Here is a 144,179-nt window from a genome sequence, read left to right on the forward strand (position 1 = left end):
CATCTCCTTCTGTCGACAGTGGCTGCCAAATTTTAGCCTCATTGTGAACCCACTACTTTCCCTGCTGGCTAAAGATGTCCCCTTCCCGCTCCCTTGGCCACTGAATGCGAATCCTCTTTCAAAGAACTACGAGACGCCCTTTGTTCTGCACCAGTCCTAGGAACCCCGATTACACAAAGCTCTTCTCCCTCTACACTCATGAAAGGGAGGGGTGCGATTTGTCTGTCCTGACTCAGTCCATTGGCCCCAAGCAACGCCCATGTGCTTACTTCTCTGGCACTCTTGACCCCCGCAGCCAGAGCTTTGCCTGCCTGCCGTCGAGCTGTAGCTGCCGCTGCTGTCTCTATCCGAAAGAGTGAGGGGATCGGGCTCTCGTACTCCCTCACGGTGTTAGTACCCCATGCGGTCAACACCCTCCTGAACCAGACTAAGACGCAACATCTGACTAGCACGCGACTGACTGGGTATGAACTGACTCTGCTTGCACTCCACATCACACTGAAAAGATGCACTACGCTGAATCCAGCCACTCTGTTACCCCTACCTGAGAACGACCCCAATGTGTCCCCTATACATGACTGTGTGACCCTCATGGACGAACAGACTAGGAGTAGGGTTGACCTTCGAGACACTGCCTTCCCAGATCCTGACGGGGAGCTATGCGTGGATGGCTCTTGTATCAAACTCCCCGACGGCACCACCTTAGCTGTCTATGCAGTTACCACAGCCCGAACTGTAGTAGAGACCGCCCACATCACACAACGATCTGCACAAGCAGCGGAACTGATTGCCCTCACATGAGCGTGTATCCTAGCAGCAGGGACGACAGCAAACATTTACACAGACAGCCAGCATGCCTTCGTGGTGGTTCATCATTTCGGGCTCTTGTGGAAGGAGAGGGGATTCCTGACCTCACACGGCACACCCATCCTGCACGGAGATCTAGTCTCCGCTCTGACTGAAGCGGTCCTCCTTCCCAAACAACTTGCTGTAATCAAATGCCAAGCACACAAAAAGGTGATGGACATCATTGGACAGGGGAATGCACTGGCCGACATCACTGCCCGGACCACAGCTGAGAATAGGACAATGACACGCTTGTATGTGACCAGGTCACAAACAGAAAAATGGAAGGACGCTAGGGAAACTATTAGGGACATCCAGATGGCCAGCTCACCACACAAATTGACTGAATGGGCATGGGTGGGATTGAAAGACGATGAAGGCTGCTGGCGGACAAAAGACACAAACAAATGGTTGCTACCCAACTCATACTTGATCCCCATACTGACCATGGCACACTCCCCTGCACACATAGGATCTGCCCCTATGGCCGAACTTGTCTCCAAAGTTTGGGACAATGAGAAGATCACAGACTCAGCTAAACGTCTGGTCCAACAATGTCTGATATGCCTGCAGCATAACCCTGGGAAAGGAACTGTAGTACCCCGGGGAGGGTTTGGGGTCACCAACCATCCATTTGAAATCCTACAGATGGACTACATCCAACTAAAAAGATGCCAAGGTCTGAAGAATGTACTTGTTGTCGTGTGCGCATTTAGCAAGTGGGTGGAAGCCTATCCAACTCGCGACAACACTGCCATTGCCACTGCAAAGGTATTACTGAAATAATTCTTCCCTTGCTACGGCCTTTGTCGAATTTTGTGGAGCGACAATGGCCCCCACTTCGTAGCCGAGGTTACCAACTCATCTTGAAGGGGTTGGGTGTAAAACAGAAATTTCACGCAGTCTTCCACCCCCAATCTGCTGGACTGGTTGAGCGACATAATGCCATACTGAAGCTCAAACTAGCTAAGATAGTGGCTACCACAGGACTGAAATGGCCAGATGCTCTCCCACTGGTGTTACTATCAATGCGTTCCACCCCCACCAAACACCATTTGACCCCTTACGAGGTAGTTTTCGGCCGACCTATGAGCATTTGGTCCGCACCAAAACCGACATCCATTCACGACGTCCCGGACATCCTAATGTCTGACTATTTGTACAATCTGACTAAAACACTGCCTTTTATCCATCAATAGGTGCTGCAGGCCATCCCTGATGCTTCCAGGGGCCCCGGACATGACATCCAACCCGGCGACTACATATTAGTCCGAAACTTCCAGCGCGCAAAGAGTCTGGAACGCCGGTGGACGGGCCCCTGGCAAGTTTTGAGCACCACCCGAACAGCTCTTCGAGTGGAAGGGAAGCGAAATTGGCTGCATACACACCACTGTAAAAAGATCTCATCAACCCTGACGACGACCGAAGACGTGGTCACCCAAGAAGAGCTCGTGAACAAAGACCGACCATCCCTGAGCTGTTACCCTGAAACAGAGACACTTGAACTGGCAGAATTCCCTGATCCCACTGTGCATCCAGAGAAGGGTATAACCTACGACGAAAGGAGGGTGCTTCGGCTAAGCAGACCACTGACTAAGTTACAATTCTCTGAGCGGTGGCCTAACACTTTTAAGGCTTCCAGGAGAGAAGCCAAACGAAGTTTGTGGTTCTGCCCGCTACCGAGCCCCTTGAAGATGATGGAAGCGCCGGATATGAAGATGATGGAAGCACCCGACACGAAGATGATGGAAGCAACTGGACATCCGAAGACCCACTACAGAAACCCAAAGACTGACAAAATACACAGCTCAAAGACTATTGCCCTCTTTATCACCCTTCTCTTTTGCCTCCTCCTCATCGCGAGCATCCCCCGCGCACTGACAGCCCCCCCTCTCACATGCTTGGGCCATAAACCTCCCCTTCAGCATGACCCTGCCTCGGAACCACATCCCGTACCCGGCTAACACCTCCCTCCATCCCTTTCAAGATCACACATCCTTTGATGAACCCCCTTCCTCTGTGCCCGATTATCCGGCCCGATCCCAGGCCTGGCCCTGCGGATACAGTTTATTGCCCCCTACAGTAGATAGCTGCCCTCTTCAAAGGATCTACGACTGATCAAAGCCCCCACCCCATGAGATCCGATCAGCCGCACACATTCGCACACATTCCGGGAACCGGCGGAATGTCCAGCTGCGCGACAGTCATCACCTACTGAGATCGGGGTGGGGACTTCTACTGTAAATGTGTGTAGGAACGGGCTTGAAGCGGGGATTCCAAGGATGTCTTGCTGTACATCAAAGTGTTAGCAAAGATGTGTTTCATGCAATAAAGCCATAAACCTGTGTATAAGAGGCCAGGCCTCAGAGATGCGGTTAGAGCACCTCGAGAAGATACCCTGTTGTCTGAATAGATGTGTTCTGCTCCGTCGGAATAAACTTCGGTTTCCTGCCTTCCAGTCTCCAGCGCCTGCCTCTTTGTTTGGTAATTTCGAGTGGTATGAGAGGCAGCTAACGCCGGGCAATACTTAAAGGTTATCGGTTGAAATCTGCCTACCCTTTTACAACATATTATTTCGAGTGGTGGCTGCCCTAACAAAGTTGTGCATGCACAACGCAAAATGTTAGTAAATCTGGCCCCTTATTTCGTAATACGTTTTGTAGAACTACAAAAAATATCACAAAATGCAGTTTGAGAAATGGTCCCCATACTCTTTCACTATACGTGTGTGGTTTCCTGTATTTTTCGTTTATTTGCACTATCATCATCATCATCAAGTCAACTTTATTTCGGTTTGTTAATGAACCATAAAAGTACATAACAGTTAAAAAAAAGCAATACATTTACAACTCATCCAATGCATTGTAGATCTCAATTAGCATATTTACAGTAATCGGTTGACGTGCGGTTATAATATGACAATAAAGACATAGCAATAGGATACAAAAACTAAGAAATTTCCTTTAAAACAGATAAAAAACTAATTATTACTAAGACAGAGCCATCCACCCACAATAAGCGGGTTACTACACATGGATCAGTCTTCGTCTAGTTAACCACATCGAGAACAAGAATTTGGAAATAGCAGTAACTATCAATGCATCAGTATCAGTTTTTAAAATTCTAAAATAGTCTATATAGTTCCTCAGTCCTAGGTTAACACATAACTGAATAATCCATTTTTTCCTGCTGACAGAATAAGCAGGACAAAACAAAATTACATGGATTAGAGATCCATTCGGGTCATCACAACCTGGACAAGGACGAGCTAAACCCAATTTCCATTTATCAGAATAGGAATAGAGGGGTAATGTACCATATCTGAATTGTAGAAACAATTTTTTTGCTAAGACAGGTTCTATAGCATCTAACTCTTTCTCAAAACTGTAAACACTCTTAAAGTGCAAGAAACTGTCGGTGAGACTGGATGGCCTGACTGTTCGAAAGACCTCTTCAAGGTTATGATGTTTTATAGACTCAGCCAGGGTTCTCTTTGAGATAGATTTGCATGTGTCCTCCGGATTAGACCAGAGATTCTCCATGCCGATCTTGGACGCATGCCCCCTTATATAAGATAACCACTTTATCCTCCCCACACCCGGGCGAGCCATGACTATTTTTAGTTCTTCTCTATAACACTCAAGCTCCGGGACACTCCACAGTCTACGCCAGTAAAGAAGCGAGCGTGAGGCAATTTCTTCTGCAATTGGCCTCAGATTTGTATCCAGCCTTAGTGGGACTAGGGGGGTGTTAGTGGGTAAGGAGAGCAGTTGTCTAAGGAATTTGTTCTCTGTTATACTAATCTCGTTCGCTGGACAATGGCCCCAGAGTTCTGCCCCATAAAGGGTAGAAGATCTGGTTTGTACCTTGTATATTTCCAGCGGTACACTGACCAGCTTGTGAACACAAGATTTCTGCACTTTAAGGATACCCCCCATAGACTGAGAGAGGGTCAGATTAGCCTTAGTCATTTGGGTTTCCCAACTCATTCTATCATTTAATGTCAGTCCTAGATAGGTAAAATGGTTTACCCTTTCCAGGGCTCGTCCATCCATAGTTGGACAAGGGCAATTAGTTGTAATGCCATTAAACACCATGTACTTAGTTTTATCTATGTTTATTACCAGATTCCTGTCCCTACAGAATTTGGTAAATTGATCTAACACCCGCTGCATCCCCATAGGTGTTTTTGAGAGTAGCAGGGTGTCGTCTGCAAACATCAGTGCAGGAAATTTACCACCAGCTAAGTTAGGAGCATCACTGTTTTGGACATTAGTTAAGTCATCAACAAGGCCATTTAAAAAGAGGGAAAATAGCGTAGGGGCCAGTACACATCCCTGCCTAACTCCCTTCTCAATGGGAAAATCTCTTGTTAGCTGGCCATTTTTGCCATAGCGAACTTTTGCATACGTGCCGTCGTGGAGTCTTTTGAATTGGAGACATAGATAGGGTGGTACCCCCATTGTTGTTAATATGCTCCAAAGTTGATTTCTGTCCACCATATCAAATGCGGATTTTAAGTCCACAAATGTCAGGTAGAGGCTCCCCCCTTCCATCACCACATGCTTCCAGTAAAGAACCTGGAGCCGTAGTAGTTGGTCAATGGTCAAGGTTTTGGCACGGCACCCTGCTTGCAAGTGGGAGAGGATGTTGTTCTCACTAATCCAATCTTGCAAGCGTTGCAAAAGCAGTTTGGCATAGATTTTTTGAGTAACGTCAATTAGACTAATTGGTCTATAATTTGACGGGGCCAGCGGAGAACCCTTTTTATAAATCGGAATTATTTCGGCCCCCAGCCATGTGCTAGGAAGCTCTTGGCCGTCAAGAATGGCATTAAATATGACGGTCAAGTAGGGAACCCAGATCTTCGGCTCATCTCTAAAAAGATCACCAGGGATCTTGTCCAGCCCAGGGGCCTTATTACTTTTTAACCTTTGAACTGCAAGGGTCACTTCCGACATAGTAAAGGGAGGGGTGGGGCATTCTAGACTCGGTCTCAAAAGCGTTTTAGGGGACAGATTATGGGCGGGAGCGGTGTTAGAATAGAGATCACCAAAGTATGCACACCAAGCTTCCTCGGCTATATTGGGATCAAGTTTTACCTTCCCTTCTGCTTTCCCTGTATGGACCAAGTTCCAAAAGGTTCGGGCGTCTTTCGTTATTAACGCTTGTTTGATGGCCTTCCATTTCTCTGCTTCCCATTCAGATTTTGCATGAGAAAGGAGATTCTTATAAAAATTCCTTGCGGCCAAAATATTAGCCCTATGACCTGATTTGATGGCAGAAACTAGGGTGGTCTTCGCCTTCCTGCAAGACTGATTGTACCAGGAATTTGTGGTACGTGCCTGTCCATTAATACATTTTACAGGTTTAGAAAAACTAGCTGCTAGGGTCAGCATCAGTTCTTTATGTATAGCTAGACATTTAACATCATTGTCAGGATTGGAAGCATTTTCATACAATACATTTAGATGCTCAAACTGGGGAATTACGCTTTTATACAGTGATGCCAGGTTATCTGGGGACGACTTAATAGAAGACCATCGGATTTTTTTACCGCCCTGTGTGATCCTAATCGCACCAGAGACCAAATCGGCCGCTTGTTGCTCCCCATCATAATTTGGGACATCCAATTCCGCAACCAATGGATAGTGATCGCTTTCGACGCGATCCGAGACGTGGAAACATCGAATCAGATGCCATACAGACATACTAACCAACAAATAATCTATTGTTGACGAGTGACCCATTCCATTATAGGTACTTTTGCCAGGGCTATCCCCCGGAAAGCGGCCGTTGCAAGCTCTAAGTGAAAAGGTATATGTCAGTGAAGTGAGCTGCATGGCCATTGAAGTCCAGTTTTTAACTGGATAGATGTTTGGACTATATGTTCAATTGCTGCACCATTTGTACTTCCACGGTTTCAGCTACTATTCTTACTGGCAAATGAGCACTTTTTTTTGCAACAGGAATCGGTATGAAATGAAACTAATATGTTTAGGGAATGTACGAATGATGAATGTATGAATACCAATGCATTTCCATGAATGTGTGTATGTTAGATTAAAACATAGTCCACAAATGCGTGGTCATCTAATTGTAAAATGCAAAGGGAATTTGGCTATTTGTAATCAGGTAAATGTCACGTTGCTATTGGATATCATATCAGAAACATCTTGCAGGTCAGTTGTATCCCAGTATTCCATTCTCTGATAGACAGCATGCATTTGAGCAAGCTTTAGTTTGCGAAAGTAATTTATTTGGTAAATGACTACCAGTGGGTAAAAAAGCAGAGCTTCAATTTGTTGTCTTGCATGTCCATATTTAAGATACTTTCTAAAATGAATAATACACCACATGTTTCCTTCAAGGTATATCATAAAAATGCTATTTATATTTCGTTTGTTTTTTTAAAAAAGGAAATGAAATGAAATATGAGAGTCCTATTGCTCATGTCTGCAGCAGAAGCCAATCTGTTAATTGAGAGCATCAAGACAGACGATTGGCCCGTTGTATTTCCCTTCTAAGCAGCCTGCTATGCCATCTGCCATTGGGATGCTTATCCTGTAAGCTCGATGTTTAATTCAAGTATGCAGTACAATTTTTGAACTTCTGTCTTTTTTAAATGAACAGCTGCTCGCTACAACACGATGTACTTCTGCGGAAATCTTTTGAGTCTGCTGTCTATTAAATATCAATGAAGTTCTGCATTGTTTAGTACCGTTATCAAAGATGAGATTTTTCTCCAAGTAATCACACTTGGGGAAATGAACAGTCTGTGGCACATTTCAAAGCTTCCAAAGTAAACTGAGATATGGAATTTCTTCACGTTGTTTGCTTTAATAATCGGCTCCGTGCTTCATATGAACACTTTAAGAGCGAGAAGGTTAGCTTCCTGCAAAAGAGGATTTGTGCTGTAAATATCAAGCGATAGTGGCTTAATGACGTGACAGAGCACTGGGCTATCGAGACAGAAAAAAGTACTTTTAAACGTAATGTCTTTATTATTGAAATGATAAACGCAGTTCATACAAATAGTCCTACAACATAATCAAATATGTGTTCCATGCAGTGTGTATGTCCAAAATGTAAAATCCCCTCAATCATATGTTATCAATTTCTAAGCGTCTTGTATACAGATTACTTAACTTGCTTGTGGATTAAATATTAGATTGTGTATACACATGAGTATTCATTGGCATAGATGGCTGAGTCGTCCAAAATCCTGCTAACAAACATTAACCAGATTCAAAAATGTATTAGCAAAGATGACGGGCATATTTACAATAACTGACGCATCCCTGCAAATCAGCAGGGATGCGCCAGTTATTGTGCACCACAGCTCCGCCATCATGGATGTGCCGCATTTACAATGCGGCGCACCATGGGTCAAAAACGGCACAGATGCTTGACGCATCTGTGCCGTAAAAGTGACGCATTTCTGGAGTTGCGTTGCAAGCGTGACTCAGCTCCAGCAATGCTCCGGGGGCCCTATCTAGTTAATGCTGCGTCAATTCTTACGCCTGCTTCAGGCAGGCGCAGGGTTTTGACGCAGCATGGGCCTAAAAGTGACTACGTGAAATCTTGTAGATTTCACCCAGCCACTTTTAGGAGGCGTTCCTGCGCCGGAACGCTCCCCCCCTCCCCTGCACAGTCAAGTCAAGTCAAGTCAGAGAATTTATATAGCGCACTACCTACCCAGAGGGTCTCAAGGCGCTTAGAAAGGGGAGGAGGATTACTTGTCAAATATCCATGTTTTAAGTTGCTTTCTGAATGCTAGGTGGTTCTGGGTGAGGCGAAGGTACGCGGGGAGTGAGTTCCATGTTTTAGCAGCCAGGTAAGAGAAGGATCTGCCTCTCATGGTGGTCTTGTTGATGCGAGGTATAGTGGCGAGGGCTTGGCTGGAAGAACGTAGTTGGCGGGAGGGGGTGTAGAAGGACAGTCGTGAGTTGAGGCAGTCTGGTCCGATGTCGTAGAGTGATTTGTGTGCGTGGGTTAGCAGTCGGAAAGTGATTCTCTTATTGACGGGTAACCAGTGGAGGTCTTTCAGGTGACCAGAGATGTGTTCGTTGCGCGGGATGTCTAATATGATTCTGGCTGAGGCGTTTTGGATTCGTTGGAGTTTCTTCTAGAGTTTAGAGGAAAGCCTACATGTGGCGCAGGGCTTTAAACTTGACGAATCTCCCAGATGCGTCATGTTGTAAGTACCCCTGCACCATGGAGCAGGATTTGCACGGCCGCTGCGTCACAAAAGCGACGCAACGGCGGCGTAAATGAGGCGCAAGGGGCTTGTAAATCTGCCCCGACATGTCATAGTAAGCTCCTGAATTTCCTATATGTAAACATATGCTGTTTGTTTGTGTCGTTCATCCTGTATGCAGCCACCCTCCCGTTATTTTATTTTTTTAGAACTGCCTCCATTAGTGCTAGATACATCTCAGTTCTGTCTTGAGAGTGCATGTGTTACCTTTTAACCACATAGCTTCCTAATCTAAAAAGCAGCTACACCCTACTTAAGTGGTCAGTTAGATGTGAAACAAAAGGTACTTCACACCTTGTGTAGGGCATTTCAGAAGCAAAACAACCCTATTAGTAGAACTGAATACACATATTGAAGTATAGGAGGCTTGAGACATAATATAACAGCTGCTTCTCTACACAATAGAGTTGAAATGGCCAGTTGTTCATCATATATATGAATGAGTGTCACTGCTCCTATCTGGGGCTATGATTGTATGTGAATACTAGCAGCCCGCTCCAGCGTTGCCTGGGGCAGAAAGGGGCTGGGGGCAGCATTTTTTTTTAGCTGCCGTTGTTCAGGGCCAACCTTCTTCTCTTTGTCATATATAAAATTGTCTAAATATGTCTGCAAGTGGCTGCATATATTCCTTCTCGACTATACTACTCATTATTGTTTTAGTTAACTATGCATGCAATTGCCTCAATTAACAGTATAGACATATCAGTTCTGTCTCAGTAAATGTTTGCCCACATGCATCAAACTCCCGTTTTGCGTTTCCAAATTTGCGATTTTTACCGAATCGCAAATAAGGAATCGCAAAACGGGATGCATTATTGAAAGTGCATAATATTTGCGATTCGGTAAAAATCGCAATTTTTACCGAATCGCAAATATTATGCGAATTCAAATTTGCGATTTCGCAATTCCCATTGATTCCTATGGGCCAAAAGGCCCATAGGAATCAATGGTAATTGCGAATTCGCAAATTGGAATTCGCAAATGTTGATGCATTCCATGGGTGCAGGGGGGGGTCCAAAGGACCCCCCCCTGCACCCCTGTGATGTATTTTAAAATGGATGTTTCACACACACATGTCCTAAGGACATGTGTGTCTGTAACATGACAGTGTTTAAAATGCAAATTAGAGCATTTTATAAAAAATTCGCAAATTACCACGAGGTTCTACCTCGTGGTAATTTGCACTTGCAATCTTCAAGATCGCAATTTTTTAAAGAATGATGCATTGCATTTAAGGAATCGCAAAATTGCGATTCCTTAAATGCAATCGCATTTTAGAAAATCACAAAATTAGCGATTTTCTACTAAAACCAATGATGCATCTCAAAAAGCATTTTTGGAATCGCAAACGGCCGCTTTTAAGGAATCGCACCGTTTGCGACTCCAAAAATGCTTGATGCATGTGGGCATTAGAGCTGCGTGTCTGACACCCTCAATGAATGTTTCAGTACCTGTCTAATTTTCTACTTTGCGGATATTTAGTTTGGTACATGGGTCTGAAGAACTACATATAAACATACTAGGAATAATATTTGACCTATATATTATTATCTGTTGCATTTCTTTTGTAAATTAACTACCTTTCAGCACAGATATCTGGTAAGTGTGTTTTTTCTTCTGTACATTTCTGTCCCAGTATTAGCTTTTCTTTTCAAAATGAAAATATACAGACACTAAGTACACGAATATTACAGCACTCCAGTACAAGGCGACAATTCATTGCAACTTGTTGAAGTTTTAACCAAGGTTACTTGATCTGAAAGTGAATCAGAATCAGTGTTTAATATCTAACTTTTATGCAAAACATCTCATTGGGTATTCTACTTAAACCTTTTCCACACTTCTAGTAAAATAGCCCAAGTAACCCAATGTCATACTAGTTACAGTCACTAGTCACATTCTAGTGTTTTTAATTGCCATTCCCCCTATACTTCTATCTCTGCTACCATGGTAACCTACTTTGCAACATTCTGTAAGACAAGAAGGTCATACGTTCATAACAGTTTCTGAAGCACCACGCTCACTTGTTAAACAAATCCAGCAAGAGCGGTTGAATATTTAAAAAAACAAAAAATTAAAAACAGCAACACTTTTTCTATTTTCTCAAAAGCCAATCCTACATCTCCTTACTTTTCTAACAAAATGTATACGTAGCTTTATATGCCAGCACATTTAAAAATAACCAATAAAATCACTTTTTTCAAAAAGTTCTTTCTTTCCTCCATTTTCAACTGTATTTCATTTAAAAACTGCCTCATCCAGCTACAGCCTCCTCCTCTGTTCTTCTGCTCAATTCTTCAAATTGGTCAGAGTGTGGATTGTGAATCATAGCTAGGGGTGGGCGGAGCTCGCAGTGTTTCACAATACAGAATTGGAATTCTTCACTGCTTCACTGCGCGACCACTCTGTATGATCCTGGATAGATGGTGTAATCTCCCTGCAATAAAGCCCGACTTTCATGTATCACAACTCTGAACCCATTTGGAAGCATGCTGTCCCCTTGCACTGAGCATTATTTAATAGCTGTAAATGTACATTACTAACTCTGCACCACGGCTGCCATGTTACACTTCTCAGCCATGTCTCTCACACAGCTGATCTAAAACTGGCATAGGACCCAATCCACAGCTCTCCTTGGGTCGCTTCTGGGAATCTCTGAGCCCTTAACATCCCAGAGCCTCCTCACCTTGCAAGATATATCGCGCCTGTACAGCGAGCGCCTCAACATGTGCTTCTCTCTGCCGAGCTGCAGTCTAATTACACACCACATCCTGAAATCAAGGCCAAGGGAGAAAAGAGAACTTGGTATCAACGTAGTTGGGAAACTTAAAAACATTGAGATGAGTGATTTAAATCAATTGTGTAAAAATACGAGAAGATGTGCTCAATGTGCTTGTCAGTAATGCTCTCCCTTGTACGTGCCTGTCCCACTGAACCTCGGGCAATGAAGTCCTCTGCAAGTCTCTCCCCGAGTGCTCATCTCGCTGGGGCTCAGCTGGAACTAAATCTTCTTCAGACAGTCCCAGTTATGCAGATTACTGCCGGACTGCATGGTGTGCACTGAGGGTGTGTTGCAGCTGTGGGGCTCACTGTGGCCTCCCTTTGATACTGGCCCTGGATCAGTCCCTCACTCTCTGGTGGTTTGCTTGTCCTTCTCCGCACATCCTCTGGTCCCTGTGGCCTGTCCTCCCCTGCTCAATTTCAAGCACGTCCCTCCATCCTCCATCCTCCTCATGCCCTGGCTGCTATGGGGGATGTGCCACAGCAACTCTAAAATGACTGAGGAGCCCTGGGGCTGAGTCAGAGAAGACAGTGCTCCAGAGTGCGGTGTAACATTGACTGGTACAGAGCCTTCCCCGAGAGTGATGAGGGAGAAGGAAAAGACCCCAGCCGGAGCCAGCGGCAGTGAAGAGAGATTCAAGAAGTGTACACCAGCATCCAGGGTCGACAACACTGAAGAGGGTCTACATAGCTGCCCACATTTTCCCCTGTGTGATATGTAGCCTTGGCCATAGGACAGGGTGAGAATGGAGACTGTGGAAGCCCATTGGTCCATTCCAGTGTCACATGGAGTGGACATCATTGTACCAGAAGCTTCTGGTAATTGTAATTTGATTAGTGGGAGGTAAGCGATTCCTCCTACACTGGAGAAGTGTGGCTCACTGGTTAGAGCAGGCAGACCCTGAAGCAGAGGTCAGACCCGGGACCAGGGTTCAATTCCCGACGCGGCAGGGTCTTGAGCTCAAATGTCCACGGACTCGATAATTCTCGCTTCGGTGCCTGACCTAATCTTGGGTTCACACTCTGCAACTCTGGGCATTAAGCTTGCTTAATCTCCACAACGGCCCCCCGCGGCGGGATGCCTGGCTTTCACCTTGGGGATGCCTGTTAGGGGCTATCTCACAGGGAAAAGCCAGGACGGGTTCCCAAGGCAAGCGCCGAGATGCCTCCGGGTAGTCGAGCGCTATATAAGAAACTACAAAAAAAAAACTTGTAGTATGTCAGCCAAGGCAGGCTGTGGCTACTTTGGGTGTCAGCAAACGACACAACTTGGTGTAGATAGAGTTTTTGCCAATTTCCACCCTCCAAGTAGAGTGTGGAGTGACAAAAACTCCATGAACTCCGCTGGCAGGGTGGAGTTTACCACCTACCATTAGTCATAGCTTTGTGCTCTGGTCTAGAGATATGCTAAAAAGTGTGGCATTGAAAGAGACCTCGTTTTGCCTAATGTGGATATCAGTTGGATTGACCAGAGAGGGTTAAAGTGGCACCAATTGCTTCCATTAGTTGAAAGCATTATGGATATCGAACATCCAGATCTCATGATTGTGCGCTGTGGTGGAAATGACCTTTGCACACTGACTTGGGCAGGATTCGAAATTCTAATGAAGGATACCTTTAGTCAATGAATGCAACTTTGCCCTCATACTGCCTTGGTTTTCTCTAACATATGGAAAGCACACAAAAGGAACTGATCATCTCAATTTTGTCCTCAAATAGACAAAGCTGGGAAACATTTTGATAAATCAGCATTCCTCAGAGACCATAACATGGGCTCCACCTACAATAATAATATCTGCTTCAACATGGATGGAATTTATAGAAAAGATGGTGTTCACTTTACAGATGAAGGCAACAGACTCCTTCTAAACAGCTTGAAATTGTTTTTTTTTGTTTTTTTTTGTTCCTCATCTCACCTATCAATCCTCTCATGAAGCCGCTTTCGTGATCTGTGGCCCCTACGGCTTACCGCACTTGCTTGGGTCGGCCGACCGGTCCCTTTATTTTTGTGAGGGAGCCAGGTGTAATCATTAGACCAATTATATTAATCTTAAATTTTGGCCCCATCTCACAAAGGGATGCCAGGTGTTTGTTGGCTTATCTTCTGCGCCCTCGTAGTCTAGACGGGCCATGGAGAATGAGGCCTTAAGCCACTCTTACCTTTGTGGAGGTAGGTGGTCTTTCGACCTCCTACAGATTTCCCTTCGGGCCAACAGTATCAGATAGATTAATAAGCCTCGGTTTTTCTGAGAGAGGGTCTGACTGAGTCGGCCATCATTTCCAAAAAACACTAATGAGATGTTAATATCTATAGTGATGTTAAAAATTTCTCTAATATTGCCGCCCACCTCTGTCCAAAATGTTTTGAGTACTGGACACTCTAGGAAAATATGTAGGTCATTAGCGAGAGGTAATGAGCATCTGGGGCATTTAGGGGATGGCTCTGGGGCAAACCTGGCGATCTTAGCGGGAGTGTAATAGAGCCTGTTGATGACGAAAAAATGTTTTTTTTTAGACAAGCAGGCTTAACATATTTATACAGAACCTTTAGCGAGGGCTCATATAGAGGCTCTATTGCTGGCCCAAGGGGAGTTTCGGTCCACGCTGCAGCTAAAGGGGGGGCCTTGTGGTCCACGGCTTCCAACAAGTTATTATACCATATAGAGATTTCCTTCTTAATTGGGAAAGCGGATTGCCACATTCCTTTGATCTCTCCATTCCCTTTGACCTTTCCCTTCTCTGCATCGTACCATGACACCAACAGTAGATATTTAAATCTAGAGAGCCCTGGCCCTATCTTTGCTCTTAAGTATTCCCATGGGTATATCCCCCCGGAATCCACAAGCTCGGCCCAAGTGGTGATGCCTGCCCTTCTAATGGGCAATGCTAAACTGTCCCTGAGGCAGCCCGGTGTTCCTGGTGCATCCCATATAGGGGCACTGTCCGAGTAGTATCCAATGTCCCAGCTACATCTGAACCTATACCATAGTTCCAGAGCCGCCCTCAGAACCTTCAGGCGCACCCACTTGAAGAATTTTGGTGACCCAAACTTAAATAGAAAGGTCTCGCCATCTCCTCCCCCCTCTGCTCTCGCCATTTCTCCAAGCTGCTTACCCCAGGCTGACTCCACTGGCTTAAGAAGTAGCATCCATATGCTTTTAAATTGGAATGCTGCAGCATAAAGCCTCACATCAGGAAGGGCTAGCCTGCCTTTATTTAATCTGTGCCTAAGTTTTTGCCATGCCAATTTGACCCCTTTATCTCCCCAGACAAAGCTCAAAATTTTGCTCTGTATCTTGCTTAAGCTTTTTTCCGAACATGTTAAAGGAATAGAGGAAAATAGATAAGACAGCTTGGGGAGAATGACCATCTTTACCAAGTTGGTTTTTCCGTAAATAGTTAAGGGACGGTTCCTCCATCTGCTAAAGAGGCCATCTATTTCCTTGATGACCCTGTTGAGATTGATCTGAGGTATCTTTTCCAGATCTTTAACAATGTAGATCCCCAGATATCTCAGCTCTGTGCTAACTCTCCCCGACCACTTCAAATTCCAGCACATCACCTCTGTCTTAGTTTTATTGACTAGATACCCCGACAGGGACCCAAATTCGGACATAAGCGCCTCGACTCTCTGGATCACTACCTCGGGTCGCTTGTATACAATATTAAATCATCGGCGTAGAGAGCTATTTTAGATCTGTATTGATCAGATCTAAAAGGATAGATTGAGTCATCCAGTCTCATAGCCTTCGCCAATGGTTCAATGTATATATTAAATAAAAGGGGAGAGATTGGGCACCCCTGTCTAGTTCCTCTCTGGATATTAAAACTAGGCGTGAGTATCCCGTTTAGCAGAATTTGGGTGGAGGCACCCTGATAACAGTTCTGCCAGGTTTGAATTAAGATGGAACCAAACCCCATTGCCTTCAGAACCTCCCATAGATACACCCAGCAGACTCTATCGAAAGCCTTGCCCGTGTCTAAGGCAACAACGGCCAAGGGTTCTGCTCTCTGAATGGCCAGATCTATATTGCCTATTAAGAGCTGCGACTGCTCTTTGATGTGTCTCCCTGCGACAAACCCTTTTTGATCTGGGTGTATTAACTTCGGGATCAGTTTTGCCAATCTCCCCGCCAGAATGCCCATAAAGATCTTATAATCGGCATTCAGCAGGGAGATTGGACGGTAGGAGTCTGCCTTTTTCGGGTCCTTGCCAGGTTTTAATATCAGGTCTTGGAAACCTTCCCATTTAGGCTGTAGACTGAGTTAAAGGTGACCTCCAGCGCATTTATCAGCTCCTCTTTGAGAAGTTTATACACTTCACTTGGGAGTGAGTCTGAGCCTGCAGCTTTTTTGTTCTTGGATTTTTTGATCTGATCAACTATTTTCTCTAGGGTAAAGGGAGCGTCTAGTTAGTTCTTACTCTCTTCTGACAGCGAGGGAAGATGTTTATTCCTCAAAAATGTCTGGATGACACTTGGTAGTGGTGCAAGGTCCTCTCTATACAGTTCTGAGAAGATGGAGAGAAGACAGGTCTGCATATCTCCAATCGTACTTGAAGTTTCCCCGCTGGCATTAATGGTTAGTTCTTTTATATTGTTTCTGCCACGATCCATTCTCGCTTTCCATGCCAAAAAGGCACCTGCCTTCTCCCCATACTCAAAGTTCTGCATCATTCTGGAGTGCCACTGCGCTCTACACTTGGCTTCTAACTTCTCTCTATACTCCGATCTTGCCTCGTCCAGATCTTTCAAAACTTGTGTAAGTCGCACTGAGTCGCTATTGCTTAATCTATCTCTTTTTTTCTCCAGGTTGCTTATCTTCCCCTCAACACCCTTTAGTGCCTCAGCTTCAGCCTTTTTCTTATAGCAGATTATTCCATGAATTTTCCTCCTTAGCCAGGCCTTATATGTATCCCATATTATGTCCAGAGTTGTGGAACCCAAATTCAAAAATAAAATAAATTCCAAGGAGGAAGCCTGTACTGCCTCAACCACTTCAGGATCTAAAAGCCTTGCCCTATTGAGGGTCCACCTCGACGTCTGTCGCTGCACCTCTTTACTCTGATACATAAATTGCAGGGGTGTGTGGTCTGAAAGATGACTCAGGAGTACTGTGACCCCCCCTAGGCTTGCTGTTGACATTCTATCTAAAAAGACATAATCTATCCTTGAGGAGTGACCATGCTCCTTGCTATAATAAGTGAAGCCCTGCTGGTTCCCTCTTTGGGCCCTCCTTAGGTCAATCAAGTACATATCATGGATCATGTTGAGCAATGCTCGACGTATCTTGACCGCTCCTACGTAGTGACTCAGGTTGGATCTATATTTTAATGGGTCCAACAAGACGTTGAAGTTCCCCCGATGACGTAAGGTGGGGATTCCAACATCAATACCGACTGTAGTTTATATATATATATAGGTTGGATCGTCCGTATTGGGACCATAGAAAGAGGCACACATTAAGTCAACATTTTCAAATGCCAATTGGGCTACCAACCACCTTCCCGTGGAATATGATTGTGATTTTTTTATAGTACAAGGAGTGCCCTGTTTACTTAACATAGCCACCCCTCTACTTTGGGATGTCTGGTGTGAGTCACTAAAGCACTTGACCCAAGGAATCTTGGCGAAGATTACACTGCTTTCTTCGTAACTCAAGTGTGTCTCTTGCAACATGCAAACTTGTGCATTTGAAAGTTCTAGATACTCAAGGATCAGTCTCTGTCTCCGGGGACACCTTAACCCATTCACATTCCAGGAGGCAAAGATGGTCTTTCTATCCCTCAGATCTATACCACTCATCGCCTCCTTGTTCATCCTGGAAGAGTTGGCACCCCTTCATGGCGCAAAAGACCGTACATTAAGTTGAGATGAGGTTGAACATTTTTTCTTTTTTTGCCCCACTGCTCCCCACCCTTGTGTCCCCTCTCCCCCTCCCCGTGCTCCTGTGTCCCCTCTGCCCATGAGGAACTCTCCCTTCTAGTAGGCAAAAGCCTATTTAGCTCTCTCCCCCCCCCCCTATGGGATAGTGTTAACATTTTAAATTTTTAAACTAAATTCCTGCTAAATGCGTATCATTTGTGTGAAATGCCCACATAGGCCTACTCCCCCCCCTGCCCATCTCTGATCTTAACTATGAGGACGTCCGAACATATGATTGTTCCACATCACCCGTAACGCTGCCAGAAATTTCAACTGAGCCTTGACTCCTATGCTATTTAGGTCCTACAATCTTTTCCCCAAATCCCACTGTCTTGTTGCAGTTATGTGTGAGATGTCTGATCTTATTTTGAATGTGAAAGGATTGGAGCTATTGAAATGTATGGAGCCTACTTTCAAAGCGGAGGACAAAATCTGCTCCTTGATGGAATATGTCAAGAAATTCACCAGGATCTTCTTTGGCTTCTGCTTTGCGGGGTTTCTTTTAAAGGGACCACGGTGGACCCTCTGGATATCATGCAGAAGGTCAAAATCTGGTGAATCCTTTAGCACTGTTCCCTTCAGTAGAGATATTACGAACCCCTTAATATCAGCCCCCTCCAGAGCTTCAGGGACATTCAAGAGTCTCAAGTTGTTCGGGCACGAGTGATTTTCTAGGCGCTCAAGATCCTCTTTTAACTCTCTGTTCTGGGCAGACAGCTTGATCACCTTCGCTTGGGTAGCGCACATAGATTCCTTGATTTTAGGGATTTCCATTTCGATTGCCTCAGTTCTTAAGGTGACCTCATCCAATCTTTTGGCTAGCGCTTCGCATGATGCTTGGATCACTGCCTGATTAGCCTCAGAGGTTAAGAATCTGCTAGTCATTTCAGCTTGGTTGGTTTCAGATATCGTAAACCTACTGGTGATTTCGTCCTTCATAGCTAGCAGTATGTTGGCCAGTGAGTGTGAGGTTGTGTCTAATTTCTCTGCAGTGCCCTCCATGTCCACCTTATCAGATGGAGCGGAGTGATGTGTTTGCTCTAGTTGCGGTACACTTGGGGGGTCAGTGTTTTTCATTAAGTCTGTAGAATCCATAGGGGCATTTCCTATTTCTTCAAGTGCTGTGTACCTGTTTAACAAGCTAACTCCTGGATGCACCATATCCACCATATCCACCACCTCCACTAAGACTGATGTCTTACCTAAGCCCTCCTGTATAGCAGGGTTCATAGGAGCACCTGTCCTCCCTTGTAATAATACTCCCGTTGCATTCTCTGCCACGGCTCCCGGGGTAAACGGGGTAACCTGGGTAGAGTGGGTAGGCAGAGTGGGCTGAGTAGGCTGTGGGGACAGGTAGTGGTTGAAATAGTAGACATCACTTTATAGAAAGTTTTTAATGAAGGGGTTACTTTTATGTTGGGGGCAGCACCTTTAACACAACTAACACCCTTACCTTGCCTTTACTTTTTATGCTTTTTACAATTAGATATTCCTCAGAGGTATTCAGCTGGGCCTTTCCCCTTTTTACCCCCACCCTGACTTCGGAGACCGTGGGTGAAATACGTGCGGGGTAACCAGGTTTCTCTTTGGCTGAATCAAATACTGCCCTAGCTTGCAATGCGTACCTATTGATTTTAATTTGATCGGAGCTTTTTTCTCTGTCGCTAGGGCTACCAGGGCTAACAACACTTCCAGCACCAGCACCCCCACCTAGTTCTCCTTCCACATCCATACACTCAATTGGAGCAGTTGGAACACTGATGCACTCCGCCTCTTTACCTAGTTGTAGTATTAATCCTCAATATTTAAAGACGTATATTACACTATACAGCTTGATTATTGTCTCAAAATTCGCAGGGCTGACAGGGCTGACATCCCTATCACCATCACAGGACGCGGAAGATAAGAGCTGCCGACCCCCTACCTTAGTTGCCGCTTTACTGTTTACATGCGAGACATTCCGGTTTCCACCTTTGCATACCGCTCGTCTCACCGGCTCTTTACCGTCAAGACCGCCTCCGCTGGCTCTTCTCCCGGTGACCCGGAACAGAAGCAGGGCTGAATCGCGCCTCCTCCACGTCTGGGCCGCCTCCTCCCAAAGCCAGCGCCGGCCCCTGCAGCATTCGTCCCACTCGCTCTTCGCGTCCTCAGTGCTCTTCTCCCCGTCCGCTCCAGAATTCCACAAGCACTGGCCGGGGTCTGGGGGCATAGTCGGCAGCCCTCGAACAAACAAAACACGATACAAAACTAAATATTTTGAGATGGGGGGCTATGGGGCTATAATGTGTTGGCAGAAAATTTTCACATCATAGGGGGAGACGAGCTGCGGCCGTTTAGTTGGCGGCCGCCATGTTCCTCCTCAACAGCTTGAAATTGTGATTCCGGATGTATATACTATCAAAATATACATACAATTACAACAAGGGCCCTTTTTAGAACCAACTATTTAATAAACAGTTCTTATTATTAACTGTTAAACCTCCCTGTTTTGTAAATAAAAGCATCTTCAAGTATTCTCATGGGGCTCAACATGAAGTCCGGCGTAAATTCCTGAGCGGGCTTGCAGATCTCCAAAAGTGGTAAACAAAAAAACAACATCAATAACTTTTAAAATGACATAGAGGAGAGCCAAACGGTCCCCTCCGGGCCAATTCTGGCACCAGGGAGGCCATATCCCGTTGCCCAGACTCTTTTTATAGATATTTTTTAATTTACAAAATAAATAAGTGGAGGGGGCCTAGGCAGCTCACTTCCCAGGACAATTTCAGCCCCGGGGATCCCATCCCCTGGGGCCCGACCTCGTTTTGTATTTTTCTCTCAATTAAATATAGTTTGAGGTCGGGATGCCTCCCTCCTGGGACGATTATGCACACAGGGACCTCTGAGGAGGTGGTGGACCATTGGGCCGAGGGCCACAATGGACCCTCTTCATTAAATTATTTGAGTGCCGGGGAGGTGGTGGTCCCCGGGGCTGCAGGAGGATCATGTGGGGCCCCAGCATTTTTAATATTCATTGCACGCAGGGGTGGTGATCACAGTGGCTGCATGGGGGGCAAGCAAGACCCCGCACTTCAATAATTAATAGCCCTGTGGAGGTGGCAGTACCTGGAGAGGCAGGGGGACTTGAAGGCCCCCCCTAATTTGCTTTAGTCATTACCCTGGGGAGGTGGTGGTCCCTGAGGCTGGGCGTCCACAATGGACCCCCTCTATTACAATATTTAGGGCCCACTGCATTTATAATATTCATCGGAGGTGGTTGTCCCCAGGTCTGCAACAAAGCTGAACAATCCCCCTGCACTTCAATAATTGATTGCCCAGGGGAGGTGGTGGTCCAAGGGGCTTCAGGGGGCCTTGAGGGACCCGCTTAATTTCTATTATCCATTACCCTATGGAAGTGGTAGTCTCCTGTGCCAGGGGTCCGCAACTATGTGCCTCCATTACATTATTTGAGCCTCTGGAAGGTAGCAGCCCATGGAGCTCTACGGGCCTATGCAGCAACCCTACATTTCTAATATTCATTGCCCTGGAGAGGTGGTGGGCCCCGGGGCTTATCAAACCCCCTGCACTTCAATAAGCAAAAGCCCCAGGGTTGTGGTGGTTCCCGGGCTGCGGGGGACCTTGAAGGACCCCCTAATTTATATTAGTCATTGCTCCAGGAAGGTGGTGGTCCCTGGGGCCAGGGGTCTGCAATGGACCCCTCTAGTACATTATTTGAGCACTGAGGAGGAGGGGATCCCTGGGGCTGCTGGCGGCCACTTGGGGCCCCTCGCTTTTCTAATATTCATTGCCTTGGGAGTTGATGGTCCTTCGGGCTACGGATGAGCCTAGCTAGCTCCCCACACTTCAATAATTATTAGCCCTGGGGAGGTGGTGGTCCCCGGGTCTGCATGGGGCCTCACAAGCCCCTCTGAATTTGAATTAGTCATTGGCCTATGGAGGAGGTGGTTGCCGGGGCCCGGGTCTGCAATGGACACACGTCATTACATTATTCGAGCACTGGGATGTGGAGCTCCCCAGGGCTGCAGAGGGGTGGGGATAGGCCAACTTGCATTTCTAATGTCCATTGTCCTGGGGAGGTGGTTGTTCTCTGGGGTTGGATTGCGGCAGAGTGATTATCCTGTATTTCAATAATTATTAGCCCCCGAAAGGTAGTGGCACAGGGGAGGTGGTTGCAGAGGGACCTTGTGGGCTCCCCACATTTCTTTTATTCCTAATCCAGAGCGGTGGTGATCAATGAGGCTGCGGTGGGGCTGGACGGGGCTGGACGGTCGGTGCATGCTCCCCTGAGTTTGGGGCCGCAATTGGATAGGTTTCAAGGACATTATAGTTAGTTGAACATTTGACTCATAGAAAACCAGAGAAATTTGCCTGTTATAGTTAGTTGAGCTAACTATAACTTGCGTGCCCACAATGAACTGCTGATGATGTCACATATTACATCACTCATGACATGGTCAGTGACATCACTGATGACATCTCAAATGACATCACTCACGACATCACTCATGACATCATCCAGTGAATGTGCTTTTCTGTAAAGTTTAAATATGCCTAAAGGAATTATTTCATAGGTGCGTGACTGACTGAATAAGTGAATACGTGAGTGATTGAACATGTCTTATTGAATGCATTGGTAAGTGACTAAACTGTGTGAAAGTCTGTATTAGTCTCTCTATTGGTGTGCAAGCAACTGCATGAGTTGCTGAATAGCTACATCAGTGTCTATCTAGGTTATTGATTTGTTGTGGGAGTATCTGTACGGGTCCCTGAGTGTCTGTGTGAGTTGGTAGGTGTATGAGTCTGTGCATAGATGTCTGACTGGGTGATTCAGTGGTTGTATGGATTAAAAAGTGATTCTGGAAAGGGCTGTATGGTGAGTTAGTGTGTCTGTGGGTGTGTTGGTGAGTGAATAAATGTCTCAGGGGTATATCTGAGGCTAACTACATATGTTTTAAGCCACTATATGTGAGTGTTGGAGTATATAAATGAGTATACGTTAAACTAAGTTATTTGAAGAGTGGGTGTATAAATAAGTGTCTGCTTCTACCAGTGATAGTATAAGACAGTAAATATGTGTTAATATCTGTATAAATAAGTGATGTGGTATGTCTATAAATACCGGAGTTGGTGTAAATAACTGTATACATGATTAAATGGGTATCTGATTGATTCTTTGCAATACTGGCTAGGTGTGTGAGTAACTATGGATGACTGGCAGAGTGTGACGGCATGTATAGATGTATGAGTGCATATTATAGTCCTGTATTGATGAGTAACTACATGTATGAGTGACTGGATGTGTGTGTAGACCTAGGAAATAGTGAGTGCTATGTAGTATATGGCATTCTTCTCTGTATGGTTTCAAAAATAGTAGTCAGCATTTTAGAATGGGTGTGTCAAAGTTTTTATTAGAGCATCAGTATGTGCCTCAGATTGTCACGTGGATTATGTCATGAGTGATGTCATTATTGATGTCATTTGAGATGTCATGAGTGATGTCATGAGTGATGTCATTGACCATGTCATGAGTGATGTAATATGTGACATCATCAGCAATGCATTGCGGGCGCGCAAGTTATAGTTAGCTCAACTAACTATAACAGGCAAATTTCTCTGGTTTAATATGAGTCAAATGTTCAACTAAATATAACGTCCCTGAAACCTATGTTTTTTTAAGTGAATTTCAAATGTTTTTTAAATGCTAATTCCTAACTATAACGTCTGTAAAACCTATGTTTTTTTCAGTGAATTACAAAGGTTTTTTAAATGTTAATTTCATATTTTAATGTTTATAAAACCTATCTTTTTTCTCTTATACTTGTAAAGCTTTTGGAACTCTATTATACTTCTTGTATTAACTTTAAGAATGATGTAATGTTTTATATCTTCCCCAAAAAATATGTATTTTTTTGGGGGGGGAGAATACTGCACTCCCATACCGGTAGCGTGCCAAGTTTCATCTCCACAAGAATCCTATCCACCATATTGCTAAACTCTTAAAAAAGGAGCATTTCATATCCAATGGGTTTGTGACACCACGTCCCACGTAACATCATATAGGCATGAAGTGAAGTCACCCCAGGTGCTACTTTGGTATCCGATGGGTACGCAGTACCAAACCACGCATTATGTCCTGCACGTATGGGATCGCGCTCGCTGCGCTTTGCATATTCGACGAGTGTACGCTGCAAGGCCCTGTTTTACGTCACAGACTTAAAGTATCGCGCCGGGTACCTCATTCCCTTTTCTTTTTGTCTCAAAAGTATATCTTAATAACTTTAAACAGTATATGAGAGCACGCAAAAATCAAAAATTTTATAAACATTTATATATTCCTAACTGTAATAAACTTATGATAAATATATTTTGTCAAAATCGCGTCAGGTGCAGTCTCCTTGCATGCTCGGTACGCGATTGCCAAGTGACTTTAAAAAAAAGCATTTGATTTGTTCATAACATTTCCCATTGTAACGACCCAACCCATTTTACTCATTTTACTCATTCTCTCTGCAGTGTTTGATGAGAGACACCTCTTTTGCTTAGAAAGCTTTTTTGAAAAGTGATTTCCTGTATACACATATCTTATACTACACACTACATGCAACAATCATCTTGATCAATATTCATGCTCTGTACATTAGCCTTCCATGTGTGATAGACATGCATCTCAAACATTCCATCAAAAAACAAATATGTGTGGGGGCGTGGCTTGGACGGCAGCAGTGATGGCTGCCTAAATGTGTCTCTCAGCAGGCAGAGGAGCGACTAATCCTCACTTCAGGCATCAGACTCGAGCGATTGACACCGTACTTACGAGCCTTAACCCACCTGATCAAGCTGCCTTGCATGAAGCTGTGGATTTTGGTCTGAACACCACAAAACAAATGCAATCGTTGTGCTCCTGGACAGCCACGGCGTCAATACAGGAGCCTTAAGATGGTGGCACACCGCTACTCAAGACTCGTCTGAGCCGGATACCGATTCTAAACCAGCTGAACCCGCTGACTTGCTTTACCCCGCTGACCTGCTTTACTCAAAGAACAGCTGTCCCTCTATCTGCTCCACATCAAAGAAGGTGGGTGCCTTGACGCTCACCAGGGAAAGCAATTTGTCCGCAAATGTATCCGCTCCTCCAACCTCCACGCATTGCCTGATCTTAAAATGGCGGCTCCGGCAGACATCTCACCCAGCGCCGGCCCCTGCTAATGCGGCTTTGATCGGAATGCTCTTTTCGTGCTCCAACTAGTAACTGAGCCGCAATCGTACACCAACTAGTAACTGTGGCCACATTGTCTAATAAGAGGGAAACACCCTCCAACACTCCATGGGCATACTCACTTGGCTAGATGCTCCCACGCCAGGCACCACAACCCGAGCTCTTAAAATGGCACTGCAATACTGACTGAGCCTCTCCCAACCGGAACTCTTAGCGCCTCGAACCAGGTTCTCCCGCCTACAAACGCCCGCTAGTGTCTCTCCCTCTGCCCCTCTCGCACCAAAGGTAATGGGGACTTCAAGATCAATAGGGGGAATGCACCAGTGCTGATAACGATTCCTCATAATGCCACCATCATGACAACATTTCTAAAATGGCGGGGGGACCTGACTTCGCCTCCCTAACCCGATGTACAACATCAGGATCAGCATCATTGTGTAAATGTGCAAGGTGCAAATCAGCAAATCGGAGCTCACCCACACGGTACATGTTCTCAACTAAGAACTGCAGCAGTTCATCAACGTGTTTAGTACCCTATCAGCTAATCAGCTTGCTTAACTGCGACCAGCGCCTAAACATCCTGTAAAGGGGGTTACTTTCTCCTACATACTGCTTGACTTTTTTTTCCACGCTAAGGGCACTTTAACAAATGCGATGTCTGCTAAAATCTGAGCTGATCTCGCCTTCACTCCGACTACATTTGCTTAACTCATGCCCTTCCAGTCAGCCATTCAACTATTCAAGTAACGCTGCTTGTTAGTTCACAACTCTGCTGCCTTCATTAGTTTGATCCAACCGCATGAGTAAGCAATTCGTAGAGAACCCTCTCGCAGCCTGTACATATTGCGTGCTGACCCATCTGACAATCCAAAATCTGGGCGTCAAGTGGAATCGTCATTATAACAATATTATGATCGGTAAAGAGCGCCACCATCAGTTAAGTCCGCCACAACTATGCAAACCATGAGCCATTAACCACTAACTATCAACCTGACCAACAATGGCAGAGAGAGATGGCAGAAACAGCACTAAAAAGGTGCGCCCGGAACCAACAACTTCAGAATCTCCCATCCAAGTCAAAGCAAACATATCAGCAACCAGGGAAATGATCCTCAAACAACTGGCTGAAGTTCACGACCTTCCCAAATCCACCAAATGCAACACGGACACCATGCAGCTTGAACTTACGGCGATCAGGGCGGATATGAACACTATGAATAAAAACCTCTGCGAAGTGGAGCAACGCTTAAGTGAGGTGGAGGACATGACCTCACAATCGTCAAAGATAATATAGCGACTCCAGACCACCACCGACGACCTTAGAAGACAAAACGCCGAGCTGGAAGACCGCAATAGGAGAGGGAACATCTGCATCTTTGGTGTTCCAGAGAACTCTGAAAAGGACACAGGTTCATGTGTGGCATTCCTAGAAGCATGGATTCCAATGAAAACAAGGATCACATTCCAGCATGGTTTTTAGCTGGACAGAGCTCATAGAATCCCTACCTTCAATGACCAGGGGAGGAAAGGCCCTCCTCCACTGATCTGCAAGCCTTTCAGATACCAACACGTCGAGAGCATACTGCAGTTCACAAGGAAAAATCACCATGTCTCCTGGGAAGGCCAGCGAATAATATTCACCCAGGATTTCTCCAAAGAAACTGTTGAAGTGCGGAAAGGGTTCCTCCACCTGAGAGACAAACTGAAAGCAACAAATATCCTATTTTCCTTTGCTGGCCCGTCTAAGTTCAAAATTATTGAAAATGCAGACCACTTTTCTACTCAGACCCTCGTGACTTGGTACGACACTTGGAAGACTGTCCGACACAGAACATGGATCTGTCAAGTGGCTCATCCATTAAGAGGAAAACAGATTCCCAGGACTCCCCCATTGCCTGAAACTCCTGGTTAGCGTCCATCCTGTAGGTTTGGCTAACCGCCTTTAAATACAATGTTATGTCTATTCTCTATTACTGACGATAGACAGTTACGACTACCACCTCGATAGTATAGAGTTCACCGAGCATTCTCCTCCCCATTAGGGCTCTTGCTAGCATCTTTGAGTAATTCTCGCTCTGAATCTTTGAGTAATTCTTTTAATTCTTTGAATAATTCTTGTGCTGCAATTCAATGTTGCTTAGTGCTTTTAGAGTTAAGTAGTTCACACTCGCAGACCCTGTTTGACCCACACTGTATAGATATAGAAGTTATGCTGTTCTATAACATTCTCTTTAACTTGTTATCATTAAGGCTCCTGGTTACTTGTTTTAGGGTCCAATGTACTGTAGGCCAATAATCTTGTTTTGCCTGAAAAACAATTGTCTCATTTAGCCTCTCTGTTCTGCTCACAGATGGTACTGCCGTCGCACATCCTAAGTACGTACATTTGGGGAGGGAGGGGAGGGCTGTAGGGGTAAGAGTGAGAAGGTAGGGGAGGGGGGTGGGAAGGGATTGAAAATGGGGTTGATTACTACACTGGTTGTTTCCTGTCTAGTATGCAGTGGGCGGCTCACTTAGCGACAGCAACCCTTTAGATGGTTAAAACCAATTCCCTCGCAGAAAATCTTAATGTAGTCTCATTGAATGTCAAGGGTCTCAACCACCCAGTGAAAAGACGGAAGGTTTTTGAATACCTATCAAAATCAAAAAGGGATGCATCCTACTACAAGAGACTAAGCTTTCAGAGGAGGACACACGATTTATTAACCTCAATTGGATTTCCCACACACTCTGCTCCACGGCAAACCACAAGAAGGGAGGAGTGATCACCCTAATCTCAAAAAATCTAATCTAACTGTTACCTCACACACACACGACACAGATGGTAGGCTATTAATTACCCACCTGCTGAGGGACGATGATCCCATTCACATAGTAAACATATACAGTCCTAACTCTGATACCCCAGATTTTTGGGAATCAGTCTCCCAAGCCATAGAGAACATCCCACAAGATGAACTCCTAATTGTAGGCAGCGATTTCAATCTCCCAATGGACCCTTTAATAGAACCTCATTCAAAATGCATGTTCCAGCCTTCTCGCTCCCACAAGTCGCTAACACACCTATGTACCAAATTCCTGCTAAAAGATTCCTGGCAGCTCCAACACCCTGACTGGAGGGACGATACCTTTTACTCTGCCCCACACAATTATTACTCCAGAATTTACTATATCCAAATTTGTAGCCCTTTCACTCACCTCATAGAGGAATTAGGCATTGTCCCACAGCTGATCTCTGACCACTCTTGCATTAGCACCAAGCTTGCGGGCTCCCATTCGATTTTAAGGAAATTCTGTCAGACCCTGTAAGCAAACAACAAATAGAAATCGTCATAAAGGAATACATCTCACTGAATGATTCCCCTGAAATGAACACATCCACAGTCTGGGAACGCTCTGAAAGCCATGATTAGAGGGATAATTATTGGCATGGAGCAAAGACCAATAAAAACCTGATTCCGGATCCTGTTAGGCGGGAAAAAGACATCAAGATCCTAGAAAGCACCCACTTGACTGAACTTGATAACAAACTCGTCTTAGAGCAACTGATCAAAATAAAATATGAATATAAGACTATTGCAAGCAGACGCGCAGTTTTTGGGTTAATAAGTTCAAAGCCCTGAAACTATGCGAAGGGAACAGGGATGGAAAACTTCTCGCGTCTTATCTCAAACATAGACAAAAAGTGCTCACTATTTAATCAATCAATGACTCCTCTGACAACACACACCAAACAAGAGAAAATTGTAGAGACCTTTAAGACCTTTTATAAAGACCTCTACAAAAACAACATTCGACCCGATCGCTTGCTCCAAGTACCTAGATGCCTTGAACCTCCCCAAGCTCTCTGACAAAGATAGCTCTACAATAGGGTCCCCCATTAACAACACAGAAATCCGGGCCTCAATTAAATCACTTAAAGGTACCAAAGCCCCAGGTCCGGATGGGTTCTCTGCAAACTTCTACAAATCATTTGATAGGTCACTCGTCCCCATGCTCTTAAAACTCTTTAACTCGATTGCCTCATATGGCAGTGTTTCGGAATCAATGGGCAAAGCCACTATAATTGCTATCCCGAAGGAGGGTATAGACACCCTTCTAACTAAAAATTACCGTCCCATTTTGCTTATAAATTTGGACTGCAAAATATATGCGAAAATTCTAGCGAGCAGACTCAATACCATTCTTCCCAAATTAATCAGTAACTCCCAGGTGGGATTTTTAAAACAACACATGTCCAACGACAACACACGACTATTACGCCATATCATAGAGAAAGCCAAAATAACATCCACTCCAAAGGTATCCACAACCCTCGATGCTGAAAAAGCGTTCAATAGAGTATATTTGCCCTTTTTACATCACTGCTTGAAAGCCTGCTTGAAAGCCTTTAATCTAGTGAACTCCTACATCAATATGGTTATGGCCCTCTACTCTTCGCCATCTGCTAGAATCGCCATCAATGGCACCCTTTCAGACTCTTTTTGTTTACAACAGGGCACCAGGCAAGGCTGCCCCCTCTCTCCAGCCCTATTTCTCCTGGCCCTTGAACCTCTTCTATCAGACATAAAACAAAATAAAGATATAGCGGGAGTGAGCTTCGGAGACACACAGGTGAAACTAGCTGCTTACGCTGACGACATTCTAGTAGCGACAGAGAATCTAGAGACCTCCATAGAAGCTCTCATGACTAGCATTGACAGATACTCGCTACAAACCGTGACAAGTCAGAAGTCAAGCCCCTAAATATTTATGGTACCAGAGATATGCTTGGTGCCTCAGGCCTCACATGGCAAACTGGCTTTATTAAATACCTGGGAAACGAATTCGGCAGCTACCTTCTCGAAACACTTCATCACAATGAATCCATCACCCTAGACAAAATTAAATCACAATTGGATGGCTGGTCTCCTCGTTTTATAACTTGGTGGTGAAGGGTCAAAACCATTAAAATGACGATCTCCCCCTTAGTTAATTATCTCATTACAATGCTCCCTCTCACCTTGTCCCAGGACTTCCATCACAAATTAGATAATCTACTCTCTAAATTCCTGTGGAAAGGGAAAATGGGTAGAATCAGCCAAAAGAAATTACACCTCGACCAATCTCTGGGGGGGGGGGGGGGGGCAATCAAACTATACCAGATTTGCCTTCCTTGCCAAACAAGGCTCTTATTGGCTAGCACCACCAGTGGATACTTTCCTGTTTGGCTTCATGTTGGGAAAGCCCTTTTTAAGAATCTTGCTCCAGTGTCAATTCTTACTGCTAAAACAAGTACGGCCAGTTGCTCGGTTTTCAAAAATACAAGGCTTGCCCTCCTAAAAATTGATAAACTCCTACCTAACCATATAAGACGTTCTGAATGGGACTCGCTATGGCATAGCCACTTAATAATGTACAAAGGGAAACCATTACACAATGAGATTTGGAGCAATAAAGGTATATTCTTCCCATACCAACTGTTCAGTATTTCTTTTCCGCTCTCTTTTAAAGAACTCCAAACAAAATATGATCTAGATGCAATAGAATTTTACAACTTTTTGAATAATAAAACAGCAATTTCCAAAGCTAAACAGTCCAAAAAGCATCCCTCCCTCCCAGGTTATTTAGCTGCCTTAACAGGCTGGGCCATCAGGTCTCCAGGCTTCACAAAATACTAGTCCACAGCATTCCAATCTCAATAAAGATCTTCGGCAGTTCTGGGAAACATACTCTGCGATACCAATTTCAGAAGTGGAGTGGTCCAAAACCTGGGAATCAATCATGAGACACAAATTAAGCACTACGCTCTCCCAGACGAAGTTTTGGCTCCTCCATAAACCTTTCTGGACACAGGCGCATCTCTTTTCACATAATATTAGGGACAACGCCACATGCTGGAACTGTAATGAAGAAGATGGCGACCTTGACACCTTTTACTAAGCTGTGTATGTGTTACAGCCTTCTAGGACAAAGTCTTTGCATTCATTGCAAAAGTTTTCTCCTTCTCCCCTACCAGAGAGTTATCTACCTTAGTACTGGGTTTTACTAAAGCTGTTTCGCTATCGGAGGATGACAGGGCCTTAATTGACCTTCTGTTCACAGCTGCTGTGAAAATATTCCTAAACAAATGGAAAGACACCCGTAAAGCCTCTTTTAAATGTTGGATAAACTGGATCATGAACCTGAGAGGTGCGGACAATATTTCACTACAAAACACCCCATTGCGCCCCCCTCATAGACAAATGCGGATTTCCCTTGACAATTACTTCAGCGTACATAAGCCCCCGTGTTTTTTTTACCACACCACCCAATCTTCATGCCCATATGACTGAATATAATTATCACCGAGCCTACTCTTTAACTTACTTACTCTCAACCTTCATGACCATATGATCGCATATACTTCCACCGAGATTACTGCGTAACTCACTTGCCTGCCCTAGCTAATCTTTCCCAGGGAGGGTTGTTGTCTGTATACCAGTGTCCCCCACTCTTCTGTAGATACTATATATGTTGTTTATGACTAATACTATGTTGCTTTCACTTATTGCTTTTTCTTTGTTCTAGTCTTAATTTACTATGATTATATGCGATTGTCACTCCCGATACAGATACTTTTCCATTTATTTACTTAATGTACCCACTACCAAACTACTCGTACCCATCATTGTTGCTTATGCTTTCTTACTGTATGTTTTTGTTTTGGAAACTACCAATAAAAATGTTTGAAATAAAAAAATTAAAAAAAATGTGTTACACAATGCCCCTGGTGTGTTTGTGTGCACATTATTGTGCTGCCTTTCGGCATGGGTATTGGTGGCTCTAAGGAGTATCATCAGCCATGGGCAGACTGCACATCCTAGATCACATACCATCTCATTAACAATAGTTTACGCCCTCCTGACACATGCTACACTAATCTAAATTGCACACTCTGCGAGGTCAAAACTACAAAAGAAATGAGTACACTTCCGGGCCAGACAGGAACAGGAACTGAACATCGCCCAGGTCCCTGGAGTAATTCTTCACACCCCTACGCTGGCCTTGAGTATGCAAGCCAAGCCCACTTTGCGTACATATAAATAGGATAACCACAACGCCACACATCCCTCTTCTTCCACACTACCTCAAATAACATGCCACATCCACCTCGCGTATCACATTGCGCAATAAAAAAAATAAATGGATCCTTGAGGTGTACACCATCCTGGCAATCAACACGGGCTCTAAATTGTGAGCCCTCCTGCCCGTCGTCTACGAAAGGGATCCATTAGGTGTACACTCTCCTGCAATCAAAACTCCATCTGAATTGTGAGCACTGCTGCCCGTAGTGTTTGTTCACACAACAATGAAAGCAGGTAAGCGGAGCAGCCTGGGTGCACAGGGCTCCAATTGAGCGCAGTGCGGCGGGAGGGGTGGGCGCTTCAGCCTGGCTGCGCAGGTGCGAACAAATAATATTGCAGTGCATAATGATGTAATCTCTGACCTCATTCAGTCTCATCTCTGTCTCATTTTAAAGACCTGCTGGACTGTACTGAAGGCCTGAGCCAGCGGGAAGCGCTGCCCTACAAACACCTCTTGAACACGGTGCTGCGAGAGGGGTGGGATGCATCACCCTGACTGCGCACGTGCAAATAAGTGATGTTGCCGTCCGTAATGATGTGATCTCTGACCTCATTCAGTCACATCGGTCTCATTTTAAGGACTTGCTGGATCGTACTGTAGGGCTGAGCCAGCGGGCAGCGCTGCGTTACAGACTCATGGCGTTGGCTTTTAGGACACTGTAGCGAGCCCCTTACGAAGTGTACATGCACACAGGCTCCCGCCACTGCATTACACGTGCACATTATGCTTCTAGCATGCTCTCTGTTCCATTGTATGTGAACATTGGTATAACATATTATTATTTAACCCTGTGTATTCTCGTGCACTTCAATTCCTCTTTGAACCACGATGACCACTTACAGTTGGTAGATCAATCTTTAAAAACGAAGGATGCACTTAACTCCTATTTTCTATCAAGCTTGAAATAAACCTTCCTTTACCTCCAGATGTTTCCACCAGTAAATTATTTATCCCTTTTCAGACGTTCCATTGATTGTCTCAAGAAGGGTGAAGCGGGAGCTGATCCCGCAATGATGGCCTGGCATTCTGAAACCATCCATTGTGATATCAAGACCCCGGTCTACCGTACAAACATACCCCTGACTAGGAGCTTGCACCAACACGTCATGGAACACACCAGTGGTGGCAGGTGAGAAGTGAAGCCTGGGTGTGCAACACCTATAATTGAGCACAGTGTGGGGGAAGGGGTTGGGGTACAGCACCCTGGGTGCATAGGTGCATTCAAGTGATTTTCCCATAGCTAATAATGTAGAACTATACTATCAAAGAATGGCGATAACATTATCACCACTTCAGCAGCAGGAAACTGCAGCTAAAGCGGCGATAAGGGGTTGATAATAGGCCCTTGTGATTTCCCATAGAAGCCCATATTCACACCAGAATCTGGGCTTCTGTGGAAATTCACAAGGGCATATTATCAACCCCTTATCTCCGCTTTAGAGGCAGTTTCCTGCCGCTAAAGCGGTGATAATGTTATCACCCTTCCTTGATAATATGGCCCATAATCTCTGGCCTCATGTATTTAATTTTAAGGACTTGTTGAACCACACTCTTTCTCGCAGACCCCAGCATCCTAGACAAACGGGTGACGGGAGGGTAAACACTAAGGGCTGGGTGCAATAGGCTTATTCCATGTCTCCTCCTCCCTCTCTTCTTTTGACTCTCCCTCTACTTCTCCCTCCCACCCACTCCCCCTCCTTCCATTCTCACTATGGTCCTTTCATTTGGGCTACCTTTCTTTACCTCTTCTGGAGAACCGCAGCCTTAAGGCCCGACGGCGCAGGGTACGCCTAAATCCCCGTGATTCACCTTCCTTGTCAGAAACAGAGACACAGACTCTTCGTCTGGCAAAGAAGATGGTATTTATTAGCTGCAGCTAGTACAGTGGTCTTAGAAGTCGTCTGTACAACGAGGTTCAAAAGAGACTGCCACTTAACTCCGTGGCACACAGGTTTACATACGATACAATACAATGCAAAATACAATCACACAACAGCATGAGCTATAGGCAAACTTTACAGACAATGTTTTAAGTCCAAAGCAACTCAAGTTCCCGGTTACGTTTGTCACTCGACCCCTTAAGCAAATTACAAATGAATCCGCGCAATTCGATTTACATGTAGAGAAAACACAGTTGCATTTTGTAGAAGGACAGTTGTGAAACAGGGAATGCATGAGACATGTAGCGAAGAACAGCAGATAAAATAACTTAGAGAAAACAATAGTGTGAACCAACAAATAGTCCGGACGCGAATTAATCAGCTCAGACAGGAATTAGTGTACTCGGCCAGACCCTGACCCTCGTCAGTAAACATAGGCAAGGAAGCCACCTGACACGTAAATGCAGAAACGACAAAAACATTGCGTTTGCCGCGCTGCCTGAATGAGGGCAACATAAAACGGCAGCGACTACAAAATGGAGGCTGAGCACGAACGAATTCGTAATTTACAGAACCTCACTTCCGCATAGTACACATACTTATATGTATCATTTTTGTCTTGCAGGTTTCCTATGCTGCTTCCACTGGAGTCCAACCCACGTTTTTTTATCATACTGTTTCTTCTATTAAAGTTACATTTCTATTTATTTGTGTTTTAAAAAAGGTTCCTTTTTTTCAAATAAATAACTGAGTGTATAGGTCTTCTTTTTCTGACAACACTTGTCTATTATTTATTGTGAAAATCATCTGTTTATGGGAGATTGTGAGGACAATTTTTTTTAATATTAGAGTGCACCTACTAAACATAATCTAACTGACTATTAGACAAATGAAGCCTTGGTAATTGTACAACTGCAAGAGTTCTATGAGTGTATCACTTTATAACACCATAAGTACTGCCCGTGTGATTACTGAACAAGTAGGACACTCCATAGGACCACCAAAGCTTCAGGGACTGCCGAGGCCCACCCTACATATATAAATAAAGACCCAGAGTGTGGCGATTCCCGGACTTCAGTTGGCCTCGAACCCCACGAACAATTAGTAAACAATACCCGGGAAGGTGGAGCTCCACTAGGGTACAAAACATCTCTGTGCCCTTCCTCGCCTAATTTACACATTAAGATTAAGATCCCCAGTCCTACAAAGACTCCGCAATATAATAATTGGATTGGCTACGGAACAGTACCCATCAGGGGCCTCATTTAAAAGAACGGGTGAGACCCCACTTTTTTTTCTTTTTGTTTGTTTCCTCTTTTCTCTCCATTTTTACCATTTGCAACCCTCTATTACAGCTATACGAGGTTTTCCTCCTCTCGCTTCAAGTAACTGAACAAGTATTTGCTATCACAGGGTGGAAGCCATGCACAACCCTCTAATAGCAAACACAAATGTCCCGCAAATACACACCCCGGGACATTGTATGAGCTGCGCCTGAGAGGGTGCCCTCTCTAGGACCATGATGCATTTGTTAGTATAAACTCATACTAACACGGCTTACACATGTGTAGTACAGCAACTAGAATGTAGTGAAGAAGCAGAGGAAGTGCAAAATCTAAAAATTTATCAATCCTACCAGAAGTCGGATGACATAGTTCAATGAGCCGACGACCCTGGTATGAGTAGAAACAGCTACACAAAGAAAAAGGGTCTTCAGCACAACGCAAGCAATTTAAAAATATTGGTGAGTGGTGCCTTCTCCCGCTCATTGCCAAATGTATGTAGTGAAGAGGCAGACAACAGTGGATCCAATAAGTAGATTTATTACAAGAAAACAAGACACCTGAAACAACCACCAACAGGAGCAGACAGCAAAGCAACCATCTAATCCAGCACCTTGTACAAACTCCACAAGGTTCCCCTCATGACAGCCCAACATTCTAACATTACATACTTAGATTGTAGTAGAATTGCATACTAACATTCTACTATTACTTACATTGGAATACTACACAGAGCACATCACTTTACAGCAAAGAGCTCACAATTTAGGGTCACGGTTTAATCCCCGAGTCTTCACACTAGTAGGGGTAAGTAGTTCGCTTCCCACTCCCTATATATTATAAACGCATACTAGCACTACTTACACACTTATACCACAGTGGCTAGTATCCTACAGCACCCAGAGCCCATCACTTTACAGCAATCAGCTCGGTTTCATTGCCAAGTCTTCACACCGGTAGGCGTAACTACTTCACACAGTAGCGGTCAGTAGTTCGCTTCCCACTCCCAGTATGGTATAAACGCCTACTAATACTACTTGCACGTACAACTAACACCAGACCACATCACTTTACAGCAATGACCTAACGGTTTAGACTCTCAGTTTCATACCTGAGTGTAGCACCATATCATATCAGCGCCATGCCACTCTGAGCAACATCGCACTTTCAGACCGGTAACAGTGATAACTACCTACTGGTGACCGCCAGTAGGTAATCAAGAACAAATTACAAAAGTTCCTTGATTCTTTTAGCTTTCAAAACTTCTCTCTATTACTCACTTTCTACTTTTCCATATAAACAGTTTTTTTAATATTCAAGTACACATCGAAGTCAGAAATGCAGCATATTCTATCAACACACTTGCTAGAACATTCTACAACACGTGGAGGTTAAACGTTCATCAATTGTTTTAAACCTAACAATACTTTTTTGTAACATTTTCTCGAACATTTAACGGCAGGTGCAGGTTAAAAGTTAACGAATGTTTTAAGTTCAGACAGTGCCTTCCAAATGCAAGTAGCAGTTGTTGTTGAGTTGAACACATTTTATCCTATAATATATACTCCACAAGCAAACTGCTTTTTCTTAACCAATCACAAAGATTCTTTTCCACAAAACAAATGTGCAACCTACTTTTAAAAAACAATGCTTTTCATCTCGCAATCAGGTACCGTTTTGTATGCGAAAAGAAACTAGTTCCCAACTTTAAACATATCTCTTATTCTACGAAGGAACTGCATGAGCTACAGACATCTTTCCATACCTTCCAGCCATACCTTCAAAATGCTAGTGTGGATCGCACGACATAGCTGTGTTTTCTGGTGCAAGAGGTATGCAAAACAGAGACGTATTGACTTAGACCTAGGTTTACAAAATGTGGATATTAAATGGTTTGGATAGAGAGGATTGCAGTGGCACCAATTGTTGCCTTTGGTTAAAACCTGTTTGCATCTCCAACATCCTAACCTCATGATTGTGCACTGTGGTGGAAACGACCTAGGCACATTGACTTGGGTAGGTTTTGAAATCCTAATGAAGGACACCTTTGGAAAATGTATGTTGCTTTTGCCTCAAACTGTCTCTGTATATTCCAATATATGCCAAAGGCAGGAGTGGAAATGGTCCAAACTATTTTGTCCTCAGATTGAAAAATCTCGGAAAAAAGTCAACAAAGCCGTATCTGCATACCTCAGAGATCACAAAATATGCTCCATCTAAAACAGCTACATACGTTTTGATATGAAAGATATATACAGAAGTGATGGAGTACACTTCACTGATCAGGGAAACCGAGTTTTCCAGAATAACTTGAAGCTGTGCATCCGCACTTATATGTAGCTCCAACTAATGAACACTAGGGCTCTTTTTAGAGCCACCCTACAACTTACAAATTAGGCCCGCTATTTTAGGGCTATATAACGTCAACTCCTGCACCCTCGCCAAAATGTATTCTCCACACAGCTGTGGTGAAGTGGCCACACCATCTCACTTTGCAGCACAGACCTCTTGCTTTAATCCCCAGCTCTACTCACCCATGGGGTTAGTAGTTTGCGCTTTACAAATACCGTATTGATTTAAATTCACACTCCCTATACAACACCACCTAAGCACCATACACAATATACAACGTTCTAAACAAAAGTTCATCCAAGTAGCTATAAATACATGCTGACACTACTTGCACAGATGTGGCACAGCGGCCAGAGCACATGACTTTACAGCTCTGGCTCACATACCTCTTTGAAGCGATACCTGTTGTGGTCTGCACCTGCGAGCAATCCCTCCTCGTGTTCGGAGGGTCAGGACTTTTGTTTCATATATATATATATATATATATATATATATATGTATATCCAAGCTCCAATTCCCTCGAACATACCCAGCTGGGTTAGAAGGAAAGTCAGCACTCACGAAAACAGCAGCAGCAGTTTCAGCAGAAAAGTTTTATTTATCAAACAAACGCGTTTCGGGAATGAGATCCCTTCGTCAGTGTTAACATCGGAATGCACTGCGCGGTGCCATTATCTATGTTTGCAACCCTTATTGAAACAAACAACGGACTAAAGTGATTACACACAGAATGCGCGCCATCTTGTATTGTGTTCAAATTGCACAAATGACCATAGAAACATTTCGCATTTCTTTTAGCTCCAACATGTATGACATTTCTAACCATTCATTGTTTTTGCGACATAATGCACATTAAGGCAACATTTGTCTTAAGGACGGTTATTAAGTAAATAATTAAGCCGTGGATCGGCTACCCATAACTGCATCCTATGAGAAATTACATCCCACATGAATAGTGGATACAGTTATTAGTAAAACACCTCTCTGAGCAAAGTGACATTGCACAAGACAATGCTCATTCTATACTGGATGTATCGTATTTAAGTTACTATGTTAAACAAAATCTGTCCGTGGATCGGCAATTGCGGCCTCTCTGGCCGCTAACATCTCAGAGTTGTGTTGAGAGACAATGTCAAGCTTTACATATAGTTTTCTGGTCATCAAACAATTACATTATAGTACATCTTCGAGTTAAAAATCAGAGTTTCCATCACTGTTATGTTTAGAGTATGAAACAAAACTGCATCCATTCTAAACATATATTATTCAACCCAGGTGAGTTGACAATTCTTCCCCAATATTCAGTACCTTCGGGGCCCTAGTTTCTAGATCAATAATGAAACGGGACTCCAATCTTGGAGAAGGAAAGTGAAAAAGGCAACGTTGTATCTGGTAAATTATAATAAATATAAAAATGTGTATGTGAGAGAAGAATAAATAACTGTAGAAGAAGGTAGTGACTCGCCATCTGTACAAAATGAAAAGTGGATATGTCCAGAACTGAAGAAATGTACGAACATTACAGTGTTCAACCACTTCATTCTAAAGAAGTGATGGGGAATATTATAGAGTTATTTCAAATGAAAGAAGCAAAGGAAATTCCCATTAGTGTATGGGAAAAAAGCTTAGAAGCTCATTGTTTCCCTCTGTTGTTTCCCACAGGAAAAGGAGGACAATATGATGACCGACCTGTGCAGATTCCTGCATCTGAATACTGGACATCAAGATTGTATGCCGTAGATCCAAGATTTTGACAATGTATTACTTATTTGTTTCATCTTTTGTTTGAGAGTGATTTATCTGGACTTTCTTATGCAGTAAACCACATATTGAAAATAGGTGTACATCTGCAAAATGTTTTGGCATAGGAATTTATGGATAAAGTGCTGCAGAAAGATAATGTTTTGGAATCTCAGCTGATTAATCTCATGGCATGTCAATGTGGTACTAATGAGTACTGGTACCGTCGTCATGGAGAACTTAAATGTATGCCAAGGAATTTAGGAACTCCTACATGGTTCCTTACTCTAAGCTGTGCGGAATATGCTTGGGATGATTTACTTCAATTTCTTCGAGAGGAAAATCCAAATATACTAAATATTGAATACATGACACCTGGAGAATTGTGCTCTTTGGATCCAGTTAATGTATGCAGGTATTTCAATCATAGATTTGAGGCTATGATGTCTTTTATCACCAATAAAAAAATCCTCCTCTTGGAGAGGTTCCAAATTTTGTTTGGAGAAAGGAATATCAAGCAAGAGGTGTTCCTCACATACATGTGCTAATAAGGATCAAAGATGTTCCAAATTTGGAACAGACTCAGATGATACTGTGTTGCCTTTTTTTGAAGAATATGCCACATGAGATATACCCAAAACTTCACTAGATAAGGACTTAAGACAACAAGTCTTATGATTCCAAAGCCATCGTTGTGGGAAATACTGTCGTCGAAAGTACAAATCTAAGGACAAATTCTACACCAAATGTCGTTTTGGATTTCCACGTCCTGTAATATTGAAAGGAAGAGTGAACAGTTTTATGTCATCTTTGCAACATACTATCACAAGAAAGTCTTCGAAATATACCTACAACTTAAGAAGAAATGAAGAGTCAAAATACATAAATGACTACAAGCCAGTCATTTTGTCCATGTGGAATGCTAACATGGATATTCAATACTTTGCGGACAATTCCATTGCTGTTGCTCGATATGTAACATCCTACATAACCAAATCAGAAAAGACGGAATTGAAGGAAATGTGGGAAGAGATTTCCCACGAGAAGAGTCTAAGTAAGAAATATAGGGCCAGATGAATCAAGATATTGTTTTGCGATTTCTAAATAGTGATTTTTTGCGAATCGCTATTTAGAATTCGCAAAACGGTATGCTATTTATTAGCGATTCCTTATCATTGTTTATTTGCGAATTCGCAATTTGCGAAGTCGCAAATAAAGAATAATTTCCAATGCATTCCTATGGGCCAGGAGGCCCATAGGAATGATAGTGCAATAATTCTCAAATTGCGAATTCGCAATTTGCTAATCGCATTTTGAGAATTATTACAAGGGTGCAGGGGTGTCTCAAAGACACCCTGCTGCACCCCTGAAATCTACATGTGTGTGCATGTGGCTCACATACATGCCCTATGGGCATGTATGTGTGTCACATACCACCCTCACAAATGCCAAATAGGGCATTATTAAAAGAAATCGCAAATTACCACTAACTACAAGTTGGTGGTAAATTGCGATTCCTTAACACAAATTCGCACTTCAAAAATGTATCATACATATCATTTAAGGAATCGCAAAATTTGCGATTCCTTAAATGCTATGGCAACATAAGGAATCGCAAATTATTGCGATTGCTTAAATTGCGAATTTTTGATACATAGGAAAAAATGCAAAAAGGCCATTTGCGAGTCGCAAAGGCCGAAATTCTGCCAATTTCGGCCTTTGCGAGTCGCAAAAGCCTTGATACATCTTGCCCTATATATTTACAGTTTGAAGATGTTATCTCATCGAGAAATTGGAGCGTATGAATGTTTGGATCGCTTATCATCTGCAAGTCTATACTCCAAATTTAGAAGAATCATTTGGGTGATTCTAGGTCTTGCTGCAACACGAAATCGAGTCCATAAATCTGTACAACAAATTGAATATTTAGCTGAAAAAGAGCCAGAAAGTACAGATATTGTGAAAACAAATATGTTGGATACATACTATCCAAATAGAAGTCATCATCTTGAGAACATGTGTCTCTATGAAGTGCTGCAAAGCTATATTTTTAAACGGAATATTACCGAAAACATCAATAATGGTATGCATGCTGTGATTGGTTCTGAAGGATGTTTGGTGAAACAAAGAAAAGGACATTTGATTAATCACCATAAACTGAGTTGTGAAACTCCTGACAAAAGGGAATTTTACTATTTAGCTCTTTTGCAACTTTTCAAGCCGTGGCGTTCAGAATTGGAATTACTTAAAGATTTTGAGAGCTATGAAGATTCGTTCAACGCAAGTTACGATACTATAGAATGTCCTGTTTTTGCTAAATATGTGAAAATGTTGAACGACAAAATTGAGCAAGAAGCTACAATTGCAGCTGAGATTGCGAGAGACAGATCTCAAGACAGTCAAACTTCTGCTCCGTTGAGTCAGGATCCACTAGGAAAACCAATTGTTCAAAATTAAGCAGCAACTGCTATGGAAGAGGTGGAAACAGCAATGTATCAAGCTCAAGAAGATGTAACAAACTTAGGAAACTTGGAAGAACAACTAAATGTTGAGCTGAAACAAATATATGAGCAAGTGAGAGAACAGATTGACCATGGATTACTTCCTGAGAAGAAAGAGTGCTCTTGCTCATCATTTCAACCTATACGAATGTACCTGAGTGGACAAGCTGGAACAAGCAAAGGTTTGTAATTAAAGTAATCACAACTTTTCTACAGAAAACAACTGAGTCGCATTTGTCGTGTTGTCACTGCTCCAACTGGATTGACAGCATACAATATTAAAGAAATGACTTTACATCGTTTATTAATGCTACCAGTAGAGCATGAAAAAAAATTAGAAGACCACAAGCTATCTGGAGAAGCTTGTTGTGAAATTTCAAGATTTTTGAAGAAAATTAAACTTCTCATTAAAGATGAGGTAAGCATGGTATCAAACTTAATGCATGCCTTTGTGCATTTAAGAATGCAGCAAACTCATAAAACAGAGTGTGACATATTATTTGGAGGAAAAAACGTCATAGTTTTTGGAGATCTACTACCACTTACTCCTGTAAAAGGACAACCAGTGTTTAAAACATTGGCACATGAAGATACCAGAAACTCTTTGGGGAGCATTAAAAAAGTCATATTTTGAGTATAAGGAACTAATCACAAATATGCGAAAGGCAAATGATGCTGATTATGAAACTATTCTTCAAGATATAAGAATTGGAAAAGTGACTGAACATGGCAAAGAAGCTTTACAGAGATGATTATTTTCCAATTTGTTTCCAAATGAAAATATTGTTCCTGAGAAAATATATATGAGAATTGCAGAAAACAAATCTGTAATCTGCTTAATGCCAACACTGCGTTAATGTTCTATAATAAATGAAGACATTTTAAAGTTGGAAAATTAGGAAATTATAAACTTTGAAGCTATTGTTAAAATAGAACATGAAGGAATGACTAATATTTTGACTTAAAAGTTGAAGAGGAAATTGGATTCTTTAGAGAAATCGATAAGTAAAACTCCTGCTTTAGAAAATAATTTATATGCATGTGTAAAGTGTAGGGTAATTTTACGATGTAATTTGAATGTGGAAAAAGGTTTAGTAAATGGAGCAATGGGTAAAATTGTTGATTTCATTAATTATGTAAATAGAGATGGTATTGAATTTTTTAAAATCAAATTTGATGACATTGCAAAAGTACAACAATTTAGTCGTTGTTCAGCTCGGTTTTTGCTTGTAAAAGGTTTGTATGTACGCAGAAAACAGTTTCCTATTTCTGTGGCGTATGCGGTGACCATTCATAAATCTCAAGGTTTAAGTGTAGATAGTGCTTTAGTGAATATTGGAAGTACCGTGTTTAAAGAGGGTATGGCATATGTTGTTTTGTCTCGAGTGAGAACTTTACCTGGATTGTACTTTATTGATTTTGATGAGACAAAGATTAGTGCAGATGCAAATTGTGTGAAAGAGTATATAAGGTTAAGAAGAGAATATGCACCCAATTTAGGTCAATATCCAGTATTTGAAAAGCGTGTGGTAGGTAGAAAAAGAAGATTTAGGAATATCTGTAGTGAAGCTCTAGAGAAAGAAAAAAAAACAAGATAAAGTTGTGATTGCAAGCAAAAAGAAAAATGACAGTGTTAAAGAGAATGTTGGTTATCAGTTTGAAAATAGTTCTGGTGTCAACTGCTATGCTAATGTAGTTATTAATGTTGTTTTTTTTCTTGAAAGTTTACTACAGCGAATTGTTGGAAATCGGGAAGAAAGATTCTGTTCGTTGTTGTATTCTGTTTATGAGAAATGTAGTAGTGATAAAAGTAAAATACAAAGTGCTTCTGATATTCAAAATGCTTTGGACATGTGTTCTGGTTCTACTCAATTTACGAAGAATATTCAGCAAGATTGTCAGGAATGTTTAATGTTTATGCTTGTTGTTTTGGAAGATGAAGGTATAGATATTGAAAACCTTTTTGGCCTTTCTTATAAATGGTAACATGACTGTGAAAATTGTTTGTTTACATGTAGCACTAACATAGACACTGAAAGATTCATATATTTGACTTTACCTGATGGGGAATAAGTGTCTTTTAACAATCTAGTTAGAGGAGCAAGTCAAAACATAGAGTGTAGCCAATGTAAATCGGAAATATCATCAATAATATTTATACAAAGATATGGACAGTATGTAATTTTAATGCTGCAACGTTGTAGAGCTGATGGAAGAAAATTGGAAACTTTAATTAAAAATCTTGTATCTACTCAAGTATCAATATCAGGAAGAACTTTTGTAGCTGTTTCAATTATTTTGCATGATGGACCTTCTACAACATCTGGACATTACACTGTTTATTTAAAATGTATAAAAGGTTGGATACATTGTAATGATAGTCAATTGGTTTTTAAACAATGTTTGTCCAAAGAGTTACCAAATTCTTACCTATTGTTTTTAAAGCCAAAATTTTAGGAACAAAATTTGGCCTTTCAGGATTACTGCTGTTAAGGTAGGTCTGGTGTTGTAACGTACTTTGTAAGTGAGGGTGAGGAGCTTGAAGGTGATTTTCTTGTTGACGTGAAGCCAGTCTAGATCTCTCCGGTGGCGGGTGATGCGACTGCGGCGCGGGACATTGATGATCAATCGGGCGGAAGTGTTTTGAACTCGTAGTCATTGTAGGTGTTTGTCCGAGTTGAGATTTAGAGAGTTAATCCTTATACAGTTGGTGACGTCTTTCAGTGGTATGTGGCTCCTTGCTGAGGGAGAAGATGATTTGGGTGTCGTTGTCTTAGCATATAATGTTCAGGTTGTGATGGTGGACCACTTGTGTGAGGGTGCTATGTAGATGTTGAATAGCGTCAAGTTGAGGGATGAGCCCTGGAGGACGTTGCAAATGATGTTGCTTGTTTTGGATCATAAGAGATGGAGTAGTATTGAAGAACTTCCAAGCTAAGGAATTTAGATATACTATTTAGCCATGAGGAAATGTATGTAAAACCATTAAGGACTATTTGTTGTACATTTTGTCAGCATATATTTGCAGTGTATGAAAATTAATGATAGTGTTATGTTATTTTAAGATTGTTTGACATATCTCATAGTTACGTAAGAAATTGCTGGTATAAAAAAACATTTAACATATGTTTTATTTCTATTTTTTAGATTTTTATTGAGAATGTTGAATGTTTTTTTTAAGATAATCTTATTGATTGTCTTTTTTTTGCCCGCTCTTATGTGATGAGTATTATTGAACTCACTGTTTCTAGTGAAATTCAATATATTCTGAGAACAGCAAAAAAGGCAAATGAAATGCTTAACAAATTATTCTGTGTTGTAAAAGATATATTGTAACTGTATTTTTGTTGGTCTTCCACAGATGCCAATTTTATAATTTTTATTATTTATTATGTTTAAGGTAAGTATAAATAACTGTTAAAAATGGTCGATGGAATTTGCTTCTACAGAGCTGAAGTAACAAAACATGGATGGAGTACATTCGTGTAAAGTTGGTTTGTATCTTTTAAACATATTTCAAAAAATTTATATATATATACTGAGTGTAACAGTATTTTTTGCAGTTTACTACAACACATCTACTAGTTTAGAACAGGTAAGGTGAATAGACATATTGTACTTTTTTTAGTACTACATTTTATTTTAGCAGCCTGAGTTTTTTCCTATAGTGATAAGGAGTGACTGGTTTGAAAATTTAAGAAAATGTAAAAACTGAACATTCATAATAATAATTATATTTATATAATCTTGTAAAGTAGTTGAAAATGGTATTTGCAAAATAGTTGATGAAGCTAGTTTTGTGTTATGTATTAGGAAAAATTATAAAATGAAGTGTTTATGTTTTTGTACAAGGACCTAAAACATAAGAAATTCACTATAGAAAAACAACAGAACAATATGGAAGACGGTTTTGAAATTACTCTCCGAGAAGAACTAAACATACCTTTCATGGGCAGTGAGACTAAAAAGGAAGAAATTAGTGCTGCAGATATTAGCTATGATTTCCCAGATGAAACCTTGGATGCTGATTTAGTGGAAGCATTTGATGACATAGAGTTTGATCATATGACTTTTGAAATTGATAACCAGGAAAATGAAATACCTGATAAAATTATTTTAGAAGCTCTATTAAATTATGAAATGTTACAAGAATACATTTATTATTATATAATAATAATGGTTTGAGACACTCTTCTTGCAGAATTGTAATCATTCAGCTAGTACTCAAGTACTCATGGTGCAAAGTGGGCCTTAGGGCATGGACTGCTTCAAATCCCTATTGACTATGCATGCACTCTTCTATGCACCGGCAAACTTGTCTTTTATAGCTTCTATTTCCTAGTCTATATCCTTACACTTCCAGCAAACTCTCTGTGATTGCTGATTTAGTATTGTATTGAGCTATTCAGCAGAATGTCCTTATCTATGCACTGTGCTAAAAATTAAGCTCTCTTAAATTCAGTCAGACACTCAATTCCCCAGTCTGTATTATTAGACTCTCCCCAATCACTCTCACTCTACTGTTTCAATATTGTAGTGAGCCATTCAGCAGTATTTCCTTATATATGCACTGTGGTAAAAATATATATATGTATATTCACTGAAAAAACCATAGGTTTCACAAACGTTGTAGTTAGGAATTAGCATTTAAAAATCCTTGCAAATTCACTGAAAAAACCATAAGTTTCACACACACTATAGATATATATGTTTTTTCAAATACAATTTTCTCAAAAACTACTGGAAGAATTTACACCATTTAAACAAAAGACCGTACTGCGTACCAGTCCCTACCATTTTGCCAAGTTTGGTGTAATTCAGTTCAGCCGTTCGGGCTGTAGCCGTGTCTAATCGTCCTATGGAAAAAAACATGGGGAAAACATGTTTTGGGACCCCCCTTTTTTCTCAGCCCCCCATTACAAATCCCCCCAAAACTTTCAAGGAAGTAGCGGAGCGGAGCGGGCCATCTTCTTTGAAAAATTTGTGAAGATTCATCAACCGGCGCCAAAGATATTCCCAAAAGAATGTTGCGGATTTCCTATGGAAACTAGGTCCTAACTATAACTACCTACTGGTGACCATGTATATATATATATATATATATATATATATATATATATATATATATATATATATATATATATATATATATATATATATATATATATATATATATATATATATATATATATATTACCTACTGGCGGTCGCCAGTAGGTAGTTATAGTTAGGATTTTTTTCAATGTTAAATCTCAAAATTCTATTTGGAATAACTTTGGCACCGGTTGACGAATCTACCTGAAAATTTCCTTTAAATGGCCTCGTCGAGCTCCGGTCCTTCCTTGAAAGTTTGGGGGGGATACGTCAAGCGGGGGCCGAGATAAAAGGGGGGACCCAAAACGCGTTTTCCCCATGTAAATTTCCATAGGGCGGTCGATTTCACTTTTAGCCCGAACGGCTGAATGGATTTCCAGCAAACTTGGCAAAATTGAAGGGACTGGTAGCCCGATGTGCCTTTGCTATGTTTCAAGATATGTGCTGCAGTGGATTTTGAGTAATTTAGGTTCAAAAAAATATATATATCTATAGGCGCTCTCCGGTGCGCGCACCGGAGTGCGCTCCAGGCGCGACACGCGACTTGCGCGCAGGAAGCTGATTGGCTCTTGGGTGTCTGTAAACATTCTAAACAGTCTGGAGCGGCCGCCATCTTGTGTCTCGGTAAAATCGAGACACAAGGGGTTTGAAAAAAAAAGGGGCAAATGACCATAAGGGGGAAGAGTAGACCCCCTCTGACCCCCTAGGTTTGATGTAGGGGCTAAAATAGGGTCCTGCGGGGCATTAAATTATTATTATTTTTTTTCGTTTTGCACGGGGGAAGCGCATGGTACGCGCACCGGCGAAGCACGGGGAAAATCCAAGACCATATTTATGAAGGCCTTGTGCTGCCAGTTTTGCGCCTCCTGTGCGTCAATTTTTGTGACGCACCAGCGGTGTAAAAAAATGCGCATTGTTACGCAATATTTAAAAAGTGACGCATCTATCTAGATGCGTCACTTTTTAAATATAGTGCAACGAGGCACATTTTTTTACACTGCTGTGTGATGCGTCACTTTTCTGTGCGCACTCCTTATGACATTCCAGATGTGTCATATTTAATGTATGACGAATCATGTTGCAAGGAGTTACAGATACATCAGTATTTCTGACATATCTGTAAACATAAAAGTGACGCGAGGCAGGCGCAAGATTTTGACACAACAGCATCCTAAAAGTGACGCAGAGAAATCTCATAGATTTCAGTACGTCGTTATTACCAAGCTTTTTGCGGGGGAATGCCCCCTCTGCATACATTATACCTGACGCAGATATAATGTGGCGCAGAGTTTTAAAAAGTGACCCATGTACCTAGATGCGTCACTTTTTAAAAATAGCGTCAGGTATAATGCATGCAGAGGGGGTGTTCTCCCGCAAAAAGCTTTGTAATAGCGACGCAGTGAAATCTTTGAGATTTCACTGCGTCACTTTTAGGATGCTGTTGCGTCAAAATCTTGCGCCTGCTTTACAGCAGGTGTTAGACTGACGCAAGACCTTTCACATGGTGCTTTTTCCATGTGAAAGGACACATTACTGGAGTTGCGTCACTTTTGTGATGCACTCCAGCAATGCGTTACTTGGAATGTCATAAGGAGTGCGCACAGAAAAGTGACGCATCGCACCAGTGGTGTAAAAAAATGTGCCTCGTTGCGTTATATTTAAAAAGTGACGTATCTAGGTAGATGGGTCACTTTTTAAAATCAAGCACCACATTATATCTGCGTGAGGTATAATGCATGCAGAGGGGGTGTTCCCCCGCAAAAAGCTTTGTAATAGCGACGCAGTGAAATGTTTGAGATTTCACTGCATCACTTTTAGGATGCTGTTGCGTCCTTTAAATATAGTGCAACGAGGCACATTTTATTACACTGCTGGTGTGATGCGTCACTTTTCTGTGCGCACTCCTTATGACATTCCAGATGTGTCATATTTAATGTATGACGAATCATGTTGCAAGGAGTTACAGATACGTCAGTATTTCTGACATATCTGTAAACATGAAAGTGACGCGAGGCAGGCGCAAGATTTTGACGCAACAGCATCCTAAAAGTGACGCAGAGAAATCTCATAGATTTCAGTACGTCGTTATTACCAAGCTTTTTGCGAGGGATTGCCCCCTCTGCATACATTATACCTGATGCAGATATAATGTGGCGCAGAGTTTTAAAAAGTGACCCATGTACCTAGATGCGTCACTTTTTAAAAATAGCGTCAGGTATAATGCATGCAGAGGGGGTGTTCCCCTTGCAAAAAGCTTGGTAATAATGACGCAGTGCGTCACTTTTAGGATGCTGTTGCGTCAAAATCTTGCGCCTGCTTCACAGCAAACCTTTCACATGGTGCTTTTTCCATGTGAAAGGACACATTACTGGAGTTGCGTCACTTTTGTGACGCACTCCAGCAATGCGTTACTTTTGTGTTTACAGATACGTCAGAAATACTGACATATCTGTAACTCCTTGCGAATTGATTAGTCATATATTAAATATGACATATCTGGAATGTCATAAGGAGTGCGTCCACAAAAGTGACGCATTGCTGTTTTCACGTAGCGATGCGTCACTTTTCAGAAATGAGGCCTCCAGTTTATTCACTGTGTCATAACTTTCTTTTCTAACACTCACCTTCTTTCATTCCTCCTACTTCACCTCTCATACCTTTGTGTTCTTTCTTACTCATTCTCCTTTCAATTATCAATGCACTATATTTCACTTACTCTTCATTTTTTTAAGAATATAGCTCTTTGATGAGAATTGGAGGTAGTTCTGAAAATAACTTTTAGTTTTCTTCTTTTAACTGAACAGGAACAAAAACAGGGAATGGAAACTGCTCAACAGGAGCAAAAAGAAAACAAAAAAATTAGGGGTGGGAAGGGCAGCGATGGTTCTCCAATGCTCGAACCATGAGCAGGACACTTTGCTCCCCATAGGTGAGGAGTTGATTGCAGAATCTGCATTTGACGACCCCATGGTTAAATGCAGGTTGTATGTTTGCACCTGCTCCTGTGATTGCTCTCTCCCAGAAGAAGTTGCTCCTCCGGTTGATGTAGAGGCCCCATCTCTGGGAACCTCTTGTGCCAGAGCCCTGACACTTTCCCGGGCAAAATTCTGGGGGTGCCTCCTCTCCACATGGCGAATCATGGTAAAGTTGCCAAAAGAGTACTTTTTTGGGGGGTTACCCCGTGACAGGACCTGTTTGCAGATCCTGCACTCCACTTTTGGTGCATTCACCTTATTCTGGTCGCTGGAAACTTAAAAAATTTCCAGATGAAATGCTCTTTGACCTTCGGCTGAGGAGGCTCTTCATCAATGAATGCAGGCTCATCTTCACTGCTGGATGGTCTGGCAGCCATGATTATCCAAGAAATATGCAAGAGCAAAAAGGCAGGTCTTTCAGTCACAAAAGTGAAAGAAGAAGTGAAGGAAATGGGTGGGGATTTCATTCATTGTAAAAAAAAACTGTTAGCAACCAATGAAAAGTGTTATTTTAGGGTCACATGACCCAACGTGTTTACGCTGCGCGCTCCGGAGCACTTCCGGTGCGTTTACGCAGCGCGATCGTAGGCGCTTCCGGGGCGCAAATGTGGCGCGATCGTAGGCGCTTTTGCGTGCGTTTACGCGCCGCGAACGTAGGCGCTTCCGAGGGCACTTACGTTGCGCGCCGAAGTGACGTCATCAAACCTTTACAGAAATGCATAATCATTTTCCTTATTAAAAAAAACTAATTTTATTTGTATGGTACGAAATGTTTTGCATTATTATTAACTTTTCATTCATATTTTTTTTCACGAACGACAGTTGCGCTCTGGGTGCGCTTTCAGATGAGCTCACGGAAAAGCTTACCGGAGAGCTTAGCTGAAAGCTTCCCGGAGCGCGCACCCAGAGCGCAAAAGAAAAAAATTATATAAAAAAAATGAATACTTTAAAAAAAACAGCAAATTGTAAAAAAAAAAAAAGGTTAGAAACTCGATATACAAAGGAATTAGCATTTAAAAAACCTATGAAATTCACTGAAAAAACCATAGGTTTCACACCAGTTATAGTTAGGAATTAGCATTTAAAAAACCTATTAAATTCACTGAAAAAACCATAGGTTTCACACCAGTTATAGTTAGCTGGAAATTTTACTGATATAAAACCATTGAAATTCCCACGTTATAGTTAGATGGACTCACTATAACTTGCGCGTGCAATGCACTGCTGATGACGTCACATATTACATCACTCATGACATGGTCATTGACATCACTCATGACATCACTGATGACACCATCCTTGTAACACAGTGACAGACCTCCTTTCACTGTAAAGTAACCCATGAAACACATATTAAAAAATAGAAATTAACATTTTCAAAAAATGGAGATACCCATAAAAGTTACAACAACCAATTCAATAATTCCACCATCTATATACACATCCACTCATTCACCAACAGTTCTATATAGTCAGTCATACATATACTCACTCATCATATGTAGTGAGACACCTATACATCCGTTAACACACCGACAGTCTTCCAAAAGTTGCTCACACACATACTCACACATGCAAATAAACTATTGAACATCCATTTATTTGCATATACAGCTATACACACACTACCACCTTACTTCTAAAGAAACTTACACATACTTACTCTCTTAAACAATCACTTATAGAAACACACACTTATTAAAACAAGAATTCTTTCAATCTCTCACTCTCATATATACTCACTTATATACATCAATACTCACATATACTAGATTAAAACATATGTATTTACTGATAAAGACACTAGTAAGACAGTCATTCACTTACTAACACATACATATACACACTCATTCACCCATACAGTCCGGCACATATGCTGTCTTCAAAACACATACAAACAGTGAGTCAGTCATTTATGCATCTATGTGCTAAGTAACACTCCCACCAAATCATACAGACACTTATACTGATACTAAAAAAACATCTAATAACCCATATACACACATATGTAGCTACTCACCAACCCATGCAGCCACTTATACACAAAGTGAAACACTGATACATATATTTAAATATTTAAACATTACTCACTAATATATGTATTCACTAAGATACACTTAATAAGCCAGTTATTCAATATTTTTTTTTAAACCATCCATTTAGACTTTTATTTAAACATTTATTCTCCCATCGACCTTTACATATACATATATAAAACATATTTATTTTTCAGAAAGACACACATTCACTGGATGGTGTCATCAGTGATGTCATGAGTGATGTCACTGACCATGTCATGAGTGATGTAATATGTGACGTCATCAGCAGTGCATTGCACGCGCAAGTTATAGTGAGTCCATCTAACTATAACATGGGAATTTCAATGGTTTTATATCAGTAAAATTTCCAGCTAACTATAACTGGTGTGAAACCTATGTTTTTTTCAGTGAATTTAATAGGTTTTTTAAATGCTAATTCCTAACTATAACTGGTGTGAAACCTATGGTTTTTTCAGTGAATATATATATACATATATATACATACATACATATTACCTACTGGCGATAGCCAGTAGGTATATATAGTTAGGATTTTTTCTCTATGGGACTTTTGAAAATTCTATGCCTAATAACTTTGGCGTTTGTGGACGGAATTGGCTGAAATTTTCAGGAAAATGGCACATTTTGTTTCTGAGCAGCTCCCGGAAATTTGGGGGGGGTTCGTCAAGGGGGGGCCGAGAAAAAAGGGGGGTCCCAAAACGCGTTTTTCCCATGTTATTTTCCATAGGGCGGTTGGACTCACTTTTAGCCCGAACGGCTGAATGGATTTTCACGAAACTTGGCAAAATTGTAGGGACTGTTAGCCCGATGTGCCTTTGCTAGGTCTCAATATATGTGCTTCAGTGGATTTTGAGAAATTAACGTTTAAATCAAGATATATATCTGTAACAGCGCTCCGGGCAGCTATCCGGTTAGCGAACCTTTCGCGTAACGGAACTTTGCGATGAGAAGCTGATTGGCCCTCCGGTGTCTGTCAACATTCTAAACAGTCCGGAGCGGCCGCCATCTTGTCTCTCGGTAGGATCGAGAGACAAGAGGAGGCCAAAACAAAGGGGGAAATTACCATAAGGGGGCATAGTAGATCCTCGTTGACCCCCTAGGTTTTATTTGGAGGTTTTAAAAGGGCCTAGGAGGGTCCAAAAAAAAAAATTTTTTTTTGCGTGGTAAGCGCCAAGTTCGCGAACCGGATAGATTTCTGGGCAGCGAACTTTATGGATAAAAGAATGAAAGACTTTTCTAATACTGTATGTTAATTGTTTGTTGTTTTTCTTGTTTTTTTTTGTTTTCTTTGTTTATTTTTTTTTTTTATTATGATTGTGTTTCATACTTTATTAAATTTTCTAACATTTCATTGTCAGAAATGTCATAATTTATTATAGGGTGTAATTGTTTTTCATTTTGAAGCAAGTTGTCTACTGCTTCAACACATTGTAGAAGTTCGTGGTCTCTACTGTCATCCATAAAGTCATCAAGTTTGTCTTGGCTGCTCTCCTTCAGTTCAATCGAAAATGAAACTTGTTGTTCGCCTTCCATTTTGCCTGAAATTTTGAATAAGAAAATATATATTAGTAGAGATAGGGCACTGTTGGGATTAATTTTAGATAGGCAGTTTTTATCAGTGAATTTATCTTTTGGCAGTGTATAGTATGAGAGTGGAAATAGGACTATAAAAAAGTGTATGTGATTTAACCAAGACAAGCCTTACTCCATTGATAACTATAACAGAGAAGTCTATCTAAATACATTACTACTACAGAGGGATAGTGTATATCTAGCAGAAAAAGTCTACTATATTAAGTCATAGTGCACAATATATTAAATTATAACTTACCTTCACAAAGAAGTTGAAGTTTTTTGAAGCTTTTGAAATAGGAGGTACAACAAGAAGTAGTAGTCAAAATGGCTGTGTTTCCTTCTCTCCCTTTATATATATACAGGTATATAACCAATCAAATGTCAGGTAATAAAAGTAGAAAATGAAAGTAACATTTTCATTGGTTGTCAATTCCAACAATTCAGATGTGTTTTGTGAAGTAATTTACCTCACGGTACTTGGAGAGGTCTACAGGCTAAATGGCTAAATGGAATTTCAATGAAATTTGTGAGAATGGAAGGGATTGTTATGTAGTATGAGCTAATCTATATTTGGTGAGAGTGTCTCTAGTCGTTTTTCTGTAAATTACTTTCCCGCCTTTTTTTAGGACCGCTTTCCGGGAAGCTGCCCGGTTAGCGAACCTTAAGCGTCACGGGAGTCCACCATTTTGTGTTTCGTTCGCATTAAGATACAAGATGGAGGGCAAATAATGTTTAGAATGGGTAGAAGGGGTCATGGTAGACTTATCTTGACCCCCTAGGTTTTCTGAGCGTGGCTGAGGAGGCTTATATGTGCGGAAAAAAAAACTTTTTTTTAAAAAATTCCGCGAGGTTAGCTTTCGGTTAGCGAACCGGGTAGCGCTCCGGGGAGCGAATTTTGTGGAAAATTAGTGAAAAAAGTTAGAGAAAAATAATAATTGTGAGTGATCAGATGTAGGGTAGCTCTGAGAAGAGCTTTTGGGTTTATGGTACATTTAGGTACTTATAAGTAGGTACCAATGCACAGTCTTAAATTCAGAATGAAAATTCTGTTGCCCTCATCTGAGAAGTGAACTCCATCTCCTCTGTAGATATCTTGCATGTAGTAACGCAAGTTATTGTTGTACAGAGAGCCCATTCCATGGTCTCTCATGTAAGCTGAAAAAGATTTGTTTACATGCTTCCTCGCTTTCTCAATTTGTGGACAAAATTGGTTGGACCACCTCCATTTCTGTCTTTGGCATATATTGGAATATACCAAGGCAGTTTGAGGAAAAAGTGCCATTAATTGCTCCAAGGTGTCCTTTAAAAGCATTTCCAGACCTACCCCTGTCAAAGTGCCCAAATCATTACCTCCACAGTGCACTATTAACAGGTCAGGTTTTGGCAAATGCATAAAGGTTTTCACCAATGGAATCAATTGGTGACATTTTAATCCTCTTTGGCCCAACCAGTTAATTTCCACATCTTGTAAATTGAGGTTGTGTAAATTTCTGCTCTCAGCATACCTTTGAGCCCAGTGGATGTAACTATGTCCAACAATCCAGACGTTAAACATGGTGGAAGAAGGTTGTTCTGCAGTCAGATGAAGTGTGGTAATGAAAGGGCAGTTGAAACAGTAGGAGTTTCTAAAGAAAAAAAACTGTGGTTTTACTATGCTAATGATTCATTAGCAGTGATTGGTGCATTTCCATTTCTGAAAACAGAAAGTTAGGGTGCATGGATGTGTTCTTTGAAAAATGTAATTTGAATGGTCAAGGAAGAAACAATTAATGAAAGATTGCACTGGATACGCAGGTGCACTGAGAGTTCAGAGTTCAATTGAAACATTGTTGTGTGAATTTGCAAACATGAGAGGTCTTCCAGGAGGTGGTTGCTATGGAAACAAGGCAGACAGGGCAGAGGGGGGAAGGGTTTTGATTTGAAAAAAGTGAGGGAAGAGGTATGATTGGCTAATATGAGAGATATGTGAAAAGAATATCTGTATTTCTGTGCTTTCAATAGCTGCAGCCTTTGGAGTGCATCCTTTTTCTTCTGCTGAAGACAATTTGGTGTATTTCTGAGACTGTTTTCAAAACTCAAAAAATATTTGCTAAGGTGAGAAAAGATTTATTTAATTTAGATAGAGAATAGTATGATTTAAGGAGAAAATGATGAAGAAAGCTGTGTTTTTAAAATGTGGTTTTGTCTCTAGTGATATACTAATAGAATTAGTTTCATAGAGAAATTATAATTGCATATTTGGTGTAACATTCTGGCATGCAGTAACACAAGATATTGTAATACATGGAGGCCATTTCATGGTCTGTTATGTAAGCTGAAACAGATATGTTGCTTTTAAAAACGATTTAAGAAATCAATTACATTTCTGGATATGTACTGCTAGAGCTTCATAGGTTGTTTTGGGCCATATTTATAAGGTATTTGAGTGTCTAAGATGTTGTGTTCGCCTTTTAAAATGTAAAGTGTTCCTCATGGGGCAAGTGTCTTGTAAATACGGTCCCACTTGTGCTTGGCAAATTTAGATTTTGATTATGGGAGTTACATAGCCATGTTAATAGTGTCCCAAAAATGGTGCTAGGGCATTCCAGAAAACACTTTCATGTGTCTCAAGGACATTTTTAGTTATTTCTTCATGAATGCAGGTATACAATTGATTTATATGCTGTGTTTAAAAACGAATTTTGAAATGAATTAAATTTCAGGATATGTACTGTTAGAGCTTCATAGGTTGTTTGGGGTCATATTTAGAAGGCATTTTAGTGTCTTTGAAGTTATTTTTCCCTTTTTAAATGGAAAGCGTTCCTCATGGGGCCCTGAGCAGTTCTTAGCCATGTTATTTAATAGGAAGTGGATAACATGGCTAAGAGCATTTGCTGGAAAATGCATGAATATCGCTGATTTTTCTGCTATATTCATGCATTGTGGCCGTTTTTTTTCACATTGCTTCATAGGTTGTTTGGGTTCATATTTAGAAGGCATTTTAGTGTCTTTGATGTTATTTTTCCCTTTTTAAATGGAAAGCGTTCCTCATGGGGCCCTGAGCAGTTCTTAGCCATGTTATTTAATAGGAAGTGGATAACATGGCTAAGAGCATTTGCTGGAAAATGCATGAATATCGCTGATTTTTCTGCTATATTCATGCATTGTGGCCGTTTTTTTTCACATTGCTTCATAGGTTGTTTGGGTTCATATTTAGAAGGCATTTTAGTGTCTTTGATGTTATTTTTCCCTTTTTAAATGGAAAGCGTTCCTCATGGGGCCCTGAGCAGTTCTTAGCCATGTTATTTAATAGGAAGTGGATAACATGGCTAAGAGCATTTGCTGGAAAATGCATGAATATCGCTGATTTTTCTGCTATATTCATGCATTGCAGCCGTTTTTTTCACATTGCTTCATAGGTTGTTTGGGTTCATATTTAGAAGGCATTTTAGTGTCTTTGATGTTATTTTTCCCTTTTTAAATGGAAAGCGTTCCTCATGGGGCCCTGAGCAGTTCTTAGCCATGTTATTTAATAGGAAGTGGATAACATGGCTAAGAGCATTTGCTGGAAAATGCATGAATATCGCTGATTTTTCTGCTATATTCATGCATTGCGGCCGTTTTTTTCACATTGCTTCATAGGTTGTTTGGGTTCATATTTAGAAGGCATTTTAGTGTCTTTGATGTTATTTTTCCCTTTTTAAATGGAAAGCGTTCCTCATGGGGCCCTGAGCAGTTCTTAGCCATGTTATTTAATAGGAAGTGGATAACATGGCTAAGAGCATTTGTTGGAAAATGCATGAATATCGCTGATTTTTCTGCGATATTCATGCATTGCAGGCCTTTTATTATCACATTTGCAAGCACTTCTTAGCCATGTTATCCAATGGGAGGTGGATAACATGGCTAAGAGCATTTGCTTCAAAGGTTGTTTGGGGTTATATACCATTTTTGGGAAATTATTAACATGCCTATCTAACTCCCATAATCAAAATCTAAATTTGCCAACCGCAGGTGGGAGCGTATTTACAATAAATTTGCACCATGAAGAATGTAAAATAGCATACTAGATACTCAAATAACTTATAAATATGACCCAAAACATCTTATGAAGCACTAGTAGTGCATATTTCCAGAAATGTATTGGTTTTCATTTAATGATTTACTTCATTGGTAGGCCTTCACATGTTTTTTTACCTTGGTTTTTTTTCAGTGAAAATCTTATCTGCAACCATGTGTTGGCTTCACCTCAAATAAACAAAACAGGTGATGGACTGAATGTGGATCAATGACACACATTCACCCCAGTCCAAAGATCTGGGCCTAAACAAACCTTTAGATAGGCTACATCTTATCGTCATCCTGAATTAATGATTTAAAATATTAGGGAGTGATTTATGAGTGTTGTATGCCTGTTTTGTACCATTGAGTGTCATTTTTGTGATGCAGTGCTGGTGGAAAATATTTGCTATGTTAAATAATTAGTACGGCATTAAGTTTTAGATGACTGTTATTTATTTACTGTTTGGTAATAGTGGTTAATAACATTTTATATTATATTTTTTCACAGATTCAACTGCAGATTCTTTCATAGTTTGGAAAATGCCTTCCAGAAGTCGAATACGAAAGGCTAGAAAACGTCAAAGACAGCAGGATGATGTTTTATTGCAGCAGTCCTCTTCCCCAAATACTTGTCAAAACACCAAGAAAGGTCCGGGTAAGAGCACGAAATCATTCTTAAGAAATATTTGTAGTAAAAAAAATTTTGCTCAAAAAAATGTGTCTGTTCACAAAAAGAAAAGTAATTTAAATGGAAAGGAGAGACACATCACAAATGTTACTGGTAGAGGAAGAGATAACTCTGTGCATGATAGTAGAAGGAAACAACAGTTTAGGGACATTCGACAACGAATGTTCCGTAATAGGATATTAGTTAATTTATTGAAAAATATTAAAAAGAAAGGCCAACAGAAAGCGGCATTTTATAGGAAGAAGAAAAATGTAGAGAAAATTATTGATCATGCTTTTGAAATCAAGCGAAAGTTGTTTATTTTGGTAATCAATAGAATTAGGAAACTAAGCAAGGTAATTTCTGATTTCAAAACAAAAAGTAGATGGAAGAGAGTAGTAAATCGTACTAACTTTTATGAAGTTTTTTCTGGAGAATGGATGCATAGTTCAAGTTCTGAGGCATTTTTTAATGAGGAGACTTATTTTCAGGATAATGATTTGGTGCATGCAGTTGACATCAGTGGTCGAGCTTATGAAGTGAAGGATGGTTGTCTAGTTGAAAAAGAACAACTTGTGACAACAGAGACAGAAGAGGCGCTAAGTGATGAGGTTTTAGGAAGACGTCCTAAGGGTCCTTTGTACATTTGGAAGTGTAGTTCTATTTGCAGTGTGCGACAGGTTTCCATCAATTTGCTTTGTGATTTTTTACGGACATTTAATAAGAAAAGTTTGAAGCAGAAAATGAAGTTGTTGCAAGATTTAGATCCTTGCAGAGTGAGACAAATGACAGGTTTGCGTGGTCATTCACTGGCTTGTCTTTCCAGGAGAGTATGCCAGAGTGTTTTTCATCATTTCAGGATGCTAGCAGTGCATCATAATAAAGTGAGAAAATTAGTGAGAATGTTGTATTATGCTAAGAGTCCAGCAATTATGCTTAAACAGTTATGTGCTGCTCTTTTGCATGGTTCTGAAATAGATGTGAAGAATCTTTGTGAAGAAATTGAGTTTTGTTACTTTGGTAGTAAAGATGAGAATGTTCAAATTGACCCTGAAGTAGAGGGTAATGTGGAAGATAATGTACAGGTTTCCAGTACAGATAATTTTCAGAAGGAAATTGCCACGTTTCAGATGAAATCAAGTGAGAGGCCTAATTTCACTTGTGTATGTTGTCGACGCACTTATTATAAGAATCAGACTAAGGTAGTGGATTTATATGCAAAAAGTGAAAGGGTAAATAATAGTGAATGGAAGGATTTTGCCACATACTTGATGGTAGAAAATTATTTTGATTTGGGATCGGATCAACGTGTGTGTACTTATTGTTGTAATAAATTAAACCAAAACCAGATGCCTGCTAGGGCAGTTCATAATAATCTGGAATTGGTTGAGATTCCTTCTGAATTGAAGGATTTAAATACTTATGAATCTATTTTGATTCAAAGTATCCATCCCTTTCAGGCTATTGTAAGAATGGAGCCAAAGACAGGGAAGTTGCCTCCAGCAGATTTACAGAGAGGATTAAAGGGAAGAGTTGTTTATTTGCCTCTAGATTTGAAGAAAAACATTAACACAATTGGAATAGAAAAAGTGGAAGAGGAACCTCTGGTTATCTTGGTTAATGGGGTTCCGACAAAGAATAAGAAAATATGGCAAGATTTAGTGGATGTTAGGAAAGTCAAAAAGGCAACAGTGTATTTGAAGAAAAATAATAAGTACTATAAGAATGTATATGTTGCAGAAGAGGAAGTAAGTGATGAAGAGGATAGCGATTTGTGTGCTGGCCAAATTGAGAAAGTAGAGGCCTCTAAAAGTGAAGAAATATATGAACATTATAGTGTTCATCCTTTGCATTCCAAGGAAGTCATGGGGAATGCTATTGAGTTGTTTCAAATGAAACAAGCCAAAGGGAGTCCCATTAGTGTTTGGGAGGAAAGTTTGGAAGCTCGGTGTTTCCCACAGCTATTTCCCACAGGTCAAGGAGGAAGATATGATGAGCGACCTCGTGAAATTCCTGCGTCTGAATACCGGACTTTACGATTGTATGCAGAAGATCCTAGGTTTCGGCAATGCATTCCCTATTTGTTTCATCTCCTGTTTGAAAGCGATCTGTCTGGACTTTCATATGCAGTGAATCACATCTTAAAAAGTGGTATACAGATGCGAAACATCTCGGCAAGTGACTTTATGCATAAAGTCAATGTCCAAGACAGTATTTTGGATTCTCACTTAATTAATCTCATGGCGTGTCAGCGTGGTACTAATGAGTACTGGTACCGTCGTCATGGTGATTTAAAATGTATGCTGAGGAACTTAGGAACTCCGACATGGTTCCTCACTCTGAGCTGTGCCGAGTATGGCTGGGAAGACTTACTTGAATTTCTACGAGAGGCAAATGGAAATATTGAAAACATTGAATTCAAGACACCTGGAGAACTGTGTTCTTTGGATCCTGTGAATGTATGCAGGTACTTCAATCATAGATTTGAAGCAATGATGTCTTTCATCACAAATAAAAAGAATCCACCTCTTGGAGAGGTGTTGGATTTCTTCTGGAGAAAGGAGTATCAAGCAAGAGGTGCCCCTCATATACATATGTTGCTGTGGATCAAGGATGCACCTAAATTTGGAACAGATCCGGATGACTTAGTGATGAATTTCATCGAACAGTATTCTACGTGTGCTGTTCCAAACGCAACGGAGAAGAAAAGTCTAAGAGAACAAGTTCTACGTTTCCAAAGCCATCGTTGTGGAAAGTACTGTCGTCGTAAATTCAGAAACAAGGACAAGTTCTACACCAAATGTCGTTTCAACTTTCCACGACCGGTGATTTCTAAAGGAAGAGTGAACAGTTTGATGTCTTCGCTGCGACATAATGTGACGAGGAAATCACCCAAGAATACATACAATTTGAAAAGGAACGAAGAGTCCAAGTACATCAATGACTACAACCCAGTGATTTTGTCCATGTGGAATGCCAACATGGATATACAGTTTGTGGCTGACAACTGTATGGCTGTGGCTCGGTATGTGACATCTTACATCACCAAAAAAGAAAAGACCGAACTGAAGGATATGTGGGAGGACATTTCCCATGAAAAGAGCCTCAGCAAGAAGTTGTACAGTTTCAGTCTGAAGATGTTGTCGCATCGAGAAATCGGAGCTTACGAATGTTCTGATCGATTGTCTTCAGCAAGTCTCTATGCCAAATCCAGGAGTCTCGTTTGGGCGAGTCTTGGTCTTGCTGCAACGCGAAATCGAGTTCTAAAACCTGTTCGGGAAATTGAGTATTTGGCAGAAAAGGAACCAAACAGTACCGACATTTTGAAGACCAACATGTTGGATACATATTATCCAAATCGAAGCAGTCACCTTGAGAATGTTTGTCTATATGAGGTTCTCCAAAATTATATATTCAAGAGGAACATCAAAGAAGATATTGAGAAAGGAGTGTATGCTGTAATTGGAAGTGAGGGATGCCTGGTCAAGCAAAGAAAATGCCAATTAGTAAACCATCGAAAATTAAGTGGCGAATCTCCAGAAAAAAAGGAGTTTTTCTATTTAGCACTTTTGCAACTTTTCAAGCCTTGGCGTGCAGAAGAGGAACTGCTTGGAGATTTCCTCTGTTACGAAGACTCTTTCAATGCAGCCAAGGAGTACATAGAATGTCCTGCTTTTTCTAAATATCAAGAAATGCTAACTTTGGAAATTGAGCAGGAAGCAACGATTGCAGCCGAGATTGCCAGAGACAGTTCTCAGGACAGTCAGAGTTCTGTTTCATTGAGTCAAGATCCACTTGGAGGACCTATTATCGAAAATGAAGCTGCCACTGCTATGAATGAAGTAGAAAGAGCCATGGCACATGCTCAGGAGGATTCAGTTAACTTACAAGACTTGGAAAAACAACTCAACGTTGAGCAGAGGAAAATATATGATGAAGTTACCAAGGAAATTGAGCACGGATTAAGTCATGAGAAGAAAGAGTGCTCGTGTACGTCGTTGAAGCCTGTCCGACTGTACGTGAGTGGAGAAGCGGGAACTGGAAAAAGTTTCCTCATTAAAGCAATCTCTTGTTATTTGCAGGAAAGGACTGAGTCATCGCTGTCTTGTGTTGTCACCGCTCCTACTGGACTGGCAGCACATAATATTAAAGGTATTACTTTGCATCGTCTATTGATGCTGCCGGTGGAGCATGACAACAAATTACAATACAACAAGTTATCTGGAGATGCTTGCTGTGAAGTTTCAAGAGTTTTGAGGAAAATGAAACTACTTATCATTGACGAAGTAAGCATGGTTTCCAATGTCATGCTTGCCTTTGTGCATTTGAGAATGCAAGAAGTACTTAAAACTGAATATGATGTCTTATTTGGTGGGAAACACATTATTGTTTTCGGAGATCTTCTACAGCTGACACCAGTAAAAGGTCAACCTGTGTTCAAAATACTCACGCATGAAGATACCAGGAAGTGCCTAGGGAGCATTGGCAACGTCAATATATGGTTAAACTTCAATTATGCAGAACTGCATCAAAATATGCGTCAGGCAAAGGATGAAGATTACAAGAATATTCTACAAGATATCAGAATTGGGAAAGTGACCGAGCATGGGAAAGAAGCTTTAAATGCACGGTTACTGTCAAATTTGTATCCCAAACAAGAGATTGTGCCTGAGAATATTTTTCTGAAAATTACTGAGAAGAAATCCGGGATATGTCTCATGCCAACTCTTGCAGAATGTGCCATCTTCAACAACAAAATGTTGAATTTAGAAAAGCAAGACATTGTGAAACTGGAAGCTATCGACAAATTAGAGCATATGGGATCAACAATTATTTTGTCAGATAATTTGAAATCAAAATTGGATTCATTAGAGAAGACTATATCTAAGACAGCGGGTTTTGAAAAGACTCTGAATGTGTGTTTAAATTGCCGAATCATTTTGAGACGGAATTTACATGTAGAAAGAGGTCTGGTAAATGGATCAATGGGTAATGTTGTTGATTTTGAGAAATACAGAAATAGAGATGGAATAGAATTTTTAAGAATTAAATTTGATGGCATTGAGGAAGTACAGCAAATTGGTCGTTGTTCTGCTAGGTTTTTGCTTGTTAAAGATTTATATGTTCGCCGTAAACAGTTTCCTGTTTGCTTGGCATATGCGGTGACAATCCATAAATCGCAAGGTTTAAGTGTAGACTGTGCATTGGTGAATATTGTCAGTTCTGTGTTCAAGGAGGGTATGGCATATGTGGCATTGTCACGAGTTAGAACTTTATCGGGATTGTACTTGATTGACTGTGATGTCACAAACATTTGTGCAGATCTAGATTGTGTTAAGGAATACAATAGGTTAAGAAGAGAGTATGCGCCACATTTGCCTCAATATCCTTTGTTTGAGAAACGTGTGGTATGCCGGAAACGTAGAAATAGCATTAATAGTAGGGAGGTTGTTGCAAAAAGACCAAAAGTCAATGAACCGAAAATTGTTAGCAGAAAGAAAGTGGATTCTGTTGAAGATGTTGTTGGTTTTCAATTTGAAAACAGTTCTGGTGTCAACTGCTATGCAAATGTAGTGGTTAATGTTCTCTTTTCACTAGAGAGTTTAAAAGAACAGATTCTGTTGAATTCAGAACAAATTTTATGCTGTTTGTTGAATTCTGTTTTCGAGAAATGTAGCAGTGATCGAACAAAAGTAGAAAGTGTGTCTGAAGTTCGTTATCTTTTAGATGAATGTTCAGGTCAAACAGACTTCTCTGAAAATAATCAGCAAGATTGTCAGGAGTTTTTAATGTATATGCTTGATATATTGCAAGTTGAGGGTGTAGATGTAGATCAACTGTTTGGGCTTTCTTATCAATGGCAGCATGACTGCGAGAACTGTATGGTATCAAGTACTACTAGTGTAGACTCAGAAAGATTTATATATTTAACTTTGCCAGACAGTAAATCAGTGTCCTTTAATAAGCTAGTAAATGCAGCGGATCACAACATGGAGTGTAGCCAATGTAAATGTGATATGATGTCAACATTATTTATACGTAGATATGGCCAGTATGTCATTTTAATGATTCAACGATGTAGGCCTGATGGATCAAAATTGTCAACTTTAATAAAAAATTTTGTGGCTTCTCAGCTGTCAATATCAGGGAGGACTTTTGTTACTGTAGCAATTATCTATCACGATGGTCCATCAACAACATCAGGACATTATACAGCTTACTTAAAGTCTGGAAACGGCTGGTCATTCTGTAATGATTCTGTTGTAACTTTCAAAAAAAAATTGCCGTTTGACCTTAAAAATTCTTACCTGGTGTTTTTAAAACCAAAATTTTAAGTAGAGGGAATGTAAGTCTGCAATGCTGTCTCGATTAAAAATCCAACTATATAAACCTGATGCAAGTAAGTCTGCTTCATAGTAAGCAGTATCAGTGTCATAGGAAAAGGAGAACATGAGTGACAAAGAAGACTAAGATATTAGTAGTCCAGGATTGTGAAAATAATCTCAAATATTTTATTTTTGAAAGTTGCGAAAATAGAAAATGTCGGGATTTGATTGGAAGAATTACAAGACTTGCGAATCACGGCAACATGATTTGGCCTAGTGGAAACATGTGATATAATGAGAGAAGTTTTTTTTCTATGTAACATATTTCACGTATCGATGGAGGTTTTCTTTCAGAAAGTGGCGGGCTGAAAATATTTAAAGCACAACAGAGTGGATGCTGTTTATAGGAGATCGTTTGACGTCATTGAAAGTAAGTTAATTTTAAGAAGTTTTGAAATCAGATTTCTTAGGTTGTATGGGTTTTTTAAACACAGTCATTTTGATTGTGTTTTTTTTTCCCCGCTGTTACATGATGAATACCTTCAAGTCACTGATTTAAGTGAAATTTGATACATTCTGAGAACAGCAAAAATAAACCATTTAACATGTATAATTAATGTTATGCTTTTTGTCCTTATGATATACATTTAGAAATGTGTGGTACATATGGGTAAGCTGAGTTCTGTAAATATCAATTTTAATGCTTAGAGTGCTGTACTTCTGGGTAGTGTTTTTTTTTTTATAAAAAAAAGAGGCCTCACCTCAAAGAAAGCTCTTGAAAGCACACATCTTATTTGCATCATAAAACAATCATTTACAATGTTAGACATCTTTTTTGCGCTGCTATTGCATCACTATTGTGAGACATTAGCAGTGCAAGAAAAACATCATGTTCCAAAATAGGCCTCAGTTCAGCAACATCAAGATACAGTTTCTTTCGAATATATATCTTTAGGATTGTGTAGGGGACGTAGAGAAGCAGAGACTTCTGTAAATGTCAAAGTTGTTGAAAAACTGTTTGTTTTTGAACCTTTTCCCTTGTCTTTTCTAATTTTTAAATACATGTTTTAATATTTTTTGAAATGTTTGTTCTTTGTTTTACAGATTGAAAGTATGAAAAAATATTTAAAAAAGGTAACAAGAATTATAAGGTAAATGTTTTCCACTCTTTTTACCCGCAATGCACTGCTGATGATGTCATTGACACTATCTCTCATTTACTCTCTCTAGCTGTCTTTCTTTTTACATTATTCTCTGATTACTTCCCTTATACTAACTCTTCTTTTTTTAAAAAAAATATTTTTTTAGTTCGCTTAAATTTCGCGAACCGGTCAGCGAACTTGAAGCGAACCAAAAGAAATAGAGCTTGCCAGAGTGATAAACATTCTAGCAATTTTGTTTGAAAGGGGAGGTAGTTCTGAAAAGAACTGTTTTTTTTTGTTTTTGTTGTTTTATATTTTTTTTTTATTTTTTGAACATTTTTTGATTTTTTTGTATTTTTAGAACTGTTTTATGTTTTTTTTGTTTTTTTTATGGAGGGGAGACAACAAAAAACAGGCTTTCAAAACGGCTCAACTGGAGCAAAAAAAAGAAAATTACTTTTTGGGTGCATTAGGGCATTTATGATTTTCATATGCAATGTTCATGAGGTTGACACTCATGTTGCCATATGACAGCATATCACCACAGTAAACACAAGATAACTTTATGTGCTGGAAGTTAGGTTGGATGTTTGGCACAGTCTCTTGTGCCTCTCTTCCCGTCAAAGACAATGTAGATGTAGATCTTGCCACAGGAGTTGCCGTCGGATTGTCTACAAGATCCCTTAACTCAGCCCGGCTGTAGTTCAAGGGATGCCACCTGCTCATGTGACGATGCATTGTATAGTTCCCCATACTGTACTTCTTTTCTGTGCCTCTCGACAATCTGTAGTCACAGATGAGGCAGGTGGCATATTTTGCATTCACTTTCTTTGTTCCAGGAGGGATGGTGAAAAACTGCCAGATGAAACTGGATTTTCGTTTAGAAACCCGGGGCAACTCATCAACAAATTGTTGTTCCTCTCTCTCCTCTTCTTCTTCTTCCTCATCTTCCTCCTCTCTGTTAGTCATAATTTGACTAGGTGGTCCTCTCTTCTTATGAGGAGGTGGAGGTGGTGGTGGGGGTGCACCAGCTGCAGCAAGAATGGAAGCCATTGTGGATCTTCAGATAAATGGTCTTTCTCTCACCAAGATGAAAGTCAGAGTGAGGAAATAAGGAGGGGTTTACATGATTTGGGGAAAACAAAAGTTCTGAGCCAATGAAAAGTGTTATTTTTAGGTCACATGACCTAGTCATACATCATTTGGAAACCAAAAGTGAAATGAACCAATGAGAAGTTTGATAAACAAGTCACATGACCTGTTCCGCTTACGTTACGCGGCGCGCGCTGCGTCCCAGATCGCTTCTGGTTCGCGGTCCGGAGCACTTCCGGGAGCGCTAACGCGACGCGTCATTAGACGCATTACGCGATAACGTGATATGTCGCGCTTCCGCGACGCGTCACTGTTCCGCTAACGTAACGTTGACCGGTTCGCGGACTAGATCGCGGCATCAAGATGAGCTAACGGAAAGCTTCCCGGTTCGCGAACTAGAAGCGAAGAAAAAAATATTTTAAAAAAATCATCAATAAATATCTATATATATTTTGGGATTTAAAGAATAATACATTTTACAGCTACAGATGTTAGCTTTTAAAAAACCAATGAAATTCACTGAAAAAACCATAGGTTATAGACCATATATAGTTAGAAATTTGCATTTAAAAAACCATTGAAATTCAATGAAAAAACCATAGGTTATAGACCATATATAGTTAGGAATTCGCATTTACAAAACCTTATTTTACTCGCACAAAACCATTGAAATTCCATATATAGTTAGTTGCACTAACTATATATCGCGCACCCGCAATCCACTGCTGATGATGTCACATATTACATCATTCATGACATGGTCAGTGACATCACTGATGACATCACTGATGACATCTCAAATGACATGACTGATGACATCACTGATGACAACATCCAGTGACTGTATGTTTCTGTAAAGTTAAAATATCTTTTACATATTGAAGAATGAGTGGATGTATAAGTGTCTGGATGAAGGATTTAGTAGGTGCATGACTGACTGTATGAGTGAGTGATTAAATGTGTCTCACTGAGTGCATGGGTTAGTGACTAAACTGTCTTAATTTGTGCATCATTATGTCTGTTGTTCTGTAAACTGTTGCATGTGTTGATAAGTAGCTATATGAGTAACTATATGGGTTATTGATTGGTTGCCCAAGTATTTGTATGGGAGACTGTGTGTGTTTGTGGGTGGCTGGGAGGTGTATGACTCTGTGCATAGATGTGTGAGCAGTTGATTCACTAGATGTATGGTTTCAAAAGTGCATGTGGAAACAGCTGTATGGGCGGTTGACTGTGTGCATGAGTGTATTGGTGAGTGAATGGATATCTCAGTGCTACATGTCAAAGTAAGTACATATGTAAAGCACAGTACATGTGAGAGTTGACATATATAAATAACTGTGCATAAGAGCCAGTGAATGTGTGAGTGGCTGTATGGATCATTGTGAACTTGTATCAGGGATTGTATAAGAGAGTAAATATGTGTTAGTATATGTTTGATTAAGTAAGGTGTGTATAACTGTATAGTTGAGGAAATGGAGGTGTGATTGATTCTTTGCATGACTGACTAGGTGTGTGAGTAACTCCATGGATGAGTGACAGTCTGTGAGAGTCTGTTTACACTGATTGTATCTAAGGTTATATAAGAGTCTGAAGAGGTTGATCGTATTATCACATGAATGATATCATCAGTGATGTGATCAGTAATGACAAATGAGATGTTATCAGTGATTTTACTAGTGATGTCATTTGAAATATTATCAGTGATGTCATCAGTGATGTCACTGACCATGTCATGAATGATGTCATTTGAGATGTCATCAGTGATGTCATCAGTGATGTCACTGACCATGTCATGAATGATGTAATATGTGACATCATCAGCAGTGGATTGCGGGTGCGCGATATATAGTTAGTGCAACTAACTATATATGGAATTTCAATGGTTTTGTGCGAGTAAAATAAGGTTTTGTAAATGCGAATTCCTAACTATATATGGTCTATAACCTATGGTTTTTTCATTGAATATATATATATATATATATATATATATATATTCACTGAAAAAACCATAGGTTTCACACCAGTTATAGTTAGGAATTAGCATTTAAAAAACCTATCAAATTCACTGAAAAAACCATAGGTTTAACACCAGTTATAGTTAGCTGGAAATTTTACTGATATAAAACCATTGAAATTCCCACGTTATAGTTAGTTGGACTCACTATAACTTGCACGTGTAATGCACTGATGACACCATCCAGTGAATGTGTGTCTTTCAGATAAATAAATATGTTTTATATATGTATGTTAAGGTCGATGGAAGAATATTTGTTTAAATTATTGTCTTAATGGATGTTTTTTTAAAAAAAATAATTGGATATCTGCCTTATTAAGTGTATCTTAGTGAATACATATATTAGCGAGTGAAAGTAGGTCAGTCTCTCTGTCATCAGTGATGTCATGAGTGATGTCACTGACCATGTCATGAGTGATGTAATATGTGATGTCATCAGCAGTCCATTACACGTGCAAGTTATAGTGAGTCCAACTAACTATAACGTGGGAATTTCAATGGTTTTATATCAGTAAAATTTCCAGCTAACTATAACTGGTGTTAAACCTATGGTTTTTTCAGTGAATTTGATAGGTTTTTTAAATGCTAATTCCTAACTATAACTGGTGTGAAACCTATGGTTTTTTCAGTGAATTTCATAGGTTTTTTAAATTCTAATTCCTTTGTATATCGAGTTTCTAACCTTTTTTTTTTTACAATTTGCTGTTTTTTTTTAAGTATTCATTTTTTTTATATAATTTTATTCTTTTGCGCTCTGGGTGCGCACTCCGGGAAGCTTTCAGCTAAGCTCTCCGGTAAGCTTTTCGGTGAGCTCACCTGAAAGCGCACCCAGAGCGCTACTGTCGTTCGTGAAAAAAAATATGAATGAAAAGTTAATAATAATGCAAAACATTTCGTACCATACAAATAAAATTAGTTTTTTTTTATAAGGAAAATGATTATGCATTTCTGTAAAAGTTTGATGACGTCACTTCGGCGCGCAACGTAAGTGCCCTCGGAAGCGCCTACGTTCGCGCCGCGTAAACGCACGCAAAAGCGCCTACGATCGCGCCACGTTTGCGCCCCGGAAGCGCCTACGATCGCGCTGCGTAAACGCACCCGGAAGTGCTCCGGAGCGCGCAGCGTAAACGCGTCGGGTCATGTGACCCTAAAATAACACTTTTCATTGGTTGCTAACAGTTTTTTTTACAATGAATGAAATCCCCACCCATTTCCTTCACTTCTTCTTTCACTTTTGTGACTGAAAGACCTTTTTTTTTGCACCTGGATCTTTTGTGAATTACTATGGCTGCCAGAGAATCCAGCAGTGAGGATGAACCTGAGTTCATCAATGAAGAGCCTCCTACCCCAAAGGTGAAGGAACATTTCATCTGGAAATTTTTTAAGATTCCAGCTGACCAGAAGAAGGTGAATGCACCGAAAGTGGAGTGCAGGATCTGCAAACAGGTCCTGTCACGGGGTGACCCCAAAAAAAAGTACTCTTTTGGGAACTTTACCATGATCCGACATGTGGAGAGGAGGCACCCCCAGAATTTTGCCTGGGAAAGTGTCAGGGCTCTGGCACAAGAGGTTCACAGAGATGGGGCCTCTACATCAACCGGAGGAGCATCTTCTTCTGGGAGAGAGCAATCGCAGGAGCAGGTGCCAAACATACAACCTGCATTTAACCATGGGGTCGTCAGATGCAGATACTGCAATCAACTCCTCACCTATGGGGAACAAAGTGTCCAGCTCATGGTTCGAGCATTGGAGAACCATCGCTGCCCTTCCCACCCCTAATTTTTTTGTTTTCTTTTTGCTCCTGTTGAGCAGTTTCCATTCCCTGTTTTTGTTCCTGTTCAGTTAAAAGAAGAAAACCAAAAGTTCTTTTCAGAACTACCTCCAATTCTCATCAAAGAGCTATATTCTTAAAAAAATGAAGAGTAAGTGAAATATAGTGCATTGATAATTGAAAGGAGAATGAGTAAGAAAGAACAGAAAGGTATGAGAGGTGAAAGGAAGTGAAGTAGGAGGAATGAAAGAAGGTGAGTGTTAGAAAAGAAAGTTATGAGAAGAAGAGTGAATATGGGGAATGTTGATATTCAATGAAAATGTTGAAAAAGAACAGGAGTGTTGAAGGATAAGAAAAGATGCATTGCTGGAGTTGAAGGTAGAAGGCTTCATTTATGAAGCCATGCGTCACTTTAATGCCACCAAAGCATCACTTTTTGTGACACAACATTCCAATAAAAAATGCACCTTATTTATTCATATTTACAAAGTGGTGTTTCTTGGTAAATACATCACTTTGTAAACCCCTGTGCCACATTATTCCTACCTCAGGTGTAATGTATGCAAAAGGGACGTATTGACGCAAGAAACGGTCGTAGAGGTGACACAGTGAATAAACTGGAGGCCTCATTTCTGAAAAGTGACGCATCGCTACGTGAAAACAGCGATGCGTCACTTTTCTGGACGCACTCCTTATGACATTCCAGATATGTCATATTTAATATATGACTAATCAATTCGCAAGGAGTTACAGATATGTCAGTATTTCTGACGTATCTGTAAACACAAAAGTACTGCATTGCTGGAGTGCGTCACAAAAGTGACGCAACTCCAGTAATGTGTCCTTTCACATGGAAAAAGCACCATGTGAAAGGTCTGCTGTGAAGCAGGCGCAAGATTTTGACGCAACAGCATCCTAAAAGTGACGCAGTAAAATCTCAAAGATTTCACTGCGTCGTTATTACCAAGTTTTTTCGGGGGAACACCCCCTCTGCATGCATTATACCTGACGCTATTTTTAAAAAGTGACGCATCTAGGTACATGGGTCACTTTTTAAAACTCTGCGCCACATTATATCTACATCAGGTATAATGTATGCAGAGGGGGCAATCCCTCGCAAAAAGCTTGGTAATAACAACGTACTGAAATCTATGAGATTTCTCTGCGTCACTTTTAGGATGCTGTTGCGTCAAAATCTTGCGCCTGCCTCGCGTCACTTTCATGTTTACAGATATGTCAGAAATACTGACGTATCTGTAACTCCTTGCAACATGATTCGTCATACATTAAATATGACACATCTGGAATGTCATAAGGAGTGCGCACAGAAAAGTGACGCATCGCACCAACAGTGAAAAAAAATGTGCCTCGTTGCACTATATTTAAAGGACGCAACAGCATCCTAAAAGTGACGCAGTGAAATCTCAAAGATTTCACTGCGTCGCTATTACAAAGCTTTTTGCGGGGGAACACCCCCTCTGCATGCATTATACCTCACGCAGATATAATGTGGCGCTTGATTTTAAAAAGTGACCCATCTACCTAGATACGTCACTTTTTAAATATAGCGCAACGAGGCGCATTTTTTTACACCACTGGTGCGATGCGTCACTTTTCTGTGCGCACTCCTTATGACATTCCAAGTAACGCATTGCTGGAGTGCGTCACAAAAGTGACGCAACTCCAGTAATGTGTCCTTTCACATGGAAAAAGCACCATGTGAAAGGTCTGCTGTGAAGCAGGCGCAAGATTTTGACGCAACAGCATCCTAAAAGTGACGCAGTGAAATCTCAAAGATTTCACTGCGTCGTTATTACCAAGCTTTTTGCGGGGGAACACCCCTTCTGCATGCATTATACCTGACGCTATTTTTAAAAAGTGACGCATCTAGGTACATGGGTCACTTTTTAAAACTCTGCGCCACATTATATCTGCGTCAGGTATAATGTATGCAGAGGGGGCAATCCCCCGCAAAAAGCTTGGTAATAACGACGTACTGAAATCTATGAGATTTCTCTGCGTCACTTTTAGGATGCTGTTGCGTCAAAATCTTGCGCCTGCCTCGCGTCACTTTCATGTTTACAGATATGCCAGAAATACTGACGTATCTGTAACTCCTTGCAACATGATTCGTCATACATTAAATATGACACATCTGGAATGTCATAAGGAGTGCGCACAGAAAAGTGACGCATCGCACCAGCAGTGTAAAAAAATGTGCCTCGTTGCACTATATTTAAAGGACGCAACAGCATCCTAAAAGTGACGCAGTGAAATCTCAAAGATTTCACTGCGTCGCTATTACAAAGCTTTTTGCGGGGGAACACCCCCTCTGCATGCATTATACCTCACGCAGATATAATGTGGCGCTTGATTTTAAAAAGTCACCCATCTACCTAGATACGTCACTTTTTAAATATAACGCAACGAGGCGCATTTTTTTACACCACTGGTGCGATGCGTCACTTTTCTGTGCGCACTCCTTATGACATTCCAAGTAACGCATTGCTGGAGTGCGTCACAAAAGTGACGCAACTCCAGTAATGTGTCCTTTCACATGCAAAAAGCACCATGTGAAAGGTCTTGCGTCAGTCTAACACCTGCTGTAAAGCAGGCGCAAGATTTTGACGCAACAGCATCCTAAAAGTGACGCAGTGAAATCTCAAAGATTTCACTGCGTCGCTATTACAAAGCTTTTTGCGGGGGAACACCCCCTCTGCATGCATTATACCTGACGCTATTTTTAAAAAGTGACGCATCTAGGTACATGGGTCACTTTTTAAAACTCTGCGCCACATTATATCTGCGTCAGGTATAATGTATGCAGAGGGGGCATTCCCCCGCAAAAAGCTTGGTAATAACGACGTACTGAAATCTATGAGATTTCTCTGCGTCACTTTTAGGATGCTGTTGCGTCAAAATCTTGCGCCTGCCTCGCGTCACTTTTATGTTTACAGATATGTCAGAAATACTGACGTATCTGTAACTCCTTGCAACATGATTCGTCATACATTAAATATGACACATTTGGAATGTCATAAGGAGTGCGCACAGAAAAGTGACGCATCGCACCAGCAGTGTAAAAAAATGTGCCTCGTTGCACTATATTTAAAGGACGCAACAGCATCCTAAAAGTGACGCAGTGAAATCTCAAAGATTTCACTGCGTCGCTATTACAAAGCTTTTTGCGGGGGAACACCCCCTCTGCATGCATTATACCTCACGCAGATATAATGTGGCGCTTGATTTTAAAAAGTCACCCATCTACCTAGATACGTCACTTTTTAAATATAACGCAACGAGGCGCATTTTTTTACACCACTGGTGCGATGCGTCACTTTTCTGTGCGCACTCCTTATGACATTCCAAGTAACGCATTGCTGGAGTGCGTCACAAAAGTGACGCAACTCCAGTAATGTGTCCTTTCACATGGAAAAAGCACCATGTGAAAGGTCTTGCGTCAGTCTAACACCTGCTGTAAAGCAGGCGCAAGATTTTGACGCAACAGCATCCTAAAAGTGACGCAGTGAAATCTCAAAGATTTCACTGCGTCGCTATTACAAAGCTTTTTGCGGGGGAACACCCCCTCTGCATGCATTATACCTGACGCTATTTTTAAGAAGTGACGCATCTAGGTACATGGGTCACTTTTTAAAACTCTGCGCCACATTATATCTGCGTCAGGTATAATGTATGCAGAGGGGGCATTCCCCCGCAAAAAGCTTGGTAATAACGACGTACTGAAATCTATGAGATTTCTCTGCGTCACTTTTAGGATGCTGTTGCGTCAAAATCTTGCGCCTGCCTCGCGTCACTTTTATGTTTACAGATATGTCAGAAATACTGACGTATCTGTAACTCCTTGCAACATGATTCGTCATACATTAAATATGACACATTTGGAATGTCATAAGGAGTGCGCACAGAAAAGTGACGCATCGCACCAGCAGTGTAAAAAAATGTGCCTCGTTGCACCATATTTAAAAAGTGACGCATCTAGATAGATGCGTCACTTTTTAAATATTGCGTAACAATGCGCATTTTTTTACACCGCTGGTGCGTCACAAAAATTGACGCACAGGCGGCGCAAAACTGGCAGCGCAAGGCCTTCATAAATATGGTCCTGGATTTTCCCAGTGCTTTGCTTCCCGGTGCGCGTACCATGCGCTTCCCCCGCGCAAAACGAAAAAAAAAAAAAAAATGTAATGCCCCGCAGGACCCTATTTTAGCCCCCACATCAAACCTAGGGGGTCAGAGAGGGTCTACTCTTCCCCCTTATGGTCATTTGCCCCTTTTTTTTTCAAACCCCTTGTGTCTCGATTTTACCGAGACACAAGATGGCGGCCGCTCCAGACTGTTTAGAATGTTTACAGACACCCAAGAGCCAATCAGCTTTCTGCGCGCAAGTCGCGTGTCGCGCCAGGAGCGTACTCAGGTGCGCGCACCGGAGAGCGCCTATAGATATATATATTTTTTTGAACCTAAATTACTCAAAATCCACTGGAGCACATATCTTGAGACATAGCAAAGGCACATCGGGCTACCAGTCCCTACAATTTTGCCAAGTTTGATGGAAATCCATTCAGCCGTTCGAGCTAAAAGTGAAATCGACCGCCCTATGGAAAGTAACATGGGGAAAACGCGTTTTGGGACCCCCCTTTTATCTCGGCCCCCGCTTGACGTATCCCCCCCAAACTCTCAAGGAAGAACCAGAGCTTGACGAGGCCATTTTCAGGAAATTTTCAGGCAGATTCGTCAACCGGTGCCAAAGTTATTCCAAATAGAATTTTGAGATTTAACATTGAAAAAAATCCTAACTATAACTACCTACTGGCGACCGCCAGTAGGTAATATATATATATATATATATGCACACCAATTACCTCCAAAGTTATGAAGTAAGCCAGGACACTCAGAGTTCGTTGCAAAATTTAATGGCAGAATGAAAAAAGTGCGACGCGTTTCGCCGATAAGGCTTGCTCACGCTCGTCCAACAAACAATGACGGCCATTTTTAAAGTGCTGAAAACACGCCCCCAGTGTAAACATATCTTCACAGAGGTATTGCAGGGTAGCCATATTGTACTATGATAAAAACACATATCAATGCCTCCCATGATGATAAATGGAACATAATATAATGCTGGGGCTAAACATGCGGGTTGTTGCTTATTACTCGGTAATTGTCCGCCAGAACGCAATGATCACATAATATGTAATTACCCATCAAAATTGTTATATAAAACAATAATTCATTCATACGGCATTAAGCACAATTCTTCAAATGCATATACAAATTAAATGCAAGAGTAAATGGTATACATATTAGATCTCAGATTTCACATGCAGAGTAGCGATCACGTGTTGTTCCTTGGTACGTAATCTAGGCGCTCATTGGATACTCTAATATTTAAGCATGTAATGCCCCATTAGATTGGATCCTGTTGCTGGGAAACGAGATAACAACATATCCCTCGTTGTAACGGTGTAACTCACGGAACTAAGCCCAAGTTGGCCGGCATTGTCGATTGACATAAAAATTGAACAAATTATGAATACGACATAGCGTTCGCCCAAGTGGGCTAGTGGCAAATGAACAAACAAACTAAATTGTAAATATGTGAAGCTGGTACCGCCCCAGTGGGCTATAATCAGTCTTTGTTCGAACAAGATTCAATGTCAGTTCAGAAAGAGTCCCAGCCCAAGTGGGAATTACTTCCAAATTAGGTCCCAATCGGGACAGTGTTCACATATTTACAATTTAGTTTGATTCTTCATTTGCCACTAGCCCACTTGGGCGAACGCTATGTCGTATTCATAATTTGTTCAATTTTTATGTCAATCGACAATGCCGGCCCACTTGGGCTTAGTTCCGTGAGTTACACCGTTACAACGAGGGATATGTTGTTATCTCGTTTCCCAGCAACGGGATCCAATCTAATGGGGCATTACATGCTTAAATATTAGAGTATCCAATGAGCGCCTAGATTACGTACCAAGGAACAACACGTGATCGCTACTCTGCATGTGAAATCTGAGATCTAATATGTATACCATTTACTCTTGCATTTAATTTGTATATGCATTCGAAGAATTGTGCTTAATGCCGTATGAATGAATTATTGTTTTATATAACAATTTTGATGGGTAATTACATATTATGTGATCATCGCGTTCTGGCGGACAATTACCGAGTAATAAGCAACAACCCGCATGTTTAGCCCCAGCATTATATTATGTTCCATTTATCATCATGGGAGACATTGATATGTGTTTTTATCATAGTACAATATGGCTACCCTGCAATACCTCTGTGAAGATATGTTTACACTGGGGGTGTGTTTTCAGCACTTTAAAAATGGCCGTCATTGTTTGTTGGACGAGCGTGAGCAAGCCTTATCGGCGAAACGCGTCGCACTTTTTTCATTCTGCCATTAAATTTTGCAACGAACTCCGAGTGTCCTGGCTTACTTCATAACTTTGGAGGTAATTGGTGTGCATATTGAAGGCCAGTCGGTGGCCTAACCAGGACCGCGCCACGACAGCCCAAAGTGCACATACCGGCAGTGGAGGAGAGAAAAAAATATATATATATATATATATATATAAATATATATATATATAAATATATATATAGGTATATCAGAAACAAGAAATCACGCGGCACACTTCTTGGCAGCAATTATTTCGTTTATTTCACAGGTCTAGCTGAAAACTCCTACGCGTTTCGAACAAACGTTCTTGATCACGGCAGTGTTCTACATTAGTCCCTTTTCAATTTCCACATTTTATACTCTCACCCTTTAGCTTACAGGGTGATGCATTATGGGCCATGCAGTTTTGTCAACATAACTTTATTTGTTAAAGTTCATTTTCAGTACGTTTCAGCTGAGATAATTGTGGGGATGCTTATCTAGTGTGATATTCACTGGGTGATATCGCATTGATTACTCGGGCGATATCACCCAGTGAATACTCAAAAAACCATTTTTGTTTAGTATTTATGACTTTCCAAGATCAAACACGTAATAAATATCCTACTAAAGGACCATATGTGTTAAAGAGTATCACACCAGATAAGAATCCCCACAATTATCCCAGCTGAAACATACTGAAAATGAACTTTAACAAATAAAGTTAAGTATGATTAGTGCTGCAGAAGGAAAACTTAGGGCACATTTTGAGTGACTTCTCAAATCCTCTTCTATTTCATTAAAAGATTCTGACATGCAGACTGAAACATGCACTTTCAATACCAGCGGCAGTCTTCCCTGGTGAGCAGTAGCTTTACTACAGTGATCTAATAAGCAACTAGAGTGCTAGCATTCAGAAATCATGGCAAATGTGTGACAAATCTGAATGCCTTCTTGATGGAATCAAAGTAAAAAAAATTAAGTATTTCCTACTGAGGAGACTGTATTAAATGAGGAAACTTGGAAACTTCATAACAAATAAGTCTCCCAAGATGGCCACCAGAGACGAAATAGCTCAAATGTAGCAAATATATCACCCAGATTTAACCCAAGTATAGCCTAAAGACAGAATGTAACAGAGTGTTCTAAAGAGCAACTACATCGCTAACAGTCTTATGATAAGAGCATGGATCATCTGAAGCCATCTTGACTGGAATAAAGTGGTAACACTTAAAACATTTACTTTGCGAAGGAACAAAATGAAGGGGTTCATTTTGCCATAGAAATTATGATTAGTGCTGCAGAAAGAAATATTAGGGCACTTTTTGACTTCTCAAATCCTCTTCTATTTCGTTACCCTGACTTTCTGCTGATGTTTCACTGTTTTTCAACTTTAATCTGGCTGGGGCCCTGCTATCCAGGACCTCCGCCTAGCTGTTTCTTCTCTAAATTGATTCCATATACTATAGGTACACTCCGGTTTTGTTACTGGGGTACTCTTATGAGACCCTAGTATAGGGAACATTAGGTACTAAGGGCATAGGTACCCCAGAGGCCTACCAGGGGCTGAAGCATGCATTATGCCACCCCTGGGAAGCATTCCCAAATGACACCACAAGATGTCTACTGCAGCCTGGGTAAAGTGGTGCATGCACCCTTTACTAAGATATAGGTTACCTATATCTACCTTAAATCACTGCTCACATGAAACTATCAGTCACCCCTATGGCAGGCCTTAATAATCCTGAAGGCAAGGTGCTTGGTTTTGTGTGACAGGGTGCCCATGCATGAGTTGGGCCCCTCTGCAGCATTCAGAGACTATTCTCTGAGGCTGTTCTGTGATGCAGCCAGACCATATATTCTTAAGTGCATTATAACCCTGCGGTAAATTCTAACTTTGGAATTACTGCACTGAAACATGTGTTTGGTGTCAAACACTCTAGAATACTACCCACCCACCAGTCCCGGGTGGCTGGAGGAAGAATTACACCCTTTTAGCGGGAGAGACCTTTACAAACCGGTATACCCGGTAACAGTTTAAAAAGGCGTTGGCATCACAAAATGGATGCTGCAGCCACAGACACAAGTCTTTCCTCCTGCTGCTGACCAAAATTCCATCAGGGGAGACCTGGACAATAGGTTTCCTGTCACAGGGAGGTGTAACCACCTCCCAGACAGGCCTTGGTGGATTGGGGCTGTGTGGGTGCACTCTGAGAGTGCTTTGAAGCCTGCACTGCGGGCATATTTGGTGTCCCTGTGCCTAGCCCAGTTCAAACCTGTTGCAGGGGTTACCAGCCCCTGCTCTGGTGTGAAACAGGATAAAGGAAATGGGCGTAGCCACCCCTCCTCCAAACCCACCCATAGGTGGATCCCAGAGTAAGTGCAACCCCTTTCTTAGGTATAAGTAAGGAACCCCTGGGAAAAGGACTTTAGATTACACCGGGAAAAAATTCTGCAACTGAATCCTGGAACCTCAACGCTCTACTCAAGACGAAAGGATGGAAGTATCTTCCTTGGGGTCAAGGAGTGCTGGTCTGCATCTCCAAAGCTCCCACCGAATGCCGACAACTTTGCAGCACCAGAGGTAAATTTCAGACTTCTCAGAGGCTGACTCGAGTCCCCAGCAAAGCTGAGACCCGCAGCCCTTGTGAGCGATGTGGAACCGGAACTCCTGGACTCTGTGCACATTTGCAAGTGCATTGCCTTCTTAACGATCTTTGAGGCTGTGCTTTGGGTTACTTGTAAACCAAGCCCCGAACTAATTTTTCACTGAAGATTGTGGGCCTACATTCCATGAGTTTTCCGTGAGCCCGCTTCTTGCATTACTGCTTGAGGCCCCTTTGCAATCTCTGGTCCATGGACTGGTGGGTCCCTACAAAGGAAACTTTCATTTTACCTGGGCTTCCCTGGTTTTTCCAGATGTGCCCTGACTCTCTACCACGTGGTGAGTCCCTCGGACCTTGCTGGTCCACACCGAAGCATCTTTCTCTTTTCTGCATGGATTGCTGTTACTAAGGCTTATTGGATCCAATCTGGTTACCGACACCGCAGCACTCAACATTCTTTGTGGGATTGCTGGATTCCAGATTCTGGTTGTCATTGACGCTTCCTGGTCCTCGTGGCGGAAGAGTCAAGCTTCACCTCTGTCACCTGAAATCACCTGATATCGGTGGGCATCCGACTATAATGCCCCTGGTCACTGGCAAGTGACCCAGACTCTGTCCCCTCTGCTTTCAGGTTCTTCTCATCTTTGATCCAGGCTTGGATCACACCGGACACTTTCCACTTCGACAGCAGCAACACTTTGCTGCAGAGCGCCATTGAAAACTATGACGATTACTGACACCAAAAGACACCTATGCACCTGGCTTCCCTGGGTAAGGTAATTTGAGTACTCTGGTGTTCCCATGGGTGTTGGCCCTAGAATACCTTAATTCTAACGGGGTTCGCTCAAAGTCCTCTTCTAAGTGTCCCTAATCCTTAAATTTCCAACCACAACTTTACCCATAGAAGCTAACGGTGATGGGCGGATGTATTCTCACACTGCACGCGTCCCCCGTGGGTCCCCTGTGTCACTACCTTGGGTGGTTCCTTTGGCTCCCAGCGATTCTACAGGCTCTAGGCCTTGTGTCTAGTCAAATCATTTTTCTTATACCATTTTCTTAATATATGGTTTGGTATGCTCCTAGGGCTCAAAGTATTTTGTGCTAATTTACTGTGTGATATTATGTGCTTTGACCTCTTGCCTCATAAAAAACTAGTAGGGTGTATTTAGAATAAATAAATACATTTTATATACATACTAGCGCTATACCGCTCACTGCCGCTTATATTTAATTGTGCATTACTCGCATTAGCGCTGCTGTTCATTGCTGCTATTAATTAATTGCATTACTCGCATTGCTAATATTAATTGTCTGTGCCTGATTGTGCCGGTGCCACTGCCCATTTCACAGCAATATTTCTGATTGTGCCCCAATCTCATCCTGTTTCGCTTTTGTTTTTGCTGCCATCTTGTTGTTGTGCCTCCTAGCCCATCTCTCCACCCCGCTCCCGCCTCCCAGCTGCTCCTCCCTCCCACTGAAAGTTAAGGATCGACTTGTGTAACTTAGCGCTGTGACCGTGCTGACTTGTTCAGAAGCGGTCACTCCTCATGCCCCCTGATCAACTGGGTATCGTAGCTCTTTACTGCTCACTGCCACTTATTATTATTGTGTATTGTATAGTCACATTGACTATATCGTAGCGCTATACCGCTCACTGTCGATTATATTTAATTGTGCATTACTCGCATTAGCGCTGCTGTTCATTGCTGCTATAAATTAATTGCATTGCTCGCATTGCTAATATTAATTGTCTGGGCCTGATTGTGCCGGTGCCACTGCCCATTTCACAGCGATATTTCTGATTGTGCCCCAATCTCGTCCTGTTTCGCTTTTGTTTTTGCTGCCATCTTGTTGTTGTACCTCCTAGCCCATCTCTCCACCCCGCTCCCGCCTCCCAGCTGCTCCTCCCTTGCTCCGCCCCCCTCCACTTTCCACTTATGTCAGAGCAACATACGTGCAGCGGGCGTGCCCCATGCTAGCCGAAGGCGCGCCAAAGATAAGCCCGTCTACGCCCATCTGCAACTGGACCGCGCCCAGCGCCAGGCCCCCTGGTCCCCGCAAAGTCTACTCCACCCACATAACATACAACGCCACAACCCTCTCTGCACTCAACTCCGGCCGTCTCCCAGACTGCCACCTAGCCGCCCCTGGACACACCAATGGACCCTTCACCTGCCACTCCTGCAAGTTCGACTGCATTAGGACCCACACTAAATCCACTAACACCAAACAAAGCTCCGACACTAACTACCTGAAGTGCATCCTACTCAACACCTGCTCTGTCCACAAACACGCCACTGAACTATGGAACCTACTCAACAGCACTACGTCGGACGTCGCCTTCCTTACAGAAACCTGGATGAACGCCTCATCAGTGCCCGACATCGCTATAGCCATCCTGGACGGTTACAAGATCATTCGAAAATACCGCATCAACCAAACAGGAGGAGGCATCACCATCATCCACAAGAACACCATCCGCATCACAACCAGTTCCGACGACAACCTCGCAGCCGCCAAACACCTTCACTTTCAGATTCACACCGACCCTAAGACCACACTCAGAGGCACCCTCATCTACAGACCACCAGGATCCCGCACACAATTCAGCGAAGACATCACCGACTTCATCAGCCCTCACACCCTCCCCTCCGAGGACTACATTCTACTAGGGGACCTCAACTTCCACCTGGAAAAGAACAACGGCAGCAACACCACCACCCTTCTGGACAACCTCGCCAATCTCGAAACAAACAACTAGTAAACACCCCCACCCACTACGCCAGACACACGCTCGACCCAATCTTCTCCTCCAGCAAGCACATCTCCTTCAATCACGCCACAGGACTCCATTGGACTGACCACTGCTGCGTCGACTTCAATTACAGAAAAACCACGACCCACCACCACCCACAACAAATCCCCCGTAGAAACTGGAACAAAATTACCACCGACCAGCTCACCTCATCGCTTTACCAAAACCCTGCCGCCAAATCATCGGACCCAAATCAAGCAGCCATCAACCTCACACAATGGATCACCCACAGCGCTGACGAATTAGCACCCTTGAAAAACAATCATAACAAGCCAGGTATCAAAAAATCCCCCTGGTTCAATGACGAACTTAAGAAATCCAAAAAGATCTGCCGCACCCTTGAGAAAGCCTGGCGAATAAACCCAACCACAGACAACATGACCGCCCTCAAGATTGCCACCCACAAACACCATTAGCTGATCCGATCCACCAAGAAATCAGCATTCAAGGATCGCCTCGACAACAACACCCACAACAGCAAGGAACTCTTCAACATTGTCAAAGAGTTTACCAATCCCAGCGCCGGCACCAACGACATCACTCCCTCTCAAGACCTCTGCTACTCTCTAGCCTCGTTCTTCCCCAGCAAAATCACTGACATACATAACAGCTACAGCAACCAGTCCACCCCCCCTACCTCCGAACCGAAGCCCCCCACCACCAACCTTTCCGCCTGGAACCCAATCAGAACTGAGGACATCATCCGCTTGATGAACTCCATCCACTCCAGATCGCCAACCGACCCATGCCCCCACCACATCTTCAACAAAGCCGACTCCATCATCGTACCCCATCTCCGAGATACCATCAACTGCTCCCTCAACACCGCCACCTTCCCAGAAAGCTGGAAACATGCCGAACTCAGCGCCCACCTGAAAATACCCACAGTAGACCCCACCGAATGTAAGAACTACCGCCCCATTTCGCTCCTCCCATTCCCTGCCAAAGTCATTGAGAAAACCGTCAACAGTCAGCTCGCCGCCTTCCTCGAGTCTAACGGCTCCCTCGACCCATCACAGTCTGGCTTCCGAGCCAAACACAGCAACAAGACCGCCCTCATCGCAGCCACAGACGACATTCGAACACTACTTGACAATGGAGAAACAGCTGCCCTCATCCTACTGGACCTCTCCGCAGCATTCAACACAGTCTGTCATAGCACCCTCATAAAACGCCTCAGCAACGTCGGGATACAAGGAAAAGCATTGGACTGGATCATCTTGTTCCTCACCGGAAGAACCCAGAGAGTCTGCCTCCCCCCTTTCAGATCAGCGGCCACTGAAGTCATCTGCGGCGTACCACAAGGATCAACGCTCAGCCCCACCCTCTTCAACGTCTACATGAACCCCCTCGCATCCATCGAGCGCCAACACAACCTCAACATCATCTCCTACACTGACGACACACAGCTGATCCTCTCCCTCACCAAAGACCCAAACACCGCCAAAACCAACCTACACGAAGGGATGAAAGACGTAGCCGAGTGGATGAAGAACAGCCGTTTAAAACTTAACTCAGACAATATGGAAGTCCTCATCCTAGGATCATCCCCCTCATCCTGGGACGACTCATGGTGGCCATCAGCCCTGGGCAGCGCACCCAAACTAACGGACCACGCACGCAACCTGGGCTTCATCCTGGACTCCCTCCTCCGATGACCAGACAAGTCAACGCCGTCTCATCATCATGCTTTAAAATCCTACGCATGCTCAAAAAGATCTTCCGTTGGATCCCCACAGAAACAAGAAAGACGGTCACCCATGCACTTGTCACAAGCCGACTGGACTACGGAAACACCCTCTACGCCGGAACCACGGCCAAATTGCAGAAAAAACTCCAACACATTCAGAACGCCTCCGCCAGACTCATCCTTGTCATCCCCCGCCACAATCACATATCCGGTCACCTAAGAGACCTCCACTGGCTCCCCGTCAACAAGAGAATAACGTTCCATTTCCTCACCCACGCACACAAAGCCCTCTACGACCTAGGACCCAAATACCTCAACAAGCGCCTGACCTTCTACACCCCCACCCGCCAACTACGATCGTCCAATCAAGCCCTCTCCACGATTCCACGCATCCAAAGATCCACCATGAGAGGAAGATCTTTCTCCTACTTAGCGGCCAAAACCTGGAATTCTCTCCCCACCGACCTCCGCCTTACACAGAACCACCTCTCCTTCAGAAAACAACTCAAAACTTGGATATTTGATATATAACGTACCCCCCTCCCTCAAGCGCCTTGAGACCCTCTGGGTGAGTAGTGCGCTATACAAGTTTTAACTTGACTTGACTTGACTCCTTTTATTTGGTCATTCAAGAGATTATAGACTGGTAAAACAAACTGCTTTACATTCTTTCAAGAATTAGCCTGAAGGCTGCTCTCCATAGCTACCACTATGATAGTTTTCAATAAAGGCTGTCTTTAACCTGGTGCCTGGGTCATTGCATGAGTACATGGATAGTGACTGGATACTTAGAGTGCTACAAGAAGAGTGCATGGTGAATTTGTGCTTGGATTTTGACACAGTGATTGGATAAGGATATGGGACTGGATGGATAATTGGAGGAGTGCATAGGTAGTAACGGAGATTACTAAACTTCATAGGTAGCACCAAAGGATTGTAGAAGTGTATGAGTTAGTGCCTCTGTATTTCCATGAGTGCATGGGTATTGACTGGATGATTAGAGTACTGCAAGGTGAGTGCATGATGAATTTATAAGTGCTTGGGTATTGGCGGAGTGACTAGTTTAGTACATGGTACTAACTGGGTGATTGGAGGAGTGCACGGACAGTGACAGTGTAATTGTTCGACTGCATGGGTACTACCTTGGTAATTGGAGGAGTGAATCAGTAGTGTGTAGGTGGTTAGAGTACTGCATGGATAGTACACATGTGAGTGTAGCAATGTATGTGTTAGTGCCTGGGTCATTGCATGAGTACATGGGTATTGACTGGATGATTAGAGTACTGCAAGGTGAATGCATTGTGAACTTATAAGTGCTTGGGTATTTGGATGTGATTGGATGGTCTTAAACCAAAGAGAGGGACTCCGTGTAACCCAAAAGGAAATGGAGCTCCAGATAACTGTTAGGTAAAAACAAATTATTCCTTAAGGAGGTAAAGGTAATTTACCATTTGACACACTTGCTTCACTCTATCAGGGACTCACTCAATCACGTGTTTTCAATTAATTTGGGAAAGGCTCAACAACGAAAACAACAAAAGTTATACAAAATATACAATTTTATTTACCAGAAAAACACATAAATCAATCTGCAATTTCATTAAAACCATGTAGTGATTGGATTACTACATGGTACTGACTGGGTGATTGGAGGAGTGCACGGGGAGTAACATTTTGGTTGGTGGAATGCAAGGGTACTACCTGAGTAATTGAAGGAGTGAATCAGTAGTGTGTATTTGGTTAGAGGACTGTATGGATAGTGTACATGTGATTATAGCACTGCATGTCTTAGTGTCTGGGTCATTGCATGAGTGCATGGATAGTTACTGGATACTTAGAGTGCTACAAGGAGAGTGCAGTCACAACAGACATAAGAAAGAAGAGCAATTAACAACAAATGTAATAATCATTTATAAAACCACATATATCTTCGGCTTTGTACCTAAAATTATATGGCATAATTTACCTACACCTTTGGTTAAACTACAAAAAGAATCCTAATTAACCGCACCTTATTTCACCATTCTATCTTTATTTATATGTCATAATTTAACTTTACCTTCTGTACAAACCAATAACAGAAACCTAATTAATAACACCTTATATGATCATCTTTCAAACACCACAGTTGTGCTGCATGTTTACCAAAGTATCTATAACTATGCAGTATCACTCACCTATACCTTTCTAGAAAGAAGAAAAAATAAAGCCTAATAAACTACACCTTATATAAACATCTTGCAAAATACACATATGTACTGCATCTTCAACCATGTATCTAAAAATATGAGGACGCACTTGACAGCTGAGTTACTTCCAAATCATTTATTTTAGGAAAACTGGCATTTCAACTTTGATAATTCACACTTCCTGACGCATTTCAGAGCCCATGGGCTCCTTACTAATAGAATGACATATGAAACAACTGAAATGCTCGTAGGCGCCATAAACTGCATGTAAGTCATTTTGTATTTACCCAGTGGGCCTCTCAGGGGAGTTCAATGTTAAGCATGCTGGTACTTATAATTTCTTTCTAGCCACTTGTTCCCCAGCAGGGGGTTCATTTTATTTTCAGTGTCCTGTCTTAATTCATAAATCCAGCCCTTCAGTGGGCCTCAGAATGAAAGTTCCCGGGTTAATATTTCATCTCTGCTGTGCCATAAGGTTAGAAAAATTCCAAACCTGCATGAAACTAATTCCAATATACATCTCTACATTTAATAGTATATTTCAAACAACACAGTTATAGAATGATTGTCAAATCTTTTTCAAATAAACCTCAACAATATATAACTCGCCTTGCACATAGGAAAAGTGTTTTTTATTTTTCCAATAACTTTGGTGCCGGTTGACGAATCCTTGCAAAATTTTCAAAACTAGTGGGCCGCTCTAGTCAGCTCCTGTCTCGTAAGTTTCGGGGTGATTTGTCAAGTTGGGGCTGAGAAAAAAGGGGGGTCCCAAACCATGTTTTTCCCATGCAATTTCTCATAGCAACAGCTCAAACGGCTGAACGGAATTTACGCCAAATTTGGCAAAGAGATAGTCCTCAGTTCTGACTTGTGCCTTTTGCTTATATGGTATCAATCTGTTCAGTAGTTCCTGAGAAAATTACAGTTAAATTAATTTATATATCTATGTGTGCGGTGGATCTGCAGAGGATTGTCATTGTACCATAAGCGCACCATCCCGATCACGCGCTGAATGCTTATTGGCTGTCAAGTGGTTGTAAACATTCGAAACCAGGAACTGTTGGCATCCAGTCTGTGCATCTGTAGAAGCGAGGCTGAGGAAGTCAGTTGAATATGTGTGCAAAATGGAGAAAGGGGGCAGGATAGAAATAATGTTACCCTCTAGACCCGCTTAGGGTGTCCCAGAAGGACCACCAGGGCCCACTTCCTTTTCTTTTCTAAACCCGGCAGGTACGTGTAGGGTGTGTGGACTGTGCCGTAAAATAAATAAAATTAAAATAAAACAGTTTTTTATAATAATTCATCTCTGGGGGGTTAAATACAGGGGGGGGAAATTATAAAATTTTATGTGGGGCCCAGAGGGGCCCCCCATCCTCTGGGATCGTCACCCCTTGGGGCTAAAAAGAAAAAAATGGTGGAGGGAGAGGTCCAAGGTCTGCAAAGCTGTGGGGACCATCACCACTTGGGGCTTTATATATTGTGGGACGGGGACTATGTGGCCTCCCTCCTGGAGCACTTGAGAGCCTGTTACCCCCCAGGGCTACAAAAATATCATGGCTGGGGAGGGAGGGCTGTAAGGTCTTCAAAGCCCTGGGTACCACCAATCCCCAGGGCTTTATGTTCTGTGGGAGGACCAGCTTTTGCAGTGTCCCGGGGTGCCCATCTCTTCTCTCTTTCAAATTCTAAATCAGATTGCTTTTCCACATGGAAAGTTGGATGTTTGTAGCTTCTTATGTGGAAAAGTATTGCCGGCTCCCAAACGTATGGAAGTTGTACCTCAAAGGCGCTGGACTCGTGCAGCCTACATATTATGAGTCGTGCATCCAGCGCATGTACACCAGGGGGCCACACTGGGCGATGCGCTGGGTGCACAACTTTTACTTTTTCTGTTAAAAAATAGCCCCTATCAGTACTTTCTAATATTCCCGGGGGTCTTATAAAAAATGTTAGGGACTGTGAGGAGAGCCACAATGCCCCCATGGTCTCGCCGCCTTCCCGCTTTCTTTGGGAGCTGGCTTTGCTGTTCTGCAAGGGGAGATGCTAACTTGCATGTTGAAGTGCAATCTGCTTTGGATTTTGAAAGTGAGAACAGATTTCACTGCTCTGTCTTTCAAACGGCAAACTAAGTTTGCTCTGGGAGGGCGGAAGGCACGAGACTCTCGCCCTCTCATAGCAAACAGCAGTGTCCTGGGGTAGGCACCCCGGGACACTGTAGGTACCGGCCCTGGGCATGGCGGTCCCCAGGGCCCTCGAGGGCACCAGGCGGAGGGCCAGGCAGCCTGCCTCCTACAATACACAAATCCCCGGGCTGGTGGTTCCTGGGGCTTGAGGGGCGTCGTTGAGGCCCACACACTTCTAAATTTGTAGGGGGGCCTTGGACGCAGAAGTGGTGCAAGGGGGTTGTAAATCTGGTACACAGTGTACCGTTTTATTTTGCTTTCCTTTCTGTCATGTAGAGGTTCCTGTGTAAATATAACAGTTTCTGTACAGCCAGTACCTTTCAACCCTACACCCAAACTGCTTATTGCCTGTTACCATAGTAACAGTTCATGGAACACCTAAGGGTAACAATTACTATTCTAAGTCCAGGGGGGTGCATCTGTAGGTTAAGTGCAAGTTAGTGTAGGGGTAACAATTACTATTCTAACTGCATAAGGGTGCATCTGTAGGGTATGTGTTGGATAGTGTAAGAGTAACAATTACTATGAAAAAGAAAGGAGTTAAAAGAGAAGGAGACACGCACTTTCACAGTGAACCTGGAAGAAGAGAAAGTGACGAGAGATGATTTCCAACGTATTTTGTCTTGAGAGCCTGGTTAATCATTAAATTGGGTCTGGCAAATAAGTGATTTCTTATTCTGCAAGAAGCCTTTCGGGGTCTTGCGAAAGCAAGTCATCTTTAATAATTGCCTCTCGCTGCGTGTACTTGCAATGTCATCTGATTTGCTCATATGTTAAAAACAGAAACTTTCTACACCTCTTTTTCATTGGTTGTGAAGCACTGTAAGAAGACTTATTACCGACCAATCACTTTCCTTGCGCAGATTTTGAAAAACATTTGATTGGCTGTTGTGGGGTTAACCATACCTTACTGATGCTAATGTTGATTGGCTTGTTTTTTCTATGTGACGTTACGAAACCCTCACCATGTACGTAGTCCATTTTGTGATGCACTTTATTTTATAATGCGTTTCAAAAACTAGTTGTGGTAGGGTGTTTTTAACTTAAACTGTGTACTCTGCTTACGAGTTTGTTGACTGTAACAGTATTTAAAAATCTTATTCTATTTTCTATTGTATCATAATTTTGCTGACTTTTTTCCTTTAGTGTGGAGTACTTTGTCCTTTCATTAAATGTATAATTCTTCAAACCATCCTTGAAAGAAAAATGCATAAGTTTTCAAAATATTTTTATTGAGTCTTTTATATTCATCACCTGGGTGAAATCCAATTTTTTTTTTATTCATTGGTATCACGCGTTGGATCACATTTCATTTGTTTTATCATAAGCACTAATTTCTTAAGTTTACATTATATAAGTGTTGCCCCATCATCTTTTTTTTAATGTTAGGGCTTTTTCTACTTTAAGATAAAGTAGAATAGAATTGCTATGACAAACACTCCCTCACTACTTCATCTTTCTTTTGTTATGTACATTTCATGTCATTATTACATTTTGCAATCATTTTTTAAAAATTGTAAGAATTAATATTCACATTAACATTTATATTATTTTGTTGAAAAAAAGTGCTCGCGAAGATAATCCTCCTGTTCTTCACAAGTGAAAATTGGTAAAAGCACTACTCAATATAAATACTTTTAACCCATTTTCACTCTAGAAGATAAAGAGTATTCTCCTTTTGCAAAGTATTTTATATTTGCATCGAAAGCTTATTTATACTACATTTTTCAACCATTAAGAAAAACTTGCATACTAGAAAAAACTAAATCCTCTGTTGAAAGTCATCCATCTCCACTTGAAGAATCATAAAGTTGAAGGTAAATTAAAATATACATCAACAATATGATCCTTTTGTGGAAATGAAAGATAAAGTGAAGATGGTCACATTGTTTCTAATCATTAACTTGCATGTAGTAATTTCTTAATTAACTTATAATTCTTGTAATAGTTCTTTCGTTAACTTGTTATTATATTCCAACTCAACTTAAACATACCACATTTTAAAATCATTCAAATATTTTTGCTTTCTTTTTAAAAAAATATCAAACATATACCCATTTACATAATTTACCTCTGTTCGATATTCTTTCCTTCCTGCATTGAAATTCATGCAACTCCTCTTGAGGGGACATGATGTTTTATGTATTTTTAAATATACATTAACAATAAGTTCCCTCTGAAGAAATTAAAGATATACTCAAGAGGCTTCCGCAGCCCCGAATCTTTACCTTGCTCGTAGTTTCTTCGCTCGTATTGATTCTCTGAAACAAAACAAATCATCCCACTGGTGTGGTTTATATACTTTTCAGTTACTTAACAGATTTTTGGATCAATATATTGCTCCTCCCACTTTTAAGTCAAGTTTTTCAGTTGACAGGTGTTCTCTTTTCCACTGTTTTAGTGCATCACATGTTTATGCAAACGTGCCTCTTTCCATATTTTTCAAATTTCGTATAATTTCTAGAATGCTTTATTTAAAATTGTTTTTTCTATTAATGCATTTCTATAGGTTACTTTTCTTTTATTACGAGTATTAATATTCTTTCCCCTTTATTTTTGACTTATCAACCGAGTAACTTCACTTTTTTGTAAAACTTTTTTTATTATTCTTCATTACCCTAAACCCATATTTTCCCTGCATCCTGTGCCAGAGATACTCTCTATTAAACTTTGAGTATTCTAATTTATATCCAAGTATTAATTTATTTAATTTTATTACTGCAAGTTTTAATACATGTATTTATCTAATATTTTTTATCTTTCTTTATGCACTGCAAGGGATACTGTTATTTGTCTAGAATCACACTATGAATCAATGTTCATTTGGCAAAATTGAGAGAGAGGTTTGTTGATGTGTTTGCAGTTACAAATGTACGTACACTCTTGCAGTAAGCCAGGCTTTAGGGTATGCACTTGTTCAAACTACTATGTATGTAGTGGTGTAAACAGCTTCACACTTGTGCTTTAGGCCTACAATTCCCCAGTCACTATCTATATACTCCAGCAAACACAGTGTGAGTGCTGTTGCAATTTCAAAATTAGTTTTTAGTACCATGTAGTAATTCATTCACTAAAGTAAAAATCAACCAATTAAGAATTCACCCAGTGTCTTTACTCATATTAATGTAATCATTCAGTCAGTAAGCATGTACTCATGCAGTGAGCCCGGATTTAGGGAATGGAGTGATTCAAAGTGCTATGTATTATGCATGTAGTTGTTTAATAACCTTCACATTTGTGCTTCAGGACGACAATTCCCCACTCTCTACACATACCAGGGGTCTCCAACTAGTAGCTCACCAGTTCTCTGAAAGTATCTCTCAGAGGTGAAGCCAAACCTAGCCAATCTCAGAGATTGTATGTATATTAAAGAAGGTAGTACTGCTCATTTCACTACCCTTAAGAGTTACAGATAGCCAAATGAATAGCAGGGCCTGTTGATAACACTCAAACACACACTGTGGTGGCTTATCAAATAATCAATTTGGGCTGCATAGAGCGCAGTACTCACCTGTGAGAGTTTACAGGCGCTCGGTTAAGTATGTGAGGGGGATTTGTGTAGCTTTGGTGATTCAAAAAGCCAGGTCTTATGGGTCTTCCTGAATGCTTTCAGTGTGGGGGTTCATCAGTGATGTAAGTAGAATAAACATAATGTGTACACATAGGAATTTTGTTAAACATTGCAATAACATGTAACTTGTGTGAAAGAGAGCGATTTCACAAATATTTTTTTAATGTTATCACTGTAAAACAGCTCAAATATATAGCTTTTACTTGCGTTTACGTATATTGTGAAATACCAAGACCAACATTAATTTGAGACCAGTAACACAATCCTTTTTGCTTTAGTTTTTATTTAACATATCAGTGCATATCACTACTTTACATAACTAACCCATTTGATAATAATGATAACTAAAAGCAATTATCGGACTGGATACACATTATTTGCTTGATGTAGATGGAACAGATCGGCAAATGTGTGTGTGTGTGTGTGTGTGTGTCATACGGCAGGAGGGGGATGCACAGCTCCCTTTCCCTATCCTAAAAAAGGCCTCTGGATCCCCATCCCCTTGTACCAAACTGAACTTTAAAGGGAAGTTTGAGCCAGAAAGGCCTCAGGGACCCCATTTGCCAGGGCTGGCTCGATTACTGTGTCTGTTACACCACCTGCAACAGCACAGACAGGGAAACAGAGGTCTACTCCCACTCGTTAGAAGCATTGTTAGAGCTCCTGCCCTTTGGGAGTAGACATGCCTTCCCTGCTCACAGCATCGAGGGTAGGGTAGGCATGTGTGTCCCACTCAGTAGGACCTTACAAAATTCTCCCACCAGGTGGAAGAAGACTTCTGTTTCACTGTCCATGCTCTTGTGGGCAGGGAAACTCAAATTGCTCCTACCCAGAGGGGCAAGGAAAACCAGCTGCTCCTTTCAGGCAGGAACAGAGCCAGCTGATGGGTGCGAGTGGTGAACTGACAGGGCTCAGTCCCTAACATAGTGGTTTGTGGGTGTCCGAGGGTGTGCTTTGTGGCACCCACCTGAGGTCCCAGGGGATGGGGTCCTTAGAGTCCAAGAAAGCTCAGGGAGTGGGCCATGTACCCCTCTACATAATCAATAAAATAGGTCCCTGGGCTCCAAAGAGGCTCGGGGAGAGGATGGCAGGCCCCTTCCCCTTTATTAATAAAATATGCCTGGGGATGGGGTTCCTGGGGCCCAAGGTGGCACAGGGAGGGAGGCCACGCAACTCCCCTCCCTTATTAGAAAAAATGACTTCTGGGGATGAGATCCCCATGACCCAAAAAGGCTCAATGAGGGGCGCTGCTTGTTTATTTCCCAATAATGTTTTTTGTAAAGGGTGTCCCAGCTAGACATCAGGAGAGCAAAGTGAATAATAATTAAGTGGCACAGCAAGGCATTTTTTGTTCCAGTATTTTTATAAACTTGAAAGCATTTGTTAAATGTTGCTGTGGGGCTACAGAAAGAGAAACAGCCCCCAGCAACATTAAAATAAAACAGTAAGACTCCTGAGTCATTGAATCCATTGCCCTAGAAGAACGTACTATATTTTTCACATTGCTCCTAGCTGGAGGTCTATGCTCTTCATATGGAGTACAATAATCTCTTTAGGTTGTCTTTATGATTATGTTTTGTGGGCCGAAAAATGTTAAACAAAAGATTCAAAGCCATATTTGTTAGCTCTGCGGGTCTCTAGTTGACAAAGGTAGGTACCAATGTCCAAATAGGGACCCTTGCATCTAGTGAGGGTAAGGGGGATACACTCTTAGATAACCCCTGCTCACCCCCTTGCTAGCTTGGCATGAGCAGACAGGCTTATCAAAGGTAATGTGTAAAGTATTTGTACCAACACTCACAGTAACACAGTGAAAACACCACAAATGGACTCCACACCAGTTTAGAAAAATAAAGTATATTTATCTAAACTACACAAGACCAAAAAGACAAAAATCCAACATACACAGTTCAAGAATACAATTTTTAAAGAGTTCTAGGGTTTGCATCAAAATAATCCACAGCTGCGTCACATTTAGCCCAAAGTACCTGTAGATGCGACAAAAGTTCTAAATGGAAGCTGAAACTTTGAAAAACAAGCAATGCATCACTCCTGAGACCCTGGGGAGGCGATGCGACAGCCCCCCTAAACGCAGCAGGTGTGTTGCCATGAATCCGGTCTGTATGGGGAGGGATGCGATACCTTATATGGATTCCGGTGCGCAGATTCGGTAGGAAGCGTCTTGCACAGGCACGATGCAATGATCTTTGGGACGGCGACGATCTCAGGTGTGGCGCGATGCGCAGCATCGATCTTCTCCTCTTGCGGCCCCTTGTTGCGATAGCTTTGGGACGATGTTCCCAGCGACGTGATGCGATCCGCAAGGAAGCGGTGCGATGATCTCACCCAGCGGCGACAGGCTTTGCGACGATACTCGCAGTGACAGTAATCTTCCCGCACCTAGGTGATGCGTTCCGCAAGCCAACGATGCCTTGGTTCTTTCAGCGGCAACAGGCGCTGCTAAGATCTCAATCTTGGCGGCGGCGGAAATTTCCTCGCACTGTCGGGGTTGCGCTCCGCAAGTGAGCGATGCGTGAAAACTGCAGATTGTCTTCTTTTCTCCTCTTCAGTCTTCCAGCTGTCTCCTTGGCAAGGGTTCCTTTTTGATTCCAGGATGATCTAATTATCTGTAGTCTGGGTCCTGTACTTATACCCCAAAAAGTCTGTGTTCCCTTTGTACAGGAAGGCTCTGAGTCCGGCAGGCCCAGACTGGCCATAGCGGGCACCGGGCAATCCCCCGGTGCGCCGCATGTGTGGGGGCGGGTTTTGAGCCCCATGGGGCTGCTTTTGTTACAGGGCCATTTTTGCAGCATAGCTGCATAATCGGCCCTGCAACAAAATTGTCCGAAAACCGGCCCTAGCAAAGCGCTCAGTGACACCTCCAACCCCCACCCACCGAGTAGGGAGGGGGGCCGGCCGACCACTTTGCCAGGGCCAGTTTTGGTTCCCAGTCCGGCCCTGGAGTCCTGTTGAAACTAGTTCTGGAGCACTCTGTTTACATGACTCCTTCTTTACTTTCACAGTGCAGAGCAGAAACATCAGACGACCCACAGGAGGTGGAGCCGGCATTGTGGAGGGAAAGCACAGTCCTATTTAGGTTGCAGGTGCAACTCCTCCCTCCCATCTAGATGCCGATCTCTCTGTTCACCACTGAGCAGACTCATTCTGTCTCCTGGAATCCCCCAGCCCTGTCACTCACAAACCAGACAGTCAAATCACAAACAGCCAAAGGCTCACAGAAAGGTCAGACAAGAAAGCAGCCACTTTCTAAAAGTGCCGCTTTCAAACACAGGGTTTAAAAACCATCCTTCCTAAAAGATGTGTTATTAAAATCTGAGTTCAGGGATGCCAGACTTCAGTTTTCTATCTTGCTCCTATGGGAAGATATGTAGGTAAACATTATACACATCATTCCCCATTATAGCCTGTGGTCAAGACAGCCTTTCAATAGTGAAAAACAAAAATGGCTGTAATTCACTACCAGAGCATGTCACCCACACAAGTACATGCTCTACCTTGCATATACACCGCACCCTACACAGGGGGGTACCTTGGGCCTTCCATAGGGGTGCCCAAAGTGTACAGAAAGGGAAAAGGTTAGGCATGGCCAGTGTGGACACTGGTCAGGTCAGCATGGCAGTTACCAACTGCACACAGGCACTGAAGTGGCAGGCCTGAGACACCATTTTAGGGCTACTCTTGTGGGTGGCACAATCAGTGCTGCAGGCCCACTAGTAGCATTTGAATCACCAGCCCTGGCATACTCAGTGCACTTTACTAGGGACCTACTGCTAAAACAAATATGCCAATCATGGATAACCAATTTCAATAACAATGTATACAGAGAGCATATGCACTTTAGCACTAAACAGCAGTGGTAAGTGCCCAGAGTCCTATTGCCAACAACCACAGGTTAGTAAACATAAAGGAGGAAAAAGCAAAAAGTTTCGGGATAACCCTGCAAAAAGGGAAATTTCCAACAATATACATTCAATTTAAAGAAAAAAATCAACATGTCTCTGATGCTTCCTTTAATATTTTGAGGACACAAAATGCTAAAATAAAAATGATATTAAAAAAACGTGTTGTTTTTTAATTATAACCTTATTAAACATTTTTATATTAATAATTTTTAAGAAACATGGCATTGTGTGAGTAACTGAAATATACTTTTGATTAAAACATTTGTGATTTTTGGAGGTAGATGATAGATCTGCTTTATATTCTGATATGTTCACTGGTTGATAATGTCAATAAGTCCACTTTTGATATTTTGATGAAAGTCAGTAAGTGAGTGTGGCCGCAACTTGCCGTACCAACTGCACGCTATGTATGCACGCTATGTATGTCAGAAGGCCATGTGCACCTTGGGGCTGGTGTTACGTATGTTCATAAAATATTACTTTACATTAAAACGAAACCTTAGAACTTCACTAGAAAAACGAAGATATAAGTGACGTTATAGTTAGGATTTGTAATTATATCTTGCTTCACATTGAAAGAAAAACTTCAATGTATGTAGTGCACGCAATGAAATTCGTTTTATTTATTTATATGTTTACTTACCTGTACAGCTCCATAATCCATACATTACTACCCACCACCCTGCCCCACCCCATCCACACGTCACGGCCCTGCAGGTACACTCACTACCAACCACGGCTGAACATACACACAGTGACATCAGCAGAAGATCACCTTGTCCACTCAATGTCTTCTATTCTACTGAAAAAAATATTTGGTATCTGTACATATGAAGGAAGAGCTCTTACAAAATCCCTCTGGTACAAGTCGACATATTTGGACATATTTTCAAGAACACTGGCCTTGGATGAGACAATTGGAGTACAAAGTGGTTTAGACTTATTCTTATGGATTTTAGGTAAGAGGTACAATAAAGGCATGTGTGGATATTCAGTTCTAAGATACTGGTATCCTTTTGTTCAAGTAGAGCTTGGTCCCTGCAACTCTCCAGGTATTCCTACAATATGAAAAACATATTAATATAGGTTTCTCTATCTACAGTCTAATAGCATGTGGAGTCATTCATTTGGCGATTTGTTTCCTCAATATACATATCTCAAGATAAGATTACAGTGTTGCTCACTTTGTCAGTAGGGCAAAGCACAATGTTATCAATAGTAAGCATGGGCGAATTTTGCGGATTTGCGGTTCGCGAATTTGCGTATTTACGAATTCGCAATCCGCAAAATCCGCAAACTCTCGTGAATTTGTGGATTTTTCTTTTTTTGTGTCCGCAAGGGTTTCTGCCAGTTCTCAAGGGTTTTGTACCAGTTCGCAATTGCGAACTTACTTGTCGGCTCGCAACGTTCGCGACTATGTTGTTTCTACGTCTGGTTCATCATCACAGGTTCACAGCACCCTCTGTTTCACCACTGCCACCCTCTGGTTCACCCATGCCACCCTCTGGTACATCACTGCCACCCTCTGGTTCATCACTGTAGGTTATGGGGGGGAAAAGCAAGCACACCTGCCCAGCTTCAACTGACATGAATTAATTTGGGGTTGATTAATGTGTCACTGAATTTAAACTTCCAGTCTGGCACCTGCTTCCTTATCTGTAATTTGCTTTCTGTTGAAGTGCAATTTATTTTCACAGGACCTTTGTGGCCTACTTGTAGCAATTCTATGAGCCTGCTGTGAGGGTCAGAGCAGGGTTATAGAATAGTTGCAAGTAGGCAACTGAACTCTGGAGGGGCCCCTCAGGAAGCACTACAGGGAATGGTTACTAATGATGAGTTTGAACTTTTGCACCTGCTGAGTGCTTTCAGTTTTGCAAAACTCGTTTTTCTGCAATTTCACGGGATTCACGGGGCGCGAATTTGCGCGAGATCGAATTCCGAAGCAGCAAATTTGTGCGACTATGCGATTTGTTTTTTGCGGCATGTTAGTTCGCAAGGTTTTATGCGTTTTAGCGAGCCGCTTGTAGCACAACGGCGTGAAGTTACCCTCACGGTCATTCACGGGCGCGGCCATCTTGTTTGCATGACGCATTTCCGTTTCCGGGCGTGATGTGTAATCTCGCAAAGTGTGCGGCTCGCTAGTACAAGTTTGCGTGTGATCGCGAGGGAAATCTTGCGCGAACTTACCCACGCTGTCTTGAACGGGCGTGGCCATCTTGTTTCTCATTCATTGCTATGGTTCTGGGCATGCTTTCTGTATCCTCTCTGAATCTCTGCCATCCTTTGCTTGTTTGAATTTTTTTTAATCTATTTTACTTAAATTATCTATCCCTCTATTTTTCTAGCTCTATATTCTTGTGTTTTCTGCTACTTTTGGTTAATTTTAAACTACTTTTTTAAACTCTTTTCTTTTCTTCTTCCCTATTCTATTCCTTCTTTATTATTAAGCTTCCTTTCTGCCCAGACCATGGTAAAGGGAGCCGGGAAGCATCCTGAGAAGGGGACGGGTCCCGCACCCCGTTGAAGGACTGGGTTCTTTTGGACCCAGCGGTGCCAGGGCACAACACCTGAAACCTTCGTGGGTAACCTGCTCCGGCGTACAAGTCACAGAGACACGGGACACTTCCTTCGGCGTCAAAGATTCAAGGTTTATTTGCTGCAGGGAACACAGAAGTCACAGGAAGTACATCAAGTGTAGTTCGGGGAGACTGCTTCAAATTGGTTCTGTGGATCGCTCCTTTTATACAGTTTTTACCCATAGGATAACATTGAACACAAAAGTTTACAACTCGGTTCCCACATTTAGCTCCCAGAGGGGTCGCTTTGGTCACTTTGAAACACACAAGGTCCGGAACATAAGTGCGGAAACATTTGGCGGTTCCCAACTGTAAAAACCCATCTTCCCACCATTAGCAAATTCCAATCAGCAGTAAAGTAGATTGAAATAGGAACGAAGACAAGTGCAGAGGAAGACGGAGACAGTGGGGAGATCGGAAAGGGTGTAAAAGGGGAGGTATCGGGAAACACGAGATACAGGCATCAAAGGGACGTGCCTAATGAGATGCACGGCTGAGACAATAAGTCCGTGCGGCAAGATGAGCCTCGAGCGGCGCCATCTGCCTTACAGCAGCAACCCCCTTGTCATAAAGACACTTACAAGGAACATGTGTCTTCCGCAAATATCTTGGGAGTCCCAGGGTCGCGGAGCGGACAGCGTCCGTTCGCTGGCTACTTGAGGGCAAGAGACAAAATGGATGCCGTATCTAAGATGGAACCCGTGGGTACTGATGAAAAACCCACATAACAAACGAACGGTTTAAGTTAGCACAGCGAAACTGCGCACACTTACTAAACTCGTCATTTGCGGTTCATAGATACCAGACTCGACCATATTCGTGCGAGTCGAAAACACCACTTACAATTGTCACGGAACCTCAGACGCTCCTTTTGCCCTCATGTAGGCAAGCACTAGTCGGAATCATATTCGATATTCATCAGACCATCAAGATGTTGTTGTAGCATAGCTCTGTCCAACCGAGTCCCCTTGGTAACAGATGGTTGTCTCATACACGTTGTAGCACAGAGGCCACATAAGGCAGGACCACACTGCACGCAAAGGCAACACGTGAACAGGAACACTACCACAACCCCGATGATCATCAGAATCTTCCAACCCCAAGTCGACATCAGGCCCCAAAACCATCCAAGTAGCGTCCAATCCCCTACATCCACGTGTATGGATTCGGAGATCTTATGCAACTTCGAGATGGCTTGATAGACAGTAGGAGCATTATCTGGAATGAAAATGCAGCAGCTCGAATGGATCACCTTACATACCCCACCGCGATCTGCTAAGACGACATCTAAAACCATACGGTTTTGTAACGTCATAAGTCTCTCCGCCTGAAGTTCTGTGGTGATATTACCAAGGGCACTGGCAGTAATATTAGCTGTCGATTCTACCACTCGAGTCAGCTGTCTCAGGTTCCTACTATTAACCATAGGTCCCCAAAACGGGAGGAAACCCTTGAAAAAGTCTCCTGCCTCTTGACCGGCAGTGTCCTCTTCGCTAATTACGCCTCGTACAACTCTAGTCTTATGATAATCGGCATCTACAGTGAACGTCGGAGGCAACAGATTTGCAATAAAACATGAGCCCATGAAGTCTGCGGGCAACCATGTGTATGCACGATCATAACAGATAAAGTATGTACCCTTGGCAGCCAGAAACACAGGGGACGAGAACATTGGCAGAATGTAACTTTCAGTGCAAGCACTTGCTCCAGGTAAGGCTTGCGAACCACGACCCACAAGACAAAGATTACCAGTGTGGGGTACGACCCATATTGGAGGCGAGCTTTTAAGCTGCTTTTCACTAGTGAACATACTATATTCCCCTCTACTTAGGACCCTATAGGCTTGTACCTCTTCTTTAGGGATAAGAAAAGGATCATGGATCTCATCTTCCATATCCTCTATTGCCATCGATAGCAGCCTCTGATACGAGGTAGGACCAGAGTTGGGGGAACGTTGTTCTTGAATGGGGTGGAAACCCAGTGTGCTTCGAAACATTGTTTGAAATGCTCGAGCTGACCCTTGGGAACTATACGGTAACACCAGATATGGAATTCCCTTACCCGCAGTATGTGGCATCAACCCACACACCCAACAATTAGTAGTGTTAACCACTAACTGATGCTGATGGAGGAGCTGAATAAAGGAATTGTTGCGGAATTCCACACGTCTAGCCTGCTCGTGTTCCGGTAACATGTGAAAGGAATGGGGAGAAGCAGTAGTGGTAAGATTAGGGTAAGGAGTAGGAGTAGGGGTAGCAGGTAAGAAGTAAGACATAGTGTAATACACCCCACCCGTCAAAAATGCAGAAGCAGTCAGAAACAACACAAACAATTGAAATATAAAACATTTGGTACGACTGAGTTGCTGAAGCTTGAATCTGTACACCTGAGCTCCTTCCAAATCATTCAGCTTCGAAAATGCCATTCCCTACGACCGTCCGCAACGTTTCTTGACGCACTTCGTTCTGTGCAGCAATAGTCAATCCCTAGGAGTTCCTAGGAACCGACGGCCTTTAACCTAGCGTCAAGACCTACTGTCCAGAAGGAAGTACGCGCGCGGCCCTACGGCCCTTAATACACAATATGTATATATATAAGCACAATGTCTCTCAGCTGTGGAAGTAAAAAGATACAAGGAAGAAGCTTGATATATGTACAAAAAATTTCAATGATACGAATGTTCAAAATTGATCATGGGAAATCGGGGATAATGCAGTTATCAATTTCAGCAAAGCAGGAAAAATTTTATTTGTCCTTAGTGTGAGATCGCAAAGAATATCGATGTTTCCCGGGACGTGTCTGCTCGTCGAACAAAGGATCCGTTGAAGAGACAGCGTCCTGCTGATCAGTTGGTTGATCTGGTCTTGAGTCTTTTGCTGACAAGTGTTCAACAGTGGCTTTCTGCTGCGCTGAGGGTTCTCCAACAAGCTGTGCGTCGCTAAAAGGTACAAACACCGGCAATGTTTCTGTTTCTGTTGACGCAATGCCTTTCCTTACCCACGGGTCTGCCGGCAAAGGAATAGGGACTCGCTTACAATGGGTAGCATGTACCCAATTTTTCCGCCCCTCAAGACGAACGGCAGTCCTCGTGGCCAGGAGTACCTGGTAAGGTCCGGTAAATCGGGGGTCCAGATTGTTCTTGCGTGAAAAGTTGCGAGTAACCACCCAGTCCCCGGGCTGGAGCTGGTGGCCTGGACCCTCCGTCTGCGTCGGCAAGGCGTCGTAAACCTGTTGGTGAATTAACCTCAGTTTAGCAGTCAAGTCATGTAAGTAGTCAATCAACATCGGATACTCAAGATCAGAGAATATTCCTGGCCTAGGAACCCCCCACACATTCGCAGGACGGCCGAACACTATTTCATAGGGACTAAGCCCTATTCGGGAGTGTACAGTCGCCCTAGTTGACAGTAGTGCTAGAGGCAAAGCATCAGGCCACGAAAGTCCAGTCGTAGCCTGAATCTTCGCTAGTTTTAGTTTAAGGGTGCCATTGTACCCCTCAACCAATCCAGCTGACTGGGGATGATTGGCGCTATGGAATTTTTGATTAATTCCAAGGCCCTTACACACACTCTTCATCACACTTCCAACAAACTCACTTCCGTTATCTGACCACACGGCTCTAGGCATTCCATACCGAGGAAAGTATTCCTTCAGTAGGATTTTCGCAGTAGACAAAGCAGTATTGTCTTTGAGGGGATAGGCCTCGATCCATCGGGAGAATGCGCAAACCACAACCAAAACGTATTTCAGGTTATTGCATCGCTCCATATGGATGAAGTCCAATTGAATCACCTCAAAGGGATACGAAGGAGGAGCAAAACTGCCAGGGGGAGTTGGGGTTCCTTTGCCAGGATTGTACATTATACACACCATACAATTCTTCACCAGACGTTCAGCACACTTTGTAATGCCATCATTCTTCCACACATCAGCCAGCAACTTGCAAATGCCTTTCGCGCTAATATGTGCCAACCCATGTGCCATTGTCACAACGGCCAGCACATACGCATCCGGTAACATCCATCTTTTCTGATCTGACAGATCAATCCAACAACCATTCGCATCCAACTTTCCCGTACTTTCTTTCCACTTCGTCTTTTCAGTCTCAGTGGCCTCATTCTGAATTGCTTTCACGCTCTCTATGGTATTTTCACACATACTTGATTCTGTAGGCCACCTAACCGAACTCGTCACATACATTCGAGTGCTAAGGTTCCGGGCAGTCTCCTTAGCAATCTCATCTGCAAACGCGTTACCACGACCAACATCATCCGTCACTTTACGATGCGCACTACACTTAACAATCGCAACTTGTGCAGGCAAAGTCAATGCATCCAAAAGATCGTTCACAAGCTGGCCATGCTGTATTTTCGTGCCATGCGACGTCAAGAAACCACGCTCTCGCCACAATCGTCCAAAACTATGCGCTACACCGAAAGCGTACTGGCTATCGGTGTACACATTCACACGTTTCCCTTTTGCTAACACACATGCTCTAGTGAGAGCAATCAGCTCTGCAGCTTGGGCAGAATTCTGATTCAATCTTGCAGTCTCAACAACAGTATTCAATGTTACAACAGCATAAGCAGTAGTCACATCGCCATTCGGCAACTTAAAACATGACCCATCCACATACAGAGTGCCATCCGGGTCTTCCAATGGGGTGTTTTTAAGGTCCACTCGACCTTTTGTTTCCTCTTCTGTCCGCAAGTAACAGTCATGTTCCGCTACTTCATCTGACTCTGCACTAATTGGTAACAAAGTTGCCGGATTTAGGACATTACAACGTTTTATCTGAATATGGCTTGCCAAGAGCGTCAATTCGTACCCAGACAACCTCGCACTCGTCAAGTGCTGAGTTTTCGTTCGATTCAAAAGAGTATCGACTGCATGCGGAACCATCACCGTAAGCATATTATCCATGACCAATCCTGCTGATTGTCGGATGGAGACCGCAGCTGCCGCAGTTGCTCTCAAACAACTCGGCAATGCTCTAGCTACTGGGTCTAAGGTCGAGGAAAAATATGCACATGGACGTTGCTTACCACCAAAAGGTTGCGTTAAGACACTCAAAGCACAACCTTCCCTCTCGTGAACATATAACGTGAACGGCTTGCTGTAATCAGGAGTACCTAACACAGGAGCCGAACACAATGAATCACGTAATTCAGAAAAACTTTTCTGACATTCTTCCGTCCATGGTAAAGGAGTTGAAACATCCTTGCACGTAAGAGCCACCAATGGTTTCGCTAGCAATGAAAAATTAGGAATCCATTGCCTGCAGTACGACGTGATTCCTAGAAAGGCACGCACATCTCTTTGGGTTTGTGGCACAGCCATTCGCGCAATCGCTGCAATTCTCTCAGGGGTCAGTCTCCTTCCCTCCTTTGACAATAAGTGACCTAGATAGGTTACTTCTTGACAACAATATTGGAGTTTAGAAGGTGACACCTTGTGATTCAATTCACAGAGATGTTGCAGCAACGACACTGTAGCAATTTTGCAAATGTCCTGAGTATCAGCAGCCACCAATAAGTCATCGACGTATTGGATTAAAGCCGCACCAACCGGCAACCTAAACGCATCCAGTTGACCCTTCAAAGCTTGACTGTAAATCGATGGACTTTCACAGTAGCCCTGAGGAGCGCGTTTAAACCGGAAGCTACGCCCACCAAGAGAGAAACCGAAAAGGTCCCTGCTCTCTTCGGCAATCGGGATGCTGAAAAATGCATTTTTCAAATCAATCACCGAAAACCACGAAGCAGTAGCTGGAATCAGAGTCAGTAGCGCCGTGATGTCAGGCACAACAGGGAATTGAGGAACCACAATTTTATTTACCTCCCGTAAATCGATAACAAAACGATAAACAGGCGGTTTGGTAGGATCAGTACGTTTAAGAATGGGCAGTACAGGGCTGTTGCACACGTTTCCCCGAGTCTCCTCAATAACATCTTTCTCGATCAAATCATAGATGATCGCTAACAAAGCTCGTTCACCATCAAGGGAGATACGGTATTGGGGAATACGTGGCAATCGCACATTAGATTTCAACTGAACAACATAAGGGGAGATATCAAGTAGGCCCACATCATTTGGACCCGTCGCCCACAAAGACGCAGGAAGAGAACTCAATTCCGGTGGAAGCTTATCGAGGGACAAATACATGGGAGAGACTACCCTCTCTCCTAACGTAAGCTTTACCCCCGCAGGAGAACAATACAAAGTTGCATACAAACGTTTAAGCAAATCCAGACCCAAAAGATTTTCGCCACAACCAGTAGTCAAAATCAACGGAGCTTGGAGCTCACGAGGCCCAATTTTAAGGGGCAAAGGGCGCGAAACTGGATTGCTAACGGGGGCGCCAGAGAATCCAACGGAAACATTTGTTAAGCCAGACAAAGGTGCGCCAGGGAGTTTCGAATGCATGATAGAACTTTTCGCTGCACCAGTGTCCAACAGAAAAGGCTCAACGACGCCCGATGTAGCAACTGCGACGTAAGGCCCTCTCTGATCAACCGGAACTGATACCACTCCCTCTCCTTGTCTTTGGCTGTCCTAGTAATTACTGTCGTCAGTTCCCTGATCGACGTAATAATCGTCTACATTGTACTGCGCAGATCGTCCTTGCGATGATCCACGTTGATCGAAACAGTTATTAGAATTTGATGAATTGTCAGAGCGATCATTCTGAGCACCACGACCTCTACCACGTGATGCGTGCTGTGAACCACCACGTCCTCCTTTGGATGAATTACCACTATTACGTTCGTTTAAAGCAGGACAATTGAATTTAATATGTCCTTCTTGTCTACAATAAGCACATTGATTGTACCCTAACGAAGATCTTTGGAAAGAGGAATCATTACGCGGCTGCGATCGATTCGATTGCGACTGTGATCTATTCTGCTGAGGCGCATTCTGATTAGAACGCGGCGGATACGCTTGTTGTAACAACACTTTAGTTTTTAGTTCTTTCGTCTTTTTATCAGCACGGTCATTTTCCTCTTTCTCTCTATTCTCGTAATATTGTGCCGTAGCCAATATCTGAGCTGAGGTAGAAACGGCCCATGCACTCTCTGAATTCCTTAATTTATTGCTCAAATCGGGCAACAAGTTCGACACGAATTTATCCACAAACAACCTCTGTCCACCCTCAGTACCCATATCTTGTCCACTATGATCAATGAATGCTTCCTCGAACCTCGTAAAGAAGTCGGAAACACTCTCATCTTTCTTTTGCTTACAAGCTGACAACTTGTCCCAATTCACCCTCATAGCTGGCATAAGAGTCTTCATTAACGTTATTATCCGCTGAGGAAGAGCAGTGATCAATTGTTCAGGCTTAGCACCACCGACTTGCAACCCATCTGACGCTACAATGGCTGCCCAATCCCCACCTAATTCAGTTGCGTGATCTTGGTGACGAATCTTAGCCCATACCGGTTGCGGTACGACATTACCGAACAACATGTCGATATCGGCGAGATTCATTATCGTAGCGTCTACGAGCTGCGATAATTCCTTGTAATACCCTGCAGGATTTTTGCGAGGGTCAGGCAAAGATTGTTTCACCTGCAACACTTCCGAACGTTTCCATGGGAGATGTATCCATACTCTCTGGAAATGCGGCAGAACCGGAGGGGCAGCATTAGCATCGCCGGGCATCCACACTGGTGGAACTTCACGCATAGGATATTGGCCAGACTCGTCTTGTTTTTCAATATCCTCAACAAACAATGCATGAGGAATAGGAGCGGGACGAAAAGATAGCAACCGCTCAATAGCCCGTCGGACATTAGTATCTACTATCAGTCCAGTTGCGAACTGAAGCCGAAGTTCAGACAGGGCGGTCAGCACCTCGTCAGGCGCGTTGGCCGCTATCTGATCATGAAGGAACTTGCACATTTCGTCAAACACGTATCTCTGAGTTGGTATGTTGAATTGATTAAACGTTTCGAGGACAACACGGGGTGGATTTCTAAGAGGGTTTACCATCCAACCCATCGCCATATTATATAGTGCAACACGTTCTCTGTTACCAGGAAGCTGACTACGTCTCTGAGGACCATCAGAACCAACAGACCCAAAAACAGGTCCGAGCGACTGAAAGAAATTTGTCGCAAGGGGAGAATTACGATTACGAGTAGAGGGAGAAGAGTAAGACACAGGACTAACAAGAGAAGGAGTAGAGACAGTAGCAACAACAGGGGTTAACAACACAGGAGCAGTAGCGGGAGCAGGAGTATTTGGAAGCGGAGGAGCAGTAGGAATAGAAACAGACAAAGGAGCAGGAACAGTCGGAAGAGCGGGTGCAGGTTGAGGAACAGGCGGAGGAACAATAGGTGGAAGAACAGGTACGGCAGGGACCACAGGAGCTGCGGTACCCTGTACGTACGGAGGTGGCGACTTCATAAGATAGGACATTAAAGGATCCTCAACTGCCTCTTCCTTCTTATCCGACTCCGTAGGTAAAGCAGGATAACATTTATCTATGGTCATACGCTGTAACCTCTCAAACACTTCCTTATCCTTATCCTCCTTATCACGCTGGAACTGCTCAGCTTTCTTCACTATGGTAGCAACATTATCTCGCTGACTACATTTATTCTGTCTGATTTCTTTCTGTCGGGCTTCTTTGCGCCACAACCGAAAGGCATCAAACATGGCCGGCCTTGATTTACGTTCGAACAATTTTATTTCCAAATTATCTAAGATCGACGCTTCGAAGCTACCGTGAGGTGGCCAACGAAGATCGCCGTCTTTCTTTGTATATTTAACCCAATAATCATTAAAAGCAATCGGGCCTAGCCCATGTTTGCTATATAAGTCATAAGTAGGAGTTCCAACCGGAGGTATCGGACATGAGTCCTCCAGCAGGGAATCCGCACCACAAGGTCTAAAACAACTAAACAAAGTACTGCGACCAGGCATCTTGCACACTAGCCGAGTTTCACAAACTTCAAGGGTTACGGGATTTACCAAGTCCCAGCAAAGAACAAAACCCTCGGTTTTTGGCGGCTGCAGTCGTCAAACAATACAACAACAAAGTACGCTAGCAAAGTGTCACCGACAAAAACACTCACACAGCGTTTACAACAAAGACACTCGCTAAAGTGTCAACAACCAAGAACTCTGGGAGCGACCCACAAATACTTAACTCAAAGATCGATGGCGTCCTCAGGAAGGCCCGTCAATCGTCTCGCTATACCAAGGTCTACGCCAGGCGCCAAAACAGGTCTACAGTCAGGGCAGCAGTCCGTCGCAGCCGTCAGGAGGCGGGAATCTTCGCGGGAAAGGTCTTTGGGCCACTTATTTCGACAACAGGATCGATGAAGCGGGGTGCACCTTCCCTCGGAGATTTCACACGAAGTTCCTCACGATCGTCGGGCTTGGACCGGTACCACTGATGCAGCCCCACTTGGGCGCCAACTGAAGGACTGGGTTCTTTTGGACCCAGCGGTGCCAGGGCACAACACCTGAAACCTTCGTGGGTAACCTGCTCCGGCGTACAAGTCACAGAGACACGGGACACTTCCTTCGGCGTCAAAGATTCAAGGTTTATTTGCTGCAGGGAACACAGAAGTCACAGGAAGTACATCAAGTGTAGTTCGGGGAGACTGCTTCAAATTGGTTCTGTGGATCGCTCCTTTTATACAGTTTTTACCCATAGGATAACATTGAACACAAAAGTTTACAACTCGGTTCCCACATTTAGCTCCCAGAGGGGTCGCTTTGGTCACTTTGAAACACACAAGGTCCGGAACATAAGTGCGGAAACATTTGGCGGTTCCCAACTGTAAAAACCCATCTTCCCACCATTAGCAAATTCCAATCAGCAGTAAAGTAGATCGAAATAGGAACGAAGACAAGTGCAGAGGAAGACGGAGACAGTGGGGAGATCGGAAAGGGTGTAAAAGGGGAGGTATCGGGAAACACGAGATACAGGCATCAAAGGGACGTGCCTAATGAGATGCACGGCTGAGACAATAAGTCCGTGCGGCAAGATGAGCCTCGAGCGGCGCCATCTGCCTTACAGCAGCAACCCCCTTGTCATAAAGACACTTACAAGGAACATGTGTCTTCCGCAAATATCTTGGGAGTCCCAGGGTCGCGGAGCGGACAGCGTCCGTTCGCTGGCTACTTGAGGGCAAGAGACAAAATGGATGCCGTATCTAAGATGGAACCCGTGGGTACTGATGAAAAACCCACATAACAAACGAACGGTTTAAGTTAGCACAGCGAAACTGCGCACACTTACTAAACTCGTCATTTGCGGTTCATAGATACCAGACTCGACCATATTCGTGCGAGTCGAAAACACCACTTACAATTGTCACGGAACCTCACCGTGCCCGGGTCCCGTGCAGGCGTTTGAGGGGCAGACAGTCACAGCCCAGGAAATCTTCAGCGCGGAGGAGGTGGCTGCACTAGTTTTTTATGTTCAGCGCCGCCTCCCCAGGACCATCATGGCAGGCGGCAAGATCGCTAGCGGGTATGGGATCCGGGAGCTCCGGAAGCGGTGGGAGAAGGTGTGCCGGGCCATGTACCAACACTCTCGGGTCCGGCGCACCCACAACCAGGCCACCCACCGTTGGACGGATCTCCTGGACCAGGAACGCGACTTGATCGACCTGCTCGGCCTTGAGATCCCCGGGCTTGGTGAGTAGCAGTAGCTATTTCTTCACTACTCTGTTTTCTCCTGCTCTGTGTGTTATTATATTGTAAATTTTTGTTTTTTACCAAGAGCAATACTGCTGCTGAGTACATTGTAGGTAAATTATATTTCAAAATCTTCTGTGCATTTCAGGTGCACTGCTCTCCTTCTCAGTAGCGTTGCTACTATGCTTATTTGTTTTCGATTTTGTGTTCATTTCATTGGCCTGAGAAATTATGTATGAGTGTAGTTTAAAGAACTGCGTAATGCTAGACACTAAGGGTCAGATTTTTAATTACCGGTGCATCCCTGCAAAGTAGCAGGGATGTGCCAGTAATTGTGCCACCATGGGCCCAAAATGTCACTGACGCGTTTCCCATCTGTGCCATAAAGGCGGCGCATTGCTGGAGTTGCGTCTCAACGATGTGCAGCTCCAGCAATGCTCTGGGGTGCCCTATCTCCCCAATGCTGCGTCAAGCCGTACGTCTGCTTCAAGCAGGCACAGGGTTTGAGTCACGCATCTTTGTCCTAAAAGTGACTGATTGAAATCTAGTAGATTTCCCTCAGCCACTTTTAGGATGCGTTCCTGCGCAGGAACACCCTCCCTTGCGCCGGAAAGCCCCCTGATGGCGCAGGGCTTTACAACGTGATGCATCTCCCATATATGTCACGTTGTTAATATATGTCACACCATGGCGCATCTTTTGTTCTGCCGCTGCGTCACAAAAGTCACGCAACAATGGAGCAAAAGAGCCGCAAGGGGCTTCTAAATCTACCGCTACAGACTCAAGAGGTCCAGGAGGATGAGGGCCGCTGTTTCTCTGTTGTTGAGCAGGGCTCGGATGTCGTCGGTGGCGGCGATGAGGGCGGTCTCGGTGCTGTGGTTGGCTCGGAAGCCAAACTGCGAGGGGTCAAGGGATCTGTTCGTCTCGAGGAAGGCGGCCAGCTGTTTGTTGACGGTCTTCTCGATGACTTTGGCTGGAAACGGGAGGAGCGAGATTGGGCGGTAATTCTTGAGATCGGTGGGGTCTGCTGTAGGTTTCTTGAGAAGAGCGCTGAGTTCAGCATGCTTCCAGCTCTCGGGGAAGGTGGCGTTGTCGAAGGAGGCGGTAATAATGTCCCGCAGGTGGGGTGCGATGACAGCGTCGGCCTTGTTGAAGACGTGGTGAGGGCAGGGGTCGGTCGGCGATCCGGAGTGGACGGAGTTGTGGTTCTTGGCATTCTGAACCTGTGTTTTAAATGTCATGATTCTGTTATGAATTTGGTATCAGTGAACCGCAAATGGCGAATGCGTTATTCATGAGTATTTTCGTCATGTTACACCAATGGATTCACTGTGCATTTGAAGGTTTTGCATTGAACACTTGGGTTTCATCTTGTAAATAGCAGCTATGTTATTCGTTGCCCTTACAGTAGGCTCTCCCCATGGCAGAGCAAGCATTTAAAGGACATAACCTTAGCATGGGTTTGTGCTGACTTCTGCATGACCTGACGACAGCTGACCCTGTTGCTTGAGGCTAACCTCCCAAGCCAGTTCCTTGTTCAGCAACTGGCGCAATAAAGTTCAAAGAGCAGGACATGTCCGATCTTTTATGGCACCATTCCCACCACTTATATCTCCGTCCCATCTGTTGCTGCCTTTCCTTTACAACATGTTCATCGATCTGGGTTGAAGGTTTTATGGTGGGTTTGTCCGGCCTGATGGAACAGGAAACCAAGCATGTGTGCAATCCTTTTTTTAGCCTGGACTTATCTTGAAAGTGATGCTTTGTATGCACGTCCTGGGAATTTCCAACATAATGCACTTCAAAGCAGGAATGTGTGCTTAAGGCGAAATATTCTGTATAAAAGGCCTGTGCGAAGGCCATGCAGGCAGACTCTCTCATCCAGTTGCTTTAAGCGTGGCTGGGCGACGGAGCCTCACAATTAATGATAATAAAGATGTCTTTTCATATTTCAGATTCTGTGTTGATTTCTTTGCCACTCTTGAATGGACTACTTATTGGTAAGACCCCTGAGAAGGAGTATTGTAAATATTTGGTTCTTCAGTTGGCGCAACCAACAGGGGCATCATCATGGAAGTGAATACCTGGAGGAGAGTTTTTCAGAGAAAAGAACTATGCTGGGGAAGGCAAGACAGGAATCTACTAAAAGAGGTACTCTGTGCACGGAGGTTCTGGGGGATTCTCTGTCTTTGCGGCCTGGCATATTTTTGATTTTTCTGACTTAAAACTCTCCAAAAGATGTCACTCCTGACTGAGCAACCCTTTTTGGCGCAAGTTTTTTTAAAGAGAAATGTTAGTGCAGTTAGAAATTGGCAGTTAGAATTTGGACATCTATTTCTTTGATACAGCTGTGATAAGTATTTAAGTGGGTCGCTCCCAGAGTCCTTAGTAGTTGACACTTTGCTGGTGCTTTTGTCGTATGCACCTTTTCGAGTGTTTTTGTTGTTGACGCTTTTGCTAGTGTTTTTGTCGGTGACACTTTGCTAGCATTTTTGTTGTTGTTGTGTTATTTGACGCCTGCAGACGCCAAAAACCGAGGGTATTTGTTCTTTGCAGGGACTTGGTAAATCCCGTAACCCTTGAAGTTTGATGCTGGATTAGTGAGCTATAAGATGCCTGATCTTAGCGAATTTGAAGCTTTATATTGGCCAACTTTGTATGCGCTTGAATTAGCCGGTTTATCTAAATAGGTTAGATTTACAAACATATTTCTTCCTTGGTGATTTTGTATTCGCAGGGAATTAAAATATGTAATAATACATAATAAGGATGCTTTACTCTGTATAATTTTATGAATGGATATGCAGAACGATTTTTGGTGTTCTGCCAGCTGCAGCTAGTGAATTGAGTATATTTTTGGTTTTTACACTGTTGAGCAGTGTTTCTTGTAAATATGACTTACAGCTACGTATAGTCCGGACTGTCCTGTTTTTGTCCTGAGTGTTGATTTGTGGGTTTAAATGTATGTTTGAATGCGTGGTTAAAATGTGTGTTTACATGTCTATTTTGTTTGTGAGTTTTGTTGTACATTGCGACGACGCGATTTACAAGAAATGGTTGGAGAGCGCTGTATTGTGTGTCCTAAATGTTTTCAACACTTTCTGTTTATGTCTGAATGTGCTCAAAATGTGTGTGGTTCACATTTAATGGATTTAGATAAGGCCCCAGCCAAAAACGAAGTTACATGTTTTTGCAGAAATAAATGCATTTACAGCGTTTTTCACTTAAATGCACTGTATTAAATGTTCACAGGCAAAACGTTTTTAGCTGCAATATATTTGATAGGAATGTTTTTTCAGCCAGCATTTTTTGTAGTTAAACACGGGTGGAATTTTGCATGACGGCCCTTTTTCATGACAGAGGCCCCTAAAATTGACGCAGAATATGACGCTTTTTAAATTAGGCATATGCGCTAAGGTTTGTGAGTTAATGCATCTCAATAAGAGGCAAGGGATGTAGCGGGCTCTTATATGTAAAAACAATCACAAACAGAAATAATTGGGTTTTATTAGAAGACAAAAATTATTAATTATGGAAAAATAATTCATAAAAATTAGTGCTACCAAAATCGTTTTTTAATATTCATAAAGCGTAACACTCATGCTATGACCTCTTAGCATTAAAATGTGATTTGCGTTATGTTGCATCACTCAAATGACAAGAATTCATTTGTATAAATTCGCTTGCCATAGGCGCAGGCAAGCTCATTTTTATAACATATAAATTATTATTTTCGGATACCTGACTCTTGGATTATGTAATAGACTTTCTAGTGATCCATATTCTGCAAGAAAATTGTAAAATATTTATTTTGTAATGCCCAAAATAAGAAAGTCGATTTTGAGTAAATTCACTGTTTAAACTGCATTTTTGCTTTCCTTAAAGTGTCTCAGTCTTAAGCAAATGCATGCATTTAGGTTTTGACATAAGGTTGTGCTTTCTTGTAATTCAGTGGGTTAATGTGCCAGTACACAGGCTTGTTTTAATATAAGGATTGGAGGTTCTACATTCAAAGTAGGCTTATGGAAAGTTTGCTTATTTAACACTGATGAAGTGTGTGCCATAGGATTGCAACAAGTAATTACTCTAAAAAAACTGGTCTGTGTGTCTTTAGCTTTTGAGACAAATTGACAGTGAATGTAATCTAATAATATGGGAATAGTGATCATTTTAGCGCCTAAAAAGAGAAATTATTTTTTTTAAAATAGCTTGAATTATTGTTGATTAGATCCAGCCTACTGGCTTTGTCAGCTCCACTGTGGCAGAAGCTGGGGGCTGGGAGAATCTGCAACAGCTGGCTCAGCGCGCTCGCGCCGAGATGTTCTCTTTTAAGTGTTTTCCCATAAATTATGGAGAAGGCCCCTCATGTGTTGCCATTTACAGCCTTTTAATTAGGCCTTTGTTTCCGAGGAATGCAGAATGACCTCTCTGCACGGGCTGCTGCTAAAAGTGAGGTTTCTGGTTTCACGTGGTAACATGAAGGACCTTGATTTCAATGGGGAGATGAAAAGGGGTTTCTTTAAACATCGTGTTAAATGCTTGGCAGGACTGCTACAATGTTTGCTAGCTGTGTTTTATTTTACAGAAAACGAAATAATGCATCCAGTTTTAGATAAAAATAACATGCAGCCCTTTTCACACAATTTTGAAGGTTATAGGTTACAGGCCTATGTTCAATACAGATTTGCTCATTAACAGTTAAGTAATAAACAGTTATTTTTTATGTATGTTGCAATGTTTTTTGTGTTGTGTATTTGTTTGTTTTTGCCAACAGATTATTCATGGATTGTTCGTAAAGAAGGGAAGACACGTGAGTTTGGCTAATTGACAAAAGATGTGTTTTTGCGTCATTTCTTTAACAGAAAAAAATGTACATGTTTCTGTTTGAGGTATTTACAGCTGTCATGACATATTATATTTGACAATGGACCGACAACTGCGTTGTGGTCAATGTCAAACTGATGATGGTGTAGAGTTTGTATGGAGTTTGGACCTGACAATTTAGACAGGCCCAAATATTGGGTTTTTGACTGCAGGTTTAAAGTGCATAAAATACACATGCCATGGTGCTGCATTTTTGTATGTTTGTTCATGTTGTTACCATCACAAGTTCTCCTGTATTGGATGAATTTGGTATAATGATAAATTTCACAGATATGGTTTGCATACTGTGAGGAAGGATGGCAGCACTTTTACCAGTGCATGCCTACCTTTGGCTATACATTTGGCTGTATTGAAAATAAATAACTAAACAAATATAACAGGTTCTAAGTGTATCACCTGATGTTACGTACTGCACATTCCCTTAAAGGAATAGGCAGCCCTAAATTGTTATGTATCCTTGATTGGACCTAAGGATAGAATTATAGATCTGTGACTCACGGTGATCTAATTTTTATATTGCGTTATTTGATTATGTTTTGTTTCCCAAATAGCATATGGCTTTGTCCCCTTGAAAGGAAGCCAGGTTTAATTTTTTTTTCCTCTCCCTGAAGAGAGAACAGGAACATAGAATTAGAATTTGTGTAACTTTGGTCTTTTGTGTATTCCCCGTTCTCTTGGTGCTGTGTTACATGCCTGAGGCACCCAAGCACACTCTTGTTCTTCCTATAGATTTTTCTTTTGTTGTTCCGCCCCTGACCAATGCCCCTGACCAATGTCGCATTATGCTTAGTTATTAGGCATTTTAGTTGTGTCCTAATTCCATTTCCCCTTTTCCCATATTCCTTTCACCAGTCAGCCCATTTATCATTATGGGTGTATTGTTTATGTGTACACTTCTAGACCGTAGTTATGTATTAGGGACCCCCCCATGTTATGTAAAATGTTTCTTTCCCCCCATGTCAGGTAACAAATTTTTCAGACTGACTGTCAAGGTAGTGATAGGCTGGTTCCAATGTCTATTTTTAATTTTTCAGCTTTCTTGCTGCTTTAATTTTTGGTGGGATTAGATGTGTTCTAAACATGCAAATACCAGGACTTTCTAGTGTTTGTTCTTTGTCTTCACATTTGATCATTAGCCTTTTGTATTGCATAGTGCACTTAATGCACATTTTTAAAGGGACTTTTCTTCATGTCTCTGATAATGTGAATGATGTTATCTTTCTATTCGAGATGTTCTAGATAAGGAATTTAGGAACACCTAGGCTTAGTCATTGAGGGAACACATGTATTTACCCCATTAGACAATGCCACTATGTGAGGAAATTCATTTTGATAGAATTCCTGTGTAGCTATAGATGACAGAGAATAATGAAAAGAACATACCTGAAGATTCTAAAGATACTGTTTTGCCCTTTTGCCTTTGCTCTTGTATTTTATGCTCATGGCACATTGTCACTCCCATGCAGATTGTAGGTCACCTGCTTGCCAGTCCTTTTGTTAAAACACATGAACTGCTTTTTGTGCTTGATTTGAAGGAAACTAACAATTGTGTTACATATCCCGCATCACTAGGGTCCTGCTAAGATCTTCCAGAGTTAAAGGAAGAGTGATTCCCTGCAGACCTGTGATCAACACTAAGCTCACACCCCATCAGTGACCGCTCTAAGATGAACAGATGTCCTGGCTCTACACTTCTTACAAACAAGGAAGTCGCGAAGCGGGACAACGATCATCAGCGCGACATCAGTGGTACCTCCAAAGCAAGGCAGTTGATTTGCCAAAGGCGTTGCAGAAGAAAGGAGGAGCTGATTTGTTTATTTGTTGTTTGGGCTCTGTACCTGTTATGTGCTGGTAAACCTCTGTCAGTGTACATTCCCTTGAGCCATTGGCCCGAGTTTTGGCCACCTTCACACTTTTGCTTTGCACCAGTGGAAAGGCAGTGCACCCAAGGATCCACGTTTGGAAAAAGGCACTACATTCTGGTGCCCAGGAGAGAGCAGCTTGAACGTCCTCTGACACTAAATGATGAGTGTTGGAGTTTGAAAGTGCTGCTGCTTTGCTGAAGGAGTTTTCTTGACAGTGCTTGGATCTGCACGAGATGCTTTGTGCCCTTGATCAATAAACAGCACATCATTTGTAGTGTCTGCCACCAAGAAGAGACACTGGTGCATTGTTTTGAAACATTGAAACTTTCGAGTGAGCTGTGAGTGTTTTCCCCGAGCGGCACTCCAACTAAACAGTATTGTCTCCTCATGAAAGGCCTGACTTGAAGAGGCCCAACGCGAAGAAAAAACTGGAAGCGGATCTGATGGACTTTGGGTATTTTTTGTGAGCTTATATAGACTTGAAGTTTGGAAAATAATTTTTGCTGCTTTGCTGGCATTGTTTTAAAGTATTTCTGTTTAGTAAGAGCAGAATAAAGTCCACTCTCTGTGGAAGAGTATCCCTTTTTCATCTGAGAGCATTGATCAGGAACACCATTGTTTCACTTAAACATATAATGAATTACTGAAATGCATAGGAAGCTATATAAAACGTTATTAGATAATTCTAGGATTTGCTGTCTGCTTAGGACTGTGCAAGTATTACGCATTTGACCTTTTGTTGTTCTTTTTCCCTTGCTGAATTGTATTATGGTATTTTGTTAAATTTTTGATTGGTTACCATTTGCCAGTTGCAGGGTCACGTAGGAGTACAAACGGTTCAGTTTGTGACCTGAGTAGTGGCAGTAGGCCTGCAGGACCTGCAGTGTCCCTATGACCTGCTAATAATCACAGCTGATGTACTCTACCAAGATTGCGTGAGCGACATTAGAAAATGGAGATTGTATTGAGGAATGACGATAAAAAGCAGGAGATGAAAAACAGACATTATAGAATATTGTTCTTTAAGTGCAGTATAGCTCTATCTATTTTAATACTTTAATGTATTTTATTGGCTACTATATTTTGGTATGTTTCCCCCTACACTATTGACGTCTGCACCAACTTCCCAACATACTCTTTCTTTTTCTTCACATGAGTTTCATATTTTACCTGAACATAAACTGGTTAGGTCAGAGTTTACTGATAATTCCTTTTGGTACAGTATTTACATCAACACCAGCTAGTGATGAATAGCCATGTATAGGTTATTGCCTATGTAAGGGCAAAAGGATGCTCTGTGGTTCTTGGCATTCTGAACCTGTGTTTTAAATGTCATGATTCTGTTATGAATTTGGTATCAGTGAACCGCAAATGGCGAATGCGTTATTCATGAGTATTTTCGTCATGTTACACCAATGGATTCACTGTGCATTTGAAGGTTTTGCATTGAACACTTGGGTTTCATCTTGTAAATAGCAGCTATGTTATTCGTTGCCCTTACAGTAGGCTCTCCCCATGGCAGAGCAAGCATTTAAAGGACATAACCTTAGCATGGGTTTGTGCTGACTTCTGCATGACCTGACGACAGCTGACCCTGTTGCTTGAGGCTAACCTCCCAAGCCAGTTCCTTGTTCAGCAACTGGCGCAATAAAGTTCAAAGAGCAGGACATGTCCGATCTTTTATGGCACCATTCCCACCACTTATATCTCCGTCCCATCTGTTGCTGCCTTTCCTTTACAACATGTTTATCGATCTGGGTTGAAGGTTTTATGGTGGGTTTGTCCGGCCTGATGGAACAGGAAACCAAGCATGTGTGCAATCCTTTTTTTAGCCTGGACTTATCTTGAAAGTGATGCTTTGTATGCACGTCCTGGGAATTTCCAACATAATGCACTTCAAAGCAGGAATGTGTGCTTAAGGCGAAATATTCTGTATAAAAGGCCTGTGCGAAGGCCATGCAGGCAGACTCTCTCATCCAGTTGCTTTAAGCGTGGCTGGGCGACGGAGCCTCACAATTAATGATAATAAAGATGTCTTTTCATATTTCAGATTCTGTGTTGATTACTTTGCCACTCTTGAATGGACTACTTATTGGTAAGACCCCTGAGAAGGAGTATTGTAAATATTTGGTTCTTCAGAGTTCATCATGCGGACGGTGTCTTCGGTGCTGATCGGAGTCCAGGCTCGGAGGGTGGTGGTGGGCGGCGTTGCTGAGGTCGTGGCGTGCGTCGGTTGGGTGCTGAAGCTGTTATGTATGTCCGCGATCTTGTTGTGGAAGTAGGCGGCGGGGGAGTTGCAGAGGTCTTGCGAGGGGGTGATGTCGTTGTTTCCGGCGTTGGGGTTGGAGAGCTCTTTCACGATGTTGAAGAGTTCCTTGCAGTTGTGTGCGTTGTTGTCCAGCCGGTCCTTGAAAGCAGTTTTCTTGGCGGCGCGGATCAATTGGTGGTGCTTCCGGGTGGCGAGTTTGAGGGTGGTCATGTTGTCCGGTGTAGGTTCCTTTCTCCAGACTTTCTCGAGGGCTCGGCAGTTCTTCTTGGAGCTCTTGAGTTCGTCGGTGAACCATGGGGCTTTCTTGCTGGCGGGTCTGCTGGGCGGGGTCCTCAGAGGGGCGAGTTCATCCGCGCAGTTGCTGATCCACTTCGTGAGGTTGTCGGCGGCCTGGCTGGGGTTCGCAGAGCTGGCAGGAGGGTGATGGCTCAGGGAGGCGGCGAGTTGGTCGGCTGTGATCTTGTTCCAGTTTCTACGGGCAACCTGTTGCTGGTGGTGGTGGATCGTCGTTCTTTTGAAGGTGAAGTGTACGCAGCTGTGGTCCGTCCAGTGGAGTTCTGTGGCGTGGCTGAAGGCGATGTCTTTGCTGGATGAGAAGACGGCGTTGAGTGTGTGTCCGGCGAGGTGGGTGGGGGTGTTCACCAGTTGCTTGAGTCCAAGGTTGGCAAGGTTGTCGAGCAGGGTGCTGGTGTTGCGGTCGTTGTTGTTCTCCAGGTGGAAGTTGAGGTCCCCCAGGAGGATGTAGTCAGCGGAGGGGAGGGCATTCGGGCTGACGAAGTCGGCGATGTCCTCGCTGAATTGGGTGCGTGGTCCCGGGGGTCGGTAGATCAGGGTGCCTCTGAGGGTGGTCTTCGGGTCGGTGTGGATCTGGAAATGCAGGTGTTCGGCGGTGGTTAGGGTGTTGTCGGTGCTAGTCGTGATTCGGATGGTGTTCGTGTGGATGATGGCGATGCCTCCTCCCATCTGGTTGGCGGTGCGGTCCCTCCGGGTGATCTTGTAGCCCTCTGGGATGGCGATGGCGATGTCAGGCGCTGAAGAGGCGGTCATCCAGGTCTCCGTGATGAAGGCAACGTCAGGGGCTGTGGCGTCTAGGAGGTTCCAGAGTTCGATGGCGTGTCTGTGGATGGAGCGGGTGTTGAGGAGGATGCACTTGAGGTGGTTGCTGCTGGTGTTCGGCTTGGCAGGTGCTGGTGCCGGGCAGGTCCGGATGCAGGTGAACTTGCAGGCGTGGCAGCTGAAGGGTCCGTGGGAGCGTCGTGGGGTGGCTCGGTAGCATCCTGGGGTTCGGCCGTTGTTGAGTGCGATGAGGGTGGCGGTGGTGTAAGTCAGGCGGGTCGGCCGGGGTCCTCGTGGGCCAGGGGTCCTGGCACTGGGAGCGGTCCAGGCGCGGACGGGCGTAGACGGGCTTGCCTTTGGCGCGCCTTCGGCGCACAATCGGCGCGCCCGCTGCGCGTGACCGCTGCACGTTCGCACGGTCGCCATATATGGCGAAGTGCGCGGGGGGGCGGAGCAGCTGGGAGGTGGGAGCGGGGAGGGTACAAAAGGCAAAAGGGGCGGGGTTAGCGGCGGTGGCGGGAAGCGGGGAGTGGGGAGGGAGGGCGAAGGGGCCAAACGAAACAAGCTAAACAAGCAATACAGAAGGCAAAAAAACAAGATTACAGGGAGACAGGCAACAAAAAACAGTACAGAACAGCAATGACGATGGGGGCAGGTCACGGACCACGCCGCTGGAGGCAGGGGGCGTGGTCACGCGGCGGAAGCTCGGCTAGCGAGGCAGCGAGGCAGAAGGCAGGGAAGACGCACGCAGCAGCTGGTGGCCGTGCGGCGCGGGGGTGTCCTAGAGATAGGTCACACTCACCTGCGTCGCACGGTCGCCATATATGGCCAAGTGCGCGGGGGGGCGGAGCAGCTGGGAGGCGGGAGCGGGGAGGGTACAGAAGGCAAAAGGGGCGGGGTTAGCGGCGGTGGCGGGAAGCGGGGAGCGGGGAGGGAGGGGGAAGGGGCCAAACGAAACAAGCTATACAAGCAATACAGAAGGCAAAAAACAAGATTACAGGGAGACAGGCAACAAAAAACAGTACAGAACAGCAATGACGATGGGGGCAGGTAACGGACCACGCCGCTGGAGGTAGGGGGCGTGGTCACGCGGCGGAAGCTCGGCTAGCGAGGCAGCGAGGCAGAAGGCAGGGAAGACGCACGCAGCAGCTGGTGGCCGTGCGGCACGGGGGTGTCCTAGAGCTAGGTCACACTCACCTGCGTCGCACGGTCGCCATATATGGCCAAGTGTGCGGGGGGCGGAGCAGCTGGGAGGCGGGAGCGGGGAGGGTACAGAAGGCAAAAGGGGCGGGGTTAGCGGCGGTGGCAGGAAGCGGGGAGCGGGGAGGGAGGGCGGAGGGGCCAAAGGAAACAAGCTATACAAGCAATACAGAAGGCAAAAAAACAAGATTACAGGGAGACAGGCAACAAAAAACAGTACAGAACAGCAATGACGATGGGGGCAGGTCACGGACCACGCCGCTGGAGGCAGGGGGTGTGGTCACGCGGCGGAAGCTCGGCTAGCGAGGCAGCGAGGCAGAAGGCAGGGAAGACGCACGCAGCAGCTGGTGGCTGTGCGGCGCGGGGGTGTCCTAGAGCTAGGTCACACTCACCTGCGTCGCACGGTCGCCATATATGGCCAAGTGCGCGGGGGGGCGGAGCAGCTGGGAGGCGGGAGCGGGGAGGGTACAGAAGGCAAAAGGGGCGGGGTTAGCGGCGGTGGCGGGAAGCGGGGAGCGGGGAGGGAGGGCAAAGGGGCCAAACGAAACAAGCTATACAAGCAATACAGAAGGCAAAAAAACAAGATTACAGGAAGACAGGCAACAAAAAACAGTACAGAACAGCAATGACGATGGGGGCAGGTCAGGGACCACGCCGCTGGAGGTAGGGGGCGTGGTCACGCGGCGGAAGCTCGGCTAGCGAGGCAGCGAGGCAGAAGGCAGGGAAGACGCACGCAGCAGCTGGTGGCCGTGCGGCGCGGGGGTGTCCTAGAGCTAGGTCACACTCACCTGCGTCGCACGGTCGCCATATATGGCCAAGTGCACGGGGGGGCGGAGCAGCTGGGACGCGGGAGCGGGGAGGGTACAGAAGGCAAAAGGGGCGGGGTTAGCGGCGGTGGCGGGGAGCGGGGAGGGAGGGCGAAGGGGCCAAACGAAACAAGCTATACAAGCAATACAGAAGGCAAAAAAACAAGATTACAGGGAGACAGGCAACAAAAAACAGTACAGAACAGCAATGACGATGGGGGCAGGTCACGGGCCACGCCGCTGGAGGCAGGGGGCGTGGTCACGCGGCGGAAGCTCGGCTAGTGAGGCAGCGAGGCAGAAGGCAGGGAAAACGCACGCAGCAGCTGGTGGCCGTGCAGCGCGGGGGTGTCCTAGAGCTTATCCAACGCAGGACAAGAGTACGGAGTCAGAGTCCAGAAGTGTCAGAGGCACGGACTCATGCTTGCAAATTGCAAAACCTTTTGCTCATTCACTCATGACCAAAAACCACAGAGTCTATTTAAGTTTTAAAGCTTTATTAAAAGTAAAAATATTTATTAAAATCAAGCTTGTCATAAAACATAAACGGTTGATTAATGGAAAAGTGCTTATAGTGATTTCTTTCACACATTTATTGTGGGCGAGCCGAGCCCTCACCTGATTTGAACTTTCATTTTTCTTTTTGGTGCAGAATCCTTGGTCCCTTCGTCCTAGTTATGATGATTTGTTCTTAGAACTGAAGCTTCTGTCTGTTTAGAGAAAAATGGTGCGTGTTAAAAAGCAAGCATTTATCAGTTGTGCCAAAAAGTGCAGCAAGACAACACCCTTCCCTGGAAAAAGGGACATTTTTACTTTAGAGTAGACAGTCACAAATTATTAGATTGGTTTCTGTATTCACATTTCTTAATTCCTAGACAAAATACTAGTGAATGGTGTATGTCTATGAAATCTAACATTCTTAAATGCACTTTGTAGGTAGAACATCTGGTGCTGGGCCCAGCGTGGAGGTGGAGGAGGAATGCTCTGGGGAGGAGGCAGTGCAAGTGCCGGAACAAACTGCTGTGCGGGTTGCCACGGTAGTGGCGGGCAGTGGTAAGCTCCTATATTCCTTACTTATTGAGATTGCAGACTGCATAGTGTGCTCCCTGTGAGAAAACGTAAGGTTTGTCCAGATGAGAGACATGAAGAAGAATGATTGACATATAGTTTGAATGGATGGATGCCTGGATCATGGTACTATCTGACTCTTAGATAGCATATGTGGATATAGAGAGAGTAGACGGTCACTGGATGAACTAAGTGTTACTTTGAAGAGCATGTAACACCGCACCCGCAAGTCCGTCCCAGTGTAGGAAAGGCAAGGAAAAGAAGTTGTAATTTTGTCCGAATATTACTATGAATAGTAGCAGTAGTTTGTATTGCAAGCAGAGCATATATTCGGCTATTATGATGGCCACTCACTACCTCTGTTAATAAAACTCGGTCATTCATGTGTGGATGTATTCACTCAATAAAAAGCAAAGCACCTAAAGTCATCCCATATGTAAGCAAATACATACCATGTGCAGTGATAGATAATCAGATTATTTATTTTCTTCATTTTCCTTTTCTAGTATTCATTGGCACTGTAGGGTGAAAGTTAAATTAATTAAGCAGTAGCCCCTGTAACAGATTATTCTCAGTACTACCCTTAATAGAAAAGTAAGAGCATCACTGCCTGCATGAACTGGACTGGTACAGTAACGCAAGTCTGTCTCACTCATCATGGCGGGCGTCTGTTTTTCTCGGGTGCAAGTTGACTGCGCTGTCATCATGCCGGCTTGCAGAAGTTAACGTACCAATTTTGCTAAACAAGAGAGAAGAAGAAGAATAAGACTGGTGTACTGTCATAGTCGACTCTAATGGAGTGAGTCCATAGTGCTCATATAATTGATTCCTTAAACTCTCACTAATGTTAGAGCAAGGATGAAGAAGTGGGAGGTTAGATAGATACTGGCCACAATAGTTATGTACTGCGCTTGCAAGTTGCTAATTCTACTGTGACACAACTTTCTGCTGAATCATTTTGTGTTAATCTTAAAGAGCATTGGTTACAGACTATGTCTTTTTCTTTCTTCATATAGATGCTCCTTCCAAACCAACACGGAAGGAGCTGGCTAGACGGGCCCGGCAACGGAGGCTGGAGGCCACTGTCGCCGAATATCGGTGGCTGGTGGCCCAGGAGGAGGAGGACACGCAGAGTATGTCTACAACATCTACGGCGACACCTGCATCCTCCTCTGCGCTCCCTGGGTCAGCCTGTCAGCGCAGCAGGTCTCCAGCGGTACGGAGCCAGGGTACTGCAGCCACCCGCCACCGCCGAGCATCAAAGAAATCAGCTGCCTCCCACAGCAGTTACAAAAAAAGGATGCACCGCCTTTCCCTGAGGGTCTCCTACCTCGAGCAGGAGCTCCTCAACACCAAAACCCTGCGCGAGACCCTCCGCAAGGAGCATGCCGACCTGGCCCGGAAAGTCAACAGCAGCAGCCAGCAGTAGGAGGAGACTGTCCCTTGCCCCTTTTTTAAAGACTTCTGGGGGGTGGGAATTGGGAGTTGGGTTTTTTGGACTTTTCACGGACATTCTTTGGGGTTAAAGAGTGGGGGTGGGTTGGGTCTTGCGGGAGATTATTTTTGTTAGGGATATAAATATACTTTAAACTTTATCTTAGCATACGTGTTTTTTTACTGCTTTTGAGGCTGGTGGGTGGGGGTATCCCAGTAAGTTTGTTTTCCTGAAACTTAAGTGGCATTTTGATTCAAGTTGTGTGATTTATTGCCCAAATGTTTTCAAAACTAAGTGCTTCTCACAGAGTAAGTGAATTCAATAGTCCTAGGACTTTACTAGTACCAGCGTCAGTCTCTGGTCTCTCCTGATACTCCATTATACTTCCTCCCCCCAAAAGCTTATCTTACCTGTAATTTGTGTTTAGAAATAGGGCTAGGCAGAGGGCTGGCTGCACGGCAAATGGCAATTAAGGTTGGCAATCCTGGGCGGATGAAATGTCATCATTGTTGTGGTACTAGTGGTGTTTCACAGTGGCAGTTGCAGCATCTGGAAAAAAAAAGAAAATGAAACCTTGTTTGTCCTTACTGTAGCATCAGAACGGTACAATAGAGAATAGCAGGTGACAGTACACTAGAACAGTGCCACAATGTAGCCTAACAAATGGTAAAGTATTGAAAGTATAACTAGTACTTGTGTTGAATTTCTTTGACATTGGCTACTACTACAAGAAATAGTACCGAAGGTGAAGGACACAGCAGCGTAATAATTTGTCACGTCTAGGAGGAGGATGTTCTTGATGACCAATCAAGTTGATGGCGCACATGAAAATCTGCTTTCATTTGCCAAAAGTGACTGAGTGTCAAGCTGAGTAAGAATAGAATATATATTTGGATTCCTTCACCAGCCTGTTGCTTTGACCTTTTCCTCCCCAGCAAGTGTGTGGAATTATTGCTGTCATTTAGTCACACATCAATCAAAACCACACAACCCGGGGAAGGAGGGTTAGGGTTTGGAAAATGGATGGGAATGGGGGATTTTGGGAAAGTTTGGTTGACAGAAAAAAAAAGCACAGCATGGACAAACAATAATTGAAGATAAAGAAATCTTTGGGTACAAAGCTAACCATAAATCTGTTAAGTGACATAAAGGAAGTGCATGCACTACTGTATGCGTGGTTACTGAAAAGTAAGTAGTACTTTCGACATCTGTGAATGGAAGAATGAGACAGTACAGGGCTGCAGTACTAATTATGCTTTTTCACTTGCCTATCTCTGCACTCAGAGAAACACTTCTTACATTAAATTAGGTTTAAAAAATAGCACAAGTAAAACCTATAGAAAGGCTGTAGGGATGAATTAAGAAGCAGAGATCAAAGAAATGCAGAGTCACACTCATAGAAGTTCACAGCAATAACATTACCTAAAAGATAATTAGAAAAGAACGGATACTGTATCTGTATGTTGTTGTAGTTGTCCTGTTAAATTTGGTAAGTTGCATGCATCAAACCATTCCTCTTATTAGCGGGACTCCTCCATTCCAGCTGACGCTCCGTCCATCAATGTTGGTGACCAGAAGACACCCTGTCCACTGCCTGCAAGCCTGACTTCATCCTTTTTTTCCCATTGCACAGACTGAAACCCGGCCTATTGATGGAAAAACAGGAAGTGGTATTAGAACACCACTGACAAATAAATATAAGGTATGTACGCTGTGTAGTGCAAAAAGTCACACTTTGAGTTTCCTAATAGACAGTACAATATTTTTGAAAGTGCGTACTCTGTCTGAGTTTCCTTTTGAAGGATAAATAAGTATGGGCGAATTAATTTAGCGGATCTTTCCCCTCAAGCTAGGTGTACTGTAAACTGTGTTTCAGAACAAAATTAGACCTTCCTAGCAGTGTTACCAGATCCTTACTAAACCCAGCCGCAAAAATTTAGAAGACCCCAATCAGATCTCAAAAAACGAGGCCTAGTAGAAAAATGGTGACAAAACATACTTTGAAAGTAAAGTAGGGCCAAATCCCCCCTTTCCCACCGTGGATTGTATTCAAACCACTTGCAAGCAAGCAAAAGTATCCATACCCAGCATCGCTCCAAGACTCACAACCCCCCCCACAAACAGACCCCAGCCCAAACACATGCAATACAATACTGCTAACCCTAACAAGCCCTAAGTTAAGAATAGTGGCAAACGCTTTCTTTAACTAGGCCAAATCCCCCCTTTCCCACCATGGATTTTCTTCAAACCACTTGCAACCAAGATTACACATTCCCACGAGTGCTGTAAGACCCCAGAACCCAGTTGCAAAAATCTAGAACACCCCCAAACACAAGGAATACTGCTGCTAGTGCTAACCCTAACGAACCCTAAGTTACAAAAAATGCCAAAAGGCTTCTCAGCATGGATTTTGTCCAAACCACTTTTATTCGGTATTAGACCTTCTCAGCAATGACACAAGACCCGCCAACCCACCCGCAAAAAAGCACAACATCCCCAAACAGCCAAAAGGCAAAAATGGAAAATCTCATACTTACAATATTTTCCGGCCTTCTTTCAATTCTGTCCAAACACGCTGTGCAGCTAGGCCATAACTCCAGTTTTCCACCATGGATTTCCTGAAAAACATTTGCAATCAAAATTAGACTGTGCCAGCAGTGCTCCCAGACCCCAAAACCCACCCACAAACACACAGAACCCCCCAAAGAGCACATCAAAAACAAGCAAGTCATTAAAAACGCAAAAAAATGTCGCCTCCGATTTTGTCCAAACCACTTTCATCCGGTATTAGACCTTCCCAGCAATGGCCCGAGAGCCATCAACCCAGGTGAAAACAAGTAGAAGACCCCATAACAGCCAAAAAGCAAAAGTACAAAAATGGGGACTTAGTCATTTTCAGGCCAATTTCCAAAATCACTCCGCGCGCGCTCTGCAGCTCGGCCCTAACTCCCCTTTGCCACCATGGATTTTCTTCAAACCTCTTGCAATCAAAAGTATCCATACCCAGCAGTGCTCCCAGACCCCGAAACCCACCCACAAACACAAGGAAGCCCCAAACAGGCCCCCAAAAACATGATAGTGAGCAAAAAGGCAAAAACTTTTTCAAGTCTGATTTTGTCCAAACCACTTTTATCCGGTATTAGACCTTCCCAGCAATGCCCCAAGACCCGCCAACCCACCCGCAAAAAAGCACAACACCCCCAAACAGCCAAAAAGCAAAAATGGAAAATCTCATGCTTACAATATTTTTTGGCCTTCTGTCCAAACGCGCTGTGCAGCTAGGTCATGACTCCACTTTATCATCATAGATGTACTAGAAAACAAATGCAATCAACATTAGACTGTGCCAGCAGTGCTCCTAGACCCCGAAACCCACCCACAAACATCAGGAACCACCCCAAACAGGCCCCCAAAAACATGATAGTAAGCAAAAAGGCAAAAACTTTTTCAAGTCTGATTTTCGCCAAACCACTTTTATCCGGTATTAGACCTTCCCAGAAATGGCCCCAGAGCCGTCAACTCACCCGCAAAGAAGTAGAACACCCCCACAAGTGCAGAGTCTTTCTTCATTGGGCGTAATCCAGCACTCTGCTTTGAGGGAAATAGGTGTCTGGAGGATGAGGATAGAGGAGCATGTTCTTGTGAACTTGTGAACCTGAGAAATGCAGACTGCGGCACCTTCAAATCAATAAGCAAATAAGTGAAGACAGTTCTGCTGATGGGCTTGTTTTTGTGATTAGGTGATTAAAGTTGTTATTTATATTGACTTTGCAAAACAAAGAAAGACATACACACAGGAATAAAAGTTAATAAGGACGAAAAAGAAAGTTTTTGATTCATTGGCTCATTTTCAGGGCTCTGTGTCAGGGAAGAATAGTTCGTCCTCATACTCTGCGAATTCAGGCGGGAGTAGGTCACCTAACAGAGAAGAAATTCCCTCATCTAAGTTGGTGTCCTCGTCTTCTTCCGGCGTGTATTCTCGTCCTTTGTAATCTGGTGGTATGAGGTGCTGATTCATCTTGATCATTGTTAACCTCTCCACATTTTTGGGCAAGAGGTGGGTCCTTTTGCAAGTTACAATGCCACCAGCAGCACTGAAAACACGTTCAGAAGACACACTTGCGAGTGGGCAAGACAGGTAGTTTATAGCCAGGTTTGAGATCTCCGGCCACAATTCTTTTTTCCCATGCCAATACGCCAATGCGTCATCATGAACATAGACCTCTGTTGAGTCATTCAGATAATCCTGCACCATCGACTCAAGGTTCTCCATGGTTCCTCCACTTTGCTTACTTTTTGCTGGGACCTTTTGAGAAGCAAACCCAAGCTGACTTAGCCAATGCTCTTCTTCACACAATGTTACTGTTGTGTCTGGTGCAGATGATCCGGTTGCTGGTGTCTTTAACGGCTGAGTGGTCACTTCTGCCACAGCCACAGGTGCAGCAGTGGATTGTTTGGATTCGGGATGGCCTGCTGATGCTGATGTACTGCCTTTTCCTTCAATTTCCTGCCATTCTCTTTCAAACCGAGTGGCTGACACAGCTAGCCAATGTTTGTACTTTGTAACTTCTGCGTCATCAAAAGGAGAGAATACTCTGCCTGCCAGTGCCTTTTTGTACCGTGGATCCAGAATAGTAGCACAAATGTAATGCTGTTCTAAGTGGATCATTTGAAGACGTTCATCGCCAAGTAGGCGCTGTAATAATTTATCCGCCAAATGAAAAGCTTCTTGCTTTTCTTCATGTTTTTGAAACATAGAAGACACCGCCTTCAGTTGGTGCTCTAGCATGCGCAACAATGGGATAGCTTTTCCCAAATTACAGTCCTCCCTGCTGACTGCACGAATGAAGACCTCAAAAGGACGAAGCATGTCTATCAGGCTTTAACCTAGCTCCCATTGATCCGCATCTAGCATCAGGTCCTTCATAGCTGTACCCAGTGTTAAGAAATACTGATCGACTACCGTAAACTGCTCATACAGATGCTCAAGCATGTATAAGGCTGAGTTCCAACGTGTTGCCACCTCCTGGATGAGTGCTTTCACTGGCAGTCGACGTTCATGTAGCAGGCCCCTCAGATGCTTCCGGGCCTTAAAAGAATGGCTGAAATGTGTGCACATTCTTTGGCAGGTGGTCAGTAACTTGCACACTGGACTTTCTTCACTCAAGCATTTTTTAACAACCAGGTTTATACAGTGTGCCAAACACGGCACTCTGAAATATTTACCCAGTTCCATGGCCTTAACTACATTGGCGTTTTTTTGGGGACAGCCATTGAAAGACCTTTGTGTTAAACTCCTTCAAAATGTTTTCTCCTGTATGACTTGTCTCCATGCCAAACATGGCTAGTGTTGCATGTTTCCGAGCAGCTTTAAAAACGTTGTCCGGGTCAACACCTGCCCTTAGCTTTGCTGTAACTCCTGAAAAAGAGACCCAGTGTGCAGTGATCCACATGTAATCAGTGCCTGCGCCACTGGTCCACATGTCTGTTGTCAGATGTATAGTGTGAACAGCACTCTTCTGCAAAGCTGCCCCAATCACCTCCAGCACATCTGCATGTAGTGCTGGAACCGCAACTCTGACAAAATAGAACCGGCTAGGAACCTTCCATTTAGGGCTGAGCGTTGCCACTAATTCAATAAAACCAACCCCTTCCACAAAAGAAAAAGGGAGAAAGTCCAGAGCTAGCATTTTAGCCAGCTTAGTGTTATACAGGCGCGTCAGTGGGTCGTTGTGTTCAAATGGCGCTTCTGAAAACAACATGCTTCTAATGGTGGGCTGGAGCATGATTTTACGGGATGATGATGATGACTTCTTCGACCCAGTTACGCTCTTTGATGATGAACTTTTTCGCATTGGTGTATCACTCTCTCCCATACTCTTAGTGTGGCTCACAGGGGGTGTGCTGCTGACAGGGGTACTGGGTGTAAGTGAAGAAATGTTTGACGCTTCTTCCTCCTCGTCATCATAAGATGAAACATCAACGTATACAGTTTGTTGACTTCCAATTTGGGCTTCCTTGATCTCCTTTAGGTGTGCATGCCATTGGACAGTGTGCTGTCTCTCAACATGACCTCTCTGGCCTCCGGTACCATAGTTGGTACCAATCTTACCACGACTAACTGCAAGCATACAAATGCTACAAATGGCTATGTTTTCCCTTGTTGTGCAAACACTAAAGAAGTCCCAAACTACGGACTTGAAATGTCTGTGGGGGGCGGAGGAGGCAATACTGGTGGTCATGCTGCTAATGCCAGAAGAAATGGAGTATGTGTGTTGCCGAACTTTAATACGTTGTGCACTTACACCACCACTAATTGAGGTTGAGGTGGATGGAGGTCCCTTCTGCTGAGAAAGAAATATGGAAGCGGTAAGTGGTGGTGTACTAGTTAACTCCAATGATAGTGTTCCCATTGCCTACTCGTCGACAACATCATACTCAGCAGCTTTTCGGGCTAGGGTCAAAATGTCTGTTTGCTGCATGCCAGCTGAGGCTGGAGTGGCGTGTATGATGACTGCGCCGTTGTCGTGAGAGTCTTCATCAGCAGGAGTAGTATACGCCACTTCTTCTTCAGCACCACACTCCATAAGTACGAGAGTTTCAGGGACCTTCCTTTTACGCTTAGCTACCTTTGTCAGATCATGGTGTGCCTCACTCTCAGACGGCAGTAGTCGTTCCCAAGGTAGATCCATATCATCAGAAGGAATGGGGCTTGAAGAAGATGTAGACACCATCCTTGATCTTTTCCTTGCTAGGGATGTGGAAGACAATGAATGATCAGGAGGAGTGGCTTCCTCAAATGATAGCTCGGCTTGAATGTTGATTTCCTGATGTCCCCCTACTTCGGGAGGAACAACTATTGTGGGCATTTGTGCCCCTCCAAGCACCTCTGCTTGTGCATCTCCTTGCGCTGCCTCTCCTTCCACATGTACTTGGGCTTGTACTTGCACATGTGGTCGTTGTTGTGGCTGTGGTTGTTGAACACTCGTCAGATGATTTACAACAACCTGTTTTGATTGAGGGACATTGCTGCTACTTTCTTGCGATGAGCCAACATCACTGTTCGATGGTGATTGAACAACTAGACTAAGTGCCTCTGCAGAACTCAAGGTCTTGGACTTAAGTTGGTGTGGTGTTGGTGGCACTGAGCCCAATGGAGCAGGGGTGCTGCTCCCAGCTTGGTCCCCAGCAGACCCCGCTGCTGCTGCGGGCGTACTTTTTTTTAATTCCCAAAAAATGTGGCGGGAAGCACACCAGTCTCCTTGGTAACTTACTTCTTCTGCTCCTTACTGGCAACTTTCTTGCTAGAGGAGTTACGGGGAACTTTTTTTGGGGCCATCTTCTTCAGATGTCAGAACAGCAGGCCGCAGTTGCACGAGTTGCAGAGTTGTCTTGTCTGTGGCCACACGTGACGTCGCGTGATGTTATGCTGCACACACACTGCTGCAGGACTTCTTCCTGGCACTGGTGGCTCTCTTGTGCACCTAAAAGCAATGGAAGACAGAGTAACATCAGTTATACACACCAAAAAGTCAAAAAACACATAAAAATCACCACAATCCCATTTTATCCATGCCCTCAATGATGATTAAATTCAAGACACCCCACAGAAAGTCTAGGCCCATGCACCACTCACTACCACTGGGCAAAAGGCCCCAACAGCAGCCAAAAAAATCGAAAACCACAGAAAAATCAACAAAATCCCATGCCATCCATGCCCTCATGATGTTTAAATTCAAGACACCCCACAGAAAGACTAGGCCCATGCACCACACACTACCCCTGGGCATAATGGATGAAAGCTAGGCAAAATGGGTGCAGGCCCGAGAACACTGCCTGCATTCAAAATGGCCCCTTGCCCCCCAGCACATGGCCAGCACCTGCCTGTACTAGCACTCAAAATGGCCCCCACCCACATGGCCAGTCCCCATGAACACCCCAAAAAATCAAAAAACACACAAAAATCACCACAATCCAATGCCATTCATGCCCTCCATGATGTTTACATTAAAGAGACCCCACAGTAAGACTCAGTCCATGCACCACTCACTACCCCTGGGCAAAAGGCCCGAACAGCAGCCAAAAAAATCGAAAAACACAGAAAAATCAGCACAATCCCATGCCATCCATGTCCTCAATGATGTTTAAATATAAGACACCCCACAGAAAGACTAGGCCCATGCACCACTCACTAGCCCTGGGCAAAAGGCCCCAACAGCAGCCAATAAAATCGAAAAACACACAAAAATCAGCACAATCCCATGCCATCCATGCCCTCTTGATGTTTAAATTCAAGACACCCCATGGAAAGACTAGGCCCATGCACCACTCACTACCCCTGGGCATAATGGATGAAAGCTAGCCAAAATGGGTGCAGGCCTTAGAACACTGCCTGCATTCAAAATGGCCCCTTGCCCCCCAGCACATGGCCAGGGCCTGCCTGTACCAGCACTCAAAATGGCCCCCACCCACATGGCCAGTTCCCATCAACACCCCAAAAAAACGAAAAACACACAAAAATCAGCACAATCCCATGCCATCCATGCCCCCAATGATGTTTAAATTCAAGACACCCCACAGAAAGACTATGCCCATGCACCACTCACTACCCCTGGGCATAATGGATGAAATTAAGGCAAAATGGGTGCAGGCCTGAGAACACTACCTGCATTCAAAATGGCGCTTTGCCCCCCAGCACATGGCCAGGGCCTGCCTGTACCAGCACTCAAAATGGCCCCCACCCACATGGCCAGTCCCCATCAACACCCCAAAAAATCGAAAAACACACAAAAATCACCACAAACCAATGCCATCCATGCCCTCCATGATGTTTACATTAAAGAGACCCCACAGAAAGACTCAGTCCATCCACCACTCACTACCCCTGGGCAAAAGGCCCCAACAGCAGTTCAAAAAATCGAAAAACACAGAAATATCAGCACAATCCCATGCCATCCATGTCCTCAATGATGTTTAAATTCAAGACACCCCACAGAAAGACTAGGCCCATGCACCACTCACTAGCCCTGGGCAAAAGGCCCCAACAGCAGCCAATAAAATCGAAAAACACAGAAAAATCAGCACAATCCCATGCCATCCATGCCCTCAATGATGTTTAAATTCAAGACACCCCACTGAAAGACTAGGCCCATGAGCATAATGGATGAAAGCTAGGCAAAATGGGTGCAGGCCTGAGAACACTGCCTGCATTCAAAATGGCCCCTTGCCCCCCAGGGCCTGCCTGTACCAGCACTCAAAATGGCCCCCACCCACATGGCCAGTCCCCATCAACACACCAAAAAATCAAAAAACACTCAAAAATCACCACAATCGAATGCCATTCATGCCCTCCATGATGTTTACATTAAAGAGACCCCACAGTAAGACTCAGTCCATGCACCACTCACTACCCCTGGGCAAAAGGCCCGAACAGCAGCCAAAATATCGAAAAACACAGAAAATTCAGCACAATCCCATGCCATCCATGTCCTCAATGATGTTTAAATTCAAGACACCCCACAGAAAGACTAGGCCCATGCACCACTCACTAGCCCTGGGCAAAAGGCCCCAACAGCAGCCAATAAAATCGAAAAACACACAAAAAGCAGCAAAATCCCATGCCATCCATGCCCTCTTGATGTTTAAATTCAAGACACCCCATGGAAAGACTAGGCCCATGCACCACTCACTACCCCTGGGCATAATGGATGAAAGCTAGCCAAAATGGGTGCAGGCCTTAGAACACTGCCTGCATTCAAAATGGCCCCTTGCCCCCAGCACATGGCCAGGGCCTGCCTGTACCAGCACTCAAAATGGCCCCCACCCACATGGCCAGTTCCCATCAACACCCCAAAAAAATCAAAAAACACACAACAATCAGCACAATCCCATGCCATCCATGCCCCCAATGATGTTTAAATTCAAGACACCCCACAGAAAGACTATGCCCATGCAATACTAACTACCCCTGGGCATAATGGATGAAACTAAGGCAAAATGGGTGCAGGCCTGAGAACACTACCTGCATTCAAAATGGCACCTTGCCCCCCAGCACATGCCAGGGCCTGCCTGTACCAGCACTCAAAATGGCCCCCACCCACATGGCCAGTCCCCATCAACATCCCAAAAAATCGAAAAACACACAAAAATCACCACAAACCAATGCCATCCATGCCCTCCATGATGTTTACATTAAAGAGACCCCACAGAAAGACTCAGTCCATGCACCACTCACTACCCCTGGGCAAAAGGCCCCAACAGCAGTTCAAAAAATAAAAAAACACAGAAATATCAGCACAATCCCATGCCATCCATGTCCTCAATGATGTTTAAATTCAAGACACCCCACAGAAAGACTAGGCCCATGCACCACTCACTAGCCCTGGGCAAAAGGCCCCAACAGCAGCCAATAAAATCGAAAAACACAGAAAAATCAGCACAATCCCATGCCATCCATGCCCTCAATGATGTTTAAATTCAAGACACCCCACAGAAAGACTAGGCCCATGAGCATAGTGGATGAAAGCTAGGCAAAATGGGTGCAGGCCTGAAAACACTGCCTGCATTCAAAATGGCCCCTTGCCCCCCCGGGCCTGCCTGTACCAGCACTCAAAATGGCCCCCACCCACATGGCCAGTCCCCATCAACACACCAAAAAATCAAAAAACACTCAAAAATCACCACAATCGAATGCCATTCATGCCCTCCATGATGTTTACATTAAAGAGACCCCACAGTAAGACCCAGTCCATGCACCACTCACTACCCCTGGGCAAAAGGCCCGAACAGGAGCCAAAAAAAATCGAAAAACACAGAAAAATCAGCACAATCCCATGCCATCCATGTCCTCAATGATGTTTAAATTCAAGACACCCCACAGAAAGACTAGGCCCATGCACCACTCACTAGCCCTGGGCAAAAGGCCCCAACAGCAGCCAATAAAATCGAAAAACACACAAAAATCAGCACAATCCAATGCCATCCATGCCCTCTTGATGTTTAAATTCAAGACACCCCATGGAAAGACTAGGCCCATGCACCACTCACTACCCCTGGGCATAATGGATGAAAGCTAGCCAAAATGGGTGCAGGCCTTAGAACACTGCCTGCATTCAAAATGGCCCCTTGCCCCCCAGCACATGGCCAGGGCCTGCCTGTACCAGCACTCAAAATGGCCCCCACCCACATGGCCAGTTCCCATCAACACCCCAAAAAATCGAAAAACACACAAAAATCAGCACAATCCCATGCCATCCATGCCCCCAATGATGTTTAAATGTAAGACACCCCACAGAAAGACTATGCCCATGCACTACTCACTACCCCTGGGCATAATGGATGAAACTAAGGCAAAATGGGTGCAGGCCTGAGAACACTACCTGCATTCAAAATGGCGCCTTGCCCCCCAGCACATGCCAGGACCTGCCTGTACCAGCACTCAAAATGGCCACCACCCACATGGCCAGTCCCCATCAACACCCCAAAAAATCGAAAAACACACAAAAATCACCACAAACCAATGCCATCCATGCCCTCCATGATGTTTACATTAAAGAGACCCCACAGAAAGACTAGGCCCATGCACCACTCACTAGCCCTGGGCAAAAGGCCCCAACAGCAGCCAATAAAATCGAAAAACACAGAAAAATCAGCACAATCCCATGCCATCCATGCCCTCAATGATGTTTAAATTCAAGACACCCCACAGAAAGACTAGGCCCATGAGCATAATGGATGAAAGCTAGGCAAAATGTGTGCAGGCCTGAGAACACTGCCTGCATTCAAAATGGCCCCTTGCCCCCCAGGGCCTGCCTGTACCAGCACTCAAAATGGCCCCCACCCACATGGCCAGTCCCCATCAACACACCAAAAAATCAAAAAACACACAAAAATCACCACAATCCAATGCCATCCATGCCCTCCATGATGTTTACACTAAAGGGACCCCAGCCAAAAAATCGAAAAACACACAAAGATTTGCACAATCCCATGCTATCCATGCCCTCCATGATGTTTACATTAAAGAGACCCCACAGAAAGACTCAAGTCCATGCACCACTCACTACCCCTGGGCAAAAGGCCCCAACAGCAGCCAATAAAATCGAAAAACACTCAAAAATCAGCACAATCCCATGCCATCCATGCCCTCAATGATGTTTAAATTCAAGACAACCCACAGAAAGACTAGGCCCATGCACCACTCACTACTCCTGGGCAAAAGGCCCCAACAGCAGCCAAAAAAATCGAAAAACACACAAAAATCACCACAATCCAATGCCATCCATGCCTTCCATGATGTTTACATTAAAGAGGCCCCACAGAAAGACTCAGTCCATGCACCACTCACTACCCCTGGGCAAAAGGCCACAACAGCAGCCAAAAAAATCAAAAATTCCAAAATTGTAGTTGCAGCAACTGTAATGCCCCAAACAAACTTACTTGTGAAATTTCTAATCCAAAAGTGATCCAAAGAAAGTCAAAAAGGCCTCAAATCCAAATATCTAGCAGCATCCACAAAAAGTAATCCTTCCAGGTCAAGATCCGAATGAAAGTGACCAGCACATGAAGAAAGCACAGGTAGGAGCCTGCTGGACAGGAACAGGAAGTTGGAGACTGTGGGTCACTTCCTTCCTCCCACCCCCCCCCCAATGGACTCCTTGCAAAAAAAAGTGCAGGAAAATGTCAACCTGAGGAGCTATTCTGATAAAAATCATCATTTTCAGAAGGTTTATGCTGCTTGCTGGTGGATTTCTTGTGCAGAATTGCACATTTTGCAATTTCGTGAGTGCGCGATTGTTGCTGCCCGCCGCATCTACGTGTTCGCAATTGCGAACTCCCGCGATACGTGATCACGGCGTACTCGCGTTGACAAACTCTCCCTCTGCAAGGTGGCAAGCCACGATGATGTAATCGCGATCGCCAAACTCCCGCGGAATCCCGCAGCAAGATCCAAAATGGCGCAGCATACGCAAAATATTGAGAAAAACAACTCGGCAAACGCTGAATGAAGGTAGGTGAACGCCGGGCGCTGCAATATTGTATCACCAAACAAAAAAATCCGCCGCTTGCGAATTTGTGGATTTTTGGCAAATTCACGAGAGTTCGCAGATTGCAAATTTACCGAAAATCTGCAAAATCAGGGAGCGGAACGGATTTTCCACCCATGCTTAATCATTAGTAGCAACATTCTCTACAGTCCTTTACTGTGCCTTTGATAGTTTAAATCTATCACTATATTTAACATATTTCAAATACACAAGAGCAGCCCATATGCCCATGTGAACTTAGTATAGCTATTAAGCTGAAACAATAGTTCACAAGGTACTCATTTTAAGAAAACATTTAACAATGCTGCAAGTATCTTGATTTTCTGCAAATACTCTCCCATGAGCTTTAACAATGAGAATGCAGTATTTTGACTGTCTAAGTTAATTCACTATTGAATTTTCAGCTAACTATAACTGGTGTGAAACCTATGGTTTTTCAGTGAATTTAATTGGTTTTTTAAATTCTAATTCCTAACTATAACTGGTGTGAAACCTCAGTTTTTTTCAGTGAATTTCATAGGTTTTTTAAATGCTAATTCCTAACTAAATATAGGGCCTCAAACACATGAAATATAATATTTTTTATAAGGAATCCTATATTGTACATTTATATAATACTTTTTTTTTGTTTTCTTTTTTTGCCCTGGTGCGCTCCCGGTGCACGCCCCGGTGTGCGCACCGGAAAGCGCACTTTTCCGGCGCGCCCCGGGGCGCGCACCGGTGAGCGTCCCGTCAGCGCTATTGCCGCGAACGAAAACATCATCGTGACGTATCGTGTAGCCGCGTCCGTGTGATACGCATGGCGTAAGCGCACCCGGAAGCACTCGAGCGAATGAGATCGCGCAACATAAGTATCTGACGCGCTTACGCGACGCGCCCCTGGGCGCGCCCCGGGGCACGTAGCGTAAGCGCGTCGGGTCATGTAACCTAAAAATAACACTTTTTATTGATTCAGGACAGTTTTGGTTTCCAAATGGTGAAAGCCCTGGTCATGTGACCTTAAAATAACTCTTTTCATTGGTTGTTATCAGTTTTTTTTACAACTAATGAAAACCCCACCCATTTCCTTCATTTCTTCTTTCACTTTGGAGACAGCAAGACCTGTTTTTTCTGTCCTACCATTTTGTGGAAAGAATGGCAGCTAGACCATCCAGCAGTAGTGAGGACTCAGATGGCTTCATTCAGGAAGAGCCTCCTAAGCCCAAAATCAAGGAGCATTTTATTTGGAAATTTTTTTCAATACCTGAAGGATTAAAACAGGTGAATGCTCCCAAAGTAGAATGCAAAATCTGCCAAACTGTGCTTTCCCGAGGAGACCCAAAAAGGAAGTACAGTTTTGGGAATTCGACAATGATTCGCCACGTCCAATGCAGGCACCCCCAGAACTATGCCCGGGAGAGTGTCCGAGACATGGCACGTAATCCCCCAAGGGATGGTGCCTCTACATCTAAAGGAGGAGCCACAACATCAGGGAGAGGACGTGCAGCGGAATTGGAGATGATTCCGAACATTCAACCTGTTTTTAGTGACATTACTATTAAGTGCAAGCAATGCGATGAACTGCTTTGCTATGGTGAGCAGAGCATCAAGCTCATTGCACGCAAGAGGCAAGAACACCGCTGCCTTCCCCAGCCCTAATTTGTCCCTTTTTTTTGCTCCTATTGAGCAGTTTTGCATTCCCTGTTTTTGTTTATGTTCTGAAAAAAACTTTAAAAAAGAAGAAAAAAAACAGTTATTTTTAGAACTACCTCCAGTTCTCAAAAAAGAGATATATTCTTATCAAATGCAAAATGAGTAACTGAAGTGGAGTGGAGTGAGAGAGGAGAGGAAATGAAAATGAGTGAGAAAGCAAAGAAAGGGACGAGAGGGGAAGGGAAGTGAAGTAGGGGGACTGAAAGAAGGTGAGTGTGGGGAACGAGAGTGAGGAGAAGTAGAGTGAACATGGGGAATGTGGATAAGTGAAGAAAATGTAGTAAAAGAACGGTGGTGTGGGAGGGTAAGAAAAGACTGACGCAAGCCTGTTCACATTATACCTGCGCCAGGTGTAATGTATGTAAAGGGGGCGTATTTTATGGCAAGAAAGGGTCGTAGAAGTGACGCAGTGAAATTTATGAGATTTCACTGCGTCACTTTTAGGACACCATTGTGTCAAAATCTTGTGCCTGCCTCACAGCAGGCGTAAGACTGACGCAGGCCCTTTCACATGGGGCTGGCTCCATGTGAAAGGATGCATTGCTGGAGTTGCATCACTTTTGTGACACACTCCAGCAATGCATCACTACCTCTAAGCACTTTAAATTATTATTTTACTGTTTCACTGGGTTTTTAACATGGTACGCTCCCCGGTCCGCTCCCCTGCGCGCGTACCGGGCGCTCCCCTCGCACAAATCGAAAAAAAAAAATGGCCCCCACATCAAACCTAGGGGATCAGGGGGGGTCTACTCTGCCCGATATGGTCATTTCCCCCTTTGTTTTTGCCTCCTCTTGTGTCTCGATCTTACCGAGACACAAGATGGCGGCCGCTCCAGACTGTTTTAAATGTTTACAGACTCCCGAGAGCCAATCAGCTTTCTGCGCGCAAGTCACGTAGCGCGCCCGGAGCGCTCCCCGGTGCGGGTACCGGGGCGCGGCCATGGATATATATATTTTTTTAACCTAAATTATTCAAAATCCACTGGAGCACATATCTTGAGACATAGGAAAGGCACATCGGGCTACTAATTTTGCCAAGTTTGGTGGAAATCTATTCAGCCGTTCGGGCTAAAAGTGAGGTCGACCGCCCTATGGAAATTAACATGGGGAAAACACGTTTTGGGACCCCCCCTTTTATCTTGGCCCCCACTTAAAGAATCCCCCCCAAACTTAAAGGGAAGGACCGAAGCGCCCCGGGGGCGTGTCGCGTAAGCGTGTCGGGTCATGTGACCTGAAAATAACACTTTTAATTGGTGCAGAACAGTTTGGGTTTCATAATGATGAAATCCCTGGTCTTGTGACCTGAAAATAACACTTCTCATTGGTTCAGGACATTTTTTTTTCCAAATGATGAAAGACCCCACCTTTTTTCCTTATTCTGACTTTGCCCTTTGACTGAGGAAGACCTGTTTTGAAATCTTTGAGGTAGATTTTGTACTTTGAAATGGCTACAGTAGCAGCATCAGCTGGAGCATCTGTACCACCACCATAACCACCAAGAGGACCACCACAACATCACATTGGTGGTCAAGAAGAAGAGGAGGAGGAGGAAGAGGAGGAGGGGATGAGGAGGAGGTGGCTGGAAGGACACAATACCCCATACCAACCCAAGCCACACATTGTATGGGAGTTTTTTCCATCCCTGAGGGAAAAAAGAAAGTGAATGCGGCAAAGGTGACTTTCCTTATCTGTGACATGGAACTTTCAAGGGGTAACCCAAATAACAAATATTCATTTGGGAATAATACCATGATTAGGCACATGCAGCGCAAGCATCCGAACAACTATACTGCCGCAGAGATGAGAGAACTGGCCAGAAACCCTCCCCAATCTACACCCAGCACCTCCAAATGAAAACAACCCACTTCATCGGGACCAGAGACAAGGGAGACAATCCCTTGCATTCAACCACGGTTTGGAGAATTTAGGGTCACCTGTATTTTTTGTGGTAAGACCATCTCCTATGGTGAGCAGAGCCTAAAGCTCATCCTCCTTGCTGGTGACAACCACAATTGCCCCAAAAAACCCTAATTTTTTCCTTATTTTTTTTTTGCTCCAGTTGAGCCATTTTCAAATCCCTGTTTTTTGTTTCCCCCATAAAAATAACAAAGAAAATACAAAATAGTTCATAAAAGCCAAAAAAAGTACAAAATGTTCAAAAAAACTTAAAAAAATATAAAACAACAAAAAGAAGAAAAAAAACAGTTCTTTTTAGAACTACCTCCAAATTATAAAAAAGGCTACATTTTTTAAAACTCTATCATTCTTTTTTCCCCATGGAACGCTCCCCGGTACGCTCCGGGGTGCGCGTACCGGGCGCTCCTCCGCGCCCTTTTATAGCCCCCACATCAGACCTAGGGGGTCAGGGGGGGTCTACTCTGCCCCCTTATGGTCATTTCCCCCTTTGTTTTTGCACCTCTTGTGTCTCGATCCTACCGAGACACAAGATGGGGCCCCTCCGGACTGTTTCGAATGTTTTCAGACACCCGATAGCCAATCAGCTTTCCGTGCACACCTGGCCTGGCGCGCCGGGAGCGCGCCCCGGTGTGCGTACCGGGACGCGGCCATAGAAATATATTTTTTTTTGAACCTAAATTACTCAAAAACCACTGGAGCACATTTCTTGAGACATAGCAAAGGCACATCGGGCTACCAGTCCCAACAATTTTGCCAAGTTTGGTGGAAATCCATTCAGCCATTCGGGCTAAAAGTGAGGTCGACCGCCCTATGGAAATTACCATGGGGAAAACACGTTTTGGGACCCCCCTTTTATCTCGGCCCCTGCTTGACGAATCCCCCCAAACTTTCAAAGAAGGACCGGAGCTTTGCGAGGCAAATATGAGGACATTTTCAGGCAGATTCGTCTATTCACAATAGAATTTTGAGATTTTGCATTGAAAAAAATCCTAACTATAACTACCTACTGGCGACCGCAAGTAGGTAATTACCTACTGGCGTTCGCCAGTAGGTATATATAGTTAGGATTTTTTCCCTATGGGATTTTTGAAAATTCTATGTCTAATAACTTTGGCGTTTGTAGACGGAATCGGCTGAAATTTTCAGTCAAATGGCACATTTTGTTTCTGAGCAGCCCCTGAAAATTTGGTGGGGTTTCGTCAAGGGGGGGCCGAGAAAAAAGGGGGGTCCCAAAACGCGTTTTTCCCATTCATTTTTCCATAGCTCGGTTGGACTCACTTTTAGCTCGAACGGCTGAATGGATTTGCACGAAACTTGGCAAAATTGTAGGGGCTGTTAGCCCGATGTGCCTTTGCTAGGTCTCAATATATGTGCTCCAGTAGTTTTTGAGAAATTAACGTTCAAAACAAGATATATATCTGTAACAGCGCTCCGGGCAGCGATCCGGTCCGCTTACTTTTCGCGAAACGGAACTTTGCGCGCAGAAAGCTGATTGGCTCTCCGGTGTCTGTCAACATTCTAAACAGTCCGGAGCGGCCGCCATCTTATCTCTCGGTAGGATCGAGAGAGAAGAAGAGGTGAAAAACGAAGGGGGAATTTATTGAAAGGGGGCAAGGTATACCCCTCTTGACCCCCTAGGAATGTTGTTGGGGTTATTAAAGGGTTCCGTGGGGAAAATAAAAAAAAAATGATTTTTCACGGTAGAAGCGCTTCACGGGCCGCGAACTGGGCCGCAAACTGGTAGCGAAACGGGAATTTGCCATTTTGTGCTTCGTTAATTAAATTACTAGGTATAAGGGGGTGCGGGAGACGTATCCTAATCCCCTATGTTTCCTGAGGGTGGCTGAGGAGGCTCATATATGTTGATACATCTCTTCCAGCGGCTGTGCGTGAGCTTTTTTTTTTTTTGCTGCGTGACAGTCCGGAGCGGCCGCCATCTTATCTCTCGGTAGGATCGAGAGAGAAGAAGAGGTGAAAAACGAAGGGGGAATTTAATGAAAGGGGGCAAGGTATCCCCCTCTTGACCCCCTAGGAATGTTTTTGGGGTTATTAAAAGGTCCCGTGGGGAAAATAAAAAAAAAATGATTTTTCACGGTAGAAGCGCTTCACGGGCCGCAAACTGGGCCGCAAACTGGTAGCGAAACGGGAATTCGCCATTTTGTGTTTCGTTTTAATTAAATTACTAGGTATAAGGGGGTGCGGGAGACGTATCCTAATCCCCTATGTTTCCTGAGGGTGGCTGAGGAGGCTCATATATGTTGATACATCTCTTCCAGCGGCTGCGCCATCTTGCTTTTTTTCCAATGCCACAATTTTGTCGTGCACGCCAGCCATTTTAGATGCCAGGCTGGTCCCAGGCTATCACCTACCCCTGCGGATGTAGTTTATGGCCCCAGCTGTAGAGAATTCAGACATGCCAACCCTCCCGATTCAGGCGTGAGACTACTGATTTCAGTGCTAGTCTCCCGCCTCCCGATTTCTGCAAGCAAAAACCCGGGGGCATATTACGAACAACTAGCGATAATTTTTGTCTCTAACTTGTTTAGAGACAAAAATTAACGCCGCACATCGGCGATTTTTATCGCAGATAAACTTTGCTATTATCGCAGAAAAGTCAGCGATATTCATGTATTATCGAGCAAATGCTCTTAGCCATGTTATCCACCTCCCATTGGATAACATGGCTAAGAACTGCTCAGGGCAGGTGTTAGATTTTGGAGATATTCGCGCTTAGCGCGAATATCTCCTAAAGTTGGTAATAGGAGATAGCGATGGTTAGGGACTGTTTCCAGTCGCTAACATCTTGGCACGCCCACTTTGCATGTCATTAGTGATAAATATCACTGATATGCAAAGCGGGGCCCAAGATGGTCGCTATCACCTTTTAGCTGTCACTAACTGGTGTTAGCGACAGCTTGGTAATAGGGAGATAATTTTATCTCTTTTTTTTTTGGCTTTTAAAGTCCAAAAAGCGGAAATAAACCCCCTTGATAATATGCCCCATGATTTCTCGGGGGTTTCAGCTGACAGGGCTTGGTATTGTGTTACGTGCTAATTCTTCCAGGAAACGTCAGAGGGTCGATGCAGGGGTTCTAGAAGGGGTGATAAACCATTTAAGCCTCATGAACAAGCGCATGGTCTTTTAAAGATTTGTGAAGTACTCGGGGTGGCGGTGTGTGTGCCCTCTTTCAGGAGCGGGCGGGGGGGGGCACTGCCAGCAACTTGCCAGGCCAGGCAGTGTTCAACACGTGCGTCACCCTTTCTCTGCCTGCTATTGCGCTCCATGCTTCGGAAAGGTAAGAAAAAGAACGTGCATTTGAGTTTGAAATGTCCGATCTTGTAGCAGTACACTTGCAAAGCCCACACATGACAATAACCCGATTCAAGGCCCCATTCACCCGATTTTTTAAACATATATAGCACTCCAACAAAGTTAGATTTTAAAACTTTATTAACATTTAACTATAATGAACGGAACAAAAACTGTAAAAACATTTAAACATTTTTCACCCAAAAAAGCAACAATGGTCAGAAGCTGTCTTTTGTGCGAATAGTCCCAAGGCAGCACAACGTGCAGAGTTCTGGACGGCACCCAGGTGATGTCGCCTGGGTGCCGCACTGGTTTTGGGATCCTACAATGCTGCTCCGAAAATTGGCGTGGGGCGTCCCGGGT

The sequence above is a fragment of the Lissotriton vulgaris genome, chromosome 3_1 (genome assembly GCF_964263255.1).
Source record: "Lissotriton vulgaris chromosome 3_1, aLisVul1.2, whole genome shotgun sequence".
Lineage (NCBI taxonomy): Eukaryota > Metazoa > Chordata > Amphibia > Caudata > Salamandridae > Lissotriton > Lissotriton vulgaris.